General features: G+C 48.3%; 1 protein-coding gene across 2 annotated transcripts; it reads right to left on the bottom strand.

Moving 5' to 3' along the window:
* Positions 1–9,213: 9,213 nt before the first annotated feature.
* On the bottom strand, positions 9,214–98,191 carry TSTD1 (thiosulfate sulfurtransferase like domain containing 1). Of its 2 annotated transcripts, none has more exons than XM_088448867.1 (4): positions 98,107–98,191; positions 76,162–76,287; positions 17,084–17,249; positions 9,214–10,508 (listed from the first exon to the last, which is right to left on the bottom strand). In XM_088448867.1, the coding sequence occupies exons 1-4, from the start codon at positions 98,165–98,167 to the stop codon at positions 10,454–10,456; spliced, it is 408 nt and encodes a 135-aa protein (XP_088304993.1). In that variant the 5' UTR covers positions 98,168–98,191; the 3' UTR covers positions 9,214–10,453. The 2 variants fall into 2 exon arrangements, with proteins under 2 accessions (XP_088304993.1, XP_088304995.1); XM_088448869.1 differs by having other exon boundaries at positions 76,162–76,284.
* Between the last annotated feature and the right edge of the window lie 23,705 nt (positions 98,192–121,896).

The raw sequence follows: 121,896 nt of genomic DNA, 5'->3' as shown, positions 1-121,896 counted from the left end.
ACAGACCCCACCTAATGTACCACTACAACCCCCACCTAATGTACCACTACAACCCCCACCTAATGTACCACTACAGCCCCCACCTAATGTATCACTACAGCCCCCACCTACTGTACCACTACAGCCCCCACCTAATGTACCACTACAGCCCCCACCTAATGTATCACTACAACCCCCACCTAATGTACCACTACAGCCCCCACCTAATGTATCACTACAACCCCCCACCTAATGTACCACTACAGCCCCCACCTAATGTACCACTACAGACCCCACCTAATGTATCACTACAACCCCCACCTAATGTACCACTACAGCCCCCACCTAATGTATCACTACAGCCCCCATCTACTGTACCACTACAGCCCCCACCTACTGTACCACTACAGCCCCCACCTAATGTATCACTACAACCCCCACCTAATGTACCACTACAGCCCCCACCTAATGTATCACTACAACCCCCCACCTAATGTACCACTACAGACCCCACCTAATGTATCACTACAACCCCCACCTAATGTATCACTACAACCCCCACCTAATGTACCACTACAGCCCCCACCTAATGTATCACTACAGCCCCCACCTACTGTACCACTACAGCCCCCACCTAATGTACCACTACAGCCCCCACCTAATGTATCACTACAGCCCCCACCTAATGTATCACTACAGCCCCCACCTAATGTATCACTACAACCCCCCACCTAATGTACCACTACAGCCCCCACCTAATGTATCACTACAACCCCCACCTAATGTACCACTACAGCCCCCACCTAATGTATCACTACAACCCCCCACCTAATGTACCACTACAGCCCCCACCTAATGTACCACTACAGCCCCCACCTAATGTATCACTACAGCCCCCACCTACTGTACCACTACAGCCCCCACCTAATGTACCACTACAACCCCCACCTAATGTACCACTACAACCCCCACCTACTGTACCACTACAGCCCCCACCTAATGTATCACTACAACCCCCCACCTAATGTACCATTACAGCCCCCACCTAATGTACCACTACAGCCCCCACCTACTGTACCACTACAGCCCCCACCTAATGTATCACTACAGCCCCCACCTACTGTACCACTACAGCCCCCACCTAATGTACCACTACAGCCCCCACCTAATGTACCACTACAGCCCCCACCTACTGTACCACTACAGCCCCCACCTAATGTACCACTACAGCCCCCACCTAATGTATCACTACAACCCCCCACCTACTGTACCACTACAGCCCCCACCTAATGTACCACTACAGCCCCCACCTACTGTACCACTACAGCCCCCACCTAATGTATCACTACAGCCCCCACCTACTGTACCACTACAGCCCCCACCTAATGTACCACTACAGCCCCCACCTACTGTACCACTACAGCCCCCACCTAATGTACCACTACAGCCCCCACCTAATGTATAACTAAAGCCCCCACCTAATGTATAACTATAGCCCCCACCTAATGTATAACTACCGTCCCCTAATGTATGACTACCTCCCCCACCTAATGTATAACTAAAGCCCCCACCTAATGTATAACTACCGTCCCCTAATGTATGACTACAGCCCCCTCCTAATGTATGACTGCAGCCCCCTAATGTATGACTACAGCCCCCACCTAATGTATGACTGCAGCCCCCTAATGTATGACTACAGTCCCCTAATGTATGACTACCGCCCCTACCTAATGTATGACTGCAGCCCCCTAATGTATGACTACAGCCCCCACCTAATGTATGACTGCAGCCCCCTAATGTATGACTACAGCCCCCTAATGTATGACTACAGCCACCACCTAATGTATGACTACAGCCACCACCTAATGTATGACTACAGCCCCCACCTAATGTATGACTGCAGCCCCCTAATGTATGACTACAGCCGTCACCTAATGTATGACTACAGCCCCCTAATGTATGACTACAGCCACCACCTAATGTATGACTACAGCCCCCTAATGTATGACTGCAGCCCCCTAATGTATGACTACAGCCCCCTAATGTATGACTACAGCCACCACCTAATGTATGACTACAGCCCCCTAATGTATGACTACAGCCACCACCTAATGTATGACTACAGCCCCCTAATGTATGACTACAGCCACCACCTAATGTATGACTACAGCCCCCTAATGTATGACTACAGCCACCACCTAATGTATGACTACAGCCCCCTAATGTATGACTGCAGCCACCTAAAGCTCCCCCTCCTCTTTCCTGCCCTCTCTCTCCCCCCCTCTCTTCCTCCTCTTTCCTGCCCTCTCTCTCCCCCCCCCTTTCTCTTCCTCCACTTTCCTGCCCTCTCGCTTCCCCCCCTTCTCTTCCTCCTTTTTCCTGCCCTCCCTTCCCCCACTCTCTTCCTCTTTCCTGCCCTCTCTCTTCCCCCTCTCTCTTCCTCCTCTCTCCTGCCCTCTCTCTTCCCCCCCTCTCTCTCTTCCTCCTCTTTCCTGCCCTCTCTCTTCCCCCCTCTCTCTCTTCCTCTTTCCTGCCCTCTCTCTTCCTCCTCTTTTCTGCCCTCTCTCTCCCCCCTCTCTCTCTTCCTCCTCTTTCCTGCCCTCTCTCCCCCCTTCTCTCTCTCTTCCTCCTCTTTCCTGCCCCCTCTCTCTCTTCCTCCTCTTTCCTGCCCTCTCTCTCCCCCCTCTCTTCCTCCTCTTTCCTGCCCTCTCTCTCCCCCCTCTCTTCCTCCTCTTTCCTGCCCTCTCTCTCTTTCCCTCTCTTCCTCCTCTTTCCTGCCCTCTCTCTCCCCCCTCTCTCTCTTCCTCGTCTTTCCTGCCCTCTTTCCACCCTGTCTCTCTTCCTTCTCTTTCCTGCCCTCTCCCCCCCCTTCTCTCTCTTCCTCCTCTTTTCTGCCCTCTCTCTCCCCCTCTCTCTCTTTTCCTCCTCTTTCCTGCTCTCTCTCCCCCTCTCTCTCTCTTCCTCCTCTTTCCTGCCCTCTGTTCCCCCTCTCTCTCTTCCTCCTCTTTCCTGCCCTCTCTCTCCCCCTCTCTCTCTTTTCCTCCTATTTCCTGCTCTCTCCCCCCTCTCTTCCTCCTCTTTCCTGCCCTCTCTCTCCCCCCTTTCTCTCTCCCTCCTCTTTCCTGCTCTCTCTCCCCCCTCTCTCTCTTCCTCCTCTTTCCTGCCCTCTCTCTTCCCCCCTCTCTCTCTTCCTCCTCTTTCCTGTCCTCTCTCTTCCCCCCTCTCTCTCTCTTTCTCCTCTTTCCTGCCCTCTCTCTTCCACCCTCTCTCTCTCCCTCCTCTTTCCTGCCCTCTCTCTTCCCCCCTCTCTCTCTTCCTCCTCTTTCCTGCCCTCTCTCTTCCCCCTCTCTCTCTCTCTTACTCCTCTTTCCTGCCCTCTCTCTTCCACCCTCTCTCTCTCCCTCCTCTTTCCTGCCCTCTTCCCCCCTCTCTCTCTTCCTCCTCTTTCCTGCCCTCTCTCTTCCCCCTCTCTCTCTCCCTCCTTTCCTGCTCTCTCTCTTCCCCCCTATCTCTCTTCCTCCTCTTTCCTGCCCTCTCTCTTCCCCCCTCTCTCTCTTTCCCTCCTCTTCCCATTTTCTCTCTTCCTCCTCTTTCCTGCCCTCTCTCTTCCCCCCCTCTCTTCCTCCTCTTTCCTGCCCTCTCTCCCCCTCTCTCTCTCTTCCTCCTCTTTCCTACCCTCTCTCTCCCCCCCTCTCTCTCTTCCTCCTCTTTCCTGCCCTCTCTCTTCCCCATCTCTCTCTCTCTTCCTCCTCTTTCCTGCCATCTGTCCCCCCTCTCTCTCTTCCTCCTCTTTCCTGCCCTCTCTCTTCCCCATCTCTCTCTCTCTTCCTCCTCTTTCCTGCCATCTGTCCCCCTCTCTCTCTTCCTCCTCTTTCCTGCCCTCTCTCTCCCCCTATCTCTCTCTTCCTCCTCTTTCCTGCCCTCTCTCTCCCCCTATCTCTCTCTTCCTCCTCTTTCCTGCCCTCTCTCATCCCTCTCTCTCCCTCCTCTTTCCTGCCCTCTCTCTTCCCCCCTCTCTCTCTTCCTCCTCTTTCCTGCCCTCTCTCTTCCCACTCTCTCTCTCCCTCCTTTCCTGCTCTCTCTCTTCCCCCCTATCTCTCTTCCTCCTCTTTCCTGCCCTCTCTCTTCCCCCCTCTCTCTCTCCCTCCTCTTTCCTGCCCTCTCTCTTCCCCCCTCTCTCTCTCTCTTCCTCCTCTTTCCTGCCCTCTCTCTTCCACCCTCTCTCTCTCCCTCCTCTTTCCTGCCCTCTCTCTTCCCCCCTCTCTCTCTTCCTCCTCTTTCCTGCCCTCTTCCCCCTCTCTCTCTCCCTCCTTTCCTGCTCTCTCTCTTCCCCCCTATCTCTCTTCCTCCTCTTTCCTGCCCTCTCTCTTCCCCCCTCTCTCTCTTCCCCCCTCTCTTTCCCTCCTCTTCCCATTTTCTCTCTTCCTCCTCTTTCCTGCCCTCTCTCTTCCCCCCTCTCCTCCTCCTCTTTCCTGCCCTCTCTCCCCCCTCTCTCTCTCTTCCTCCTCTTTCCTACCCTCTCTCTCCCCCCCTCTCTCTCTTCCTCCACTTTCCTGCCCTCTCTCTTCCCCATCTCTCTCTCTCTTCCTCCTCTTTCCTGCCATCTGTCCCCCCTCTCTCTCTTCCTCCTCTTTCCTGCCCTCTCTTTTCCCCATCTCTCTCTCTTCCTCTTCTTTCCTGCCATCTGTCCCCCCTCTCTCTTTTCCTCCTCTTTTCCTGCCCTGTCTCTCCCCCTATCTCTCTCTTCCTCCTCTTTCCTGCCATCTGTCCCCCATCTCTCTCTTCCTCCTCTTTCCTGCCCTCTCTCTCCCCCTCTCTCTCTCTTCCTCCTCTTTCCTGCCCTCTCTCTCCCCCTATCTCTCTCTTCCTCCTCTTTCCTGCCCTCTCTCCCCCCTCTCTCTCTTCCTCCTCTTTCCTGCCCTCTCTCCCCCCCTCTCTTCCTCCTCTTTCCTGCCCTCTCTCTTCCCCCCTCTCTCTCTTTCTTCTCTTTCCTGCCCTCTCTCTTCCCCCCTATCTCCCTCCTCTTTCCTGCCCTCTCTCTTCCCCCCTCTCTCTCTTCCTCCTCTGTCCTGCCCTCTCTCTTCCCCCCTCTCTCTCTCTCTTCCTCCTCTTTCCTGCCCTCTCTCTTCCACCCTCTCTCTCCCTCCTCTTTCCTGCCCTCTCTCTTCCCCCCTCTCTCTCTTCCTCCTCTTTCCTGCCCTCTCTCTTCCACCTCTCTCTCTCTCTCTCCTTTCCTGCTCTCTCTCTTCCCCCCTATCTCTCTTCCTCCTCTTTCCTGCCCTCTCTCTTCCCCCCCTCTCTTCCTCCTCTTTCCTGCCCTCTCTCCCTCTCTCTCTTCCTCCTCTTTCCTACCCTCTCTCTCCCCCCTCTCTCTATTCCTCCTCTTTCCTGCCCTCTCTCTCTCTCTTCCTCCTCTTTCCTGCCATCTGTCCCCCCTCTCTCTCTTCCTCCTCTTTCCTGCCCTCTCTTTTCCCCCCTGTCTCTTCCTCCTCTTTCCTGCCCTCTCTCTTCCCCTCTCTCTCTTCCTCCTCTTTCCTGCCCTCTCTCTTCCCCATCTCTCTCTCTCTTCCTCCTCTTTCCTGCCCTCTCTCTTCCCCATCTCTCTCTCTCTTCCTCCTCTTTCCTGCCCTCTCTCTTCCCCCCCTCTCTCTCTCCCTCCTCTTTCCTGCCCTCTCTCTCCCCCCCCTCTCTCTCTCCTCTTTCCTGCCCTCTCTCTTCCCCCCTCTCTCTTCCTCCTCTTTCCTGCCCTCTCTCTTCCCCCCTCTCTCTTCCTCCTCTTTCCTGCTCTCTCTCACCCCCCTCTCTTTTCCACCTCTCTCTCTCCCTCCTTTCCTGCTCTCTCTCTTCCTCCCTCTCTCTCTTCCTCCTCTTTCCTGCTTTCCCTCTTCCCCCCTCTCTCTCTTCCTCATCTTTTCTGCCCTCTCTTCCCCCCTCTCTCTCTTCCTCCTCTTTCCTGCCCTCTCTCTTCCCCCCCTCTCTCTCCCTCCTCTTTCCTGCTCTCTCTCTTCCCCCCTCTCTCTCTTCCTCATCTTTCCTGCCCTCTCTCTTCCCCATCTCTCTCTCTCTTCCTCCTCTTTCCTGCCCTCTCTCTTCCCCATCTCTCTCTCTCTCTTCCTCCTCTTTCCTGCCCTCTCTCTTCCCCCCCTCTCTCTCTCCCTCCTCTTTCCTGCCCTCTCTCTCCCCCCCTCTCTCTCTCCCTCCTCTTTCCTGCCCTCTCTCTTCCCCCCTCTCTCTTCCTCCTCTTTCCTGCCCTCTCTCTTCCCCCCTCTCTCTTCCTCCTCTTTCCTGCTCTCTCTCACCCCCCTCTCTTTTCCACCTCTCTCTCTCCCTCCTTTCCTGCTCTCTCTCTTCCTCCCTCTCTCTCTTCCTCCTCTTTCCTGCTTTCCCTCTTCCCCCCTCTCTCTCTTCCTCATCTTTTCTGCCCTCTCTCTTCCCCCCTCTCTCTCTTCCTCCTCTTTCCTGCCCTCTCTCTTCCCCCCCTCTCTCTCCCTCCTCTTTCCTGCTCTCTCTCTTCCCCCCTCTCTCTCTTCCTCATCTTTCCTGCCCTCTCTCTCCCCCTCTCTCTCTCTCCCTCCTTTCCTGCTCTCTCTCTTCACCCCTCTCTCTCTTCCTCCTCTTTCCTGCCCTCTCTCTTCCCCCCCCTCTCTCTTCCTCCTCTTGCCTGCGCTCTCTCTTCCCCCTCTCTCTCTTCCTCATCTTTCCTGCCCTCTCTCTGCCCCCCTCTACAGGGGATCAGCAATGACTGATCGGTCAGTGCAGACACCACAGGGGATCAGGAATGACTGATCGGTCAGTGCAGACACCACAGGGGATCAGGAATGACTGATCGGTCAGTGCAGACGCCACGGGATCAGGAATGACTGATCGGTCATTGCAGACGCTACAGAGGATAAGGAATGACTGATCGGTCAGTGCAGATGCTACAGGGGATCGGGAATGACTGATCGGTCAGTGCAGGCACTACAGGGGATCAGGAATGACTGATCGGTCAGTGCAGACGCTACAGGGGATCAGGAATGACTGATTAATCAGTGCAGACGCTACAGGGGATCAGGAATGACTGATCGGTCAGTGCAGACGCTACAGAGGATCAGGAATGACTGATCGGTCAGTGCAGACACCACAGGGATCAGGAATGACTTATCGGTCAGTGCAGACGCCACAGGGGATCAGGAATGACTTATCGGTCAGTGCAGACGCCACAGGGTATCAGGAATGACTTATCGGTCAGTGCAGACACCACAGGGGATCAGGAATGACTGATCGGTCATTGCAGACACCACAGGGGATCAGGAATGACTTATCGGTCAGTGCAGATGCCACAGGGGATCAGGAATGACTTATCGGTCAGTGCAAACGCCACAGGGGATCAGGAATGACTTATCGGTCAGTGCAGACGCCACAGGGGATCAGGAATGACTGATCGGTCAGTGCAGACGCCACAGGGGATCAGGAATGACTTATCGGTCAGTGCAGACACCACAGGGGATCAGGAATGACTGATCGGTCATTGCAGACACCACAGGGGATCAGGAATGACTTATCGGTCAGTGCAGATGCCACAGGGGATCAGGAATGACTTATCGGTCAGTGCAAACGCCACAGGGGATCAGGAATGACTTATCGGTCAGTGCAGACGCCACAGGGGATCAGGAATGACTGATCGGTCAGTGCAGACGCCACAGGGGATCAGGAATGACTTATCGGTCAGTGCAGACGCTACAGAGGATCAGGAATGACTTATCGGTCAGTGCAGACGCCACAGGGGACCAGGAATGACTGATCGGTCAGTGCAGACGCTACCGGGGATCAGGAATGACTTATCGGTCAGTGCAGACGCTACAGAGGATCAGGAATGACTTATCGGTCAATGCAGACGCTACAGGGGATCAGGAATGACTTATCGGTCAGTGCAGACGCTACAGGGGATCAGGAATGACTGATCGGTCAGTGCAGACGCTACAGGGGATCAGGAATGACTTATCGGTCAGTGCAGACGCTACAGGGGATCAGGAATGACTTATCGGTCAGTGCAGACGCTACAGGGGATCAGGAATGACTGATCGGTCAGTGCAGACGCTACAGGGGATCAGGAATGACTGATCGGCCAGTGCAGACGCTACAGAGGATCAGGAATGACTTATCGGTCAGTGCAGACGCTACAGGGGATCAGGAATGACTGATCGGTCAGTGCAGACGCTACAGGGGATCAGGAATGACTGATCGGTCAGTGCAGACGCCACAGGGGATCAGGAATGACTGATCGGTCATTGCAGACGCTACAGAGGATAAGGAATGACTGATCGGTCAGTGCAGACGCTACAGGGGATCAGGAATGACTGATCGGTCAGTGCAGGCACTACAGGGAACCAGGAATGACTGATCGGTCAGTGCAGGCACTACAGGGGATCAGGAATGACTCATCGGTCAGTGCAGACGCTACAGGGGATCAGGAATGACTGATCGGTCAGTGCAGGCACTACAGGGGACCAGGAATGACTGATCGGTCAGTGCAGACGCTACAGGGGATCAGGAATGACTGATCGGTCAGTGCAGACGCCACAGGGGATCAGGAATGACTTATCGGTCATTGCAGACGCTACAGAGGATAAGGAATGACTGATCGGTCAGTGCAGACGCTACAGGGGATCAGGAATGACTGATCGGTCAGTGCAGGCACTACAGGGGACCAGGAATGACTGATCGGTCAGTGCAGGCACTACAGGGGATCAGGAATGACTGATCGGTCAGTGCAGACGCTACAGGGGATCAGGAATGACTGATCGGTCAGTGCAAGCGCTACAGGGGACCAGGAATGACTGATCGGTCAGTGCAGGCACTACAGGGGATCAGGAATGACTGATCGGTCAGTGCAGACGCTACAGGGGATCAGGAATGACTGATCGGTCAGTGCAGATGCTACAGGGGATCAGGAATGACGGTACGATTACAATATTGTAATGGTACTGGCTTTCCTAATCGCGCAGTGTGTATGCACCTTACAGTAAGTGTTAAATCTTCTCAGCCATAAGGACAGTGAATGTTGCTTGTGCTATACTTTTAATGGGCATTTTGTACCTTTTAGTTAGACAGCAACAAAGACATTTTTTTTTTTTTTAAACTTCGACAAAATTTAACACCTGCCAAATATAATGAGTGTCCTGAGGTCCTGAGGTCCACTCACACGTCACAAATGAGGCTAAACAGAGAAATCATATGCGAAAAAACAAAACCTTAAAAAAACGTTACTTTATTGAATGAGGTATTTGTGAAGTGATAAGATAACAGTAATATTCACAGCATTGGGTACAACATTCAGTCACCATCTGCTTGTCTAGATAAGTAACCTCCGCCAGACGAGGCATGGTATTATTACAGGTTATTAGTGTCCTGCTATGGCCAGACAAGGCATGGTATTATTCCAGGTTATTAGTGTCCTGCTATAGACCAGACAAGGCATGGTATTATTCCAGGTTATTAGTGTCCTGCTATAGACCAGACGAGGCATGGTATTATTCCAGGTTATTATTGTCCTGCTATAGGCCAGACGAGGCATGGTATTATTCCAGGTTATTAGTGTCCTGCTATAGACCAGACAAGGCATGGTATTATTCCAGGTTATTAGTGTCCTGCTATAGACCAGACAAGGCATGGTATTATTCCAGGTTATTAGTGTCCTGCTATAGGCCAGACAAGGCATGGTATTATTCCAGGTTATTATTGTCCTGCTATAGGCCAGACGAGGCATGGTATTATTCCAGGTTATTAGTGTCCTGCTATAGACCAGACGAGGCATGGTATTATTCCAGGTTATTAGTGTCCTGCTATAGACCAGACGAGGCATGGTATTATTACAGGTTATTAGTGTCCTGCTATGGCCAGACAAGGCATGGTATTATTCTAGGTTATTAGTGTCCTGCTATAGACCAGACAAGGCATGGTATTATTACAGGTTATTAGTGTCCTGCTATAGACCAGACAAGGCATGGTATTATTCCAGGTTATTAGTGTCCTGCTATAGACCAGACAAGGCATGGTATTATTCCAGGTTATTATTGTCCTGCTATGGACCAGACAAGGCATGGTATTATTCCAGGTTATTAGTGTCCTGCTATAGACCAGACAAGGCATGGTATTATTCCAGGTTATTAGTGTCCTGCTATAGACCAGACAAGGCATGGTATTATTCCAGGTTATTAGTGTCCTGCTATAGACCAGACAAGGCTTGGTATTATTCCAGGTTATTATTGTCCTGCTATGGACCAGACAAGGCATGGTATTATTCCAGGTTATTAGTGTCCTGCTATAGACCAGACAAGGCATGGTATTATTCCAGGTTATTAGTGTCCTGCTATAGACCAGACATAAGTGTAATGTTTCTAGAGAAATTGTATTTGTAACGTCCTTAGAGGTTAATGACATTTGTATTCCAGCACTGAAAGAAATGCGTCTGATTAGCTGTATGTAGGTGTAGTCATTTTCCTTCCTTCTCAGCCCACTCTCTGTAGCCACCTAGGTAATTGCGGGCACTGGAACACAGAAAGACAATGGTCACATGACCTACAAGCCACACTGCAAACTAACTGGTATACCTGTATGTGACAGGAGCAGGGCTGTAAGAGAGACACAGTGGGCACATGCCCTGTGATGGGTCTATAGGAGACACGTGCCCCGTGATGGGTCTATAGGAAACACGTGCCCCATGATGGGTCTATAGGAGACACGTGCCCGTGATGGGTCTATAGGAGACACGTGCCCCATGATGGGTCTATAGGAGACACGTGCCCCGTGATGGGTCTATAGGAGACACGTGGCCCGTGATGGGTCTATAGGAGACACGTGCCCCGTGATGGGTCTATAGGAAACACGTGCCCCGTGATGGGTCTATAGGAGACACGTGCCCCGTGATGGGTCTATAGGAGACACGTGGCCCGTGATGGGTATACAGGAGACACGTGCCCCGTGAAGGGTTTACAGGAGACACGTGTCCCGTGATGGGTATACAGGAGACACGTGGCCCGTGATGGGTATACAGGAGACACGTGCCCCGTGATGGGTATATAGGAGACACGTGCCCGTGATGGGTATATAGGAGACACGTGCCCCGTGATGGGTATATAGGAGACACGTGGCCCGTGATGGGTATATAGGAGACACGTGCCCCGTGATGGGTGTATAGGAGACACGTGCCCCGTGATGGGTGTAAAGGTGACACGTGCCCCGTGATGGGTATATAGGTGACACGTGCCCCGTGATGGGTGTATAGGAGACACGTGCCCCGTGATGGGTCCATAGGAGACACGTGCCTGTGATAGGTCTATAAGAAACACGTGCCCCGTGATGGGTCTGTTGGAGACACGTGCCCCGTGATGGGTCTGTAGGAGACACGTGCCCCGTGATGGGTATGTAGGAGACACGTGCCCCGTGATGGGTAGATAGGAGACACGTGGCCCGTGATGGGTAGATAGGAGACACGTGGCCCGTGATGGGTTTATGAGAGACACGTGCCCCGTGATGGGTATATAGGAGACACGTGCCCGTGATGGGTATATAGGTGACACGTGCCCCGTGATGGGTGTATAGGTGACATGTGCCCCGTGATGGGTCCATAGGAGACACGTCCCCCGAGATGGGTATATAGGAGACACGTGCCCCGTGATGGGTATATAGGAGACACACGTGCCCCGTTATGGGTATATAGGAGACACGTGCCCCGTGAAGGGTGTATAGGTGACAAGTGCCCGTAATGGGTGTATAGGTGACACGTGCCCTGTGATTCGTGTATAGGAGACACGTGCTCTATATTGGGCATATATATGAGACACATGCCCTTTGATGGGTGTATAGGAGACACGAGCCCCGTGATGGGTGTATAGGAGACACCTACCCCGTGATGGGTATATAGGAGACACGTGCCCCGTGATGGGTGTATAGGTGACACGTGCCCCTTGACGGGTGTATAGGTGACACGTGCTCTGTATTGGGTATATATATGAGACACATGCCCTGTGATGGTTGTATAGGAGACACGTGTCCAGTGATGGGTGTATAGGAGACACGTGCCCCGTGATGGGTCTATAGGAGACACGTGGCCCGTGATGGGTCTGTAGGAGGCACGTGCCCCGTGATGGGTCTGTAGGAGACATGCCCCGTGATGGGTCTGTAGGAGACACGTGCCCCGTGATGGGTCTGTAGGAGACACGTGCCCCGTGATGGGTATATAGGAGACACGTGCCCCGTGATGGGTATATAGGAGACACGTGCCCCGTGATGGGTATATAGGAGACACGTGCCCCGTGATGGGTAGATAGGAGACACGTGGCCCGTGATGGGTTTATGAGAGACACGTGCCCCGTGATGGGTATATAGGAGACACGTGCCCGTGATGGGTATATAGGTGACACGTGCCCCGTGATGGGTGTATAGGTGAAACGTGCCCCGTGATGGGTCCATAGGAGACACGTCCCCCGAGATGGGTCCATAGGAGACACGTGCCTCGTGGTGGGTCTATAGGATACACGTGCTCCGTGATGGGTCTATAGGAGACACGTGCCCCGTGATGGGTCTGTAGGAGACACGTGCCCCGTGATGGGTCTGTAGGAGACACATGCCCCGTGATGGGTCTGTAGGAGACACGTGCCCGTGATCGGTCTGTAGGAGACACGTGCCCCGTGATGGGTATATAGGAGACACGTGCCCCGTGATGGGTATATAGGAGACACGTGCCCCGTTATGGGTATATAGGAGACACGTGCCCCGTGAAGGGTGTATAGGTGACACGTGCCCGTAATGGGTGTATAGGTGACACGTGCCCTGTGATTCGTGTATAGGAGACACGTGCTCTTTATTGGGCATATATATGAGACACATGCCCTTTGATGGGTGTATAGGAGACACGAGCCCCGTGATGGGTGTATAGGAGACACCTACCCCGTGATGGGTATATAGGAGACACGTGCCCCGTCATGGGTGTATAGGTGACACGTGCCCCGTGACGGGTGTATAGGTGACACGTGCTCTGTATTGGGTATATATATGAGACACATGCCCTGTGATGGTTGTATAGGAGACACGTGTCCAGTGATGGGTGTATAGGAGACACGTGCCCCGTGATGGGTCTATAGGAGACACGTGGCCCGTGATGGGTCTGTAGGAGGCACGTGCCCCGTGATGGGTCTGTAGGAGACACGTGCCCTGTGATGGGTCTGTAGGAGACACGTGCCCCGTGATGGGTATATAGGAGACACGTGCCCCGTGATGGGTATATAGGAGACACGTGCCTCGTGATGGGTATATAGGAGACACGTGCCCGTGATGGGTATAAAGGAGACACGTGCCCCGTGATGGGTCCATAGGAGACACGTGCCCCATGATGGGTATATAGGAGACACGTTCCCTGTAATGGGTATATGGGAGACACATGCCCCGTGATGGGTATATAGGTGACACGTGCCCCGTGATGGGTCCATAGGAGACACGTCCCCCGAGATGGGTCCATAGGAGACATGTGCCTCGTGATGGGTCTATAGGAAACACGTGCTCCGTGATGGGTCTATAGGAGACACGTGCCCCGTGATGGGTCTGTAGGAGACACGTGCCCCGTGATGGGTCTGTAGGAGACACGTGCCCCGTGATGGGTGTATAGGTGACACGTGCTCTGTATTGGGTATATATATGAGACACATGCCCTGTGATGGTTGTATAGGAGACACGTGTCCAGTGATGGGTGTATAGGAGACACGTGCCCCGTGATGGGTCTATAGGAGACACGTGGCCCGTGATGGGTCTGTAGGAGGCACGTGCCCCGTGATGGGTCTGTAGGAGACACATGCCCCGTGATGGGTCTGTAGGAGACACGTGCCCCGTGATGGGTATATAGGAGACACGTGCCCCGTGATGGGTATATAGGAGACACGTGCCCCGTGATGGGTATATAGGAGACACGTGCCCCGTGATGGGTATAAAGGAGACACGTGCCCCGTGATGGGTCCATAGGAGACACGTGCCCCATGATGGGTATATAGGAGACACGTTCCCTGTAATGGGTATATAGGAGACACATGCCCCGTGATGGGTGTATAGGTGACACGTGCCCTTTGGTGTATAGGAGACACGTGCTCTGTATTGGGCATATATATGACACATGCCCTTTGATGGGTGTATAGGAGACACGAGCCCCGTGATGGGTATATAGGAGACACGTGCCCCGTGATGGGTATATAGGAGATACGTGCCCCGTGATGGGTGTATAGGTGACACGTGCCCCGTGACGGGTGTATAGGTGACACGTGCTCTGTATTGGGTATATATATGAGACACATGCCCTGTGTTGGGTGTATAGGAGAAACGTGTATAGTGATGGGTGTATAGGAGACACGTGCCCCGTGATGGGTCTGTAGGAGACACGTGCCCCGTGATGGGTATATAGGAGACATGTGCCCCGTGATGGGTATATAGGAGACACGTGGCCCGTAATGGGTATATAGGAGCCACGTGCCCCGTGATGGGTAGAAAGGAGACACGTGCCCGTGATGGGTGTATAGGTAACACGTGCCCCGTGATGGGTGTATAGGTGACACGTGCCCTGTGATGGGTATATAGGAGACACGTGCTCTGTATTGGGTATATATATGAGACACGTGTCCAGAGATGGGTGTATAGGAGACACGTGCTCTGTATTGGGCATATATATGACACATGCCCTTTGATGGGTGTATAGGAGACACGTGTCCAGTGATGGGTGTATAGGAGACACGAGCCCCGTGATGGGTATATAGGAGACACGTGCCCCGTGATGGGTATATAGGAGATACGTGCCCGTGATGGGTGTATCGGTGACACGTGCCCCGTGACGGGTGTATAGGTGACACGTGCTCTGTATTGGGTATATATATGAGACACATGCCCTGTGTTGGGTGTATAGGAGAAACGTGTATAGTGATGGGTGTATAGGAGACACGTGCCCCGTGATGGGTCTGTAGGAGAGACGTGCCCCGTGATGGGTATATAGGAGACATGTGCCCGTGATGGGTATATAGGAGACACGTGGCCCGTAATGGGTATATAGGAGACACGTGCCCCGTGATGGGTAGAAAGGAGACACGTGCCCCGTGATGGGTGTATAGGTGACACGTGCCCCGTGATGGGTGTATAGGTGACACGTGCCCTGTGATGGGTATATAGGAGACACGTGCCCTGTATTGGGTATATATATGAGACACGTGTCCAGAGATGGGTGTATAGGAGACACGAGCCCCGTGATGGGTATATAGGAGACACGTGCCCCGTGATGGGTGTGTAGGTGACCCGTACCCCGTGATGGGTGTATAGGAGACACGTGACCCGTGATGGATGTATAGGAGACAAATGCCCTGTGATGGGTGTATAGGAGATATGTACCCCGTGATGGATGTATAGGAGACACGTGCCCTGTGATGGGTGTATAGGAGACACGTGCCCTGTGATGGGTGTATAGGAGACACGTGCCCTGCAATGGGTATATAGGTGACACGTGCCCTGCGATGGGTATATAGGTGACACGTGCCTTGTGATGGGTATATAGGAGACATGTGACCTGTGATGGGTATATAGTAGACTTGTGCCCTGTGATGGGTATATAGGTGATACATGCCCTGTGATGGGTATAAGTTTGAGACACATGCCCTGTGATGGGTATATATATGAGACACGTGCCCTGTGATGGGTATATAGGTGACTCATGCCCTGTGATGGGTTTATATATGAGACACGTCCCCTGTGATGGGTATATAGGTGACACATGCCCTGTGATGTGTATATAGGTGACATGTGCCCTGTGATGGGTATATAGGTGATTCATGCCCTGTGATGGTATATAGGTGACATGTGCCCTGTGATGGGTATGTAGGTGACTCATGCCATGTGATGAGTATAAAGGTGACACGTACCCTGTGATGGGTATATAGGTGACACGTGCCCTGTGATGGGTATATAGTTGACACGTGCCCTGTGATGGGTATATTGGTGACTCGTGCCCTGTGATTGGTATATTGGTGACTCGTTCCCTGTGATGGGTATATAGGTGACACGTGCCCTGTGATGGGTATATAGGTGACACGTGCCCTGTGATGGGTATATAGGTGACACGTGCCCTGTGATGGGTATATTGGTGACTCGCGCCCTGTGATGGGTATATAGGTGACACATGCCCTGTGATGGGTATATAGGTGACACGTGCCCTGTGATGGGTATATTGGTGACTCGTGCCCTCTGATGGGTATATAGGTGACACGTGTCCTGTGATGGGTGTATAGGTGACTCGTGTCCTGTGATGGGTGTATAGGTGACTCGTGCCCTGTGATGGGTGTTTAGGTGACTCGTGCCCTGTGATGGGAATATTGATGACTCGTGCCCTGTGATGGGTATATAGGTGACACGTGCCCTGTGATGGGTATATGGGTGACTCGTGCCCTGTGATGGGTATATAGGCGACACGTGCCCTGTGATGGGTATATAGGTGACACGTGCCCTGTGATGTGTATATAGGTGACACGTGCCCTGTGATGGGTATATTGGCGACACGTGTCCTGTGATGGGTATATAGGTGACACGTGCCCTGTGATCGGTATATAGGTGACTCGTGACATGTGATGGGTATATAGGTGACTCGTGCCCTGTGATGGGTATATAGGCGACTCGTGCCCTGTGATGGGTATGTAGGCGTCTCATGCCCTGTGATGGGTATGTAGGCGTCTCATGCCCTGTGATGGGTATGTAGGCGACTCGTGCCCTGTGATGGGTATGTAGGTGACTCATGTCCTGTGATGGGTATGTAGGTGACACGTGCCCTATGATGGGTATATAGGTGACTCATGCCTTGTGATGGGTATATAGGTGACTCATGCCCTGTGATGGGTATGTAGGTGACACGTGCCCTGTGATGAGTATATAGGAGACATGTGCCATGTGATGGGTATATAGGTGACTCATACCCTGTGATGTGTATATTTGGGACATGTGCCCAGTGATGGGTATATAGGGGTCACGTGCCCTGTGATGGCTATATAGGAGACACGTGTCCTGTGATGGGTATATAGGTGACACAAGCCTCTTATAAGATACCTACTGCTGGTAACCCAGTCCGGCAGCGATCTCGGTGGCCCGTTGGCCTCTTTTGCCCATCTGGCAGTGAAACACCAGGTTGTGGTCATCGTCCAGCCTGGGCTTGTCCACTTTGTACATCTCTTTAAAAGAGTCTGGGTCCATCTTCAGAGCGTCTTCTATCTCAGTGACTGAAAGACACAAACATTGGGCCGGATTCAGCACTGATCACAATTACCACAACATACACAGATGGGTATATAGGAGACCCTGCCAATTACAGGCGACTCATGCCCTGTGATGGGTATATAGGTAACTCGTGCCCTGGGGTGGGTATATAGGTGACTCGTGCCCTGTGATGGGTATAAAGGTGACTCATGTCCTGTGATGGGTATATAGGAGACATCTGCCCTGTGATGGGTATATAGGAGACATCTGCCCTGTGATGGGTATATAGGAGACACCTGCCCTGTGATGGGTATATAGGAGACACGTGCCCTGTGATGGGTGTATAGGAGACACGTGCCCTGTGATGGGTGTATAGGAGACACGTGCCCTGTGATGGGTGTATAGGAGACACGTGTCCTGTGATGGGTGTATAGGAGACACGTGCCCTGTGATGGTTATATAGGAGACTTCTGCCCTGTGATGGGTATATAGGAGACACGTGCCCTGAGATGGGTATATAGGAGACACGTGCCCTGTGATGGGTATATAGGAGACACGTGCCCTGTGATGGGTATATAGGAGACACGTGCCCTGTGATGGGTATATAGGAGACACCTGCCCTGTGATGGGTATATAGGAGACACCTGCCCTGTGATGGGTATATAGGAGACACCTGCCCTGTGATGGGTATATAGGAGACACGTGCCCTGTGATCGGTATATAGGAGACACGTGCCCTGCGATGGGTATATAGGTGACACGTGCCCTGCAATGGGTATATAGGAGACATGTGTCCTGTGATGGGTATATAGGTGACATGTTCCCTGTGATGGGTATATAGGAGACATCTGCCCTGTGATGGGTATATAGGTGACTTGTTGCCTGTAATTGGTATATAGGAGACATCTGCCCTGTGATGGGTATATAGGTGTCTCGTGCCCTGTAATTGGTATATAGGAGACATGTGCCCTGTCATGGGTATATAGGAGACATCTGCCCTGTATTGGGTATATAGGAGACATCTGCCCTGTGATGGATATAAAGGAGACATCTGCCCTGTGATGGGTATATAGGAGACATCTGCCCTGTGATGGGTATATAGGTGACTCCTGCCCTGTGATGGGTATATAGGAGACATCTGCCCTGTGATGGGTATATAGGAGACACGTGCCCTGTGATGGGTATATAGGAGACACGTGCCCTGTGATGGGTATATAGGAGACACGTGCCCTGTGATGGGTTTATATGAGACACGTGCCCTGTGATGGGTTTATAGGAGACACGTGCCTTGTGATGGGTTTATAGGAGACACGTGCCCTGTGATGGGTATATAGGAGACACGTGCCCTGTGATGGGTTTATAGGAGACACCTGCCCTGTGATGGGTATATAGGAGACACGTGCCCTGTGATCGGTATATAGGAGACACGTGTCCTGTGATGGGTATATAGGAGACACGTGCCGTGTGATGGGTATATAGGAGACACGCACCCTGTGATGGGTATATAGGAGACATGTGTCCTGTGATGGGTATATAGGTGACATGTGCCCTGTGATGGGTATATAGGAGACATCTGCCCTGTGATGGGTATATAGGTGACTCGTGCCCTGTAATTGGTATATAGGAGACATCTGCCCTGTGATGGGTATATAGGTGTCTCGTGCCCTGTAATGGGTATATAGGAGACATGTGCCCTGTGATGGGTATATAGGAGACATTTGCCCTGTGATGGTTATATAGGAGACATCTGCCCTGTGATGGTTATATAGGAGACATCATCCCTGTGATGGGTATATAGGAGACATCTGCCTTGTGATGCGTATATTGGAGACATCTGCCCTGTGATGGGTATATAATAGACATCTGCCCTGTGATGGGTATATAGGTGACTCGTGCCCTGTGATGGGTAAATAGGAGACACCTGCCCTGTGATGGGTATATAGGAGACACGTACCCTGTAATCGGTATATAGGAGACACGTGCCCTGTGATCGGTATATAGGAGACACGTGCCCTGTGATGGGTATATAGGAGACACGTACCCTGTGATGGGTATATAGGAGACATGTGTCCTGTAATGGGTATATAGGTGACATGTGCCCTGTGATGGGTATATAGGAGAAATCTGCCCTGTGATGCGTATATAGGTGACTCGTGCCCTGTAATGGGTATATAGGAGACATCTGGCCTGTGATGGGTATATAGGAGACATCTGGCCTGTGATGGGTATATAGGAGACATCTGCCCTGTGATGGTATATAGGAGACATCTGCCCTGTGATGGCTATATAGGTGACTCATGCCCTGTGATGGGAATATAGGAGACACCTGCCCTGTGATGGTTATATTGGAGACACGTACCCTGTGATGGGTATATAGGAGACACGTGCCCTGTGATGGGTATATAGGTGACACGTGCCCTGTGATGGGTATATAGGAGACACGTGCCCTGTGATGGGTATATAGGTGACACGTGCCCTGTGATGGGTATATAGGAGACACGTGCCCTGTGATCGGTATATAGGAGACACGTGCCCTGTGATCGGTACATAGGAGACACGTGCCCTGTGATGGGTATATAGGAGACACGTGCCCTGTGATGGGTTTATAGGAGACACGTGCCCTGTGATGGGTTTATAGGAGACACGTGCCCTGTGATGGGTTTATAGGAGACACGTGCCCTGTGATGGGTATATAGGAGACACGTGCCCTGTGATGGGTTTATAGGAGACACCTGCCCTGTGATGGGTATATAGGAGACACGTGCCCTGTTATCGGTATATAGGAGACACGTGCCCTGTGATGGGTATATAGGAGACACGTGCCATGTGATGGGTATATAGGAGACACGCACCCTGTGATGGGTATATAGGAGACATGTGTCCTGTGATGGGTATATAGGTGACATGTGCCCTGTGATGGGTATATAGGAGACATCTGCCCTGTGATGGGTATATAGGTGACTCGTGCCCTGTAATTGGTATATAGGAGACATCTGCCCTGTGATGGGTATATAGGTGTCTCGTGCCCTGTGATGGGTATATAGGAGACATCTGCCCTGTGATGGGTATATAGGAGACATCTTCCCTGTGATGGGTATATAGGAGACATCTTTCTTTTGATGCTTATTTTGGAGACATCTGCCCTGTGATGGGTATATAGGAGACATCTGCCCTGTGATGGGTATATAGGAGACATCTGCCCTGTGATGGGTATATAGGTGACTCGTGCCCTGTGATGGGTAAATAGGAGACACCTGCCCTGTGATGGGTATATAGGAGACACGTACCCTGTGATCGGTATATAGGAGACACGTGCCCTGTGATGGGTATATAGGAGACATCTGCCCTGTGATGGGTATATAGGAGACACGTACCCTGTGATGGGTATATAGGAGACATGTGTCCTGTAATGGGTATATAGGTGACATGTGCCCTGTGATGGGTATATAGGAGAAATCTGCCCTGTGATGCGTATATAGGTGACTCGTGCCCTGTAATGGGTATATAGGAGACATCTGCCCTGTGATGGGTATATAGGAGACATCTGCCCTGTGATGGGTATATAGGAGACATCTGCCCTGTGATGGTATATAGGAGACATCTGCCCTGTGATGGCTATATAGGTGACTCATGCCCTGTGATGGGAATATAGGAGACACCTGCCCTGTGATGGTTATATTGGAGACACGTACCCTGTGATGGGTATATAGGTGACACGTGCCCTGTGATCGGTATATAGGAGACACGTGCCCTGAGATCGGTACATAGGAGACACGTGCCCTGTGATTGGTATATAGGAGACATGTGCCCTGTGATGGGTATATAGGAGACATCTGCCCTGTGATCGGTATATAGGAGACACGTGCCCTGTGATGGATATATAGGAGACATCTGCCCTGTGATGGGTATTTAGGAGACACGTGCCCTGTGATGGGTATATAGGAGACACGTGCCCTGTGATGTGTATATAGGTGACTCGTGCCCTGTGATGGGTATATAGGAGACACCTGCCCTGCGATGGGTATATAGGAGACACCTGCCCTGTGATGGGTATATAGTAGACACGTGCCCTGTGATTGGTATATAGGAGACACGTGCCCTGTGATCGGTATATATGAGACACGTGCCCTGTGATCGGTATATAGGAGACACGCGCCCTGTGATGGGTATATAGGAGACACGCACCCTGCGATGGGTATATAGGAGACATGTGTGCTGCGATGGGTATATAGGTGACATGTGCCCTGTGATGGGTATATAGGAGACATCTGCCCTGTGATGGGTATATAGGTGACTCGTTGCCTGTAATTGGTATATATGAGACATCTGTCCTGTGATGGGTATATAGGTGTCTCGTGCGGTATATAGGAGACATGTGCCCTGTGATGGGTATATATGAGACATCTGCCCTGTGATTTGTATATAGGAGATATCTGCCCTGTGATCGGTATATAGGAGACATCTGCCCTGTGATGGGTATATAGGAGACATCTGCCCTGTGATGGGTATATAGGAGACACGTACCCTGTGATCGGTATATAGGAGACACGCGCCCTGTGATGGGTATATAGGAGACACGCACCCTGTGATGGGTATATAGGAGACACGCTCCCTGTGATGGGTATATAGGAGACATGTGTCCTGTGATGGGTATATAGGTGACATGTGCCCTGTGATGGGTATATAGGAGACATCTGCCCTGTGATGGGTATATAGGTGACTCGTGCCCTGTAATGGGTATATAGGAGACATCTGCCCTGTGATGGGTATATAGGTGTCTCGTGCCCTGTAATTGGTATATAGGAGACATGTGCCCTGTCATGGGTATATAGGAGACATCTGCCCTGTCATGGGTATATAGGAGACATCTGCCCTGTGATGGGTATATAGGAGACATCTGCCCTGTGATGGATATATAGGAGACATCTGCCCTGTGATGGGTATATAGGAGACATCTGCCCTGTGATCGGTATATAGGTGACTCGTGCCCTGTGATGGGTATATAGGAGACACCTGCCCTGTGATGGGTATATAGGAGACACGTACCCTGTGATCGGTATATAGGAGACACGTGCCCTGTGATCGGTATATAGGAGACACGTACCCTGTGATCGGTATATAGGAGACACGTGCCCTGTGATCGGTATATAGGAGACACGTGCCCTGTGATGGGTATATAGGAGACACGTACCCTGTGATGGGTTTATAGGAGACATGTGTCCTGTAATTGGTATATAGGTGACATGTGCCCTGTGATGGGTATATAGGAGACATCTGCCCTGTGATGGGTATATAGGTGACATGTGCCCTGTGATGGGTATATAGGAGACATCTGCCCTGTGATGGGTATATAGGTGACTCGTGCCCTGTAATGGGTATATAGGAGACATCTGCCCTGTGATGCGTATATAGGTGACTCCTGCCCTGTAATGGGTATATAGGAGACATCTGCCCTGTGATGGGTATATAGGAGACATCTGCCCTGTGATGGGTATATAGGAGATATCTGCCCTGTGATGGTATATAGGAGACATCTGCCCTGTGATGGCTATATAGGTGACTCATGCCCTGTGATGGGAATATAGGAGACACCTGCCCTGTGATGGTTATATTGGAGACACGTACCCTGTGATGGGTATATAGGAGACACGTGCCCTGTGATGGGTATATTGGTGACACGTGCCCTGTGATGGGTATATAGGAGACACGTGCCCTGTGATCGGTATATAGGAGACTTGTGCCCTGTGATCGGTACATAGGAGACACGTGCCCTGTGATAGGTATATAGGAGACATGTGCCCTGTGATAGGTATATAGGAGACATCTGCCCTGTGATCGGTATATAGGAGACACGTGCCCTGTGATGGATATATAGGAGACATCTGCCCTGTGATGGGTATATAGGAGACACCTGCCCTGTGATGGGTATATAGGAGACACGTGCCCTGTGATGGGTATATAGGAGACACGTGCCCTGTGATGGGTATATAGGAGACACGTGCCCTGTGATGGGTATATAGGAGACACGTGCCCTGTAATGGGTATTAAGGAGACACGTGCCCTGTGATGTGTATATAGGTGACTCGTGCCCTGTGATGGGTATATAGGAGACATCTGCCCTGTGTTGGGTATATAGGAGACAGGTGCCCTGTGATGGGTATATAGGAGACACCTGCCCTGTGATGGGTATATAGGAGAAACGTGCCCTGTGATTGGTATATAGGAGACACGTGCCCTGTGATCGGTATATAGGAGACACGTGCCCTGTGATCGGTATATAGGAGACACGCGCCCTGTGATGGGTATATAGGAGACACGCACCCTGCGATGGGTATATAGGATACATGTGTCCTGCGATGGGTATATAGGTGACATGTGCCCTGTGATGGGTATATAGGAGACATCTGCCCTGTAATGGGTATATAGGTGACTCGTTGCCTGTAATTGGTATATATGAGACATCTGTCCTGTGATGGGCATATAGGTGTCTCGTGCGGTATATAGGAGACATGTGCCCTGTGATGGGTATATAAGAGACATCTGCCCTGTGATGGATATAAAGGAGACATCTGCCATGTGATGGGTATATAGGAGACACCTGCCCTGTGATGGGTATATAGGAGACACGTACCCTGTGATCGGTATATAGGAGACACGTGCCCTGTGATGGGTATATAGGTGACACGAGCCCTGTGATGGGTATATAGGAGACACATGCCCTGTGATCGGTATATAGGAGACACGTTCCCTGTGATCGGTATATAGGAGACACGTGCCCTGTGATGGGTCTATAGGAGACATGTGCCCTGTGATGGGTATATAGGAGACATCTGCCCTGTGATGGGTATATAGGAGACACGCGCCCTGTGATCGGTATATAGGAGACACGCGCCCTGTGATGGGTATATAGGAGGCATGTTTCCTGTGATGGGTATATAGGTGACATGTGCCCTGTGATGGGTATATAGGAGACATCTGCCCTGTGATGGGTATATAGGTGACTCGTGCCCTGTAATGGGTATATAGGAGACATCTGCCCTGTGATGGGTATATAGGTGTCTCGTGCCCTGTAATTGGTATATAGGAGACATGTGCCCTGTCATGGGTATATAGGAGACATCTGCCCTGTGATGGGTATATAGGAGACATCTGCCCTGTGATGGGTATATAGGAGACATCTGCCCTGTGATGGATATATAGGAGACATCTGCCCTGTGATGGGTATATAGGAGACATCTGCCCTGTGATCGGTATATAGGTGACTCGTGCCCTGTGATGGGTATATAGGAGAAATCTGCCCTATGATGGGTATATAGGAGACACGTACCCTGTGATCGGTATATAGGAGACACGTGCCCTGTGATGGGTATATAGGAGACACGTACCCTGTGATCGGTATATAGGAGACACGTGCCCTGTGATGGGTATATAGGTGACACGTGCCCTGTGATGGGTATATAGGAGACACGTGCCCTGTGATGGGTATATAGGTGACACGAGCCCTGTGATGGGTATATAGGAGACACATGCCCTGTGATCGGTATATAGGAGACACGTTCCCTGTGATCGGTATATAGGAGACACGTGCCCTGTGATGGGTCTATAGGAGACATGTGCCCTGTGATGGGTATATAGGAGACATCTGCCCTGTGATGGGTATATAGGAGACACGCGCCCTGTGATCGGTATATAGGAGACACGCGCCCTGTGATGGGTATATAGGAGGCATGTGTCCTGTGATGGGTATATAGGTGACATGTGCCCTGTGATGGGTATATAGGAGACATCTGCCCTGTGATGGGTATATAGGTGACTCGTGCCCTGTAATGGGTATATAGGAGACATCTGCCCTGTGATGGGTATATAGGTGTCTCGTGCCCTGTAATTGGTATATAGGAGACATGTGCCCTGTCATGGGTATATAGGAGACATCTGCCCTGTGATGGGTATATAGGAGACATCTGCCCTGTGATGGGTATATAGGAGACATCTGCCCTGTGATGGATATATAGGAGACATCTGCCCTGTGATGGGTATATAGGAGACATCTGCCCTGTGATCGGTATATAGGTGACTCGTGCCCTGTGATGGGTATATAGGAGAAATCTGCCCTATGATGGGTATATAGGAGACACGTACCCTGTGATCGGTATATAGGAGACACGTGCCCTGTGATGGGTATATAGGTGACACGTGCCCTGTGATGGGTATATAGGAGACACGTGCCCTGTGATGGGTATATAGGAGACACGTGCCCTGTGATGGGTATATAGTAGACACGTTCCCTGTGATGCGTATATAGGAGACAGCTGCCCTGTGATGGGTATATAGGAGACATCTGCCCTGTGATGGGTATATAGGTGACTCGTGCCCTGTGATGGGTATATAGGAGACACCTGCCCTGTGATGGGTATATAGGAGACACGTACCCTGTGATCGGTATATAGGAGACACGTGCCCTGTGATCGGTATATAGGAGACACGTGCCCTGTGATGGGTATATAGGAGACACCTGCCCTGTGATGGTTATATTGGAGACACATACCCTGTGATGGGTATATAGGAGACACGTGCCCTGTGATGGGTATATAGGAGACACGTGCCCTGTGATCGGTATATAGGAGACTTGTGCCCTGTGATCGGTACATAGGAGACACGTGCCCTGTGATAGGTATATAGGAGACATGTGCCCTGTGATCGGTATATAGGAGACATCTGCCCTGTGATCGGTATATAGGAGACACGTGCCCTGTGATGGATATATAGGAGACATCTGCCCTGTGATGGGTATATAGGAGACACCTGCCCTGTGATGGGTATATCGGAGACACGTGCCCTGTGATGGGTATATAGGAGACACGTGCCCTGTGATGGGTATATAGGAGACACGTGCCCTGTGATGGGTATATAGGAGACACGTGCCCTGTGATGGGTATATAGGAGACACGTGCCCTGTGATGTGTATATAGGTGACTCGTGCCCTGTGATGGGTATATAGGAGACATCTGCCCTGTGATGGGTATATAGGAGACAGGTGCCCTGTGATGGGTATATAGGAGACACCTGCCCTGTGATGGGTATATAGGAGAAACGTGCCCTGTGATCGGTATATAGGAGACACGTGCCCTGTGATCGGTATATAGGAGACACGTGCCCTGTGATCGGTATATAGGAGACACGCGCCCTGTGATGGGTATATAGGAGACACGCACCCTGCGATGGGTATATAGGAGACATGTGTCCTGCGATGGGTATATAGGTGACATGTGCCCTGTGATGGGTATATAGGAGACATCTGCCCTGTAATGGGTATATAGGTGACTCGTTGCCTGTAATTGGTATATATGAGACATCTGTCCTGTGATGGGTATATAGGTGTCTCGTGCGGTATATAGGAGACATGTGCCCTGTGATGGGTATATAGGAGACATCTGCCCTGTGATGGATATAAAGGAGACATCTGCCCTGTGATGGGTATATAGGAGACACCTGCCCTGTGATGGGTATATAGGAGACACGTACCCTGTGATCGGTATATAGGAGACACGTGCCCTGTGATGGGTATATAGGTGACACGAGCCCTGTGATGGGTATATAGGAGACACATGCCCTGTGATCGGTATATAGGAGACACGTTCCCTGTGATCGGTATATAGGAGACACGTGCCCTGTGATGGGTCTATAAGAGACATGTGCCCTGTGATGGGTATATAGGAGACATCTGCCCTGTGATGGGTATATAGGAGACACGTGCCCTGTGATCGGTATATAGGAGACACGTGCCCTGTGATGGGTATATAGGAGACACGCGCCCTGTGATGGGTATATAGGAGACACGCGCCCTGTGATGGGTATATAGAAGGCATGTGTCCTGTGATGGGTATATAGGTGACATGTGCCCTATGATGGGTATATAGGAGACATCTGCCCTGTGATGGGTATATAGGTGACTCGTGCCCTGTAATGGGTATATAGGAGACATCTGCCCTGTGATGGGTATATAGGTGTCTCGTGCCCTGTAATTGGTATATAGGAGACATGTGCCCTGTCATGGGTATATAGGAGACATCTGCCCTGTGATGGGTATATAGGAGACATCTGCCCTGTGATGGGTATATAGGAGACATCTGCCCTGTGATGGATATATAGGAGACATCTGCCCTGTGATGGGTATATAGGAGACATCTGCCCTGTGATCGGTATATAGGTGACTCGTGCCATGTGATGGGTATATAGGAGAAATCTGCCCTATGATGGGTATATAGGAGACACGTACCCTGTGATCGGTATATAGGAGACACGTGCCCTGTGATGGGTATATAGGAGACACGTACCCTGTGATCGGTATATAGGAGACACGTGCCCTGTGATGGGTATATAGGTGACACGTGCCCTGTGATGGGTATATAGGAGACACGTGCCCTGTGATGGGTATATAGGAGACACGTGCCCTGTGATGGGTATATAGGAGACACGTTCCCTGTGATGCGTATATAGGAGACAGCTGCCCTGTGATGGGTATATAGGAGACATCTGCCCTGTGATGGGTATATAGGTGACTCGTGCCCTGTGATGGGTATATAGGAGACACCTGCCCTGTGATGGGTATATAGGAGACACGTACCCTGTGATCGGTTTATAGGAGACACGTGCCCTGTGATCGGTATATAGGAGAAATCTGCCCTGTGATGGGTATATAGGAGACATCTGCCCTGTGATGGGTATATAGGTGACTCGTGCCCTGTGATGGGTATATAGGAGACATGTGCCCTGTGATGGGTATATAGGAGACATCTGCCCTGTGATGCGTATATAGGTGACTCGTGCCCTGTGATGGGTATATAGGTGACTCATGCCCTGTGATGGGTATATAGGAGACATCTGCCCTGTGATGGTTATATTGGAGACACGTACCCTGTGATGGGTATATAGGAGACACGTGCCCTGTGATGGGTATATAGGTGACACGTGCCCTGTGATCGGTATATAGGAGACACGTGCCCTGTGATCGGTATATAGGAGACACGTGCCCTGTGATCGGTATATAGGAGACATGTGCCCTGTGATCGGTATATAGGAGACACCTGCCCTGTGATCGGTATATAGGAGACACGCGCCCTGTGATGGGTATATAGGAGACACGCGCCCTGTGATGGGTATATAGGAGACACGCGCCCTGTGATGGGTATATAGGAGACATGTGTCCTGTGATGGGTATATAGGTGACATGTGCCCTGTGATGGGTATATAGGAGACATCTGCCCTGTGATGGGTATATAGGTGACTCGTGCCCTGTAATGGGTATATAGGAGACATCTGCCCTGTGATGGGTATATAGGTGTCTCGTGCCCTGTAATTGGTATATAGGAGACATGTGCCCTGTCATGGGTATATAGGAGACATCTGCCCTGTGATGTGTATATAGGAGACATCTGCCCTGTGATGGGTATATAGGAGACATCTGCCCTGTGATGGATATATAGGAGATATCTGCCCTGTGATGGGTATATAGGAAACATCTGCCCTGTGATCGGTATATAGGTGACTCGTGCCCTGTGATGGGTATATAGGAGAAATCTGCCCTGTGATGGGTATATAGGAGACACTTACCCTGTGATCGGTATATAGGAGACACGTGCCCTGTGATGGGTATATAGGAGACACGTACCCTGTGATCGGTATATAGGAGACATGTGCCCTGTGATGGGTATATAGGAGACACGTGCCCTGTGATGGGTATATAGGAGACACGTGCCCTGTGATGGGTATATAGGAGACACGTTCCCTGTGATGCGTATATAGGAGACATCTGCCCTGTGATGGGTATATAGGTGACTCATGCCCTGTGATGGGTATATAGGAGACACCTGCCCTGTGATGGGTATATAGGAGACACGTACCCTGTGATCGGTATATAGGAGACACGTGCCCTGTGATCGGTATATAGGAGACACGTGCCCTGTGATGGGTATATAGGAGACATGTGTCCTGTAATGGGTATATAGGTGACATGTGCCCTGTGATGGGATATAGGAGAAATCTGCCCTGTGATGGGTATATAGGAGACATCTGCCCTGTGATGGGTATATAGGTGACTCGTGCCCTGTGATGGGTATAGTCGTGCCCTGTGATGGGTATATAGGAGACATGTGCCCTGTGATGGGTATATAGGAGACATCTGCCCTGTGATGGTATATAGGAGACATCTGCCCTGTGATGGCTATATAGGTGACTCATGCCCTGTGATGGGAATATAGGAGACACCTGCCCTGTGATGGTTATATTGGAGACACGTACCCTGTGATGGGTATATAGGAGACACGTGCCCTGTGATGGGTATATTGGTGACACGTGCCCTGTGATGGGTATATACGGGCCCTGTGATGGGTATATAGGAGACACGTGCCCTGTGATCGGTACATAGGAGACACGTGCCCTGTGATAGGTATATAGGAGACATGTGCCCTGTGATAGGTATATAGGAGACATCTGCCCTGTGATCGGTATATAGGAGACACGCGCCCTGTGATGGGTATATAGGAGACACGCGCCCTGTGATGGGTATATAGGAGACACGCGCCCTGTGATGGGTATATAGGAGACATGTGTCCTGTGATGGGTATATAGGTGACATGTGCCCTGTGATGGGTATATAGGAGACATCTGCCCTGTGATGGGTATATAGGTGACTCGTGCCCTGTAATGGGTATATAGGAGACATCTGCCCTGTGATGGGTATATAGGTGTCTCGTGCCCTGTAATTGGTATATAGGAGACATGTGCCCTGTCATGGGTATATAGGAGACATCTGCCCTGTGATGGGTATATAGGAGACATCTGCCCTGTGATGGATATATAGGAGACATCTGCCCTGTGATGGGTATATAGGAGACATCTGCCCTGTGATCGGTATATAGGTGACTCGTTCCCTGTGATGGGTATATAGGAGAAATCTGCCCTGTGATGGGTATATAGGAGACACTTACCCTGTGATGGGTATATAGGAGACACGTGCCCTGTGATGGGTATATAGGAGACACGTACCCTGTGATCGGTATATAGGAGACACGTGCCCTGTGATGGGTATATAGGAGACACGTGCCCTGTGATGGGTATATAGGAGACACGTGCCCTGTGATGGGTATATAGGAGACACGTTCCCTGTGATGCGTATATAGGAGACAGCTGCCCTGTTATGGGTATATAGGAGACATCTGCCCTGTGATGGGTATATAGGTGACTCATGCCCTGTGATGGGTATATAGGAGACACCTGCCCTGTGATGGGTATATAGGAGACACGTACCCTGTGATCGGTATATAGGAGACACGTGCCCTGTGATCGGTATATAGGAGACACGTGCCCTGTGATGGGTATATAGGAGACATGTGTCCTGTAATGGGTATATAGGTGACATGTGCCCTGTGATGGGATATAGGAGAAATCTGCCCTGTGATGGGTATATAGGAGACATCTGCCCTGTGATGGGTATATAGGTGACTCGTGCCCTGTGATGGGTATAGTCGTGCCCTGTGATGGGTATATAGGAGACATGTGCCCTGTGATGGGTATATAGGAGACATCTGCACTGTGATGGTATATAGGAGACATCTGCCCTGTGATGGCTATATAGGTGACTCATGCCCTGTGATGGGAATATAGGAGACACCTGCCCTGTGATGGTTATATTGGAGACACGTACCCTGTGATGGGTATATAGGAGACACGTGCCCTGTGATGGGTATATTGGTGACACGTGCCCTGTGATGGGTATATACGTGCCCTGTGATGGGTATATAGGAGACACGTGCCCTGTGATCGGTACATAGGAGACACGTGCCCTGTGATAGGTATATAGGAGACATGTGCCCTGTGGTAGGTATATAGGAGACATCTGCCCTGTGATCGGTATATAGGAGACACGTGCCCTGTGATAGGTATATAGGAGACATCTGCCCTGTGATCGGTATATAGGAGACACGTGCCCTGTGATGAATATATAGGAGACATCTGCCCTGTGATGGGTATATAGGAGACACCTGCCCTGTGATGGGTATATAGGAGACACGTGCCCTGTGATGGGTATATAGAAGACACGCGCCATGTGATGGGTATATAGGAGACATGTGTCCTGTGATGGGTATATAGGTGACATGTGCCCTGTGATGGGTATATAGGAGACATCTGCCCTGTGATGGGTATATAGGTGACTCGTGCCCTGTAATGGGTATATAGGAGACATCTACCCTGTGATGGGTATATAGGTGTCTCGTGCCCTGTAATTGGTATATAGGAGACATGTGCCCTGTCATGGGTATATAGGAGACATCTGCCCTGTGATGGGTATATAGGAGACATCTGCCCTGTGATGGGTATATAGGAGACATCTGCCCTGTGATGGATATATAGGAGACATCTGCCCTGTGATAGGTATATAGGAGACATCTGCCCTGTGATCGGTATATAGGTGACTCCTGCCCTGTGATGGGTATATAGGAGAAATCTGCCCTGTGATGGGTATATAGGAGACACGTACCCTGTGATCGGTATATAGGAGACACGTGCCCTGTGATGGGTATATAGGAGACACGTACCCTGTGATCGGTATATAGGAGACACGTGCCCTGTGATGGGTATATAGGTGACACGTGCCCTGTGATGGGTATATAGGAGACACGTGCCCTGTGATGGGTATATACGTCCCCTGTGATGGGTATATAGGAGACACGTGCCCTGTGATCGGTACATAGGAGACACGTGCCCTGTGATAGGTATATAGGAGACATGTGCCCTGTGATGGGTATATAGGAGACATCTGCCCTGTGATCGGTATATAGGAGACACGTGCCCTGTGATGAATATATAGGAGACATCTGCCCTGTGATGGGTATATAGGAAACACCTGCCCTGTGATGGGTATATAGGAGACACGTGCCCTGTGATGGGTATATAGGAGACACGCGCCCTGTGATGGGTATATAGGAGACATGTGTCCTATAATGGGTATATAGGTGACATGTGCCCTGTGATGGGTATATAGGAGACATCTGCCCTGTGATGGGTATATAGGTGACTCGTGCCCTGTAATGGGTATATAGGAGACATCTGCCCTGTGATGGGTATATAGGTGTCTCGTGCCCTGTAATTGGTATATAGGAGACATGTGCCCTGTCATGGGTATAGGAGACATCTGCCCTGTGATGGGTATATAGGAGACATCTGCCCTGTGATGGGTATATAGGAGACATCTGCCCTGTGATGGATATATAGGAGACATCTGCCCTGTGATAGGTATATAGGAGACATCTGCCCTGTGATCGGTATATAGGTGACTCGTGCCCTGTGATGGGTATATAGGAGAAATCTGCCCTGTGATGGGTATATAGGAGACACGTACCCTGTGATCGGTATATAGGAGACACGTGCCCTGTGATGGGTATATAGGAGACACGTACCCTGTGATCGGTATATAGGAGACACGTGCCCTGTGATGGGTATATAGGTGACACGTGCCCTGTGATGGGTATATAGGAGACACGTGCCCTGTGATGGGTATATAGGAGTCACGTGCCCTGTGATGGGTATGTAGGAGACACGTTCCCTGTGATGCGTATATAGGAGACAGCTGCCCTGTGATGGGTATATAGGAGACATCTGCCCTGTGATGTGTATATAGGTGACTCGTGCCCTGTGATGGGTATATAGGAGACACCTGCCCTGTGATGGGTATATAGGAGACACGTACTCTGTGATCGGTATATAGGAGACACGTGCCCTGTGATCGGTATATAAGAGACACGTGCCCTGTGATGGGTATATAGGAGACATGTGTCCTGTATTGGGTATATAGGTGACATGTGCCCTGTGATGGGTATATAGGAGAAATCTGCCCTGTGATGGGTATATAGGAGACATCTGCCCTGTGATGGGTATATAGGTGACTCGTGCCCTGTGATGGGTATATAGGAGACATGTGCCCTGTGATGGGTATATAGGAGACATCTGCCCTGTGATGCGTATATAGGTGACTCGTGCCCTGTGATGGGTATATAGGTGACTCATGCCCTGTGATGGGTATATAGGAGACATCTGCCCTGTGATGGTTATATTGGAGACACGTACCCTGTGATGGGTATATAGGAGACACGTGCCCTGTGATGGGTATATAGGTGACACGTGCCCTGTGATGGTTATATAGGAGACACGAGCCCTGTGGTCGGTATATAGGAGACACGTGCCCTGTGATCGGTATATAGGAGACACGTGCCCTGTGATAGGTATATAGGAGACACGTGCCCTGTGATAGGTATATAGGAGACACCTGCCCTGTGATCGGTATATAGGAGACACGTGCCCTGTGATGGATATATGGGAGACATCTGCCCTGTGATGGGTATATAGGAGACATGTGCCCTGTGATGGGTATATAGGAGACATCTGCCCTGTGAAGGGTATATAGGAGACACATGCCCTGTGATGGTTATATAGGAGAAACGTGCCCTGTGATGGGTATATAGGAGACACGTGCCCTGTGATGGGTATATAGGAGACATCTGCCCTGTGATGGGTATATAGGTGACTCGTTGCCTGTAATTGGTATATAGGAGACATCTGTCCTGTGATGGGTATATAGGTGTCTCGTGCCCTGTAATTGGTATATAGGAGACATGTGCCCTGTGATGGGTATATAGGAGACATCTGCCCTGTGATCTGTATATAGGAGACATCTGCCCTGTGATCGGTATATAGGAGACATCTGCCCTGTGATGGGTGTATAGGAGACATCTGCCCTGTGATGGGTATATAGGAGACATCTGCCCTGTGATGGGTATATTGGTGACTCATGCCCTGTGATGGGTATATAGGTGACTCATGCCCTGTGATGGGTATATAGGAGACACGTACCCTGTGATCGGTATATAGGAGACACGTGCCCTGTGATGGGTATATAGGTGACACGTGCCCTGTGATCGGTATATAGGAGACACGTGCCCTGTGATCGGAATGTAGGAGACACGTGCCCTGTGATGGGTTTATAGGAGACGTGCCCTGTGATGGTTATATAGGAGACACCTGCCCTGTGATGGGTATATAGGAGACACGTGCCCTGTGATGGGTATATAGGAGACACGCGCCCTGTGATGGGTATATAGGAGACACGCGCCCTGTGATGGGTGTATAGGAGACACGTACCCTGTGATGGGTATATAGGAGACATGTGTCCTGTGATCGGTATATAGGTGACTCGTGCCCTGTAATGGGTATATAGGAGACATCTGCCCTGTGATGGGTATATAGGTGTCTCGTGCCCTGTGATGGGTATATAGGAGACATCTGCCCTGTGATGGGTATATAGGTGACTCGTGCCCTGTAATGGGTATATAGGAGACATCTGCCCTGTGATGGGTATATAGGTGAGTCGTGCCCTGTGATGGGTATATAGGAGACATCTGCCCTGTGATGGGTATATAGGAGACACGTACCCTGTGATCGGTATATAGGAGACACGTGCCCTGTGATGGGTATATAGCTGACACGTGCCCTGTGATGGGTATATAGGAGACACGTGCCCTGTGATCGGTATATAGGAGACACGTGCCCTGGGATGGGTATATAGGAGACACTTGCCCTGTGATGGGTTTATAGGAGACACGTGCCCTGTGATGGGTATATAGGAGACACCTGCCCTGTGATGGGTGTATAGGAGACACGTGCCCTGTGATCGGTATATAGGAGACATGTGCCCTGTGATCGGTATATAGGAGACACGTGCCCTGTGATGGGTGTATAGGAGACACGTACCCTGTGATGGGTATATAGGAGACATGTGTCCTGTATTGGGTATATAGGAGACATGTGCCCTGTGATGGGTATATAGGAGAAATCTGCCCTGTGATGCGTATATAGGTGACTCGTGCCCTGTAATGGGTATATAGGAGACATCTGCCCTGTGATGGTTATATTGGAGACACGTACCCTGTGATGGGTATATAGGAGACAGGTGCCCTGTGATGGGTATATAGGTGACACGTGCCCTGTGATGGGTATATAGGAGACACGTGCCCTGTGATCGGTATATAGGAGACACGTGCCCTGTGATCGGTATATAGGAGACACGTGCCCTGTGATCGGTATATAGGAGACACGTGCCCTGTGATCGGTATATAGGAGACACGTGCCCTGTGATGGATATATAGGAGACATCTGCCCTGTGATGGGTATATAGGAGACACGTGCCCTGTGATGGGTATATAGGAGACATCTGCCCTGTGATGGGTATATAGGAGACACGTGCCCTGTGATGGGTATGTAGGAGACACGTGTCCTGTGATGGGTATGTAGGAGACACGTGCCCTGTGATGTGTATATAGGTGACTCGTGCCCTGTGATGGGTATATAGGAGACATCTGCCCTGTGATGGGTATATAGGAGACACGTGCCCTGTGATGGGTATATAGGAGACACCTGCCCTGTGATGGGTATATAGGAGACACCTGCCCTGAGATGGGTGTATAGGAGACACGTGCCCTGTGATCGGTATATAGGAGACACGTGCCCTGTGATCGGTATATAGGAGACACGTGCCCTGTGATCGGTATATAGGAGACACGTGCCCTGTGATCGGTGTATAGGAGACACCTACCCTGTGATGGGTATATAGGAGATATGTGTCCTGTAATGGGTATATAGGTGACATGTGCCCTGTGATGGGTATATAGGAGACATCTGCCCTGTGATGGATATATAGGAGACATCTGCCCTGTGATTTGTATATAGGAGACATCTGCCCTGTGATCGGTATATAGGAGACATCTGCCCTGTGATGGGTATATAGGAGACATCTGCCCTGTGATGGATATATAGGAGACATCTGCCCTGTGATGGGTATATAGGAGACATCTGCCCTGTGATGGGTATATAGGTAACTCATGCCCTGTGATGGGTATATAGGAGACATCTGCCCTGTGATGGGTATATAGGAGACACGTACCCTGTAATGGGTATATAGGAGACACGTGCCCTGTGATGGGTATATAGGTGACACGTGCCCTGTGATGGGTATATAGGAGACACGTGCCCTGTGATCTGTATTTAGGAGACACGTGCCCTGTGATCGGTATATAGGAGACACGTGCCCTGTGATGGGTTTATGAGACATCTGCCCTGTGATGGGTATATAGGTGACTCGTGCCCTCTAATGGGTATATAGGAGACATCTGCCCTGTGATGGGTATATAGGTGTCTCGTGCCCTGTAATGGGTATATAGGAGACATGTGCCCTGTGATGGGTATATAGGAGACATCTGCCTTGTGATGAGTATATAGGAGACATCTGCCCTGTGATGGGTATATAGGAGACATCTGCCCTGTGATGCGTATATTGGAGACATCTGCCCTGTGATGGGTATATAGGAGACATCTGCCCTGAGATGGTTATATAGGTGACTCGTGCCCTGTGATGGGTATATAGGAGACACCTGCCCTGTGATGGGTATATAAGAGACACGAACCCTGGGATCGGTATATAGGAGACACGTGCCCTGTGATGGGTATATAGGAGACATCTGCCCTGTGATGGGTATATAGGTGACTCGTGCCCTGTGATGGGTATATAGGAGACATCTGCCCTGTGATGGGTATATTGGAGACACGTACCCTGTGATCGGTATATAGGAGACACGTGCCCTGTGATGGGTATATAGGTGACACGTGCCCTGTGATGGGTATATAGGAGACACGTACCCTGTGATCGGTATATAGGAGACACGTGCCCTGTGATCGCTATATAGGAGACACGTGCCCTGTGATGGGTATATAGGAGACACGTACCCTGTGATGGGTATATAGGAGAGATATGTCCTGTAATGGGTATATAGGTGACATATGCCCTGTGATGGGTATATAGGAGAAATCTGCCCTGTGATGCGTATATAGGTGACTTGTGCCCTGTAATGGGTATATAGGAGACATCTGCCCTGTGATGGGTATATAGGAGACATCTGCCCTGTGATGGGTATATAGGAGACATCTGCCCTGTGATGGGTATATAGGAGACATCTGCCCTGTGATGGGTATATAGGTGACTCGTGCCCTGTGATGGGTATATAGGAGACATCTGCCCTGTGATGGTTATATTGGAGACAAGTACCCTGTGATGGGTATATAGGTGACACGTGCCCTGTGATCGGTATATAGGAGACACGTGCCCTGTGATCGGTATTTAGGAGACACGTGCCCTGTGATAGGTATATAGAAGACATGTGCCCTGTGATCGGTATATAGGAGACATCTGCCCTGTGATCGGTATATAGGAGACACGTGCCCTGTGATGGGTATATAGGAAACACCTGCCCTGTGATGGGTATATAGGAGACACGTGCCCTGTGATGGGTATATAGGAGAAACGTGCCCTGTGATCTGTATATAGGAGACATCTGCCCTGTGATGGGTATATAGGTGACTCGTGCGCTGTGATGGGTATATAGGAGACACCTGCCCTGTGATCAGTGTATAGGAGACACGTACCCTGTGATCGGTATATAGGAGACATATGTCCTGTAATGGGAATATAGGTGAGATGTGCCCTGTGATGGGTATATAGGAGAAATCTGCCCTGTGATGCGTATATAGGTGACTCGTGCCCTGTAATGGGTATATAGGAGACATCTGCCCTGTAATGGGTATATAGGAGACATCTGCCCTGTGATGGGTATATAGGAGACATCTGCCCTGTGATGGGTATATAGGAGACTTCTGCCCTGTGATGGGTATATAGGTGTCTCGTGCCCTGTGATCGGTATATAGGAGACATCTGCCCTGTGATCGGTATATAGGAGACACGTGCCCTGTGATGGATATATAGGAGACACCTGCCCTGTGATGGGTATATAGGAGACACCTGCCCTGTGATGGATATATAGGAGACACCTGCCCTGTGATGGGTATATAGGAGACACGTGCCCTGTGATGGGTATATAGGTGACACGTGCCCTGTGATGGGTATATAGGAGACACGTGCCCTGTGATGGGTATATAGGAGAAACGTGCCCTGTGATCTGTAGATAGGAGACATCTGCCCTGTGATGGGTATATAGGTGACTCATGCCCTGTGATGGGTATATAGGAGACACCTGCCCTGTGATGGGTATATAGGAGACACGTACCCTGTGATCGGTATATAGGAGACACGTGCCCTGTGATGGGTATATAGGAGACACGTACCCTGTGATGGGTATATAGGAGACGTGTCCTGTAATGGGAATATAGGTGACATGTGCCCTGTGATGGGTATATAGGAGAAATCTGCCCTGTGATGCGTATATAGGTGACTCGTGCCCTGTAATGGGTATATAGGAGACATCTGCCCTGTAATGGGTATATAGGTGACATCTGCCCTGTAATGGGTATATAGGAGACATCTGCCCTGTGATGGGTATATAGGAGACATCTGCCCTGTGATGGGTATATAGGAGACATCTGCCCTGTGATGGATATATAGGAGACATCTGCCCTGTAATGGGTATATAGGTGACTCATGCCCTGTGATCGGTATATAGGAGACATCTGCCCTGTGATGGGTATATAGGAGACATCTGCCCTGTGATGGATATATAGGAGACATCTGCCCTGTGATGGGTATATAGGAGACATCTGCCCTGTGATGGGTATATAGGTGACTCATGCCCTGTGATGGGTATATAGGAGATACCTGCCCTGTGATGGGTATATAGGAGACACGTACCCTGTGATGGGTATATAGGAGACACGTGCCCTGTGATGGGTATATAGGTGACACGTGCCCTGTGATGGGTATATAGGAGACACGTGCCCTGTGATCGGTATATAGGAGACACGTGCCCTGTGATCGGTATATTGGAGACACGTGCCCTGTGATGGGTTTATGAGACATGTGCCCTGTGATGGGTATATAGGAGACACCTGCCCTGTGATGGGTATATAGGAGACACGTGCCCTGTGATGGGTATATAGGAGACACGTGCCCTGTGATGGGTGTATAGGAGACACGTGCCCTGTGATGGGTATATAGGAGACACGCGCCCTGTGATGGGTATATAGGAGACATGTGTCCTGTGATGGGTATATATGTGACATGTGCCCTGTGATGGGTATATAGGAGACATCTGCCCTGTGATGGGTATTTAGGTGACTCGTGCCCTGTAATGGGTATATAGGAGACATCTGCCCTGTGATGGTTATATAGGTGTCTCGTGCCCTGTAATGGGTATATAGGAGACATGTGCCCTGTGATGGGTATAGAGGAGACATCTGCCTTGTGATGGGTATATAGGAGACATCTGCCCTGTGATGGGTATATAGGAGACATCTGCCCTGTGATGCGTATATTGGAGACATCTGCCCTGTGATGGGTATATAGGAGACATCTGCCCTGAGATGGTTATATAGGTGACTCGTGCCCTGTGATGGGTATATAGGAGACACCTGCCCTGTGAAGGGTATATAGGAGACACGTACCCTGTGATCGGTATATAGGAGACACGTGCCCTGTGATGGGTATATAGGAGACATCTGCCCTGTGATGGGTATATTGGAGACACGTACCCTGTGATCGGTATATAGGAGACATCTGCCCTGTGATCGGTATATAGGAGACACGTGCCCTGTGATGGATATATAGGAGACACCTGCCCTGTGATGGGAATATAGGAGACACGTGCCCTGTGATGGGTATATAGGAGACTCCTGCCCTGTGATGGGTATATAGGAGACACGTGCCCTGTGATGGGTATATAGGTGACACGTGCCCTGTGATGGGTATATAGGAGACACGTTCCTTTTGATGGGTATATAGGAGAAACGTGCCCTGTGATCTGTATATAGGTGACACGTGCCCTGTGATGGGTATATAGGTGACACATGCCGTGTGATCGGTATATAGGAGACACGTGCCCTGTGATGGGTATATCGGAGACACGTGCCCTGTGATGGGTATGTAGGAGACACGTGCCCTGTGATGGGTATATAGGAGACACGTGCCCTGTGATGGGTATATAGGAGACACGTGCCCTGTGATGGGTATATAGGAGACACGTGCCCTGTGATGGGTATATAGGAGACACGTGCCCTGTGATCGGTATATAGGAGACACGTGCCCTGTGATCGGTATATAGGAGACACGCGCCCTGTTTTGGGTATATAGGAGACACGCGCCCTGTGATGGGTATATAGGAGACACGGGTCCTGTGGTGGGTATATAGGAGACACGTGCCCTGTGATGGGTATATAGGAGACATCTGCCCTGTGATGGGTATATTGGTGACTCGTGCCCTGTAATGGGTATATAGGCGACATCTGCCCTGTGATGGGTATATAGGAGACATCTGCCCTGTGATGGGTATATAGGTGTCTCGTGTATATAGGAGACATGTGCCCTGTGATGGGTATGTAGGAGACACGTGCCCTGTGATGGGTATGTAGGAGACACGTGCCCTGTGATGTGTATATAGGTGACTCGTGCCCTGTCATGGGTATATAGGAGACATCTGCCCTGTGATGGGTATATAGGAGACACCTGCCCTGTGATGGGTATATAGGAGACACCTGCCCTGTGATGGGTATATAGGGGACACGTGCCCTGTGATCGGTATATAGGAGACACGTGCCCTGTGATCGGTATATAGGAGACACGTGCCCTGTGATCGGTATATAGGAGACATGTGCCCTGCGATGGGTATATAGGTGACATGTGCCCTGTGATGGGTATATAGGAGTCATCTGCCCTGTGATGGGTATATAGGAGACATGTGCCCTGTGATGGGTATATAGGAGACATCTGCCCTGTGATGGGTATATAGGTGACTCGTGCCCTGTGATGGGTATGTAGGAGACACCTGCCCTGTGATGGGTATGTAGGAGACACGTACCCTGTGATCGGTATATAGGAGACACGTGCCCTGTGATGGGTATATAGGAGACACGTGCCCTGTGATGGGTATATAGGAGACACGTACTCTGTGATGGGTATATAGGAGACATGTGTCCTGTAATGGGAATATAGGTGACATGTGCCCTGTGATGGGTATATAGGAGAAATCTGCCCTGCGATGCGTATATAGGTGACTCGTGCCCTGTAATGGGTATATAGGAGACATCTGCCCTGTGATGGGTATATAGGAGACATCTGCCCTGTGATGGGTATATAGGAGACATCTGCCCTGTGATGGGTATATAGGTGACTCGATGCCTGTAATTGGTATATAGGAGACATCTGTCCTGTGATGGGTATATAGGTGTCTCGTGCCCTGTAATTGGTATATACGAGACATGTGCCCTGTGATGGGTATATAGGAGACATCTGCCCTGTGATCTGTATATAGGAGACATCTGCCCTGTGATCAGTATATAGGAGACATCTGCCCTGTGATGGGTATATAGGAGACATCTTCCCTGTGATGGATATATAGGAGACATCTGCCCTGTGATGGGTAGTTAGGAGACACCTGCCCTGTGATGGGTATATAGGAGACACGTACCCTGTGATCGGTATATAGGAGACACGTGCCCTGTGATGGGTATATAGGAGACACGTGCCCTGTGATGGGTATATAGGTGACACGTGCCCTGTGATGGGTATATAGGAGACACGTGCCCTGTGATCGGTATATAGGAGACACGTGCCCTGTGATCGGTATATAGGAGACACGTGCCCTGTGATGGGTTTATAGGAGACATGTGCCCTGTGATGGGTATATAGGAGACATCTGCCCTGTGATGGGTATATAGGAGACACGTGCCCTGTGATGGGTATATAGGAGACACGTGCCCTGTGATGGGTATATAGGAGACACGTGCCCTGTGATGGGTATATAGGAGACACGCGCCCTGTGATGGGTATATAGGAGACATGTGTCCTGTGATGGGTACATTGGTGACATGTGCCCTGTGATGGGTATATAGGAGACATCTGCCCTGTGATGGGTATATAGGTGACTCGTGCCCTGTAATGGGTATATAGGAGACATCTGCCCTGTGATGGGTATATAGGTGTCTCGTGCCCTGTAATGGGTATATAGGAGACATGTGCCCTATGATTGGTATATAGGAGACATCTGCCTTGTGATGGGTATATAGGAGACATCTGCCCTGTGATGGGTATATAGGAGACATCTGCCCTGTGATGCGTATATTGGAGACATCTGCCCTGTGATGGGTATATAGGAGACATCTGCCCTGAGATGGTTATATAGGTGACTCGTGCCCTTTGATGGGTATATAGGAGACACCTGCCCTGTTATGGGTATATAGGAGACACGTACCCTGTGATCAATATATAGGAGACACGTGCCCAGTGATGGGTATATAGGTGACACGTGCCCTGTGATGGGTATATAGGAGACACGTACCCTGTGATCGGTATATAGGAGACACGTGCCCTGTGATGGGTATATAGGAGACACGTACCCTGTGATGGGTATATAGGAGACATATGTCCTGTAATGGGTATATAGGTGACATGTGCCCTGTGATGGGTATATTGGAGAAATCTGCCCTGTGATGCATATATAGGTGACTCGTGCCCTGTAATGGGTATATAGGAGACATCTGCCCTGTGATGGGTATATAGGAGACATCTGCCCTGTGATGGGTATATAGGAGACATCTGCCCTGTGATGGGTATATAGGAGACATCTGCCCTGTGATGGGTATATAGGTGACTCGTGCCCTGTGATGGGTATATAGGAGACATCTGCCCTGTGATGGTTATATTGGAGACAAGTACCCTGTGATGGGTATATAGGTGACACGTGCCCTGTGATCGGTATATAGGAGACACGTGCCCTGTGATCGGTATATAGGAGACACGTGCCCTGTGATAGGTATATAGGAGACATGTGCCCTGTGATCGGTATATAGGTGACATGTGCCCTGTGATGGGTATATAGGAGTCATCTGCCCTGTGATGGGTATATAGGAGACATGTGCCCTGTGATGGGTATATAGGAGACATCTGCCCTGTGATGGGTATATAGGTGACTCGTGCCCTGTGATGGGTATGTAGGAGACACCTGCCCTGTGATGGGTATGTAGGAGACACGTACCCTGTGATCGGTATATAGGAGACACGTGCCCTGTGATGGGTATATAGGAGACACGTGCCCTGTGATGGGTATATAGGAGACACGTACTCTGTGATGGGTATATAGGAGACATGTGTCCTGTAATGGGAATATAGGTGACATGTGCCCTGTGATGGGTATATAGGAGAAATCTGCCCTGTGATGCGTATATAGGTGACTCGTGCCCTGTAATGGGTATATAGGAGACATCTGCCCTGTGATGGGTATATAGGAGACATCTGCCCTGTGATGGGTATATAGGAGACATCTGCCCTGTGATGGGTATATAGGTGACTCGATGCCTGTAATTGGTATATAGGAGACATCTGTCCTGTGATGGGTATATAGGTGTCTCGTGCCCTGTAATTGGTATATACGAGACATGTGCCCTGTGATGGGTATATAGGAGACATCTGCCCTGTGATCTGTATATAGGAGACATCTGCCATGTGATCAGTATATAGGAGACATCTGCCCTGTGATGGGTATATAGGAGACATCTTCCCTGTGATGGATATATAGGAGACATCTGCCCTGTGATGGGTAGTTAGGAGACACCTGCCCTGTGATGGGTATATAGGAGACACGTACCCTGTGATCGGTATATAGGAGACACGTGCCCTGTGATGGGTATATAGGAGACACGTGCCCTGTGATGGGTATATAGGTGACACGTGCCCTGTGATGGGTATATAGGAGACACGTGCCCTGTGATCGGTATATAGGAGACACGTGCCCTGTGATCGGTATATAGGAGACACGTGCCCTGTGATGGGTTTATAGGAGACATGTGCCCTGTGATGGGTATATAGGAGACATCTGCCCTGTGATGGGTATATAGGAGACACGTGCCCTGTGATGGGTATATAGGAGACACGTGCCCTGTGATGGGTATATAGGAGACACGTGCCCTGTGATGGGTATATAGGAGACACGCGCCCTGTGATGGGTATATAGGAGACATGTGTCCTGTGATGGGTACATTGGTGACATGTGCCCTGTGATGGGTATATAGGAGACATCTGCCCTGTGATGGGTATATAGGTGTCTCGTGCCCTGTAATGGGTATATAGGAGACATGTGCCCTATGATTGGTATATAGGAGACATCTGCCTTGTGATGGGTATATAGGAGACATCTGCCCTGTGATGGGTATATAGGAGACATCTGCCCTGTGATGCGTATATTGGAGACATCTGCCCTGTGATGGGTATATAGGAGACATCTGCCCTGAGATGGTTATATAGGTGACTCGTGCCCTTTGATGGGTATATAGGAGACACCTGCCCTGTGATGGGTATATAGGAGACACGTACCCTGTGATCAATATATAGGAGACACGTGCCCAGTGATGGGTATATAGGTGACACGTGCCCTGTGATGGGTATATAGGAGACACGTACCCTGTGATCGGTATATAGGAGACACGTGCCCTGTGATGGGTATATAGGAGACACGTACCCTGTGATGGGTATATAGGAGACATATGTCCTGTAATGGGTATATAGGTGACATGTGCCCTGTGATGGGTATATTGGAGAAATCTGCCCTGTGATGCATATATAGGTGACTCGTGCCCTGTAATGGGTATATAGGAGACATCTGCCCTGTGATGGGTATATAGGAGACATCTGCCCTGTGATGGGTATATAGGAGACATCTGCCCTGTGATGGGTATATAGGAGACATCTGCCCTGTGATGGGTATATAGGTGACTCGTGCCCTGTGATGGGTATATAGGAGACATCTGCCCTGTGATGGTTATATTGGAGACAAGTACCCTGTGATGGGTATATAGGTGACACGTGCCCTGTGATCGGTATATAGGAGACACGTGCCCTGTGATCGGTATATAGGAGACACGTGCCCTGTGATAGGTATATAGGAGACATGTGCCCTGTGATCGGTATATAGGAGACATCTGCCCTGTGATCGGTATATAGGAGACACGTGCCCTGTGATGGATATATAGGAGACATCTGCCCTGTGATGGGTATATAGGAGACACCTGCCCTGTGATGGGTATATAGGAGACACGTGCCCTGTGATGGGTATATAGGAGACACCTGCCCTGTGATGGGTATATAGGAGACACGTGCCCTGTGATGGATATATAGGTGACACGTGCCCTGTGATGGGTATATAGGAGACACGTGCCCTGTGATGGGTATATAGGAGAAACGTGCCCTGTGATCTGTATATAGGAGACACGTGCCCTGTGATGGGTATATAGGTGACACGTGCCCTGTGATGGGTATATAGGAGACACGTGCCCTGTGATGGGTATATAGGAGACACGTGCCCTGTGATGGGTATATAGGAGACACGTGCCCTTTGATGGGTATATAGGAGACACGTGCCCTGTGATCGGTATATAGGAGACACGTGCCCTGTGATGGGTATATAGGAGACACCTGCCCTGTGATGGGTATATAGGAGACACGTGCCCTGTGATGGATATATAGGTGACACGTGCCCTGTGATGGGTATATAGGAGACACGTGGCCTGTGATGGATATATAGGAGACATCTGCCCTGTGATGGGTATATAGGAGACACGTGCCCTGTGATGGGTATATAGGAGACACCTGCCCTGTGATGGGTATATAGGAGACACCTGCCCTGTGATGGGTATATAGGAGACACCTGCCCTGTGATGGGTATATAGGAGACACGTGCCCTGTGATGGATATATAGGTGACACGTGCCCTGTGATGGGTATATAGGAGACACGTGCCCTGTGATGGGTATATAGGAGAAACGTGCCCTGTGATCTGTATATAGGAGACACGTGCCCTGTGATGGGTATATAGGAGACACGTGCCCTGTGATGGATATATAGGAGACATCTGCCCTGTGATGGGTATATAGGAGACACGTGCCCTGTGATGGGTATATAGGAGACACCTGCCCTGTGATGGGTATATAGGAGACACGTGCCCTGTGATGGGTATATAGGAGACACCTGCCCTGTGATGGGTATATAGGAGACACGTGCCCTGTGATGGATATATAGGTGACACGTGCCCTGTGATGGGTATATAGGAGACACGTGCCCTGTGATGGGTATATAGGAGAAACGTGCCCTGTGATCTGTATATAGGAGACACGTGCCCTGTGATGGGTATATAGGTGACACGTGCCCTGTGATGGGTATATAGGAGACACGTGCCCTTTGATGGGTATATAGGAGACACGTGCCCTGTGATGGGTATATAGGAGACACGTGCCCTTTGATGGGTATATAGGAGACACGTGCCCTGTGATCGGTATATAGGAGACACGTGCCCTGTGATGGGTATATAGGAGACACCTGCCCTGTGATGGGTATATAGGAGACACGTGCCCTGTGATGGATATATAGGTGACACGTGCCCTGTGATGGGTATATAGGAGACACGTGGCCTGTGATGGATATATAGGAGACATCTGCCCTGTGATGGGTATATAGGAGACACGTGCCCTGTGATGGGTATATAGGAGACACCTGCCCTGTGATGGGTATATAGGAGACACCTGCCCTGTGATGGGTATATAGGAGACACCTGCCCTGTGATGGGTATATAGGAGACACGTGCCCTGTGATGGATATATAGGTGACACATGCCCTGTGATGGGTATATAGGAGACACGTGCCCTGTGATGGGTATATAGGAGAAACGTGCCCTGTGATCTGTATATAGGAGACACGTGCCCTGTGATGGGTATATAGGAGACACGTGCCCTGTGATGGATATATAGGAGACATCTGCCCTGTGATGGGTATATAGGAGACACGTGCCCTGTGATGGGTATATAGGAGACACCTGCCCTGTGATGGGTATATAGGAGACACGTGCCCTGTGATGGGTATATAGGAGACACCTGCCCTGTGATGGGTATATAGGAGACACGTGCCCTGTGATGGATATATAGGTGACACGTGCCCTGTGATGGGTATATAGGAGACACGTGCCCTGTGATGGGTATATAGGAGAAACGTGCCCTGTGATCTGTATATAGGAGACACGTGCCCTGTGATCTGTATATAGGAGACACGTGCCCTGTGATGGGTATATAGGTGACACGTGCCCTGTGATGGGTATATAGGAGACACGTGCCCTGTGATGGGTATATAGGAGACACGTGCCCTGTGATGGGTATATAGGAGACACGTGCCCTTTGATGGGTATGTAGGAGACACGTACCCTGTGATCGGTATATAGGAGACACGTGCCCTGTGATGGGTATATAGGTGACACGTGCCCTGTGATGGGTATATAGGAGACACGTGCCCTGTGATCGGTATATAGGAGACACGTGCCCTGTGATCGGTATATAGGAGACACGTGCCCTGTGATGGGTTTATAGGAGACACGTGCCCTGTGATAGGTATATAGGAGACACCTGCCATGTGATGGGTATATAGGAGACACGTGCCCTGTGATGGGTATATAGGAGACACGTGCCCTGTGATGGGTATATAGGAGACACGTACTCTGTGATGGGTATATAGGAGACATGTGTCCTGTAATGGGAATATAGGTGACATGTGCCCTGTGATGGGTATATAGGAGAAATCTGCCCTGCGATGCGTATATAGGTGACTCGTGCCCTGTAATGGGTATATAGGAGACATCTGCCCTGTGATGGGTATATAGGAGACATCTGCCCTGTGATGGGTATATAGGAGACATCTGCCCTGTGATGGGTATATAGGTGACTCGATGGCTGTAATTGGTATATAGGAGACATCTGTCCTGTGATGGGTATATAGGTGTCTCGTGCCCTGTAATTGGTATATACGAGACATGTGCCCTGTGATGGGTATATAGGAGACATCTGCCCTGTGATCTGTATATAGGAGACATCTGCCCTGTGATCAGTATATAGGAGACATCTGCCCTGTGATGGGTATATAGGAGACATCTTCCCTGTGATGGATATATAGGAGACATCTGCCCTGTGATGGGTAGTTAGGAGACACCTGCCCTGTGATGGGTATATAGGAGACACGTACCCTGTGATCGGTATATAGGAGACACGTGCCCTGTGATGGGTATATAGGAGACACGTGCCCTGTGATGGGTATATAGGTGACACGTGCCCTGTGATGGGTATATAGGAGACACGTGCCCTGTGATCGGTATATAGGAGACACGTGCCCTGTGATCGGTATATAGGAGACACGTGCCCTGTGATGGGTTTATAGGAGACATGTGCCCTGTGATGGGTATATAGGAGACATCTGCCCTGTGATGGGTATATAGGAGACACGTGCCCTGTGATGGGTATATAGGAGACACGTGCCCTGTGATGGGTATATAGGAGACACGTGCCCTGTGATGGGTATATAGGAGACACGCGCCCTGTGATGGGTATATAGGAGACATGTGTCCTGTGATGGGTACATTGGTGACATGTGCCCTGTGATGGGTATATAGGAGACATCTGCCCTGTGATGGGTATATAGGTGACTCGTGCCCTGTAATGGGTATATAGGAGACATCTGCCCTGTGATGGGTATATAGGTGTCTCGTGCCCTGTAATGGGTATATAGGAGACATGTGCCCTATGATTGGTATATAGGAGACATCTGCCTTGTGATGGGTATATAGGAGACATCTGCCCTGTGATGGGTATATAGGAGACATCTGCCCTGTGATGCGTATATTGGAGACATCTGCCCTGTGATGGGTATATAGGAGACATCTGCCCTGAGATGGTTATATAGGTGACTCGTGCCCTTTGATGGGTATATAGGAGACACCTGCCCTGTTATGGGTATATAGGAGACACGTACCCTGTGATCAATATATAGGAGACACGTGCCCAGTGATGGGTATATAGGTGACACGTGCCCTGTGATGGGTATATAGGAGACACGTACCCTGTGATCGGTATATAGGAGACACGTGCCCTGTGATGGGTATATAGGAGACACGTACCCTGTGATGGGTATATAGGAGACATATGTCCTGTAATGGGTATATAGGTGACATGTGCCCTGTGATGGGTATATTGGAGAAATCTGCCCTGTGATGCATATATAGGTGACTCGTGCCCTGTAATGGGTATATAGGAGACATCTGCCCTGTGATGGGTATATAGGAGACATCTGCCCTGTGATGGGTATATAGGAGACATCTGCCCTGTGATGGGTATATAGGAGACATCTGCCCTGTGATGGGTATATAGGTGACTCGTGCCCTGTGATGGGTATATAGGAGACATCTGCCCTGTGATGGTTATATTGGAGACAAGTACCCTGTGATGGGTATATAGGTGACACGTGCCCTGTGATCGGTATATAGGAGACACGTGCCCTGTGATCGGTATATAGGAGACACGTGCCCTGTGATAGGTATATAGGAGACATGTGCCCTGTGATCGGTATATAGGTGACATGTGCCCTGTGATGGGTATATAGGAGTCATCTGCCCTGTGATGGGTATATAGGAGACATGTGCCCTGTGATGGGTATATAGGAGACATCTGCCCTGTGATGGGTATATAGGTGACTCGTGCCCTGTGATGGGTATGTAGGAGACACCTGCCCTGTGATGGGTATGTAGGAGACACGTACCCTGTGATCGGTATATAGGAGACACGTGCCCTGTGATGGGTATATAGGAGACACGTGCCCTGTGATGGGTATATAGGAGACACGTACTCTGTGATGGGTATATAGGAGACATGTGTCCTGTAATGGGAATATAGGTGACATGTGCCCTGTGATGGGTATATAGTAGAAATCTGCCCTGTGATGCGTATATAGGTGACTCGTGCCCTGTAATGGGTATATAGGAGACATCTGCCCTGTGATGGGTATATAGGAGACATCTGCCCTGTGATGGGTATATAGGAGACATCTGCCCTGTGATGGGTATATAGGTGACTCGATGCCTGTAATTGGTATATAGGAGACATCTGTCCTGTGATGGGTATATAGGTGTCTCGTGCCCTGTAATTGGTATATACGAGACATGTGCCCTGTGATGGGTATATAGGAGACATCTGCCCTGTGATCTGTATATAGGAGACATCTGCCCTGTGATCAGTATATAGGAGACATCTGCCCTGTGATGGGTATATAGGAGACATCTTCCCTGTGATGGATATATAGGAGACATCTGCCCTGTGATGGGTAGTTAGGAGACACCTGCCCTGTGATGGGTATATAGGAGACACGTACCCTGTGATCGGTATATAGGAGACACGTGCCCTGTGATGGGTATATAGGAGACACGTGCCCTGTGATGGGTATATAGGTGACACGTGCCCTGTGATGGGTATATAGGAGACACGTGCCCTGTGATCGGTATATAGGAGACACGTGCCCTGTGATCGGTATATAGGAGACACGTGCCCTGTGATGGGTTTATAGGAGACATGTGCCCTGTGATGGGTATATAGGAGACATCTGCCCTGTGATGGGTATATAGGAGACACGTGCCCTGTGATGGGTATATAGGAGACACGTGCCCTGTGATGGGTATATAGGAGACACGTGCCCTGTGATGGGTATATAGGAGACACGCGCCCTGTGATGGGTATATAGGAGACATGTGTCCTGTGATGGGTACATTGGTGACATGTGCCCTGTGATGGGTATATAGGAGACATCTGCCCTGTGATGGGTATATAGGTGTCTCGTGCCCTGTAATGGGTATATAGGAGACATGTGCCCTATGATTGGTATATAGGAGACATCTGCCTTGTGATGGGTATATAGGAGACATCTGCCCTGTGATGGGTATATAGGAGACATCTGCCCTGTGATGCGTATATTGGAGACATCTGCCCTGTGATGGGTATATAGGAGACATCTGCCCTGAGATGGTTATATAGGTGACTCGTGCCCTTTGATGGGTATATAGGAGACACCTGCCCTGTGATGGGTATATAGGAGACACGTACCCTGTGATCAATATATAGGAGACACGTGCCCAGTGATGGGTATATAGGTGACACGTGCCCTGTGATGGGTATATAGGAGACACGTACCCTGTGATCGGTATATAGGAGACACGTGCCCTGTGATGGGTATATAGGAGACACGTACCCTGTGATGGGTATATAGGAGACATATGTCCTGTAATGGGTATATAGGTGACATGTGCCCTGTGATGGGTATATTGGAGAAATCTGCCCTGTGATGCATATATAGGTGACTCGTGCCCTGTAATGGGTATATAGGAGACATCTGCCCTGTGATGGGTATATAGGAGACATCTGCCCTGTGATGGGTATATAGGAGACATCTGCCCTGTGATGGGTATATAGGAGACATCTGCCCTGTGATGGGTATATAGGTGACTCGTGCCCTGTGATGGGTATATAGGAGACATCTGCCCTGTGATGGTTATATTGGAGACAAGTACCCTGTGATGGGTATATAGGTGACACGTGCCCTGTGATCGGTATATAGGAGACACGTGCCCTGTGATCGGTATATAGGAGACACGTGCCCTGTGATAGGTATATAGGAGACATGTGCCCTGTGATCGGTATATAGGAGACATCTGCCCTGTGATCGGTATATAGGAGACACGTGCCCTGTGATGGATATATAGGAGACACCTGCCCTGTGATGGGTATATAGGAGACACCTGCCCTGTGATGGGTATATAGGAGACACGTGCCCTGTGATGGGTATATAGGAGACACCTGCCCTGTGATGGGTATATAGGAGACACGTGCCCTGTGATGGATATATAGGTGACACGTGCCCTGTGATGGGTATATAGGAGACACGTGCCCTGTGATGGGTATATAGGAGAAACGTGCCCTGTGATCTGTATATAGGAGACACGTGCCCTGTGATGGGTATATAGGTGACACGTGCCCTGTGATGGGTATATAGGAGACACGTGCCCTGTGATGGGTATATAGGAGACACGTGCCCTGTGATGGGTATATAGGAGACACGTGCCCTTTGATGGGTATATAGGAGACACGTGCCCTGTGATCGGTATATAGGAGACACGTGCCCTGTGATGGGTATATAGGAGACACCTGCCCTGTGATGGGTATATAGGAGACACGTGCCCTGTGATGGATATATAGGTGACACGTGCCCTGTGATGGGTATATAGGAGACACGTGGCCTGTGATGGATATATAGGAGACATCTGCCCTGTGATGGGTATATAGGAGACACGTGCCCTGTGATGGGTATATAGGAGACACCTGCCCTGTGATGGGTATATAGGAGACACCTGCCCTGTGATGGGTATATAGGAGACACCTGCCCTGTGATGGGTATATAGGAGACACGTGCCCTGTGATGGATATATAGGTGACACGTGCCCTGTGATGGGTATATAGGAGACACGTGCCCTGTGATGGGTATATAGGAGAAACGTGCCCTGTGATCTGTATATAGGAGACACGTGCCCTGTGATGGGTATATAGGAGACACGTGCCCTGTGATGGATATATAGGAGACATCTGCCCTGTGATGGGTATATAGGAGACACGTGCCCTGTGATGGGTATATAGGAGACACCTGCCCTGTGATGGGTATATAGGAGACACGTGCCCTGTGATGGGTATATAGGAGACACCTGCCCTGTGATGGGTATATAGGAGACACGTGCCCTGTGATGGATATATAGGTGACACGTGCCCTGTGATGGGTATATAGGAGACACGTGCCCTGTGATGGGTATATAGGAGAAACGTGCCCTGTGATCTGTATATAGGAGACACGTGCCCTGTGATGGGTATATAGGTGACACGTGCCCTGTGATGGGTATATAGGAGACACGTGCCCTTTGATGGGTATATAGGAGACACGTGCCCTGTGATGGGTATATAGGAGACACGTGCCCTTTGATGGGTATATAGGAGACACGTGCCCTGTGATGGGTATATAGGAGACACGTGCCCTGTGATGGGTATATAGGAGACACCTGCCCTGTGATGGGTATATAGGAGACACGTGCCCTGTGATGGATATATAGGTGACACGTGCCCTGTGATGGGTATATGGGAGACACGTGGCCTGTGATGGATATATAGGAGACATCTGCCCTGTGATGGGTATATAGGAGACACGTGCCCTGTGATGGGTATATAGGAGACACCTGCCCTGTGATGGGTATATAGGAGACACCTGCCCTGTGATGGGTATATAGGAGACACCTGCCCTGTGATGGGTATATAGGAGACACGTGCCCTGTGATGGATATATAGGTGACACGTGCCCTGTGATGGGTATATAGGAGACACGTGCCCTGTGATGGGTATATAGGAGAAACGTGCCCTGTGATCTGTATATAGGAGACACGTGCCCTGTGATGGGTATATAGGAGACACGTGCCCTGTGATGGATATATAGGAGACATCTGCCCTGTGATGGGTATATAGGAGACACGTGCCCTGTGATGGGTATATAGGAGACACCTGCCCTGTGATGGGTATATAGGAGACACGTGCCCTGTGATGGGTATATAGGAGACACCTGCCCTGTGATGGGTATATAGGAGACACGTGCCCTGTGATGGATATATAGGTGACACGTGCCCTGTGATGGGTATATAGGAGACACGTGCCCTGTGATGGGTATATAGGAGAAACGTGCCCTGTGATCTGTATATAGGAGACACGTGCCCTGTGATCTGTATATAGGAGACACGTGCCCTGTGATGGGTATATAGGTGACACGTGCCCTGTGATGGGTATATAGGAGACACGTGCCCTGTGATGGGTATATAGGAGACACGTGCCCTGTGATGGGTATATAGGAGACACGTGCCCTTTGATGGGTATGTAGGAGACACGTACCCTGTGATCGGTATATAGGAGACACGTGCCCTGTGATGGGTATATAGGTGACACGTGCCCTGTGATGGGTATATAGGAGACACGTGCCCTGTGATCGGTATATAGGAGACACGTGCCCTGTGATCGGTATATAGGAGACACGTGCCCTGTGATGGGTTTATAGGAGACACGTGCCCTGTGATAGGTATATAGGAGACACCTGCCATGTGATGGGTATATAGGAGACACGTGCCCTGTGATCGGTATATAGGAGACACGTGCCCTGTGATCGGTATATAGGAGACACGCGCCCTGTTATGGGTATATAGGAGACACCGCCCTGTGATGGGTATATAGGAGACACGTGTCCTGTGATGGGTATACAGGAGACACGTGCCCTGTGATGGGTATATAGGAGACATCTGCCCTTTGATGGGTATATAGGAGACATCTGCCCTGTGATGGATATATAGGAGACATCTGCCCTTTGATGGGTATATAGGAGACATCTGCCCTGTGATGGATATATAGGAGACATCTGCCCTGTGATGGGTATATAGGAGACATCTGCCCTGTGATGGATATATAGGAGACATCTGCCCTGTGATGGGTATATAGGAGACATCTGCCATGTGATGGTTATATAGGTGACTCGTGCCCTGTGATGGGTATATAGGAGACACCTGCCCTTTGATGGGTATGTAGGAGACACGTACCCTGTGATCGGTATATAGGAGACACGTGCCCTGTGATGGGTATATAGGTGACACGTGCCCTGTGATGGGTATATAGGAGACACGTGCCCTGTGATCGGTATATAGGAGACACGTGCCCTGTGATGGCTTTATAGGAGACATGTGCCCTGTGATAGGTATATAGGAGACATCTGCCATGTGATGGGTATATAGGAGACACGTGCCCTGTGATCGGTATATAGGAGACACGTGCCCTGTGATCGGTATATAGGAGACACGCGCCCTGTTATGGGTATATAGGAGACACGCACCCTGTGATGGGTATATAGGAGACCTCTGCCCTGTGATGGGTATATAGGTGACTCGTGCCCTGTAATGGGTATATAGGAGACATCTGCCCTGTGATGGGTATATAGGAGACATCTGCCCTGTAATGGGTATATAGGAGACATCTGCCCTGTGATGCGTATATAGTAGACATCTGCCCTGTGATGGGTATATAGGAGACATCTGCCCTGTGATGGGTATATAGGAGACATCTGCCCTGTGATGCGTATTTAGGAGACATCTGCCCTGTGATGCGTATATAGGAGACACCTGCCCTGTGATGGGTATATAGGAGACACGTGCCCTGTGATGGGTATATAGGAGACACGTGCCCTGTGATGGGTATATAGGAGACACGTGCCCTGTGATTGGTATATAGCTGACTCGTGCCCTGTAATGGGTATATAGCAGACATCTGCCCTGTGATGGGTATATAGGAGACATCTGCCCTGTGATGGGTATATAGGAGACATCTGCCCTGTGATGGGTATATAGGAGACATCTGCCCTGTGATGGGTATATAGGAGACACCTGCCCTGTGATGGGTATATAGGAGACACGTGCCCTGTGATGGGTATATAGGAGAAACGTGCCCTGTGATGGGTATATAGGAGACACGTGCCCTGTGATTGGTATATAGCTGACTCGTGCCCTGTAATGGGTATATAGCAGACATCTGCCCTGTGATGGGTATATAGGAGACATCTGCCCTGTGATGGGTATATAGGAGACATCTGCCCTGTGATGGGTATATAGGAGACATCTGCCCTGTGATGGGTATATAGGAGACATCTGCCCTGTGATGGGTATATAGGAGACATCTGCCCTGTGATGCGTATATAGGAGACATCTACCCAGTGATGCGTATATAGGAGACACCTGCCCTGTGATGGGTATATAGGAGACACGTGCCCTGTGATGGGTATATAGGAGAAACGTGCCCTGTGATGGGTATATAGGAGACACGTGCCCTGTGATGGGTATATAGGAGAAACGTGCCCTGTGATGGGTATATAGGAGACACGTGCCCTGTGATGGGTATATAGGAGACACCCGTGCCCTGTGATGGGTATATAGGAGACACGCGCCCTGTGATGGGTATATAGGAGACATGTGTCCTGCGATGGGTATATAGGTGACATGTGCCCTGTGGTGGGTATATAGGAGACATCTGCCCTGTGATGGGTATATAGGTGACTCGTTGCCTGTAATTGGTATATAGGAGACATCTGTCCTGTGATGGGTATATAGGTGTCTCGTGCCCTGTAATTGGTATATAGGAGACATGTGCCCTGTGATGGGTATATAGGAGACATCTGCCCTTTGATTTGTATATAGGAGACATCTGCCCTGTGATTGGTATAAAGGAGACATCTGCCCTGTGATGGGTATATAGGAGACATCTGCCCTGTGATGGATATATAGGAGACATCTGCCCTGTGATGGGTATATAGGAGACATCTGCCCTGTGATGGGTATATAGGTGACTCATGCCCTGTGATGGGTATATAGGAGACACCTGCCATGTGAAGGGTATATAGGAGACACGCACCCTGTGATCGGTATATAGGAGACACGCGCCCTGTGATGGGTATATAGGAGACACGCACCCTGTGATGGGTATATAGGAGACATGTGTCCTGCGATGGGTATATAGGTGACATGTGCCCTGTGATGGGTATATAGGAGACATCTGCCCTGTGATGTGTATATAGGAGACATCTGCCCTGTGATGGGTATATAGGAGACACGTACCCTGTGATCGGTTTATAGGAGACACGTGCCCTTTGATGGGTATGTAGGAGACACGTACCCTGTGATCGGTATATAGGAGACACGTGCCCTGTGATGGGTATATAGGTGACACGTGCCCTGTGATGGGTATATAGGAGACACGTGCCCTGTGATCGGTATATAGGAGACACGTGCCCTGTGATCGGTATATAGGAGACACGTGCCCTGTGATGGGTTTATAGGAGACACGTGCCCTGTGATAGGTATATAGGAGACACCTGCCATGTGATGGGTATATAGGAGACACGTGCCCTGTGATCGGTATATAGGAGACACGTGCCCTGTGATCGGTATATAGGAGACACGCGCCCTGTTATGGGTATATAGGAGACACGCGCCCTGTGATGGGTATATAGGAGACACGTGTCCTGTGATGGGTATATAGGAGACACGTGCCCTGTGATGGGTATATAGGAGACATCTGCCCTGTGATGGGTATATAGGAGACATCTGCCCTGTGATGGATATATAGGAGACATCTGCCCTTTGATGGGTATATAGGAGACATCTGCCCTGTGATGGATATATAGGAGACATCTGCCCTGTGATGGGTATATAGGAGACATCTGCCCTGTGATGGATATATAGGAGACATCTGCCCTGTGATGGGTATATAGGAGACATCTGCCATGTGATGGTTATATAGGTGACTCGTGCCCTGTGATGGGTATATAGGAGACACCTGCCCTTTGATGGGTATGTAGGAGACACGTACCCTGTGATCGGTATATTGGAGACACGTGCCCTGTGATGGGTATATAGGTGACACGTGCCCTGTGATGGGTATATAGGAGACACGTGCCCTGTGATCGGTATATAGGAGACACGTGCCCTGTGATGGCTTTATAGGAGACATGTGCCCTGTGATAGGTATATAGGAGACATCTGCCATGTGATGGGTATATAGGAGACACGTGCCCTGTGATGGGTATATAGGAGACACGTGCCCTGTGATCGGTATATAGGAGACACGCGCCCTGTTATGGGTATATAGGAGACACGCACCCTGTGATGGGTATATAGGAGACATCTGCCCTGTGATGGGTATATAGGTGACTCGTGCCCTGTAATGGGTATATAGGAGACATCTGCCCTGTGATGGGTATATAGGAGACATCTGCCCTGTAATGGGTATATAGGAGACATCTGCCCTGTGATGCGTATATAGTAGACATCTGCCCTGTGATGGGTATATAGGAGACATCTGCCCTGTGATGGGTATATAGGAGACATCTGCCCTGTGATGCGTATTTAGGAGACATCTGCCCTGTGATGCGTATATAGGAGACACCTGCCCTGTGATGGGTATATAGGAGACACGTGCCCTGTGATGGGTATATAGGAGAAACGTGCCCTGTGATGGGTATATAGGAGACACGTGCCCTGTGATTGGTATATAGGTGACTCGTGCCCTGTAATGGGTATATAGCAGACATCTGCCCTGTGATGGGTATATAGGAGACATCTGCCCTGTGAAGGGTATATAGGAGACATCTGCCCTGTGATGGGTATATAGGAGACATCTGCCCTGTGATGGGTATATAGGAGACATCTGCCCTGTGATGGGTATATAGGAGACATCTGCCCTGTGATGCGTATATAGGAGACATCTACCCAGTGATGCGTATATAGGAGACACCTGCCCTGTGATGGGTATATAGGAGACACGTGCCCTGTGATGGGTATATAGGAGAAACGTGCCCTGTGATGGGTATATAGGAGACACGTGCCCTGTGATGGGTATATAGGAGACAAACGTGCCCTGTGATGGGTATATAGGAGACACGTGCCCTGTGATGGGTATATAGGAGACACACGTGCCCTGTGATGGGTATATAGGAGACACGCGCCCTGTGATGGGTATATAGGAGACATGTGTCCTGCGATGGGTATATAGGTGACATGTGCCCTGTGGTGGGTATATAGGAGACATCTGCCCTGTGATGGGTATATAGGTGACTCGTTGCCTGTAATTGGTATATAGGAGACATCTGTCCTGTGATGGGTATATAGGTGTCTCGTGCCCTGTAATTGGTATATAGGAGACATGTGCCCTGTGATGGGTATATAGGAGACATCTGCCCTTTGATTTGTATATAGGAGACATCTGCCCTGTGATTGGTATAAAGGAGACATCTTCCCTGTGATGGGTATATAGGAGACATCTGCCCTGTGATGGATATATAGGAGACATCTGCCCTGTGATGGGTATATAGGAGACATCTGCCCTGTGATGGGTATATAGGTGACTCATGCCCTGTGATGGGTATATAGGAGACACCTGCCATGTGATGGGTATATAGGAGACACGCACCCTGTGATCGGTATATAGGAGACACGCGCCCTGTGATGGGTATATAGGAGACACGCACCCTGTGATGGGTATATAGGAGACATGTGTCCTGCGATGGGTATATAGGTGACATGTGCCCTGTGATGGGTATATAGGAGACATCTGCCCTGTGATGTGTATATAGGAGACATCTGCCCTGTGATGGGTATATAGGAGACATCTGCCCTGTGATGGGTATATAGGTGACTCGAGCCCTGTGATGGGTATATAGGAGACACCTGCCCTGTGATGGGTATATAGGAGACACGTACCCTGTGATCGGTATATAGGAGACAAGTGCCCTGTGATCGGTATATAGGAGACACGTGCCCTGTGATGGGTATATAGGAGACACGTACCCTGTGATGGGTATATAGGAGACATGTGTCTTGTAATGGGTATATAGGTGGTATGTGCCCTGTGATGGGTATATAGGAGAAATCTGCCCTGTGATGCGTATATAGGTGACTCGTGCCCTGTAATGGGTATATAGGAGACATCTGCCCTGTGATGGGTATATAGGAGACATCTGCCCTGTGATGGGTATATAGGAGACATCTGCCCTGTGATGGGTATATAGGTGACTCATGGCCTGTGATGGGTATATAGGAGATATCTGCCCTGTGATGGTTATATTGGAGACACGTACCCTGTGATGGGTATATAGGAGACACGTGCCCTGTGATCGGTATATAGGAGACACGTGCCCTGTGATCGGTATATAGGAGACACGTGCCCTGTGATCGGTATATAGGAAACACGTGCCCTGTGATAGGTATATAGGAGACACGTGCCCTGTGATCGGTATATAGGAGACACCTGCCCTGTGATGGATATATAGGAGACATCTGCCCTGTGATGGGTATATAGGAGACACGTGCCCTGTGATGGGTATATAGGAGACACCTGCCCTGTGATGGGTATATAGGAGACACGTGCCCTGTGATGGGTATATAGGAGACACGTGCCCTGTGATGGGTATTTAGGAGACACGTGCCCTGTGATGGGTATATAGGAGACACGTGCCCTGTGATGGGTATATAGGAGACACGTGCCCTGTGATGTGTATATAGGTGACTCGTGCCCTGTGGTGGGTATATAGGAGACATCTGCCCTGTGATGGGTATATAGGAGACACGTGCCCTGTGATGGGTATATAGGAGACACCTGCCCTGTGATGGGTATATAGGAGACACGTGCCCTGTGATCGGTATATAGGAGACACGTGCCCTGTGATCGGTATATAGGAGACACGCGCCCTGTGATGGGTATATAGGAGACACGCACCCTGTGATGGGTATATAGGAGACATGTGTCCTGCGATGGGTATATAGGTGTCATGTGCCCTGTGATGGGTATATAGGAGACATCTGCCATGTGATGGGTATATAGGTGACTCGTTGCCTGTAATTGGTATATAGGAGACATCTGTCCTGTGATGGGTATATAGGTGTCTCGTGCCCTGTAATTGGTATATAGGAGACATGTGCCCTGTGATGGGTATATAGGAGACATCTGCCCTGTGATTTGTATATAGGAGACATCTGCCCTGTGATCGGTATATAGGAGACATCTGCCCTGTGATGGGTATATAGGAGACATCTGCCCTGTGATGGATATATAGGAGACATCTGCCCTGTGATGGGTATATAGTAGACATCTGCCCTGTGATGGGTATATAGGTGACTCATGCCCTGTGATGGGTATATAGGAGACATCTGCCCTGTGATGGGTATATAGGAGAGACGCACCCTGTGATCGGTATATAGGAGACACGTGCCCTGTGATGGGTATATAGGTGACACGTGCCCTGTGATGGGTATATAGGAGACATGTGCCCTGTGATCGGTATATAGGAGACATCTGCCCTGTGGTGGGTATATAGGAGACATCTGCCCTGTGATGGGTATATAGGAGACACCTGCCCTGTGATGGATATATAGGAGACATCTGCCCTGTGATGGGTATATAGGAGACATCTGCCATGTGATGGTTATATAGGTGACTCGTGCCCTGTGATGGGTATATAGGAGACATCTGCCCTGTGATGGGTATGTAGGAGACACGTACCCTGTGATCGGTATATAGGAGACACGTGCCCTGTGATGGGTATATAGGTGACACGTGCCCTCCTATAGGAGACATCTGCCCTGTGATGGGTATATAGGTGACACGTGCCCTCCTATAGGAGACATCTGCCCTGTGATGGGTATATAGGTGACTCGTGCCCTGTAATTGGTATATAGGAGACATGTGCCCTGTGATGGGTATACAGGAGACATCTGCCCTGTGATTTGTATATAGGAGACATCTGCGCTGTGATGGGTATATAGGTGACATCTGCCCTGTGATGGATATATAGGAGACATCTGCCCTGTGATGGGTATATAGGAGACATCTGCCCTGTGATGGGTATAAAGGAGACACGTACCCTGTGATCGGTATATAGGAGACACGTGCCCTGTGATGAGTATATAGGTGACACGTGCCCTGTGATGGGTATATAGGAGACACGTGCCCTGTGATCGGTATATAGGAGACACGTGCCCTGTGATCGATATATAGGAGACACGTGCCCTGTGATGGGTTTATAGGAGACGTGCCCTGTGATGGGTATATAGGAGACATCTGCCCTGTGATGGGTATATAGGAGACACGTGCCCTGTGATGGGTATATAGGAGACACGCGCCCTGTGTTGGGTATATTGGAGACACGCGCCCTGTGATGGGTATATAGGAGACACGCGCCCTGTGATGGGTATATAGGAGACATGTGTCCTGTGATGGGTATATAGGTGACATGTGCCCTGTGATGGGTATATAGGAGACATCTGCCCTGTGATGGGTATTTAGGTGACTCGTGCCCTGTAATGGGTATATAGGAGACATCTGCCCTGTGATGGGTATATAGGTGTCTCGTGCCCTGTAATTGGTATATAGGACACAAGTGCCCTGTCATGGGTATATAGGAGACTTCTGCCCTGTGATGGGTATATAGGAGACATCTGCCCTGTGATGGGTATATAGGAGACATCTGCCCTGTGATGGATATATAGGAGACATCTGCCCTGTGATGGGTATATAGGAGACATCTGCCCTGTGATGGGTATATAGGTGAGTCGTGCCCTGTGATGGGTATATAGGAGACATCTGCCCTGTGATGGGTATATAGGAGACACGTACCCTGTGATCGGTATATAGGAGACACGTGCCCTGTGATGGGTATATAGGTGACACGTGCCCTGTGATGGGTATATAGGAGACACGTGCCCTGTGATCGGTATATAGGAGACACGTGCCCTGTGATGGGTATATAGGAGACATCTGCCCTGTGATGGGTATATAGGTGACTCGTGCCCTGTAAATGGTATACAGGAGACATCTGCCCTGTGATGGGTATATAGGTGTCTCGTGCCCTGTAATTGGTATATAGGAGACATGTGCTCTGTGATGGGTATATAGAAGACATCTGCCCTGTGATGGGTATATAGGAGACATCTGCCCTGTGATGGGTATATTGGTGACTCGTGCCCTGTGATGGGTATATAGGAGACACCTGCCCTGTGATGGGTATATAGGAGACACGTACCCTGTGATCGGTATATAGGAGACACGTGCCCTGTGATCGGTATATAGGAAAAACGTGCCCTGTGATGGGTGTATAGGAGACACGTACCCTGTGATGGGTATATAGGAGACATGTGTCCTGTAATGGGTATATAGGTGACATGTGCCCTGTGATGGGTATATCGGAGAAATCTGCCCTGTGATGCGTATATAGGTGACTCGTGCCCTGTAATGGGTATATAGGAGACATCTGCCCTGTGATGGATATATAGGAGACATCTGCCCTGTGATGGGTATATAGGAGACATCTGCCCTGTGATGGGTATATAGGAGACATCTGCCCTGTGATGGGTATATAGGTGACTCATGCCCTGTGATGGGTATATAGGATACAGCTGCCCTGTGATGGTTAAATTGGAGACATGTACCCTGTGATGGGTATATAGGAGACATCTGCCCTGTGATGGGTATATAGGAGACATCTGCCCTGTGATGGGTATATAGGTGACTCGAGCCCTGTGATGGGTATATAGGAGACACCTGCTCTGTGATGGGTATATAGGAGACACGTACCCTGTGATCGGTATATAGGAGACAAGTGCCCTGTGATCGGTATATAGGAGACACGTGCCCTGTGATGGGTATATAGGAGACACGTACCCTGTGATGGGTATATAGGAGACATGTGTCTTGTAATGGGTATATAGGTGGCATGTGCCCTGTGATGGGTATATAGGAGAAATCTACCCTGTGATGCGTATATAGGTGACTCGTGCCCTGTAATGGGTATATAGGAGACATCTGCCCTGTGATGGGTATATAGGAGACATCTGCCCTGTGATGGGTATATAGGAGACATCTGCCCTGTGATGGGTATATAGGTGACTCATGGCCTGTGATGGGTATATAGGAGACATCTGCCCTGTGATGGTTATATTGGAGACACGTACCCTGTGATGGGTATATAGGAGACACGTGCCCTGTGATCGGTATATAGGAGACACGTGCCCTGTGATCGGTATATAGGAGACACGTGCCCTGTGATCGGTATATAGGAAACACGTGCCCTGTGATAGGTATATAGGAGACACGTGCCCTGTGATCGGTATATAGGAGACACCTGCCCTGTGATGGATATATAGGAGACATCTGCCCTGTGATGGGTATATAGGAGACACGTGCCCTGTGATGGGTATATAGGAGACACCTGCCCTGTGATGGGTATATAGGAGACACGTGCCCTGTGATGGGTATATAGGAGACACGTGCCCTGTGATGGGTATTTAGGAGACACGTGCCCTGTGATGGGTATATAGGAGACACGTGCCCTGTGATGGGTATATAGGAGACACGTGCCCTGTGATGTGTATATAGGTGACTCGTGCCCTGTGGTGGGTATATAGGAGACATCTGCCCTGTGATGGGTATATAGGAGACACGTGCCCTGTGATGGGTATATAGGAGACACCTGCCCTGTGATGGGTATATAGGAGACACGTGCCCTGTGATCGGTATATAGGAGACACGTGCCCTGTGATCGGTATAAAGGAGACACGCGCCCTGTGATGGGTATATAGGAGACACGCACCCTGTGATGGGTATATAGGAGACACGCACCCTGTGATGGGTATATAGGAGACATGTGTCCTGCGATGGGTATATAGGTGTCATGTGCCCTGTGATGGGTATATAGGAGACATCTGCCATGTGATGGGTATATAGGTGACTCTTTGCCTGTAATTGGTATATAGGAGACATCTGTCCTGTGATGGGTATATAGGTGTCTCGTGCCCTGTAATTTGTATATAGGAGACATGTGCCCTGTGATGGGTATATAGGAGACATCTGCCCTGTGATTTGTATATAGGAGACATCTGCCCTGTGATCGGTATATAGGAGACATCTGCCCTGTGATGGGTATATAGGAGACATCTGCCCTGTGATGGATATATAGGAGACATCTGCCCTGTGATGGGTATATAGTAGTCATCTGCCCTGTGATGGGTATATAGGTGACTCATGCCCTGTGATGGGTATATAGGAGACATCTGCCCTGTGATGGGTATATAGGAGACACGCACCCTGTGATCGGTATATAGGAGACACGTGCCCTGTGATGGGTATATAGGTGACACGTGCCCTGTGATGGGTATATAGGAGACACGTGCCCTGTGATCGGTATATAGGAGACATCTGCCCTATGGTGGGTATATAGGAGACATCTGCCCTGTGATGGGTATATAGGAGACATCAGCCCTGTAATGGATATATAGGAGACATCTGCCCTGTGATGGGTATATAGGAGACATCTGCCATGTGATGGTTATATAGGTGACTCGTGCCCTGTGATGGGTATATAGGAGACATCTGCCCTGTGATGGGTATGTAGGAGACACGTACCCTGTGATCGGTATATAGGAGACACGTGCCCTGTGATGGATATATAGGTGACACGTGCCCTCCTATAGGAGACATCTGCCCTGTGATGGGTATATAGGTGACACGTGCCCTCCTATAGGAGACATCTGCCCTGTGATGGGTATATAGGTGACTCGTGCCCTGTAATTGGTATATAGGAGACATGTGCCCTGTGATGGGTATACAGGAGACATCTGCCCTGTGATTTGTATATAGGAGACATCTGCGCTGTGATGGGTATATAGGTGACATCTGCCCTGTGATGGATATATAGGAGACATCTGCCCTGTGATGGGTATATAGGAGACATCTGCCCTGTGATGGGTATATAGGTGACTCATGCCCTGTGATGGGTATATAGGAGACATCTGCCCTGTGATGGGTATAAAGGAGACACGTACCCTGTGATCGGTATATAGGAGACACGTGCCCTGTGATGAGTATATAGGTGACACGTGCCCTGTGATGGGTATATAGGAGACACGTGCCCTGTGATCGGTATATAGGAGACACGTGCCCTGTGATCGATATATAGGAGACACGTGCCCTGTGATGGGTTTATAGGAGACGTGCCCTGTGATGGGTATATAGGAGACATCTGCCCTGTGATGGGTATATAGGAGACACGTGCCCTGTGATGGGTATATAGGAGACACGCGCCCTGTGTTGGGTATATTGGAGACACGCGCCCTGTGATGGGTATATAGGAGACACGCGCCCTGTGATGGGTATATAGGAGACATGTGTCCTGTGATGGGTATATAGGTGACATGTGCCCTGTGATGGGTATATAGGAGACATCTGCCCTGTGATGGGTATTTAGGTGACTCGTGCCCTGTAATGGGTATATAGGAGACATCTGCCCTGTGATGGGTATATAGGTGTCTCGTGCCCTGTAATTGGTATATAGGAGACATGTGCCCTGTCATGGGTATATAGGAGACATCTGCCCTGTGATGGGTATATAGGAGACATCTGCCCTGTGATGGGTATATAGGAGACATCTGCCCTGTGATGGATATATAGGAGACATCTGCCCTGTGATGGGTATATAGCAGACATCTGCCCTGTGATGGGTATATAGGTGAGTCGTGCCCTGTGATGGGTATATAGGAGACATCTGCCCTGTGATGGGTATATAGGAGACACGTACCCTGTGATCGGTATATAGGAGACACATGCCCTGTGATGGGTATATAGGTGACACGTGCCCTGTGATGGGTATATAGGAGACACGTGCCCTGTGATCGGTATATAGGAGACACGTGCCCTGTGATGGGTATATAGGAGACATCTGCCCTGTGATGGGTATATAGGTGACTCGTGCCCTGTAAATGGTATACAGGAGACATCTGCCCTGTGATGGGTATATAGGTGTCTCGTGCCCTGTAATTGGTATATAGGAGACATTTGCTCTGTGATGGGTATATAGAAGACATCTGCCCTGTGATGGGTATATAGGAGACATCTGCCCTGTGATGGGTATATTGGTGACTCGTGCCCTGTGATGGGTATATAGGAGACACCTGCCCTGTGATGGGTATATAGGAGACACGTACCCTGTGATCGGTATATAGGAGACACGTGCCCTGTGATCGGTATATAGGAAAAACGTGCCCTGTGATGGGTGTATAGGAGACACGTACCCTGTGATGGGTATATAGGAGACATGTGTCCTGTAATGGGTATATAGGTGACATGTGCCCTGTGATGGGTATATCGGAGAAATCTGCCCTGTGATGCGTATATAGGTGACTCGTGCCCTGTAATGGGTATATAGGAGACATCTGCCCTGTGATGGATATATAGGAGACATCTGCCCTGTGATGGGTATATAGGAGACATCTGCCCTGTGATGGGTATATAGGAGACATCTGCCCTGTGATGGGTATATAGGTGACTCATGCCCTGTGATGGGTATATAGGATACAGCTGCCCTGTGATGGTTAAATTGGAGACACGTACCCTGTGATGGGTATATAGGAGACACGTGCCCTGTGATCGGTATATAGGAGACACGTGCCCTGTGATGGGTATATAGGTGACACGTGCCCTGTGATGGGTATATAGGTGACACATGCCCTGTGATCGGTATATAGGAGACACCTGCCCTGTGATGGGTATATAGGAGACACGTGCCCTGTGATGGGTATATAGGAGACACGTGCCCTGTGATGGGTATATAGGAGACACGTGCCCTGTGATGGGTATATAGGTGACTCTTGCCCTGTGATGGGTATATAGGAGACACCTGCCCTGTGATGGGTGTATAGGAGACACGTGCCCTGTGATGGGTATATAGGAGACACGTGCCCTGTGATGGGTATATAGGAGACAAGTGCCCTGTGATGGGTATATAGGAGACACGTGCCCTCTGATCGGTATATAGGAGACACGTGCCCTGTGATAGGTATATAGGAGACACGTGCCCTGTGACCGGTATATAGGAGACACGTGCCCTGTGATCGGTATATAGGAGACACGTGCCCTGTGATCGGTATATAGGTGACACGTGCCCTGTGATGGGTATATAGGAGACACGTGCCCTGTGATCGGTATATAGGAGACACGTGCCCTGTGATGGGTATATAGGAGACACGTGCCCTGTGATGGGTATATAGGTGACACGTGCCCTGTGATGGGTATATAGGAGACACGTGCCCTGTGATCGGTATATAGGTGACACGTGCCCTGTGACGGGTATATAGGTGACACGTGCCCTGTGACCGGTATATTGGAGACACGTGCCCTGTGATGGGTATATAGGAGACACGTGCCCTGTGATCGGTATATAGGAGACACGTGCCCTGTGATGGGTATATAGGTGACACGTGCCCTGTGATCGGTATATAGGAGACACGTGCCCTGTGATGGGTATATAGGAGACACGTGCCCTGTGATGGGTATATAGGAGACATCTGCCCTGTGATCGGTATATAGGAGACACGTGCCCTGTGATGGGTATATAGGTGACACGTGCCCTGTGATGGGTATATAGGAGACACGTGCCCTGTGATGGGTATATAGGAGAAACGTGCCCTGTGATCTGTATATAGGAGACACGTGCCCTGTGATGGGTATATAGGAGACACGTGCCCTGTGATGGGTATATAGGTGCCACGTGCCCTGTGATCGGTATATAGGAGACACGTGCCCTGTGATCGGTATATAGGAGACATCTGCCCTGTGATGGGTATATAGGAGACACGTGCCCTGTGATGGGTATATAGGAGACACCTGCCCTGTGATGGGTATATAGGAGACACGTGCCCTGTGATGGGTATATAGGAGACACGTGCCCTTTGATGGGTATATAGGAGACACGTGCCCTGTGATGAGTATATAGGAGACACGTTTCCTGTGATGGGTATATAGGAGACACGTGCCCTGTGATGGGTATATAGGAGACACGTGCCCTGTGATGGGTATATAGGAGACACGTGCCCTGTGATGGGTATATAGGTGACTCGTGCCCTGTGATGGGTATATAGGAGACACCTGCCCTGTGATGGGTGTATAGGAGACACGTGCCCTGTGATGGGTATATAGGAGACACGTACCCTGTGATCGGTATATAGGAGACACGTGCCCTGTGATCGGTATATAGGATACACGTGCCCTGTGATGGGTATATAGCAGACACGTGCCCTGTGATCGGTATATAGGAGACACGTGCCCTGTGATCGGTATATAGGAGACATCTGCCCTGTGATGGGTATATAGGAGACACGTGCCCTGTGATGGGTATATAGGAGACACCTGCCCTGTGATGGGTATATAGGAGACACGTGCCCTGTGATGGGTATATAGGAGACACGTGCCCTTTGATGGGTATATAGGAGACACGTGCCCTGTGATGAGTATATAGGAGACACGTTTCCTGTGATGGGTATATAGGAGACACGTGCCCTGTGATGGGTATATAGGAGACACGTGCCCTGTGATGGGTATATAGGAGACACGTGCCCTGTGATGGGTATATAGGTGACTCGTGCCCTGTGATGGGTATATAGGAGACACCTGCCCTGTGATGGGTGTATAGGAGACACGTGCCCTGTGATGGGTATATAGGAGACACGTACCCTGTGATCGGTATATAGGAGACACGTGCCCTGTGATCGGTATATAGGATACACGTGCCCTGTGATGGGTATATAGCAGACACGTGCCCTGTGATCGGTATATAGGAGACACGTGCCCTGTGATGGGTATATAGGTGACACATGCCCTGTGTTGGGTATATAGGTGACACGTGCCCTGTGATCGGTATATAGGAGACACGTGCCCTGTGATGGGTATATAGGTGACACGTGCCCTGTGATGGGTATATAGGAGACATGTGCCCTGTGATGGGTATATAGGAGACACGTGCCCTGTGATGGGTATATAGGTGACACGTGCCCTGTGATGGGTATATAGGTGACACGTGCCCTGTGTTCGGTATATAGGAGACACGTGCCCTGTGATCGGTATATAGGAGACACGTGCCTAGTGATGGGTATATAGGAGACGCGTCCCCTGATTCAGCACGGAACTTAATTACCACCACATACACAGATCGGTCGATTGCTGCGCACTATGTATGCACCGGTCATCGCGATCACACTGCCATTATGCACGCAGACCGGAACCCATGGCAGAGTGAGTGAGAGACCACGAGGGGAGTGGTTGTAGAAACGCCGGCGTGCCTCTCCTTTTAGGCGCCGTTGGATGGGCGTACGTCAGGGACGTGCACTCAGGGGAGGCTCCGCCTCCTCTCACATAACCATTAAATTAACGCACAGAAGAGAAAGGAAAATAAATCAGTAGTAGTGGCGCACTCAGGCCCTGATTAAGAGCCGGACTATCTGACTGAGCGCTCGCTCTGAATCTGGGCGTTTTTTTGTGTGCGGCCTCCTGGCCGCTCGCATAGCTGTAGGTGACCACCCACAGCTATAGCGAGCGGTCAGGATGATGGTCAAGACCATCGCGACCATCGGGCTTGCGACGAGACCCTTGTGGTAAGGTCTCATGGCCGCAAGCCCCAGAGAGCTTCTGGCTCTAACAGAGCCGAAATGTCTCCCACTGACATCACTGGTGATTATGTGGCTGTACCATACTTGCCTACTTTTGAAAAAGCATTTCAGGGAGATTGTGAAAGCAGCACCTATGAGCGCGTGTTACAGTGGGCGTGTAATGATAAATCTGAGAGGCGTGTCATACATGTGATGGGCGTGTAATGATAAATCTGAGAGGCGTGTCATACATGTGATGGGCGTGTAATGATAAATCTGAGAGGCGTGTCATACATGTGATGGGCGTGTACTGATAAATCTGAGAGGCGTGTCATACATGTGATGGGCGAGTACTGATAAATCTGAGAGGCGTGTCATACATGTGATGGGCGTGTACTGATAAATCTGAGAGGCGTGTCTTACATGTGATGGGCGTGTCCTGATAAATCTGAGAGGCGTGTCATACATGTGATGGGCGTGTACTGATAAATCTGAGAGGCGTGTCATACATGTGATGGGCGTGTACTGATAAATCTGAGAGGCGTGTCATACATGTGATGGGCGTGTACTGATAAATCTGAGAGGCGTGTCATACATGTGATGGGCGTGTACTGATAAATCTGAGAGGCGTGTCATACATGTGATGGGCGTGTACTGATAAATCTGAGAGGCGTGTCATACATGTGATGGGCGTGTACTGATAAATCTGAGAGGCGTGTCATACATGTGATGGGCGTGAACTGATAAATCTGAGAGGCGTGTCATACATGTGATGGGCGTGTATTGATAAATCTGAGAGGCGTGTCATACATGTGATGGGCGTGTACTGATAAATCTGAGAGGCGTGTCATACATGTGATGGGCGTGTACTGATAAATCTGAGAGGCGTGTCATACATGTGATGGGCGTGTCCTGATAAATCTGAGAGGCGTGTCATACATGTGATGGGCGTGTCCTGATAAATCTGAGAGGCGTGTCTTACATGTGATGGGCGTGTCCTGATAATTCTGAGAGGCGTGTCTTACATGTGATGGGCGTGTACTGATAAATCTGAGAGGTGTGTCATACATGTGATGGGCGTGTACTGATAAATCTGAGAGGCGTGTCATACATGTGATGGGCGTGTACTGATAAATCTGAGAGGCGTGTCATACATGTGATGGGCGTGTACTGATAAATCTGAGAGGCGTGTCATACATGTGATGGGCGTGTACTGATAAATCTGAGAGGCGTGTCATACATGTGATGGGCGTGTACTGATAAATCTGAGAGGCGTGTCATACATGTGATGGGCGTGTACTGATAAATCTGAGAGGCGTGTCATACATGTGATGGGCGTGTACTGATAAATCTGAGAGGCGTGTCATACATGTGATGGGCGTGTACTGATAAATCTGAGAGGCGTGTCATACATGTAATGGGCGTGTACTGATAAATCTGAGAGGCGTGTCATACATGTGATGGGCGTGTACTGATAAATCTGAGAGGCGTGTCATACATGTGATGGGCGTGTACTGATAAATCTGAGAGGCGTGTCATACATGTGATGGGCGTGTCCTGATAAATCTGAGAGGCGTGTCTTACATGTGATGGGCGTGTCCTGATAATTCTGAGAGGCGTGTCTTACATGTGATGGGCGTGTACTGATAAATCTGAGAGGCGTGTCATACATGTGATGGGAGTGTACTGATAAATCTGAGAGGCGTGTCATACATGTGATGGGCGTGTCCTGATAAATCTGAGAGGCGTGTCATACATGTGATGGGCGTGTCCTGATAAATCTGAGAGGCGTGTCATACATGTGATGGGCGTGTACTGATAAATCTGAGAGGCGTGTCATACATGTGATGGGCGTGTACTGATAAATCTGAGAGGCGTGTCATACATGTAATGGGCGTGTACTGATAAATCTGAGAGGCGTGTCATACATGTGATGGGCGTGTACTGATAAATCTGAGAGGCGTGTCATACATGTGATGGGCGTGTACTGATAAATCTGAGAGGCGTGTCATACATGTGATGGGCGTGTACTGATAAATCTGAGAGGCGTGTCATACATGTAATGGGCGTGTACTGATAAATCTGAGAGGCGTGTCCTAAACCTGACTTACACCCAGATGTAACCAGCACAAAAGCAGTCAGTAAGATCTGTTTGTTGATTAAAACACTAATACTTTGCAGAAATTCATAGGGATCATTGTGCCTTATAATAACCAATGCAAGGAAATGACACTAATGATCCCATTTGAATGTATATATCTCTGTTTTTTAATATAACATCTTCATAATGGGGGTAAGGATGAAATGAGGGAGATTGCTGGACTCTTCAGGGACACCATAGACAGCACGCCCCCTTTGGTGCGAGACCCATAACGACGGCTTGTCTGTCGTTATTCAGGTCTCGCGCATGCGCACGACGGAGCCGCCTCCGTCGTGCGCATGCTCACTTGGCCAACATCGACCCGCTTTTGAGCGCTCAGCGCTCACGAGCGGGTCTGAATCAGGCCCACAGACCATTACAATTGTGGCTAATTACTCAGAGCTTAATGATACTTCTATATGGGATTTCTGGATACAGGTTTATACAAGACACAGGGCCTGATTCAGAGCCAGACGCTATTTGCGGACGCTCGTTCAGAAAAAGGGGCTGGCTATTTAAATTGAGCGCTTGCTCTTTGCGGTCTGTTGACGCCTCTATGTCTGAGCGAGCATCTGAAACTTGCGCTCGCTATTTTGTAAAGACGCTCCTTGGCCGCTCGCATCATACGTCATCTCCGCTATTTATTTGATCGAGTACATCGAAAGGCGTATGAACTGCTCGCTATTCTTGTGGTAGCATTTTCCTACCGCAATCATGCGAACAGTTCAGGCTAAGAGACAACCCAGTGACGTGGTCGATGACGCTGCTTTGTTAATTATGCACTCCCATAAAATGCCCGTTTTGACCTTTAAGCACGCCTGCGTTCGGATCTCCACTCCCCGTTTTCAAGCACCTTCCCCTGTTACCACCCACATACGCCTCATCCTGTCACTCAAATTATCAGGCATTCGCTGTTTTGCAAGCACACGATTTCCGATCGCACTGACTGGTTGGCGCATGCGCATTACGACCCATACGCATGCGCAGATGTGCGAACATCGCTCGGAGCGAACGAGCGGCCGCTTACGAGCGGCTCTGAATCAGGCCTAGAGGTACTTAGGAATCTGAGCGCTACTAGGGTGCATATGATTACCAGCAGCCCAGATATTTTTTACCTCACACATATTACAGCGCGGTATCAGGCTTCTATGTAGAATAATAAGAGTATAGGCACACCGTGTATTAAAGACACTTTTTTCACATTTATTTGCACCTTATTTATTTGATCTATTCAATATTTTTGTCACATATATTTCGCTATTTTAATATATTAATTTTAGACAGGATTCATTGAAAGTTATATTTTAATGAAAGTGCGCCATATACAGATACTTTCCCCCTTTCCTTTTCTGTGTTTGAAAAATGACAGTTAGGAGCTGATTGACTGGTACTTTATCTCCATCCAAGGCTTAGTAAATAGACCACAATCAGAGGGAGACGCATATATTGTACGCTTGCCGGAAGCCGCTGATGACAATGGTCGTTTGTACCAACAGGCCGCTCCCGATTGGCCAGTTCATCTCTGAAAACGGATTGGTGCCGTCTTTATTGGCAGTACCTGTATTATCAGAGTTTCCAGCCATATTTGCTACTTTCAGTCAGACACTATAAGGGAGATTATATATCTTCTGTGTTATGAGAGTGTTATTTCAATGGTCCTTATAGCAAAAGTGATGTACACCACCTTTGTAAATGTCTTGTGCTTATGGCCTGTTAGTGTGTATGTACTAAGGGTCTAAGGGCCTGATTCAGACCCACTCAGGTCGATGTTGCCCAAGTGCACGACGGAGGCGTCTCCGTTGTGCGCATGTGCGAGACCCGAGTAACGACGGCCAAGCCGTCATTATGGGTCTCGCACCAAAGAGGGCGTGCTGGCGATGGTGATTGACAGCACGCCCCCTTTGGTGGGCGTGCCGGGGGCGTGGCTGCCCAGACGGAGGCGTTCCCATGGGAACGCCTACCGTCTGGGGCCGGCCCCACTGACATCACTAGTTATGTCAGTGGGAGTGATTTTGGCTCTGATAGAGCCAAAATCACTCCAGAGCTTGTGGCAGGGAGACCCTACCACAAGGGTCTCGTCGCAAGCCCGATGGTCGCGATGGTCTTGTCCATCGCAACCATCATTTTGGCCGCTCGCTATAGCTGTTGGTGGTCTCCCACAGCTATGCGAGCGGCCAGGAGGGAAGGCCCTGATTCAGAGCGAGCGCTCTGTCAGAGCGTCCGGCTCTGAATCAGGGCCTAAGTGTTTCCATGCAAACTTTGTGGTGTCATCTTATTAACCACTTCACTGGCGCAGTCACATGGGCTCTCTCTAACACGCGTCTTACACGACCACACTGTCCTCCTCCATCCCCTGGCGTTTTAAGAGGAAATCACTTCCCCCTGGTTGCCTAGCCCCCCAGCGGTGACATTACATTCCGAACTCCCACCCCAGAGAGATGTGCGACCGGCATTATGAAGCACATGCGGCAATTACAAGATTGCAAAGACGCACAAACATGGCGGCACCAGGAGCAGTCGCACAGACATGGCGGCACCAGGAGCAGTCGCACAGACATGTTGGCACCAGGAGCAGTCGCACAGACATGGCGGCACCAGGAGCAGTCGCACAGACATGGGGGCACCAGGAGCAGTCGCACAGACATGGGGACACCAGGAGCAGTCGCACAGACATGGGGGCACCAGGAGCAGTCGCACAGACATGGCGGCACCAGGAGCAGTCGCACAGACATGGGGGCACCAGGAGCAGTCGCACAGACATGGCGGCACCAGGAGCAGTCGCACAGACATGGCGGCACCAGGAGCAGTCGGTACAGACATAGGGGCACCAGGAGCAGTCGCACAGACATGGCGGCACCAGGAGCAGTCGCACAGACATGGCGGCACCAGGAGCAGTCGCACAGACATGGCGGCACCAGGAGCAGTCGCACAGACATGGGGGCACCAGGAGCAGTCGCACAGACATGGCGGCACCAGGAGCAGTCGCACAGACATGGGGGCACCAGGAGCAGTCGCACAGACATGGGGGCACCAGGAGCAGTCGCACAGACATGGCGGCACCAGGAGCAGTCGCACAGACATGGGGGCACCAAGAGCGGTCGCACAGACATGGGGGCACCAGGAGCAGTCGCACAGACATGGGGGCACCAGGAGCGGTCGCACAGACATGGGGGCACCAGGAGCGGTCGCACAGACATGGGGGCACCAGGAGCGGTCGCACAGACATGGGGGCACCAGGAGCGGTCGCACAGACATGGGGGCACCAGGAGCGGTCGCACAGACATGGGGGCACCAGGAGCGGTCGCACAGACATGGGGGCACCAGGAGCAGTCGCACAGACATGGGGGCACCAGGAGCAGTCGCACAGACATGGCAGCACCAGGAGCAGTCGCACAGACATGGGGGCACCAGGAGCAGTCACACAGAAATGGCGGCACCAGGAGCAGTCGCACAGACATGGCGGCACCAGGAGCAGTCGCACAGACATAGGGGCTCCAGGAGCAGTCGCACAGACATGGCGGCACCAGGAGCAGTCGCACAGACATGGCGGCACCAGGAGCAGTCGCACAGATATGGCGGCACCAGGAGCAGTCGCACAGACATGGCGGCACCAGGAGCAGTCGCACAGATATGGCGGCACCAGGAGCAGTCGCACAGACATGGGGGCACCAGGAGCAGTCGCACAGACATGGCGGCACCAGGAGCAGTCGCACAGACATGGCGGCACCAGGAGCAGTCGCACAGACATGGGGGCACCAGGAGCAGTCGCACAGACATGGCGGCACCAGGAGCAGTCGCACAGACATGGCGGCACCATGCGTTACCTGGTATATTGGTAGAGTTTTGGATCTTTCCATTTTTCACCTCCTCCGGTGTTCTCACATCAAATATCTGAAAGTTTCTGGTGGCGATCAGCTTCTTCAGATCATCGTATGTAATTACTCCTCCTGCTAGCACAGAGAACAGTGTGTAATCCCAAATATTCACTAATATTCACTAATATCACTTCTGTAATCCCAAATATTCACTAATATCACTCCTGTAATCCCAAATATTCACTAATATCACTTCTGTAATCCCAAATATTCACTAATATCACTCCTGTAATCCCAAATATTCACTAATATCACTTCTGTAATCCCAAATATTCACTAATGTCACTCCTGTAATTCCAAATATTCACTAATGTCACTCCTGTAATCCCAAATATTCACTAATGTCACTCCTGTAATTCCAAATATTCACTAATATCACTCCTGTAATCCCAAATATTCACTAATATCACTCCTGTAATCCCAAATATTCACTAATATCACTTCTGTAATCCCAAATATTCACTAATGTCACTCCTGTAATTCCAAATATTCACTAATGTCACTCCTGTAATCCCAAATATTCACTAATGTCACTCCTGTAATCCCAAATATTCACTAATGTCACTCCTGTAATTCCAAATATTCACTAATGTCACTCCTGTAATCCCAAATATTCACTAATATCACTTCTGTAATCCCAAATATTCACTAATATCACTTCTGTAATCCCAAATATTCACTAATGTCACTCCTGTAATTCCAAATATTCACTAATGTCACTCCTGTAATTCCAAATATTCACTAATATTCACTAATATCACTCCTGTAATCCCAATAATTCACTAATATCACTCCTATAATGTCACTTCTGTAGACATATCTGCCCATTGGGAGGTGAGTACAGGCGGTCGGCAGACCTCCCATACACTCCCACAGTGGCAGCCGTGAGGAGGGGGCGGAACATGCCCCTGCCCCACCCACCGGCTGCCGGGTCCCACCCCCCAGGACCTGAGGGCACAAGCAGATGATGGCCGGTCAGTGTGTATGAATCATCTGCTGATATATCCGTCACCCTTAGGCTCCTTTGGGAGTACACATATGATAAGATTACCCTGGGGCACACCACCGACACTAGTGACACAATAGGAGCTTCTTCTCACAAACATAGCTTCATATTGATATTGTTGGTTAACCCATTATATTCTTGTGATGTTTGGTTGTAGATGAATTTTGGGTCCCAGCGCAGGATTACCTCCTCTTGTAATGAGCCTGTGATACGTGCCAGGTTCCTGATTGAATTGTGTAAGGATTTTATTTGTGCAAATTTTAGGCAATGACTGTGGATCAGTATAATGTGGCATAGCTGCAACAAATGTGCTCCTAATTGTATTGTCCTCTGTGTGTGGTAGTACCCTCTTCCTGCATTATGGGGGGCTATGTAGTAGGTTCAGATTTCACGGAGCCGCCTGACCAGCCCTATAACAGATTGTTCTTCTATTAATCCCACAGAAAAACAGACTGCTCCGTGTTTATGGGATTTCCCAGGTTACATACCACACCCCATGTAAGTGCATAGCGTGTCAGGAGGGAAAATGCTGTGTCACTGTGATCCTCTATTATACCAGGTAACACTGTATCACTGTGATCCTCTATTATACCAGGTAACACTGTGTCACTGTGATCCTCTATTATACCAGGTAACACTGTGTCACTGTGATCCTCTATTATACCAGGTAACACTGTATCACTGTGATACTCTATTATACCAGGTAACACTGTGTCACTGTGATCCTCTATTATACAAGGTAACACTGTATCACTGTGATCCTCTATTATACCAGGTAACACTGTGTCACTGTGATCCTCTATTACACCAGGTAACACTGTGTCACTGTGATCCTCTATTATACCAGGTAACACTGTGTCACTGTGATCCTCTATTATACCAGGTAACACTGTGATCCTCTATTACACCAGGTAACACTGTGTCACTGTGATCCTCTATTATACCAGGTAACACTGTGTCACTGTGATCCTCTATTATACCAGGTAACACTGTGTCACTGTGATCCTCTATTATACCAGGTAACACTGTATCACTGTGATCCTCTATTACACCAGGTAACACTGTATCACTGTGATCCTCTATTATACCAGGTAACACTGTATCACTGTGATCCTCTATTATACCAGGTAACACTGTATCACTGTGATCCTCTATTATACCAGGTAACATTGTGTCACTGTGATCCTCTATTATACCAGGTAACACTGTATCACTGTGATCCTCTATTATACCAGGTAACACTGTGTCACTGTGATCCTCTATTATACCAGGTAACACTGTGTCACTGTGATCCTCTATTATACCAGGTAACACGGTGTCACTGTGATCCTCTATTATACCAGGTAACACTGTGTCACTGTGATCCTCTATTATACCAGGTAACACTGTGTCACTGTGATCCTCTATTATACCAGGTAACACGGTGTCACTGTGATCCTCTATTATACCAGGTAACACTGTGTCACTGTGATCCTCTATTATACCAGGTAACACGGTGTCACTGTGATCCTCTATTATACCAGGTAACACTGTGATCCTCTATTACACCAGGTAACACTGTGTCACTGTGATCCTCTATTACACCAGGTAACACTGTATAACTGTGATCCTCTATTATACCAGGTAACACTGTGTCACTGTGATCCTCTATTACACCAGGTAACACTGTATCACTGTGATCCTCTATTATACCAGGTAACACTGTGTCACTGTGATCCTCTATTATACCAGGTAACACTGTGTCACTGTGATCCTCTATTATACCAGGTAACACTGTGTCACTGTGATCCTCTATTATACCAGGTAACACTGTGTCACTGTGATCCTCTATTATACCAGGTAACACTGTATCACTGTGATCCTCTATTATACCAGGTAACACTGTATCACTGTGATCCTCTATTATACCAGGTAACACTGTATCACTGTGATCCTCTATTATACCAGGTAACACTGTATCACTGTGATCCTCTATTATACCAGGTAACACTGTATCACTGTGATCCTCTATTATACCAGGTAACACTGTGTCACTGTGATCCTCTATTACACCAGGTAACACTGTGTCACTGTGATCCTCTATTACACCAGGTAACACTGTATCACTGTGATCCTCTATTACACCAGGTAACACTGTGTCACTGTGATCCTCTATTATACCAGGTAACACTGTGTCACTGTGATCCTCTATTACACCAGGTAACACTGTGTCACTGTGATCCTCTATTATACCAGGTAACACTGTGTCACTGTGATCCTCTATTATACCAGGTAACACTGTGTCACTGTGATCCTCTATTATACCAGGTAACACTGTGTCACTGTGATCCTCTATTATACCAGGTAACACTGTATCACTGTGATCCTCTATTACACCAGGTAACACTGTGTCACTGTGATCCTCTATTATACCAGGTAACACTGTGTCACTGTGATCCTCTATTACACCAGGTAACACTGTGTCACTGTGATCCTCTATTATACCAGGTAACACTGTGTCACTGTGATCCTCTATTATACCAGGTAACACTGTGTCACTGTGATCCTCTATTATACCAGGTAACACTGTGTCACTGTGATCCTCTATTATACCAGGTAACACTGTGTCACTGTGATCCTCTATTACACCAGGTAACACTGTGTCACTGTGATCCTCTATTACACCAGGTAACACTGTGTCACTGTGATCCTCTATTACACCAGGTAACACGGTGTCACTGTGATCCTCTATTACACCAGGTAACACGGTGTCACTGTGATCCTCTATTACACCAGGTAACACGGTGTCACTGTGATCCTCTATTACACCAGGTAACACTGTGTCACTGTGATCCTCTATTACACCAGGTAACACTGTGTCACTGTGATCCTCTATTACACCAGGTAACACTGTGTCACTGTGATCCTCTATTACACCAGGTAACACTGTGTCACTGTGATCCTCTATTATACCAGGTAACACTGTGTCACTGTGATCCTCTATTATACCAGGTAACACGGTGTCACTGTGATCCTCTATTATACCAGGTAACACTGTGATCCTCTATTACACCAGGTAACACTGTGTCACTGTGATCCTCTATTACACCAGGTAACACTGTATCACTGTGATCCTCTATTATACCAGGTAACACTGTATCACTGTGATCCTCTATTACACCAGGTAACACTGTATCACTGTGATCCTCTATTATACCAGGTAACACTGTGTCACTGTGATCCTCTATTATACCAGGTAACACTGTGTCACTGTGATCCTCTATTATACCAGGTAACACTGTGTCACTGTGATCCTCTATTATACCAGGTAACACTGTGTCACTGTGATCCTCTATTATACCAGGTAACACTGTATCACTGTGATCCTCTATTATACCAGGTAACACTGTATCACTGTGATCCTCTATTATACCAGGTAACACTGTATCACTGTGATCCTCTATTATACCAGGTAACACTGTATCACTGTGATCCTCTATTATACCAGGTAACACTGTATCACTGTGATCCTCTATTATACCAGGTAACACTGTGTCACTGTGATCCTCTATTACACCAGGTAACACTGTGTCACTGTGATCCTCTATTACACCAGGTAACACTGTATCACTGTGATCCTCTATTACACCAGGTAACACTGTGTCACTGTGATCCTCTATTATACCAGGTAACACTGTGTCACTGTGATCCTCTATTACACCAGGTAACACTGTGTCACTGTGATCCTCTATTATACCAGGTAACACTGTGTCACTGTGATCCTCTATTATACCAGGTAACACTGTGTCACTGTGATCCTCTATTATACCAGGTAACACTGTGTCACTGTGATCCTCTATTATACCAGGTAACACTGTGTCACTGTGATCCTCTATTACACCAGGTAACACTGTGTCACTGTGATCCTCTATTACACCAGGTAACACTGTGTCACTGTGATCCTCTATTACACCAGGTAACACTGTGTCACTGTGATCCTCTATTATACCAGGTAACACTGTGTCACTGTGATCCTCTATTATACCAGGTAACACTGTGTCACTGTGATCCTCTATTATACCAGGTAACACTGTGTCACTGTGATCCTCTATTATACCAGGTAACACTGTGTCACTGTGATCCTCTATTACACCAGGTAACACTGTGTCACTGTGATCCTCTATTACACCAGGTAACACTGTGTCACTGTGATCCTCTATTACACCAGGTAACACGGTGTCACTGTGATCCTCTATTACACCAGGTAACACGGTGTCACTGTGATCCTCTATTACACCAGGTAACACGGTGTCACTGTGATCCTCTATTACACCAGGTAACACTGTGTCACTGTGATCCTCTATTACACCAGGTAACACTGTGTCACTGTGATCCTCTATTACACCAGGTAACACTGTGTCACTGTGATCCTCTATTATACCAGGTAACACTGTGTCACTGTGATCCTCTATTATACCAGGTAACACTGTGTCACTGTGATCCTCTATTATACCAGGTAACACTGTGTCACTGTGATCCTCTATTATACCAGGTAACACTGTGTCACTGTGATCCTCTATTATACCAGGTAACACTGTGTCACTGTGATCCTCTATTACACCAGGTAACATTGTGTCACTGTGATCCTCTATTATACCAGGTAACACTGTATCACTGTGATCCTCTATTACACCAGGTAACACTGTGTCACTGTGATCCTCTATTATACCAGGTAACACTGTATCACTGTGATCCTCTATTATACCAGGTAACACTGTATCACTGTGATCCTCTATTATACCAGGTAACACTGTGTCACTGTGATCCTCTATTATACCAGGTAACACTGTGTCACTGTGATCCTCTATTATACCAGGTAACATTGTGTCACTGTGATCCTCTATTATACCAGGTAACACTGTGTCACTGTGATCCTCTATTATACCAGGTAACACTGTGTCACTGTGATCCTCTATTATACCAGGTAACACTGTGTCACTGTGATCCTCTATTATACCAGGTAACACTGTATCACTGTGATCCTCTATTACACCAGGTAACACTGTGTCACTGTGATCCTCTATTACACCAGGTAACACTGTGTCACTGTGATCCTCTATTATACCAGGTAACACTGTGTCACTGTGATCCTCTATTATACCAGGTAACACTGTATCACTGTGATCCTCTATTACACCAGGTAACACTGTATCACTGTGATCCTCTATTACACCAGGTAACACTGTGTCACTGTGATCCTCTATTACACCAGGTAACACTGTGTCACTGTGATCCTCTATTACACCAGGTAACACTGTGTCACTGTGATCCTCTATTACACCAGGTAACACTGTATCACTGTGATCCTCTATTACACCAGGTAACACTGTGTCACTGTGATCCTCTATTACACCAGGTAACACTGTGTCACTGTGATCCTCTATTACACCAGGTAACACTGTGTCACTGTGATCCTCTATTACACCAGGTAACACTGTGTCACTGTGATCCTCTATTACACCAGGTAACACTGTGTCACTGTGATCCTCTATTACACCAGGTAACACTGTATCACTGTGATCCTCTATTATACCAGGTAACACTGTGTCACTGTGATCCTCTATTACACCAGGTAACACTGTGTCACTGTGATCCTCTATTATACCAGGTAACACTGTATCACTGTGATCCTCTATTATACCAGGTAACACTGTGTCACTGTGATCCTCTATTATACCAGGTAACACTGTATCACTGTGATCCTCTATTACACCAGGTAACACTGTGTCACTGTGATCCTCTATTACACCAGGTAACACTGTGTCACTGTGATCCTCTATTATACCAGGTAACACTGTGTCACTGTGATCCTCTATTATACCAGCTAACACTGTGTCACTGTGATCCTCTATTATACCAGGTAACACTGTGTCACTGTGATCCTCTATTACACCAGGTAACACTGTATCACTGTGATCCTCTATTACACCAGGTAACACTGTATCACTGTGATCCTCTATTATACCAGGTAACACTGTATCACTGTGATCCTCTATTACACCAGGTAACACTGTGTCACTGTGATCCTCTATTATACCAGGTAACACTGTATCACTGTGATCCTCTATTACACCAGGTAACACTGTGTCACTGTGATCCTCTATTACACCAGGTAACACTGTATCACTGTGATCCTCTATTATACCAGGTAACACGGTGTCACTGTGATCCTCTATTATACCAGGTAACACTGTGTCACTGTGATCCTCTATTACACCAGGTAACACTGTGTCACTGTGATCCTCTATTACACCAGGTAACACTGTGTCACTGTGATCCTCTATTATACCAGGTAACACTGTGTCACTGTGATCCTCTATTATACCAGGTAACACTGTGTCACTGTGATCCTCTATTACACCAGGTAACACTGTGTCACTGTGATCCTCTATTACACCAGGTAACACTGTATCACTGTGATCCTCTATTATACCAGGTAACACTGTATCACTGTGATCCTCTATTATACCAGGTAACACTGTATCACTGTGATCCTCTATTACACCAGGTAACACTGTGTCACTGTGATCCTCTATTATACCAGGTAACACTGTGTCACTGTGATCCTCTATTATACCAGGTAACACTGTATCAATGTGATCCTCTATTACACCAGGTAACACTGTATCACTGTGATCCTCTATTACACCAGGTAACACTGTGTCACTGTGATCCTCTATTATACCAGGTAACACTGTGTCACTGTGATCCTCTATTATACCAGGTAACACTGTGTCACTGTGATCCTCTATTACACCAGGTAACACTGTGTCACTGTGATCCTCTATTATACCAGGTAACACTGTATCACTGTGATCCTCTATTATACCAGGTAACACTGTATCACTGTGATCCTCTATTATACCAGGTAACACTGTGTCACTGTGATCCTCTATTATACCAGGTAACACTGTATCACTGTGATCCTCTATTATACCAGGTAACACTGTATCACTGTGATCCTCTATTATACCAGGTAACACTGTGTCACTGTGATCCTCTATTATACCAGGTAACACTGTGTCACTGTGATCCTCTATTATACCAGGTAACACTGTATCACTGTGATCCTCTATTATACCAGGTAACACTGTGTCACTGTGATCCTCTATTACACCAGGTAACACTGTGTCACTGTGATCCTCTATTATACCAGGTAACACTGTGTCACTGTGATCCTCTATTACACCAGGTAACACTGTGTCACTGTGATCCTCTATTACACCAGGTAACACTGTATCACTGTGATCCTCTATTATACCAGGTAACACTGTGTCACTGTGATCCTCTATTATACCAGGTAACACTGTGTCACTGTGATCCTCTATTACACCAGGTAACACTGTATCACTGTGATCCTCTATTACACCAGGTAACACTGTATCACTGTGATCCTCTATTACACCAGGTAACACTGTGTCACTGTGATCCTCTATTATACCAGGTAACACTGTGTCACTGTGATCCTCTATTACACCAGGTAACACGGTGTCACTGTGATCCTCTATTATACCAGGTAACACTGTGTCACTGTGATCCTCTATTATACCAGGTAACACTGTGTCACTGTGATCCTCTATTACACCAGGTAACACTGTGTCACTGTGATCCTCTATTATACCAGGTAACACTGTATCACTGTGATCCTCTATTATACCAGGTAACACTGTATCACTGTGATCCTCTATTACACCAGGTAACACTGTGTCACTGTGATCCTCTATTACACCAGGTAACACTGTGATCCTCTATTATACCAGGTAACACTGTATCACTGTGATCCTCTATTATACCAGGTAACACTGTATCACTGTGATCCTCTATTACACCAGGTAACACTGTGTCACTGTGATCCTCTATTATACCAGGTAACACTGTGTCACTATGATCCTCTATTACACCAGGTAACACTGTGTCACTGTGATCCTCTATTACACCAGGTAACACTGTGTCACTGTGATCCTCTATTATACCAGGTAACACTGTGTCACTGTGATCCTCTATTATACCAGGTAACACTGTGTCACTGTGATCCTCTATTATACCAGGTAACACTGTATCACTGTGATCCTCTATTATACCAGGTAACACTGTATCACTGTGATCCTCTATTACACCAGGTAACACTGTGTCACTGTGATCCTCTATTACACCAGGTAACACTGTGTCACTGTGATCCTCTATTATACCAGGTAACACTGTATCACTGTGATCCTCTATTACACCAGGTAACACTGTGTCACTGTGATCCTCTATTACACCAGGTAACACTGTGATCCTCTATTATACCAGGTAACACTGTATCACTGTGATCCTCTATTATACCAGGTAACACTGTATCACTGTGATCCTCTATTACACCAGGTAACACTGTGTCACTGTGATCCTCTATTATACCAGGTAACACTGTGTCACTATGATCCTCTATTACACCAGGTAACACTGTGTCACTGTGATCCTCTATTACACCAGGTAACACTGTGTCACTGTGATCCTCTATTACACCAGGTAACACTGTGTCACTATGATCCTCTATTACACCAGGTAACACTGTGTCACTGTGATCCTCTATTACACCAGGTAACACTGTGTCACTGTGATCCTCTATTATACCAGGTAACACTGTGTCACTGTGATCCTCTATTATACCAGGTAACACTGTGTCACTGTGATCCTCTATTATACCAGGTAACACTGTGTCACTGTGATCCTCTATTATACCAGGTAACACTGTGTCACTGTGATCCTCTATTATACCAGGTAACACTGTGTCACTGTGATCCTCTATTATACCAGGTAACACTGTGTCACTGTGATCCTCTATTACACCAGGTAACACTGTGATCCTCTATTATACCAGGTAACACTGTGTCACTGTGATCCTCTATTACACCAGGTATCACTGTGATCCTCTATTATACCAGGTAACACTGTGTCACTGTGATCCTCTATTATACCAGGTAACACTGTGTCACTGTGATCCTCTATTATACCAGGTAACACTGTATCACTGTGATCCTCTATTATACCAGGTAACACTGTATCACTGTGATCCTCTATTACACCAGGTAACACTGTATCACTGTGATCCTCTATTACACCAGGTAACACTGTGTCACTGTGATCCTCTATTATACCAGGTAACACTGTGTCACTGTGATCCTCTATTATACCAGGTAACACTGTATCACTGTGATCCTCTATTACACCAGGTAACACTGTGTCACTGTGATCCTCTATTATACCAGGTAACACTGTGTCACTGTGATCCTCTATTATACCAGGTAACACTGTGTCACTGTGATCCTCTATTATACCAGGTAACACTGTATCACTGTGATCCTCTATTATACCAGGTAACACTGTGTCACTGTGATCCTCTATTATACCAGGTAACACTGTGTCACTGTGATCCTCTATTATACCAGGTAACACTGTGTCACTGTGATCCTCTATTATACCAGGTAACACTGTGTCACTGTGATCCTCTATTATACCAGGTAACACTGTGTCACTGTGATCCTCTATTGTAACACTGTGTCACTGTGATCCTCTATTATACCAGGTAACACTGTGTCACTGTGATCCTCTATTACACCAGGTAACACTGTGTCACTGTGATCCTCTATTACACCAGGTAACACTGTGTCACTGTGATCCTCTATTACACCAGGTAACACTGTGTCACTGTGATCCTCTATTATACCAGGTAACACTGTGTCACTGTGATCCTCTATTATACCAGGTAACACTGTATCACTGTGATCCTCTATTATACCAGGTAACACTGTGATCCTCTATTACACCAGGTAACACTGTGTCACTGTGATCCTCTATTACACCAGGTAACACTGTGTCACTGTGATCCTCTATTACACCAGGTAACACTGTGATCCTCTATTATACCAGGTAACACTGTGTCACTGTGATCCTCTATTACACCAGGTAACACTGTGTCACTGTGATCCTCTATTACACCAGGTAACACTGTGTCACTGTGATCCTCTATTACACCAGGTAACACTGTGTCACTGTGATCCTCTATTACACCAGGTAACACTGTGATCCTCTATTATACCAGGTAACACTGTGTCACTGTGATCCTCTATTACACCAGGTAACACTGTGTCACTGTGATCCTCTATTACACCAGGTAACACTGTGTCACTGTGATCCTCTATTACACCAGGTAACACTGTGTCACTGTGATCCTCTATTACACCAGGTAACACTGTGTCACTGTGATCCTCTATTACACCAGGTAACACTGTGTCACTGTGATCCTCTATTACACCAGGTAACACTGTGTCACTGTGATCCTCTATTACACCAGGTAACACTGTGTCACTGTGATCCTCTATTACACCAGGTAACACTGTGTCACTGTGATCCTCTATTACACCAGGTAACACTGTGTCACTGTGATCCTCTATTACACCAGGTAACACTGTATCACTGCGATCCTCTATTATACCAGGTAACATTGTGTCACTGCGATCCTCTATTATACCAGGTAACACTGTGTCACTGTGATCCTCTATTATACCAGGTAACACTGTGTCACTGTGATCCTCTATTACACCAGGTAACACTGTGTCACTGTGATCCTCTATTACACCAGGTAACACTGTATCACTGTGATCCTCTATTATACCAGGTAACACTGTATCACTGTGATCCTCTATTACACCAGGTAACACTGTGTCACTGTGATCCTCTATTACACCAGGTAACACTGTGTCACTGTGATCCTCTATTACACCAGGTAACACTGTGTCACTGTGATCCTCTATTACACCAGGTAACACTGTATCACTGTGATCCTCTATTACACCAGGTAACACTGTGTCACTGTGATCCTCTATTACACCAGGTAACACTGTGTCACTGTGATCCTCTATTACACCAGGTAACACTGTGTCACTGTGATCCTCTATTACACCAGGTAACACTGTGTCACTGTGATCCTCTATTACACCAGGTAACACTGTGTCACTGTGATCCTCTATTATACCAGGTAACACTGTGTCACTGTGATCCTCTATTATACCAGGTAACACTGTGTCACTGTGATCCTCTATTATACCAGGTAACACTGTGTCACTGTGATCCTCTATTATACCAGGTAACACTGTGTCACTGTGATCCTCTATTATACCAGGTAACACTGTGTCACTGTGATCCTCTATTATACCAGGTAACACTGTGTCACTGTGATCCTCTATTATACCAGGTAACACTGTGTCACTGTGATCCTCTATTACACCAGGTAACACTGTGTCACTGTGATCCTCTATTACACCAGGTAACACTGTGTCACTGTGATCCTCTATTACACCAGGTAACACTGTGTCACTGTGATCCTCTATTACACCAGGTAACACTGTGTCACTGTGATCCTCTATTACACCAGGTAACACTGTGTCACTGTGATCCTCTATTACACCAGGTAACACTGTGTCACTGTGATCCTCTATTACACCAGGTAACACTGTGTCACTGTGATCCTCTATTACACCAGGTAACACTGTGTCACTGTGATCCTCTATTATACCAGGTAACACTGTGTCACTGTGATCCTCTATTACACCAGGTAACACGGTGTCACTGTGATCCTCTATTATACCAGGTAACACTGTATCACTGTGATCCTCTATTACACCAGGTAACACTGTGTCACTGTGATCCTCTATTATACCAGGTAACACTGTGTCACTGTGATCCTCTATTATACCAGGTAACACTGTGTCACTGTGATCCTCTATTATACCAGGTAACACTTTGTCACTGTGATCCTCTATTATACCAGGTAACACTGTATCACTGTGATCCTCTATTATACCAGGTAACACTGTATCACTGTGATCCTCTATTATACCAGGTAACACTGTGTCACTGTGATCCTCTATTATACCAGGTAACACTGTGTCACTGTGATCCTCTATTATACCAGGTAACACTGTATCACTGTGATCCTCTATTATACCAGGTAACACTGTATCACTGTGATCCTCTATTATACCAGGTAACACTGTGTCACTGTGATCCTCTATTATACCAGGTAACACTGTGTCACTGTGATCCTCTATTATACCAGGTAACACTGTGTCACTGTGATCCTCTATTATACCAGGTAACACTGTGTCACTGTGATCCTCTATTATACCAGGTAACACTGTATCACTGTGATCCTCTATTACACCAGGTAACACTGTGTCACTGTGATCCTCTATTACACCAGGTAACACTGTGTCACTGTGATCCTCTATTACACCAGGTAACACTGTGTCACTGTGATCCTCTATTACACCAGGTAACACTGTGTCACTGTGATCCTCTATTACACCAGGTAACACTGTATCACTGTGATCCTCTATTACACCAGGTAACACTGTGTCACTGTGATCCTCTATTACACCAGGTAACACTGTGTCACTGTGATCCTCTATTACACCAGGTAACACGGTGTCACTGTGATCCTCTATTATACCAGGTAACACTGTATCACTGTGATCCTCTATTACACCAGGTAACACTGTGTCACTGTGATCCTCTATTACACCAGGTAACACTGTGTCACTGTGATCCTCTATTACACCAGGTAACACTGTGTCACTGTGATCCTCTATTACACCAGGTAACACTGTGTCACTGTGATCCTCTATTACACCAGGTAACACTGTGTCACTGTGATCCTCTATTATACCAGGTAACACTGTATCACTGTGATCCTCTATTATACCAGGTAACACTGTGTCACTGTGATCCTCTATTATACCAGGTAACACTGTGTCACTGTGATCCTCTATTATACCAGGTAACACTGTGTCACTGTGATCCTCTATTATACCAGGTAACACTGTATCACTGTGATCCTCTATTATACCAGGTAACACTGTATCACTGTGATCCTCTATTATACCAGGTAACACTGTATCACTGTGATCCTCTATTATACCAGGTAACACTGTATCACTGTGATCCTCTATTATACCAGGTAACACTGTGTCACTGTGATCCTCTATTATACCAGGTAACACTGTGTCACTGTGATCCTCTATTATACCAGGTAACACTGTATCACTGTGATCCTCTATTATACCAGGTAACACTGTGTCACTGTGATCCTCTATTATACCAGGTAACACTGTATCACTGTGATCCTCTATTATACCAGGTAACACTGTGTCACTGTGATCCTCTATTACACCAGGTAACACTGTGTCACTGTGATCCTCTATTATACCAGGTAACACTGTGTCACTGTGATCCTCTATTATACCAGGTAACACTGTATCACTGTGATCCTCTATTACACCAGGTAACACTGTATCACTGTGATCCTCTATTACACCAGGTAACACTGTATCACTGTGATCCTCTATTATACCAGGTAACACTGTGTCACTGTGATCCTCTATTACACCAGGTAACACGGTGTCACTGTGATCCTCTATTATACCAGGTAACACGGTGTCACTGTGATCCTCTATTATACCAGGTAACACTGTGTCACTGTGATCCTCTATTACACCAGGTAACACTGTATCACTGTGATCCTCTATTATACCAGGTAACACTGTGTCACTGTGATCCTCTGTTATACCAGGTAACACTGTGTCACTGTGATCCTCTATTATACCAGGTAACACTGTGTCACTGTGATCCTCTATTACACCAGGTAACACTGTATCACTGTGATCCTCTATTACACCAGGTAACACTGTGTCACTGTGATCCTCTATTACACCAGGTAACACTGTGTCACTGTGATCCTCTATTATACCAGGTAACACTGTGTCACTGTGATCCTCTATTACACCAGTTAACACTGTGTCACTGTGATCCTCTATTATACCAGGTAACACTGTGATCCTCTATTACACCAGGTAACACTGTATCACTGTGATCCTCTATTATACCAGGTAACACTGTGTCACTGTGATCCTCTATTATACCAGGTAACACTGTGATCCTCTATTACACCAGGTAACACTGTGTCACTGTTATCCTCTATTATACCAGGTAACACTGTGTCACTGTGATCCTCTATTATACCAGGTAACACTGTATCACTGTGATCCTCTATTATACCAGGTAACATTGTGTCACTGTGATCCTCTATTATACCAGGTAACACTGTATCACTGTGATCCTCTATTATACCAGGTAACACTGTGATCCTCTATTACACCAGGTAACACTGTGTCACTGTGATCCTCTATTACACCAGGTAACACTGTGTCACTGTGATCCTCTATTACACCAGGTAACACTGTGATCCTCTATTATACCAGGTAACACTGTATCACTGTGATCCTCTATTACACCAGGTAACACTGTGTCACTGTGATCCTCTATTACACCAGGTAACACGGTGTCACTGTGATCCTCTATTATACCAGGTAACACTGTGTCACTGTGATCCTCTATTATACCAGGTAACACTGTGTCACTGTGATCCTCTATTATACCAGGTAACACTGTATCACTGTGATCCTCTATTATACCAGGTAACACTGTGTCACTGTGATCCTCTATTATACCAGGTAACACTGTATCACTGTGATCCTCTATTATACCAGGTAACACTGTGTCACTGTGATCCTCTATTACACCAGGTAACACTGTATCACTGTGATCCTCTATTACACCAGGTAACACTGTGTCACTGTGATCCTCTATTATACCAGGTAACACTGTGTCACTGTGATCCTCTATTACACCAGGTAACACTGTGTCACTGTGATCCTCTATTACACCAGGTAACACTGTATCACTGTGATCCTCTATTATACCAGGTAACACTGTGTCACTGTGATCCTCTATTATACCAGGTAACACTGTGTCACTGTAATCCTCTATTACACCAGGTAACACTGTGTCACTGTGATCCTCTATTACACCAGGTAACACGGTGTCACTGTGATCCTCTATTATACCAGGTAACACGGTGTCACTGTGATCCTCTATTATACCAGGTAACACTGTGTCACTGTGATCCTCTATTATACCAGGTAACACTGTATCACTGTGATCCTCTATTATACCAGGTAACACTGTGTCACTGTGATCCTCTATTATACCAGGTAACACTGTATCACTGTGATCCTCTATTATACCAGGTAACACTGTGTCACTGTGATCCTCTATTATACCAGGTAACACTGTATCACTGTGATCCTCTATTATACCAGGTAACATTGTATCACTGTGATCCTCTATTATACCAGGTAACACTGTGTCACTGTGATCCTCTATTACACCAGGTAACACTGTGTCACTGTGATCCTCTATTATACCAGGTAACACTGTGTCACTGTGATCCTCTATTATACCAGGTAACACTGTGTCACTGTGATCCTCTATTATACCAGGTAACACTGTGTCACTGTGATCCTCTATTATACCAGGTAACACTGTGTCACTGTGATCCTCTATTATACCAGGTAACACTGTGTCACTGTGATCCTCTATTATACCAGGTAACACTGTGTCACTGTGATCCTCTATTACACCAGGTAACACTGTGTCACTGTGATCCTCTATTATACCAGGTAACACTGTGTCACTGTGATCCTCTATTATACCAGGTAACACTGTGTCACTGTGATCCTCTATTATACCAGGTAACACTGTGTCACTGTGATCCTCTATTATACCAGGTAACACTGTGTCACTGTGATCCTCTATTACACCAGGTAACACTGTATCACTGTGATCCTCTATTATACCAGGTAACACTGTATCACTGTGATCCTCTATTACACCAGGTAACACTGTATCACTGTGATCCTCTATTACACCAGGTAACACTGTGTCACTGTGATCCTCTATTACACCAGGTAACACTGTATCACTGTGATCCTCTATTATACCAGGTAACACTGTATCACTGTGATCCTCTATTACACCAGGTAACACTGTATCACTGTGATCCTCTATTATACCAGGTAACACTGTATCACTGTGATCCTCTATTACACCAGGTAACACTGTGTCACTGTGATCCTCTATTATACCAGGTAACACTGTGTCACTGTGATCCTCTATTATACCAGGTAACACTGTGTCACTGTGATCCTCTATTATACCAGGTAACACTGTGTCACTGTGATCCTCTATTACACCAGGTAACACTGTATCACTGTGATCCTCTATTACACCAGGTAACACTGTATCACTGTGATCCTCTATTATACCAGGTAACACTGTATCACTGTGATCCTCTATTATACCAGGTAACACTGTGTCACTGTGATCCTCTATTATACCAGGTAACACTGTGTCACTGTGATCCTCTATTATACCAGGTAACACTGTGTCACTGTGATCCTCTATTATACCAGGTAACACTGTGTCACTGTGATCCTCTATTATACCAGGTAACACTGTGTCACTGTGATCCTCTATTATACCAGGTAACACTGTATCACTGTGATCCTCTATTATACCAGGTAACACTGTGTCACTGTGATCCTCTATTATACCAGGTAACACTGTGATCCTCTATTACACCAGGTAACACTGTATCACTGTGATCCTCTATTACACCAGGTAACACTGTATCACTGTGATCCTCTATTATACCAGGTAACACTGTGTCACTGTGATCCTCTATTATACCAGGTAACACTGTGTCACTGTGATCCTCTATTACACCAGGTAACACTGTATCACTGTGATCCTCTATTACACCAGGTAACACTGTGTCACTGTGATCCTCTATTACACCAGGTAACACTGTGATCCTCTATTACACCAGGTAACACTGTGATCCTCTATTATACCAGGTAACACTGTGTCACTGTGATCCTCTATTACACCAGGTAACACTGTGATCCTCTATTACACCAGGTAACACTGTTGTACAAGGAGACACACTATAGTAAGGCACCCGCCATGTCCCTACCTGCATTCATCTTCTGTGTACCCATTTGCACCCCCCGATGGAACTACCTGCACCCACCAACTTTCCTATGTACCTACTGTACCTTCATTGCTAACTCATTATACCCCTTGCAATAAAATATAGATAGTATCATAAGAGCGCAAATCAACAACAATATACTTAAGATGGAAAGTAGTCCTTTGAATTGCTTGTCACTTTATTATTTCTTGTCACTTTATTATTGCTTGTCACTTTATTATTTCTTGTCACTTTATTATTGCTTGTCACTTTATTATTTCTTGTCACTTTATTATTTCTTGTCACTTTATTATTTCTTGTCACTTTATTATTGCTTGTCACTTTATTATTTCTTGTCACTTTATTATTGCTTGTCACTTTATTATTGCTTGTCACTTTATTATTTCTTGTCACTTTATTTCTTGTCACTTTATTATTTCTTGTCACTTTATTATTTCTTGTCACTTTATTATTTCTTGTCACCTTTCGAAAGATCCTCTTCAAACATTCGATATATAAAACGACAAAAGGACCAGAACAAACGTGTAGAATAGTTTTCTGAAGAATTGTAAACAGTAACCACAAAATTCCGTAGTAAAATTTCAATAGGATAATGGAATAACGTACCGCACTCACTTATACTCAGTGTGGCATAAAACCTATAACAGTTTCTTTTCAACCCAATTTCTCAAAGAGATCATATATGACACTTCAGGGGTACACAGAAAGACGTACCCTACTCACATGAAACAGAGAGGGATGACTCATAAAATGGTATCTTTACCTTAATAATGCATCCCATGCCTCTTATATACCCAGAATGACCGGAAATCACATCACAATCTCATCCCGGATATCATCCAATAGAACAACCCACAAACGGAATCAACAGTAAATAAACTAAAATTTCTCTCAGTTATGGCCCCTTAATAAAAATAATAATAATAATTCATTGGCAACTGAGTATACATTCTGCGTATATAAGAGGCATGGGATGCATTATTAAGGAGACCTTGAAAAAGACATTGGATCGAAACGCGTTGGTCAGAAGCCTGTTTGCATCACTTTGAGAACACTTGGACTGTGGACATTTCACCTATATTAAAGGTATCAGGTGTGTTCCTTGGAGACTAATCCGGATTGTCTCTAAGTTAACAAACCTGCTTGACAACTGTACCTGGATATTTTTTGGAATTCTCCTATCCTTGATGTTTTCTAGCCAGAAGTTATTTTACATGAATTTATTAAAGATTTTAGATTGTTGATTGGACAACCTCCCTTTTTTTTGGATTAATACATCTAAAGAAACCTTTATGTGTTTCCAACTATATGGATTTGAAGTAAGTTCGGGTACGTGTCTATCCGGTAAAGATACCATTTTATGAGTCATCCCTCTCTGTTTCATGTGAGTAGGGTACGTCTTTCTGTGTACCCCTGAAGTGTCATATATGATCTCTTTGAGAAATTGGGTTGAAAAGAAACTGTTATAGGTTTTATGCCACACTGAGTATAAGTGAGTGCGGTACGTTATTCCATTATCCTATTGAAATTTTACTACGGAATTTTGTGGTTACTGTTTACAATTCTTCAGAAAACTATTCTACACGTTTGTTCTGGTCCTTTTGTCGTTTTATATATCGAATGTTTGAAGAGGATCTTTCGAAAGGTGACAAGAAATAATAAAGTGACAAGAAATAATAAAGTGACAAGCAATAATAAAGTGACAAGCAATAATAAAGTGACAAGAAATAATAAAGTGACAAGCAATAATAAAGTGACAAGCAATAATAAAGTGACAAGAAATAATAAAGTGACAAGCAATAATAAAGTGACAAGAAATAATAAAGTGACAAGCAATAATAAATTGACAAGCAATAATAAAGTGACAAGAAATAATAAAGTGACAAGCAATAATAAAGTGACAAGAAATAATAAAGTGACAAGCAATAATAAAGTGACAAGCAATAATAAAGTGACAAGAAATAATAAAGTGACAAGCAATAATAAAGTAACAAGAAATAATAAAGTGACAAGAAATAATAAAGTGACAAGCAATAATAAAGTGACAAGCAATAATAAAGTGACAAGAAATAATAAAGTGACAAGAAATAATAAAGTGACAAGCAATAATAAAGTGACAAGAAATAATAAAGTGACAAGAAATAATAAAGTGACAAGCAATAATAAAGTGACAAGAAATAATAAAGTGACAAGCAATAATAAAGTGACAAGCAATAATAAAGTGACAAGAAATAATAAAGTGACAAGCAATAATAAAGTGACAAGCAATAATAAAGTGACAAGCAATAATAAAGTGACAAGAAATAATAAAGTGACAAGCAATAATAAAGTGACAAGCAATAATAAAGTGACAAGAAATAATAAAGTGACAAGCAATAATAAAGTAACAAGAAATAATAAAGTGACAAGAAATAATAAAGTGACAAGCAATTCAAAGGACTACTTTCCATCTTAAGTATATTGTGGGTGATTAGTGCTCTTATGATACTATCTATATTTTATTGCATGTAAATTTTTTCTTGTATTGGGCAAGATGAGATAAGATCTTAGAGCTGCTTTTTGGAATCTGCGCCGTGAGTGTTCCAGTAGAATTTTCACGTCATTATACCCCTTACTTTCACCCCAGGCTCTCACCCATATGCACTGTTACCCCAGGCTCTCACCCACGTGTACAGTTACCCCAGGCTCTCACCCACGTGTACCGTTACCCCAGGCTCTCACCCACGTGTACCATTACCCCAGACTCTCACCCATATGTACTGTTACCCCAGGCTCTCACCCACGTGTACAGTTACCCCAGGCTCTCACCTACGTGTACCGTTACCCCAGGCTCTCACCCACGTGTACCGTTACCCCAGACTCTCACCCATATGTACTGTTACCCCAGGCTCTCACCCATATGCACTGTTACCCCAGGCTCTCACCCATGTGTACAGTTACCCCAGGCTCTCACCCATATGTACTGTTACCCCAGGCTCTCACCCACGTGTACAGTTACCCCAGGCTCTCACCTACGTGTACCGTTACCCCAGGCTCTCACCCACGTGTACCGTTACCCCAGACTCTCACCCACGTGTACAGTTACCCCAGGCTCTCACCTACATGTACAGTTACCCCAGGCTCTCACCCACGTGTACCGTTACCCCAGACTCTCACCCACGTGTACAGTTACCCCAGACTCTCACCCACGTGTACAGTTACCCCAGGCTCTCACCCACGTGTACCGTTACCCCAGGCTCTCACCCATATGCACTGTAACCCCAGGCTCTCATCCACATGTACCGTTACCCCAGACTCACCCACGTGTACCGTTACCCCAGACTCTCATCCACGTGTACCGTTACCCCAGGCTCTCCCCCACGTGTACCGTTACCCCAGGCTCTCACCCACGTGTACTGTTACCCCAGACTCTCACCCACGTGTACAGTTACCCCAGGCTCTCACCTATATGCACTGTTACCCCAGACTCTCACCCACATGCACTGTTACCCCAGTCTCTCACCCACGTGTACCGTTACCCCAGGCTCTCATCCACGAGTACCGTTACCCCAGACTCTCACCCACGTGTCCCCCACATGTATCGTTACCCCAGGCTCTCACCCACGTGTACCGTTACCCCAGACTCTCACCCACGTGTATCGTTACCCCAGGCTCTCACCTACGTGTACAGTTACCCCAGGCTCTCACCCACGTGTACCGTTACCCCAGGCTCTCACCCACGTGTACCGTTACCCCAGACTCTCACCCACGTGTATCGTTACCCCAGGCTCTCCCCCACGTGTACCGTTACCCCAGACTCTCACCCACGTGTAACGTTACCCCAGGCTCTCCCCCACGTGTATCGTTACCCCAGGCTCTCCCCCACGTGTACCGTTACCCCAGGCTCTCACCCACGTGTACCGTTACCCCAGACTCTCACCTGCACTCATGGTGTGGTCTGCAGTCGGTGTTAGCTTTGCCAGCAGCTTCCTTAGTAACATTGCAGCCTCTCAGTCCTCGCTCCTTCCTATATAACCTGTCTCCGCCCTCAGTCCCCTCCCTGGGGACATTGAGTCATGCGACTTGGGGAGGGGGATGGGGGGGGAGAGAGCCTGAGTGTGTTAAGCAGTCAGTGTGACTCAGGGCTCAGCCCTCATTCGTCAGCATATCATACATAGCAGCCTGTAGAACCACAAGTCCCAGCATGTCCTGCCAGCCACACCTGCATATGCAGAGGCAGCTGTATAGTGAACGTGTGACACTAATATAAAGCCCTTTGCACAGGTGTCTGCAGTACATGCAGTCAGCACATATTAGTATTGGAAGTGATGAGTTACCTGGAGGGGTCCAGGTGAGAGCTCACTTATGTCTGGAAGATCCTGTGCAGGTATTTTCTCACATGTCGCAGTGATCCCCTAGTAATGCATTGGGGGGCACCGTGTACCCCTTCCCCCTGATAACACAAAAATGGTGCTGGCTATTATCTTCAGATATATGGCAATGACGTCATGTAATATATCACCAGTACAGCAGCAGGGGTGGTATTAGGATGGGCTGTAACAGATGGATACACACACACACACACACACACAAAACACACACACACAACACACACACAACACACACAATCACACACAACACACACACACACACACCACACACACACACACACACAATCACACACACAACACACACACACACAATCACTCACACACAACACACACACAGCACACACAACACACACACAACACACACAACACACACACACACCACACACACCACACACACACACACACACAACACACACACACACAATCAATCACTCACACACACACACACACACACACACAACACACACACACAATCAATCACTCACACACAACACACAACACACACAACACACACACAACACACACACACACACAACACACACACCACACACAATCACTCACACACAACACACACACACACAACACACACACACACAACACACAATCACTCACATACACAACACAACACACACACAACACACACAACACACACACACACCACACACACACACCACACACACAACACACACCACACACACACACACCACACACACACACATACCACACACACACAATCACTCACACACAACACACACACACAACACAACACACACACAACACACAACCCACACACACACAACACACACACCACACACACACAACACACACACACACACACAACACACACACACCACACACACACACACACCACACACACAATCACTCACACACAACACACACACACACACAACACACACACACAATCACTCACACACAACACACACAATCACTCACACTCCAGCTGGCTGACAGGAATTACCATGCTTAGAATAACGGAGGGCTCGAATGAGCCAGTAGTGACTTAAACCAGGAGGCTGGGCCTGGGTGGTGATCATTGTGGGGGTACCAACCTTTGAAATCCTTAGTGGGAGGAGCCTGAGGCCTCTGTCCTGGGAACATTTGCCCGCCCTCCCGTACCCTAGGGTTCATTGTTTGTTAGCTCACCTTCTATTCTGTGTAGAGAAGCACTGTACCACCTCTACGGGGGCAGTACAGCCATCTAAGGATGTTGTTGTGTTTGGTAGAAGGTCTATGCTTAATACCCAAGTGCAGGGTTTGACATCCACAGGGCGGATATACGCCCGCAATGCCGTGTTTTGTTGTTGAGTTTGCATTGTTGGGCTGCTCTGTGTAAGTGCCGTCCTTCCAGCACCATACAATATTTAAAATAGTTAAATTATTTTCTTAAATAAATAGCCGACCTGTTATAAAATCCATTACTGTCTCCGTGTCTTTATTCTGAGATAAGTTTGAAGTGTTATATTATTGTGGTATAATGATCACACACTGGGCACACCTCAGCCATTACTAGGTTTAGAGTCTGAGCAGGACCTGCGGACGGCTACTTTAATGCCAATACACCGGCCACTTCTAAGGCAATAACTTACCCAGCGCCAGCATTTAGCCATCAATCAGCCAGAATCTCCTGCAACTGCTGCTCTGCTATTGGCACATGAGGTGCCCACAAGCACGCCCCGACTAAGGGTGCACCCACAATACACCCCCTGCGTACACTCCATTCTTGAAGGACACAGAGCGGGTGTAGACCCACATGTACGCTCCAGTCACGGGTGCACATAGGTGACTTATGGGTGTTAGCAGGCCCGCTGACAGCCACGGCGGGCCTGGGTACTAGGGGGCGTGGCCTAATGGAGGGAGGCGTGGCCACGCCCCCTTCCAGAATAAAATAAAATAAAATAAAGATTTTCAGCGCCGCAAAGCGGCGCTGCGCGCTGGGGAGGGGTGTGCTCTAAGCCCCCTCAGCCCTGCTCAAAGCCAGGGGGGCGTGTTCAGTGTGATCGCTCCCCCCACAGGCATAGGAGACTGCTGTGGCTGCTGCTCACGCTGTGTGCTGGGCTGCTGCGAGGGGGGGGAAGCTACCGTTTGCTGGATATGCACAGAATCACTGGTCTTCTGAGAGAGTGAATAACAGGCGAGATGCTGGTGCTTGCTGAGTGCTGCACAGAATCACTGGTCGTCTGAGAGAGTGAATAACAGGTGAGATGCTGGTGCTTGCTGAGTGCTGCACAGAATCACTGGTCATCTGAGAGAGTGAATAACAGGTGAGATGCTGGTGCTTGCTGAGTGCTGCACAGAATCACTGGTCTTCTGAGAGAGTGAATAACAGGTGAGATGCTGGTGCTTGCTGAGTGCTGCACAGAATCACTGGTCTTCTGAGAGAGTGAATAACAGGTGAGATGCTGGTGCTTGCTGAGTGCTGCACAGAATCACTGGTCTTCTGAGAGAGTGAATAACAGGTGAGATGCTGGTGCTTGCTGAGTGCTGCACAGAATCACTGGTCTTCTGAGAGAGTGAATAACAGGTGAGATGCTGGTGCTTGCTGAGTGCTGCACAGAATCACTGGTCATCTGAGAGAGTGAATAACAGGTGAGATGCTGGTGCTTGCTGAGCGCTGCACAGAATCACTGGTCTTCTGAGAGAGTGAATAACAGGTCTGATGCTGGTGCTTGCTGAGTGCTGCACAGAAACACTGGTCTTCTGAGAGAGTGAATAACAGGTGAGATGCTGGTGCTTGCTGAGTGCTGCACAGAATCACTGGTCATCTGAGAGAGTGAATAACAGGTGAGATGCTGGTGCTTGCTGAGTGCTGCACAGAATCACTGGTCTTCTGAGAGAGTGAATAACAGGTCTGATGCTGGTGCTTGCTGAGTGCTGCACAGAAACACTGGTCTTCTGAGAGAGTGAATAACAGGTGAGATGCTGGTGCTTGCTGAGTGCTGTACAGAAACACTGGTCTTCTGAGAGAGTGAATAACAGGTGAGATGCTGGTGCTTGCTGAGTGCTGCACAGAATCACTGGTCTTCTGAGAGAGTGAATAACAGGTGAGATGCTGGTGCTTGCTGAGTGCTGCACAGAATCACTGGTCTTCTGAGAGAGTGAATAACAGGCGAGATGCTGGTGCTTGCTGAGTGCTGCACAGAATCACTGGTCTTCTGAGAGAGTGAATAACAGGCGAGATGCTGGTGCTTGCTGAGTGCTGCACAGAATCACTGGTCCTCTGAGAGAGTGAATAACAGGCGAGATGCTGGTGCTTGCTGAGTGCTGCACAGAATCACTGGTCTTCTGAGAGAGTGAATAACAGGTGAGATGCTGGTGCTTGCTGAGTGCTGCACAGAATCACTGGTCTTCTGAGAGAGTGAATAACAGGCGAGATGCTGGTGCTTGCTGAGTGCTGCACAGAATCACTGGTCCTCTGAGAGAGTGAATAACAGGCGAGATGCTGGTGCTTGCTGAGTGCTGCACAGAATCACTGGTCTTCTGAGAGAGTGAATAACAGGCGAGATGCTGGTGCTTGCTGAGTGCTACACAGAATCACTGGTCTTCTGAGAGAGTGAATAACAGGCGAGATGCTGGTGCTTGCTGAGTGCTGCACAGAATCACTGGTCTTCTGAGAGAGTGAATAACAGGCGAGATGCTGGTGCTTGCTGAGTGCTGCACAGAATCACTGGTCTTCTGAGAGAGTGAATAACAGTTGAGATGCTGGTGCTTGCTGAGTGCTGCACAGAATCACTGGTCTGAGAGAGTGAATAACAGGTGAGATGCTGGTGCTTGCTGAGTGCTGCACAGAATCACTGGTCTTCTGAGAGAGCGAATAACAGGTGAGATGCTGGTGCTTGCTGAGTGCTGCACAGAATCACTGGTCTTCTGAGAGAGCGAATAACAGGTGAGATGCTGGTGCTTGTTGAGTGCTGCACAGAATCACTGGTCTTCTGAGAGAGCGAATAACAGGTGAGATGCTGGTGCTTGCTGAGTGCTGCACAGAATCACTGGTCTTCTGAGAGAGTGAATAACAGGTGAGATGCTGGTGCTTGCTGAGTGCTGCACAGAAACACTGGTCTTCTGAGAGAGTGAATAACAGGCGAGATGCTGGTGCTTGCTGAGTGCTGCACAGAAACACTGGTCTTCTGAGAGAGTGAATAACAGGCGAGATGCTGGTGCTTGCTGAGTGCTGCACAGAAACACTGGTCTTCTGAGAGAGTGAATAACAGGCGAGATGCTGGTGCTTGCTGAGTGCTGCACAGAATCACTGGTCTTCTGAGAGAGTGAATAACAGGTCTGATGCTGGTGCTTGCTGAGTGCTGCACAGAATCACTGGTCTTCTGAGAGAGTGAATAACAGGTGAGATGCTGGTGGTTGCTGAGTGCTGCACAGAATCACTGGTCTTCTGAGAGAGCGAATAACAGGTGAGATGCTGGTGCTTGCTGAGTGCTGCACAGAAACACTGGTCTTCTGAGAGAGCGAATAACAGGCGAGATGCTGGTGCTTGCTGAGTGCTGCACAGAATCACTGGTCGTCTGAGAGAGCGAATAACAGGTGAGATGCTGGTGCTTGCTGAGTGCTGCACAGAATCACTGGTCTTCTGAGAGAGTGAATAACAGGTGAGATGCTGGTGCTTGCTGAGTGCTGCACAGAAACACTGGTCTTCTGAGAGAGTGAATAACAGGCGAGATGCTGGTGCTTGCTGAGTGCTGCACAGAATCACTGGTCTTCTGAGAGAGAATAACAGGTGAGATGCTGGTGCTTGCTGAGTGCTGCACAGAAACACTGGTCTTCTGAGACAGTGAATAACAGGTGAGATGCTGGTGCTTGCTGAGTGCTGCACAGAATCTCTGGTCTTCTGAGAGAGTGAATAACAGGTGAGATGCTGGTGCTTGCTGAGTGCTGCACAGAATCACTGGTCTTCTGAGAGAGTGAATAACAGGTGAGATGCTGGTGCTTGCTGAGTGCTGCACAGAAACACTGGTCTTCTGAGAGAGTGAATAACAGGCGAGATACTGGTGCTTGCTGAGTGCTGCACAGAAACACTGGTCTTCTGAGAGAGTGAATAACAGGGGAGATGCTGGTGCTTGCTGAGTGCTGCACAGAAACACTGGTCTTCTGAGAGAGTGAATAACAGGGGAGATGCTGGTGCTTGCTGAGTGCTGCACAGAAACACTGGTCGTCTGAGAGAGTGAATAACAGGCGAGATGCTGGTGCTTGCTGAGTGCTGCACAGAATCACTGGTCGTCTGAGAGAGTGAATAACAGGTGAGATGCTGGTGCTTGCTGAGTGCTGCACAGAATCACTGGTCGTCTGAGAGAGTGAATAACAGGTGAGATGCTGGTGATTGCTGAGTGCTGCACAGAATCACTGGTCTTCTGAGAGAGTGAATAACAGTTGAGATGCTGGTGCTTGCTGAGTGCTGCACAGAAACACTGGTCTTCTGAGAGAGTGAATAACAGGCGAGATGCTGGTGCTTGCTGAGTGCTGCACAGAAACACTGGTCTTCTGAGAGAGTGAATAACAGGCGAGATGCTGGTGCTTGCTGAGTGCTGCACAGAATCACTGGTCTTCTGAGAGAGTGAATAACAGGCGAGATGCTGGTGCTTGCTGAGTGCTGCACAGAATCACTGGTCGTCTGAGAGTGAATAACAGGCGAGATGCTGGTCCTTGCTGAGTGCTGCACAGAATCACTGGTCTTCTGAGAGAGTGAATAACAGGCGAGATGCTGGTGCTTGCTGAGTGCTGCACAGAATCACTGGTCGTCTGAGAGAGAGAATAACAGGCGAGATGCTGGTGCTTGCTGAGTGCTGCACAGAATCACTGGTCTTCTGAGAGAGTGAATAACAGGCGAGATGCTGGTGCTTGCTGAGTGCTGCACAGAATCACTGGTCTTCTGAGAGAGTGAATAACAGTTGAGATGCTGGTGCTTGCTGAGTGCTGCACAGAATCACTGGTCTGAGAGAGTGAATAACAGGTGAGATGCTGGTGCTTGCTGAGTGCTGCACAGAATCACTGGTCTTCTGAGAGAGCGAATAACAGGTGAGATGCTGGTGCTTGCTGAGTGCTGCACAGAATCACTGGTCTTCTGAGAGAGCGAATAACAGGTGAGATGCTGGTGCTTGTTGAGTGCTGCACAGAATCACTGGTCTTCTGAGAGAGCGAATAACAGGTGAGATGCTGGTGCTTGCTGAGTGCTGCACAGAATCACTGGTCGTCTGAGAGAGCGAATAACAGGTTAGATGCTGGTGCTTTCTGAGTGCTGCACAGAATCACTGGTCTTCTGAGAGAGTGAATAACAGGTGAGATGCTGGTGCTTGCTGAGTGCTGCACAGAAACACTGGTCTTCTGAGAGAGTGAATAACAGGCGAGATGCTGGTGCTTGCTGAGTGCTGCACAGAAACACTGGTCTTCTGAGAGAGTGAATAACAGGCGAGATGCTGGTGCTTGCTGAGTGCTGCACAGAAACACTGGTCTTCTGAGAGAGTGAATAACAGGCGAGATGCTGGTGCTTGCTGAGTGCTGAACAGAATCACTGGTCTTCTGAGAGAGTGAATAACAGGCGAGATGCTGGTGCTTGCTGAGTGCTGAACAGAATCACTGGTCTTCTGAGAGAGTGAATAACAGGTCTGATGCTGGTGCTTGCTGAGTGCTGAACAGAATCACTGGTCTTCTGAGAGAGTGAATAACAGGTGAGATGCTGGTGCTTGCTGAGTGCTGCACAGAATCACTGGTCTTCTGAGAGAGTGAATAACAGGTGAGATGCTGGTGCTGGCTGAGTGCTGCACAGAAACACTGGTCTTCTGAGAGAGTGAATAACAGGTGAGATGCTGGTGCTTGCTGAGTGCTGCACAAAATCACTGGTCTTCTGAGAGAGTGAATAACAGGTGAGAAGCTGGTGCTTGCTGAGTGATGCACAGAATCACTGGTCGTCTGAGAGAGTGAATAACAGGTGAGATGCTGGTGGTTGCTGAGTGCTGCACAGAATCACTGGTCTTCTGAGAGAGCGAATAACAGGCGAGATGCTGGTGCTTGCTGAGTGCTGCACAGAATCACTGGTCTTCTGAGAGGGTGAATAACAGGTGAGATGCTGGTGCTTGCTGAGTGCTGCACAGAAACACTGGTCTTCTGAGAGAGTGAATAACAGGCGAGATGCTGGTGTTTGCTGAGTGCTGCACAGAAACACTGGTCTTCTGAGAGAGTGAATAACAGGCGAGATGCTGGTGCTTGCTGAGTGCTGCACAGAATCACTGGTCTTCTGAGAGAGTGAATAACAGGCGAGATGCTGGTGCTTGCTGAGTGCTGCACAGAATCACTGGTCTTCTGAGAGAGTGATTAACAGGTGAGATGCTGGTGCTTGCTGAGTGCTGCACAGAAACACTGGTCTTCTGAGAGAGTGAATAACAGCGGAAGCGGTGTGTAGCAGGTAAGATACTGGCACTTGCTGAATGCAGTACACAAGCACTGGTGTTTTCTGGAAGCGGTGTGCAGCAGGTGAGATACTCGCACTTGCTGAATGCAGTACACAAGCACTGGTGTTTTATGGATGCGGTGTGTAGCAGGTGAGATGCTGGCACTTGCTGAATGCAGTACACAAGCACTGGTGTTTTCTGGAAGTGGTGTGTAGCAGGTGAGATGCTGGCACTTGCTGAATGCAGCACACAAGCACTGGTGTTTTCTGGAAGCGTTGTGTACCAGGTGAGATGCTGGCACTTGCTGAATGCAGTACACAAGCACTGGTGTTTTCCGGAAGCGGTGTGCAGCAGGTGAGATGCTTGCACTTGCTGAATGCAGCACACAAGCACTGGTGTTTTCTGGAAGCGGTGTGTAGCAGGTGAGACATGCTGAATGCAGCACACAAGTACTGGTGTTTTCTGGAAGCAGGATGTAGCAGGTGAGATGCTGGCACATGTTGAATGCAGCACACAAGGACTGGTATTTTCTGGAAGCAGTGTGTAGCAGGTGAGATGCTGGCACTTGCTGAATGCAGTACACAAGCACTGATGTTTTCTGGAAGCGGTGTGTAGCAGGTGGGATGCTGGCACTTGTTGATAGCAGCACATAAGCACTGGTGTTTCCAGGAAGTGGTGTGTAGCAGGTGAGATGCTGGCACTTGCTGAATGCAGCACATAAGCACTGGTGTTTCCTGGAAGTGGTGTGTAGCAGGTGAGATGCTGGCACTTGCTGAATGCAGCACACAGGCACTGGTGTTTTCTGGAAGTGGTGTGTAGCAGGTGGGATGCTGGCACTTGTTGATAGCAGCACATAAGCACTGGTGTTTCCTGGAAGCGGTGTGTAGCAAGTGAGATGCTGGCACTTGCTGAATGCAGCACACAAGCACTGGTGTTTTCTGGAAGCGGTGTATAGCAGGTGAGATGCTGGCACTTGCTGAATGCAGCACAGAAGCACTGGTGTTTCCTGGAAGCGGTGTGTAGCAGGTGAGATGCTGGCACTTGCTGAATGCAGCACAGAAGCACTGGTGTTTTCTGGAAGCAGTGTGTAGCAGGTGAGATGCTGGCACTTGCTGAATGCAGTACACAGGCACTGGTGTTTTCTGGAAGCAGTGTGTAGCAGGTGAGATGCTGGCACTTGTTGATAGCAGCACATAAGCACTGGTGTTTCCTGGAAGCGGTGTGTAGCAGGTGAGATGCTGGCACTTGCTGAATGCAGCACATAAGCACTGGTGTTTCCTGGAAGCGGTGTGTAGCAGGTGAGATGCTGGCACTTGCTGAATGCAGCACACAAGCACTGGTGTTTCCTGGAAGCGGTGTGTAGCATGTGAGATGCTGGCACTTGCTGAATGCAGCACACAAGCACTGGTGTTTTCTGGAAGCGGTGTGTAGCAGGTGAGATGCTGGCACTTGCTGAATGCAGCACAGAAGCACTGGTGTTTTCTGGAAGCAGTGTGTAGCAGGTGAGATGCTGGCACTTGCTGAATGCAGTATACAAGCACTGGTGTTTTCTGGAAGCAGTGTGTAGCAGGTGAGATGCTGGCACTTGTTGATAGCAGCCCATAAGCACTGGTGTTTCCTGGAAGTGGTGTGTAGCAGGTGAGATGCTGGCACTTGCTGAATGCAGCACATAAGCACTGGTGTTTCCTGGAAGCGGTGTGTAGCAAGTGAGATGCTGGCACTTGCTGAATGCAGCACAGAAGCACTGGTGTTTTCTGGAAGCGGTGTGTACCAGGTGAGATGCTGGCACTAGCTGAATGCAGCACACAAGCAGAGGTATTTTCTGGAAGCGGTGTGTACCAGGTGAGATGCTGGCACTTGCTGAATGCAGCACACAAGCACTGGTGTTTTCTGGAAGCGGTGTGTAGCAGGTGAGATGCTGGCACTTGCTGAATGCAGCACAGAAGCACTGGTGTTTTCTGGAAGCGGTGTGTACCAGGTGAGATGCTGGCACTTGCTGAATGCAGCACACAAGCACTGGTATTTTCTGGAAGCGGTGTGTAGCAGGTGAGATGCTGGCACTTGCTGAATGCAGCACATAAGCACTGGTGTTTCCTGGAAGTGGTGAGTAGCAGGTGAGATGCTGGCACTTGCTGAATGCAGCACACAGGCACTGGTGTTTCCTGGAAGTGGTGTGTAGCAGGTGAGATGCTGGCACTTGCTGAATGCAGCACACAAGCACTGGTGTTTCCTGGAAGTGGTGTGTAGCAGGTGAGATGCTGGCACTTGCTGAATGCAGCACACAAGCACTGGTGTTTCCTGGAAGCTGTGTGTAGCATGTGAGATGCTGGCACTTGCTGAATGCAGTATACTCGGACAGCATATAGATCTGTGAGATGTTAGTGAGGTCAGTACTGTGTAGGTCACCACGTGCAGTGAGATGTTAGTGATGTCAGTACTGTGTAGGTCACCACGTGCAGTGAGATGTTATAGTGAGGTCAGTACTGTGTAGGTCACCACGTGCAGTGAGATGTCATAGTAATGTCAGTACTGTGTAGGTCACCACGTGCAGTGAGATGTTATAGTGAAGTCAGTACTGTGTAGGTCACCACGTGCAGTGAGATGATAGTGAGGTCAGAACTGTGTAGGTCACCACGTGCAGTGAGATGTTATAGTGAGGTCAGTACTGTGTAGGTCAGCACTTGCAGTGAGATGTTATAGTGAGGTCAGTACTGTGTAGGTCACCACGTGCAGTGAGATGTTATAGTGAGGTCAGTACTGTGTAGGTTACCACGTGCAGTGAGATGTTATAGTGACGTCAGTACTGTGTAGGTCACCACGTGCAGTGAGATGTTATAGTGAGGTCAGTAATGTGTAGGTCACCACGTGCAGTGAGATGTTATAGTGATGTCAGTACTGTGAAGGTCACCACGTGCAGTGAGATGTTATAGTGAGGTCAGTAATGTGTAGGTCACCACGTGCAGTGAGATGTTATAGTGATGTCAGTACTGTGAAGGTCACCACGTGCAGTGAGATGTTATAGTGAGGTCAGTATTGTGTTGGTCACCATGTGCAGTGAGATGTTATAGTGACGTGAGTACTGTGTAGGTCACCACGTGCAGTGAGATGTTAGTGAGGTCAGTACTGTGTAGGTCACCACGTGCAGTGAGATGTTAGTGACATCACTACTGTGTAGGTCACCACGTGCAGTGAGATGTTAGTGATGTCAGTACTGTGTAGGTCACCACGTGTAGTGAGATGTTATAGTGAGGTCAGTACTGTGTAGGTCTTCATGTGCAGTGAGATGTTATAGTGAGGTCAGTACTGTGTAGGTCACCACGTGCAGTGAGATGTTACAGTGACGTCAGTACTGTGTGGGTCACCACGTGCAGTGAGATGTTATAGTGATTTCAGTACTGTGTAGGTCACCACGTGCAGTGAGATGTTATAGTGATGTCAGTACTGTGTAGGTCACCACGTGCAGTGAGATGTTAGTGATGTCAGTACTGTGTAGGTCACCACGTGCAGTGAGATGTTATAGTGAGGTCAGTACTGTGTAGGTCACCACGTGCAGTGAGATGTTATAGTGAAGTCAGTACTGTGTAGGTCACCACGTGCAGTGAGATGATAGTGAGGTCAGTACTGTGTAGGTCACCACGTGCAGTGAGATGTTATAGTGAGGTCAGTACTGTGTAGGTCAGCACGTGCAGTGAGATGTTATAGTGATGTCAGTACTGTGTAGGTCACCACGTGCAGTGAGATGTTATAGTGACGTCAGTACTGTGTAGGTCACCACGTGCAGTGAGATGTTATAGTGACGTCAGTACTGTGTAGGTCACCACGTGCAGTGAGATGTTATAGTGACGTCAGTACTGTGTAGGTCACCACGTGAAGTGAGATGTTAGTGATGTCAGTACTGTGTAGGTCACCACGTGCAGTGAGATGTTATATTGAGGTCAGTACTGTGTAGGTCACCACGTGCAGTGAGATGTTATAGTGACGTCAGTACTGTGTAGGTCACTACGTGCAGTGAGAAGTTATAGTGATGTCAGTAATGTGTAGGTCACCACGTGCAGTGAGATGTTATAGTGATGTCAGTACTGTGTAGGTCACCACGTGCAGTGAGATGTTATAGTGAGGTCAGTACTGTGTTGGTCACCACGTGCAGTGAGATGTTATAGTGACGTGAGTACTGTGTAGGTCACCACGTGCAGTGAGATGTTAGTGAGGTCAGTACTGTGTAGGTCACCACGTGCAGTGAGATGTTAGTGACCTCACTACTGTGTAGGTCACCACGTGCAGTGAGATGTTAGTGATGTCAGTACTGTGTAGGTCACCACGTGCAGTGAGATGTTATAGTGAGGTCAGTACTGTGTAGGTCACCACGTGCAGTGAGATGTTATAGTGAGGTCAGTACTGTGTAGGTCACCACGTGCAGTGAGATGTTACAGTGACGTCAGTACTGTGTAGGTCAACATGTACAGTGAGATGTTAGTGAGGTCAGTACTGTGTAGGTCACCACGTGCAGTGAGATGTTATAGTGATGTCAGTACTGTGTAGGTCATTATGTGCAGTGAGATGTTATAGTGAGGTCAGTACTGTGTAGGTCACCACGTGCAGTGAGATGTTATAGTGACGTCAGTACTGTGTAGGTCACCACATGCAGTGAGATGTTATAGTGACGTCAGTACTGTGTAGGTCACCACGTGCAGTGAGATGTTATAGTGAAGTCAGTACTGTGTAGGTCACCACGTGCAGTGAGGTGTTAGAGTGATGTCAGTACTGTGTAGGTCACCACGTGCAGTGAGATGTTAGTGATGTCAGTACTGTGTAGGTCACCACGTGCAGTGAGATATTATAGTGAGATCAGTACTGTGTAGGTCACCACGTGCAGTGAGATGATATAGTGACGTCAGTACTGTGTAGGTCACCACGTACAGTGAGATGTTAGTGAGGTCAGTACTGTGTGGGTCACCACGTGCAGTGAGATGTTAGTGATGTCAGTACTGTGTAGGTCACCACGTTCAGTGAGATGTTATAGTGACTTCCTTACTGTGTAGGTGACCACGTGCAGTGAGATGTTATAGTGACGTCAGTACTGTGTAGGTCACCACGTGCAGTGAGATGTTATAGTGATGTCAGTACTGTGTAGGTCATTATGTGCAGTGAGATGTTATAGTGAGGTCAGTACTGTGTAGGTCACCACGTGCAGTGAGATGTTATAGTGACGTCAGTACTGTGTAGGTCACCACGTGCAGTGAGATGTTATAGTGACGTCAGCACTGTGTAAGTCACCACGTGCAGTGAGGTGTTATAGTGACGTCAGCACTGTGTAGGTCACCACGTGCAGTGAGATGTTAGTGATGTCAGTACTGTGTAGGTCACCACGTGCAGTGAGATGTTATAGTGATGTCAGTACTGTGAAGGTCACCACGTGCAGTGAGGTTTTATAGTGATGTCAGTACTGTGTAGGTCACCACGTGCAGTGAGATGTTATAGTGACGTCAGTACTGTGTAGGTCACCACGTGCAGTGAGATGTTATAGTGATGTCAGTACTGTGTAGGTCACCACGTGCAGTGAGATGTTAGTGATGTCAGTACTGTGTTGGTCACCACGTGCAGTGAGATATTATAGTGACGTCAGCACTGTGTAGGTCACCACGTGCAGTGAGGTGTTATAGTGACGTCAGCACTGTGTAGGTCACCACGTGCAGTGAGATGTTAGTGATGTCAGTACTGTGTAGGTCACCACGTGCAGTGAGATGTTATAGTGATGTCAGTACTGTGAAGGTCACCACGTGCAGTGAGGTGTTATAGTGATGTCAGTACTGTGTAGGTCACCACGTGCAGTGAGATGTTATAGTGATGTCAGTACTGTGAAGGTCACCACGTGCAGTGAGGTTTTATAGTGATGTCAGTACTGTGTAGGTCACCACGTGCAGTGAGATGTTATAGTGACGTCAGTACTGTGTAGGTCACCACGTGCAGTGAGATGTTATAGTGATGTCAGTACTGTGTAGGTCACCACGTGCAGTGAGATGTTAGTGATGTCAGTACTGTGTTGGTCACCACGTGCAGTGAGATATTATAGTGACGTCAGTACTGTGTAGGTCACCACGTACAGTGAAATGTTAGTGATGTCAGTACTGTGTGGGTCACCACGTGCAGTGAGATGTTAGTGATGTCAGTACTGTGTAGGTCACCACGTGCAGTGAGGTGTTATAGTGATGTCAGTACTGTGTAGGTCACCACGTTCAGTGAGATGTTATAGTGACTTCCGTACTGTGTAGGTGACCACGTGCAGTGAGATGTTATAGTGACGTCAGTACTGTGTAGGTCACCACGTGCAGTGAGATGTTATAGTGATGTCAGTACTGTGTAGGTCATTATGTGCAGTGAGATGTTATAGTGAGGTCAGTACTGTGTAGGTCACCACGTGCAGTGAGATGTTATAGTGACGTCAGTACTGTGTAGGTCACCACGTGCAGTGAGATGTTATAGTGACGTCAGCACTGTGTAAGTCACCACGTGCAGTGAGGTGTTATAGTGACGTCAGCACTGTGTAGGTCACCACGTGCAGTGAGATGTTAGTGATGTCAGTACTGTGTAGGTCACCATGTGCAGTGAGATGTTATAGTGACTTCAGTACTGTGTAGGTCACCACGTGCAGTGAGATGTTATAGTGATGTCAGTACTGTGTAGGTCACCACGTGCAGTGAGATGTTAGTGATGTCAGTACTGTGTTGGTCACCACGTGCAGTGAGATGATATAGTGACGTCAGTACTGTGTAGGTCACCATGTACAGTGAGATGTTAGTGAGGTCAGTACTGTGTGGGTCACCACGTGCAGTGAGATGTTAGTGATGTCAGTACTGTGTAGGTCACCACGTGCAGTGAGGTGTTATAGTAATGTCAGTACTGTGTAGGTCACCACGTTCAGTGAGATGTTATAGTGACTTCCGTACTGTGTAGGTGACCACGTGCAGTGAGATGTTATAGTGACGTCAGTACTGTGTAGGTCACCACGTGCAGTGAGATGTTATAGTGATGTCAGTACTGTGTAGGTCATTATGTGCAGTGAGATGTTATAGTGAGGTCAGTACTGTGTAGGTCACCACGTGCAGTGAGATGTTATAGTGACGTCAGTACTGTGTAGGTCACCACGTGCAGTGAGATGTTATAGTGACGTCAGCACTGTGTAAGTCACCACGTGCAGTGAGGTGTTATAGTGATGTCAGCACTGTGTAGGTCACCACGTGCAGTGAGATGTTAGTGATGTCAGTACTGTGTAGGTCACCACGTGCAGTGAGATGTTATAGTGATGTCAGTACTGTGAAGGTCACCACGTGCAGTGAGGTTTTATAGTGATGTCAGTACTGTGTAGGTCACCACGTGCAGTGAGATGTTATAGTGACGTCAGTACTGTGTAGGTCACCACGTGCAGTGAGATGTTATAGTGATGTCAGTACTGTGTAGGTCACCACGTGCAGTGAGATGTTAGTGATGTCAGTACTGTGTTGGTCACCACGTGCAGTGAGATATTATAGTGACGTCAGCACTGTGTAGGTCACCACGTGCAGTGAGGTGTTATAGTGACGTCAGCACTGTGTAGGTCACCACGTGCAGTGAGATGTTAGTGATGTCAGTACTGTGTAGGTCACCACGTGCAGTGAGATGTTATAGTGATGTCAGTACTGTGAAGGTCACCACGTGCAGTGAGGTGTTATAGTGATGTCAGTACTGTGTAGGTCACCACGTGCAGTGAGATGTTATAGTGACGTCAGTACTGTGTAGGTCACCACGTGCAGTGAGATGTTATAGTGAAGTCAGTACTGTGTAGGTCACCACGTGCAGTGAGATGATAGTGAGGTCACTACTGTGTAGGTCACCACGTGCAGTGAGATGTTATAGTGAGGTCAGTACTGTGTAGGTCAGCACGTGCAGTGAGATGTTATAGTGATGTCAGTACTGTGTAGGTCACCACGTGCAGTGAGATGTTATAGTGATGTCAGTACTGTGTAGGTCACCACGTGCAGTGAGATGTTATAGTGACGTCAGTACTGTGTAGGTCACCACGTGCAGTGAGATGTTATAGTGACGTCAGTACTGTGTAGGTCACCACGTGAAGTGAGATGTTAGTGATGTCAGTACTGTGTAGGTCACCACGTGCAGTGAGATGTTATATTGAGGTCAGTACTGTGTAGGTCACCACGTGCAGTGAGATGTTATAGTGACGTCAGTACTGTGTAGGTCACTACGTGCAGTGAGAAGTTATAGTGATGTCAGTAATGTGTAGGTCACCACGTGCAGTGAGATGTTATAGTGATGTCAGTACTGTGTAGGTCACCACGTGCAGTGAGATGTTATAGTGAGGTCAGTACTGTGTTGGTCACCACGTGCAGTGAGATGTTATAGTGACGTGAGTACTGTGTAGGTCACCACGTGCAGTGAGATGTTAGTGAGGTCAGTACTGTGTAGGTCACCACGTGCAGTGAGATGTTAGTGACCTCACTACTGTGTAGGTCACCACGTGCAGTGAGATGTTAGTGATGTCAGTACTGTGTAGGTCACCACGTGCAGTGAGATGTTATAGTGAGGTCAGTACTGTGTAGGTCACCACGTGCAGTGAGATGTTATAGTGAGGTCAGTACTGTGTAGGTCACCACGTGCAGTGAGATGTTACAGTGACGTCAGTACTGTGTAGGTCAACATGTACAGTGAGATGTTAGTGAGGTCAGTACTGTGTAGGTCACCACGTGCAGTGAGATTTTATAGTGATGTCAGTACTGTGTAGGTCATTATGTGCAGTGAGATGTTATAGTGAGGTCAGTACTGTGTAGGTCACCACGTGCAGTGAGATGTTATAGTGACGTCAGTACTGTGTAGGTCACCACATGCAGTGAGATGTTATAGTGACGTCAGTACTGTGTAGGTCACCACGTGCAGTGAGATGTTATAGTGAAGTCAGTACTGTGTAGGTCACCACGTGCAGTGAGGTGTTAGAGTGATGTCAGTACTGTGTAGGTCACCACGTGCAGTGAGATGTTAGTGATGTCAGTACTGTGTAGGTCACCACGTGCAGTGAGATATTATAGTGAGATCAGTACTGTGTAGGTCACCACGTGCAGTGAGATGATATAGTGACGTCAGTACTGTGTAGGTCACCACGTACAGTGAGATGTTAGTGAGGTCAGTACTGTGTGGGTCACCACGTGCAGTGAGATGTTAGTGATGTCAGTACTGTGTAGGTCACCACGTGCAGTGAGGTGTTATAGTGATGTCAGTACTGTGTAGGTCACCACGTTCAGTGAGATGTTATAGTGACTTCCTTACTGTGTAGGTGACCACGTGCAGTGAGATGTTATAGTGACGTCAGTACTGTGTAGGTCACCACGTGCAGTGAGATGTTATAGTGATGTCAGTACTGTGTAGGTCATTATGTGCAGTGAGATGTTATAGTGAGGTCAGTACTGTGTAGGTCACCACGTGCAGTGAGATGTTATAGTGACGTCAGTACTGTGTAGGTCACCACGTGCAGTGAGATGTTATAGTGACGTCAGCACTGTGTAAGTCACCACGTGCAGTGAGGTGTTATAGTGACGTCAGCACTGTGTAGGTCACCACGTGCAGTGAGATGTTAGTGATGTCAGTACTGTGTAGGTCACCACGTGCAGTGAGATGTTATAGTGATGTCAGTACTGTGAAGGTCACCACGTGCAGTGAGGTTTTATAGTGATGTCAGTACTGTGTAGGTCACCACGTGCAGTGAGATGTTATAGTGACGTCAGTACTGTGTAGGTCACCACGTGCAGTGAGATGTTATAGTGATGTCAGTACTGTGTAGGTCACCACGTGCAGTGAGATGTTAGTGATGTCAGTACTGTGTTGGTCACCACGTGCAGTGAGATATTATAGTGACGTCAGCACTGTGTAGGTCACCACGTGCAGTGAGGTGTTATAGTGACGTCAGCACTGTGTAGGTCACCACGTGCAGTGAGATGTTAGTGATGTCAGTACTGTGTAGGTCACCACGTGCAGTGAGATGTTATAGTGATGTCAGTACTGTGAAGGTCACCACGTGCAGTGAGGTGTTATAGTGACGTCAGCACTGTGTAGGTCACCACGTGCAGTGAGATGTTAGTGATGTCAGTACTGTGTAGGTCACCACGTGCAGTGAGATGTTATAGTGATGTCAGTACTGTGAAGGTCACCATGTGCAGTGAGGTGTTATAGTGATGTCAGTACTGTGTAGGTCACCACGTGCAGTGAGATGTTATAGTGATGTCAGTACTGTGAAGGTCACCACGTGCAGTGAGGTTTTATAGTGATGTCAGTACTGTGTAGGTCACCACGTGCAGTGAGATGTTATAGTGACGTCAGTACTGTGTAGGTCACCACGTGCAGTGAGATGTTATAGTGATGTCAGTACTGTGTAGGTCACCACGTGCAGTGAGATGTTAGTGATGTCAGTACTGTGTTGGTCACCACGTGCAGTGAGATATTATAGTGACGTCAGTACTGTGTAGGTCACCACGTACAGTGAAATGTTAGTGATGTCAGTACTGTGTGGGTCACCACGTGCAGTGAGATGTTAGTGATGTCAGTACTGTGTAGGTCACCACGTGCAGTGAGGTGTTATAGTGATGTCAGTACTGTGTAGGTCACCACGTTCAGTGAGATGTTATAGTGACTTCCGTACTGTGTAGGTGACCACGTGCAGTGAGATGTTATAGTGACGTCAGTACTGTGTAGGTCACCACGTGCAGTGAGATGTTATAGTGATGTCAGTACTGTGTAGGTCATTATGTGCAGTGAGATGTTATAGTGAGGTCAGTACTGTGTAGGTCACCACGTGCAGTGAGATGTTATAGTGACGTCAGTACTGTGTAGGTCACCACGTGCAGTGAGATATTATAGTGACGTCAGCACTGTGTAAGTCACCACGTGCAGTGAGGTGTTATAGTGACGTCAGCACTGTGTAGGTCACCACGTGCAGTGAGATGTTAGTGATGTCAGTACTGTGTAGGTCACCATGTGCAGTGAGATGTTATAGTGACTTCAGTACTGTGTAGGTCACCACGTGCAGTGAGATGTTATAGTGATGTCAGTACTGTGTAGGTCACCACGTGCAGTGAGATGTTAGTGATGTCAGTACTGTGTTGGTCACCACGTGCAGTGAGATGATATAGTGACGTCAGTACTGTGTAGGTCACCACGTACAGTGAGATGTTAGTGAGGTCAGTACTGTGTGGGTCACCACGTGCAGTGAGATGTTAGTGATGTCAGTACTGTGTAGGTCACCACGTGCAGTGAGGTGTTATAGTGATGTCAGTACTGTGTAGGTCACCACGTTCAGTGAGATGTTATAGTGACTTCCGTACTGTGTAGGTGACCACGTGCAGTGAGATGTTATAGTGACGTCAGTACTGTGTAGGTCACCACGTGCAGTGAGATGTTATAGTGATGTCAGTACTGTGTAGGTCATTATGTGCAGTGAGATGTTATAGTGAGGTCAGTACTGTGTAGGTCACCACGTGCAGTGAGATGTTATAGTGACGTCAGTACTGTGTAGGTCACCACGTGCAGTGAGATGTTATAGTGACGTCAGCACTGTGTAAGTCACCACGTGCAGTGAGGTGTTATAGTGATGTCAGCACTGTGTAGGTCACCACGTGCAGTGAGATGTTAGTGATGTCAGTACTGTGTAGGTCACCACGTGCAGTGAGATGTTATAGTGATGTCAGTACTGTGAAGGTCACCACGTGCAGTGAGGTTTTATAGTGATGTCAGTACTGTGTAGGTCACCACGTGCAGTGAGATGTTATAGTGACGTCAGTACTGTGTAGGTCACCACGTGCAGTGAGATGTTATAGTGATGTCAGTACTGTGTAGGTCACCACGTGCAGTGAGATGTTAGTGATGTCAGTACTGTGTTGGTCACCACGTGCAGTGAGATGTTATAGTGATGTCAGTACTGTGAAGGTCACCACGTGCAGTGAGGTGTTATAGTGATGTCAGTACTGTGTAGGTCACCACGTGCAGTGAGATGTTATAGTGACGTCAGTACTGTGTAGGTCACCACGTGCAGTGAGATGTTATAGTGAAGTCAGTACTGTGTAGGTCACCACGTGCAGTGAGATGATAGTGAGGTCAGTACTGTGTAGGTCACCACGTGCAGTGAGATGTTATAGTGAGGTCAGTACTGTGTAGGTCAGCACGTGCAGTGAGATGTTATAGTGATGTCAGTACTGTGTAGGTCACCACGTGCAGTGAGATGTTATAGTGACGTCAGTACTGTGTAGGTCACCACGTGCAGTGAGATGTTATAGTGACGTCAGTACTGTGTAGGTCACCACGTGCAGTGAGATGTTATAGTGACGTCAGTACTGTGTAGGTCACCACGTGAAGTGAGATGTTAGTGATGTCAGTACTGTGTAGGTCACCACGTGCAGTGAGATGTTATATTGAGGTCAGTACTGTGTAGGTCACCACGTGCAGTGAGATGTTATAGTGACGTCAGTACTGTGTAGGTCACTACGTGCAGTGAGAAGTTATAGTGATGTCAGTAATGTGTAGGTCACCACGTGCAGTGAGATGTTATAGTGATGTCAGTACTGTGTAGGTCACCACGTGCAGTGAGATGTTATAGTGAGGTCAGTACTGTGTTGGTCACCACGTGCAGTGAGATGTTATAGTGACGTGAGTACTGTGTAGGTCACCACGTGCAGTGAGATGTTAGTGAGGTCAGTACTGTGTAGGTCACCACGTGCAGTGAGATGTTAGTGACCTCACTACTGTGTAGGTCACCACGTGCAGTGAGATGTTAGTGATGTCAGTACTGTGTAGGTCACCACGTGCAGTGAGATGTTATAGTGAGGTCAGTACTGTGTAGGTCACCACGTGCAGTGAGATGTTATAGTGAGGTCAGTACTGTGTAGGTCACCACGTGCAGTGAGATGTTACAGTGACGTCAGTACTGTGTAGGTCAACATGTACAGTGAGATGTTAGTGAGGTCAGTACTGTGTAGGTCACCACGTGCAGTGAGATTTTATAGTGATGTCAGTACTGTGTAGGTCATTATGTGCAGTGAGATGTTATAGTGAGGTCAGTACTGTGTAGGTCACCACGTGCAGTGAGATGTTATAGTGACGTCAGTACTGTGTAGGTCACCACATGCAGTGAGATGTTATAGTGACGTCAGTACTGTGTAGGTCACCACGTGCAGTGAGATGTTATAGTGAAGTCAGTACTGTGTAGGTCACCACGTGCAGTGAGGTGTTAGAGTGATGTCAGTACTGTGTAGGTCACCACGTGCAGTGAGATGTTAGTGATGTCAGTACTGTGTAGGTCACCACGTGCAGTGAGATATTATAGTGAGATCAGTACTGTGTAGGTCACCACGTGCAGTGAGATGATATAGTGACGTCAGTACTGTGTAGGTCACCACGTACAGTGAGATGTTAGTGAGGTCAGTACTGTGTGGGTCACCACGTGCAGTGAGATGTTAGTGATGTCAGTACTGTGTAGGTCACCACGTGCAGTGAGGTGTTATAGTGATGTCAGTACTGTGTAGGTCACCACGTTCAGTGAGATGTTATAGTGACTTCCTTACTGTGTAGGTGACCACGTGCAGTGAGATGTTATAGTGACGTCAGTACTGTGTAGGTCACCACGTGCAGTGAGATGTTATAGTGATGTCAGTACTGTGTAGGTCATTATGTGCAGTGAGATGTTATAGTGAGGTCAGTACTGTGTAGGTCACCACGTGCAGTGAGATGTTATAGTGACGTCAGTACTGTGTAGGTCACCACGTGCAGTGAGATGTTATAGTGACGTCAGCACTGTGTAAGTCACCACGTGCAGTGAGGTGTTATAGTGACGTCAGCACTGTGTAGGTCACCACGTGCAGTGAGATGTTAGTGATGTCAGTACTGTGTAGGTCACCACGTGCAGTGAGATGTTATAGTGATGTCAGTACTGTGAAGGTCACCACGTGCAGTGAGGTTTTATAGTGATGTCAGTACTGTGTAGGTCACCACGTGCAGTGAGATGTTATAGTGATGTCAGTACTGTGTAGGTCACCATGTGCAGTGAGATGTTATAGTGATGTCAGTACTGTGTAGGTCACCACGTGCAGTGAGATGTTAGTGATGTCAGTACTGTGTTGGTCACCACGTGCAGTGAGATATTATAGTGACATCAGCACTGTGTAGGTCACCACGTGCAGTGAGGTGTTATAGTGACGTCAGCACTGTGTAGGTCACCACGTGCAGTGAGATGTTAGTGATGTCAGTACTGTGTAGGTCACCACGTGCAGTGAGATGTTATAGTGATGTCAGTACTGTGAAGGTCACCACGTGCAGTGAGGTGTTATAGTGACGTCAGCACTGTGTAGGTCACCACGTGCAGTGAGATGTTAGTGATGTCAGTACTGTGTAGGTCACCACGTGCAGTGAGATGTTATAGTGATGTCAGTACTGTGAAGGTCACCACGTGCAGTGAGGTGTTATAGTGATGTCAGTACTGTGTAGGTCACCACGTGCAGTGAGATGTTATAGTGATGTCAGTACTGTGAAGGTCACCACGTGCAGTGAGGTTTTATAGTGATGTCAGTACTGTGTAGGTCACCACGTGCAGTGAGATGTTATAGTGACGTCAGTACTGTGTAGGTCACCACGTGCAGTGAGATGTTATAGTGATGTCAGTACTGTGTAGGTCACCACGTGCAGTGAGATGTTAGTGATGTCAGTACTGTGTTGGTCACCACGTGCAGTGAGATATTATAGTGACGTCAGTACTGTGTAGGTCACCACGTACAGTGAAATGTTAGTGATGTCAGTACTGTGTGGGTCACCACGTGCAGTGAGATGTTAGTGATGTCAGTACTGTGTAGGTCACCACGTGCAGTGAGGTGTTATAGTGATGTCAGTACTGTGTAGGTCACCACGTTCAGTGAGATGTTATAGTGACTTCCGTACTGTGTAGGTGACCACGTGCAGTGAGATGTTATAGTGACGTCAGTACTGTGTAGGTCACCACGTGCAGTGAGATGTTATAGTGATGTCAGTACTGTGTAGGTCATTATGTGCAGTGAGATGTTATAGTGAGGTCAGTACTGTGTAGGTCACCACGTGCAGTGAGATGTTATAGTGACGTCAGTACTGTGTAGGTCACCACGTGCAGTGAGATGTTATAGTGACGTCAGCACTGTGTAAGTCACCACGTGCAGTGAGGTGTTATAGTGACGTCAGCACTGTGTAGGTCACCACGTGCAGTGAGATGTTAGTGATGTCAGTACTGTGTAGGTCACCATGTGCAGTGAGATGTTATAGTGACTTCAGTACTGTGTAGGTCACCACGTGCAGTGAGATGTTATAGTGATGTCAGTACTGTGTAGGTCACCACGTGCAGTGAGATGTTAGTGATGTCAGTACTGTGTTGGTCACCACGTGCAGTGAGATGATATAGTGACGTCAGTACTGTGTAGGTCACCACGTACAGTGAGATGTTAGTGAGGTCAGTACTGTGTGGGTCACCACGTGCAGTGAGATGTTAGTGATGTCAGTACTGTGTAGGTCACCACGTGCAGTGAGGTGTTATAGTGATGTCAGTACTGTGTAGGTCACCACGTTCAGTGAGATGTTATAGTGACTTCCGTACTGTGTAGGTGACCACGTGCAGTGAGATGTTATAGTGACGTCAGTACTGTGTAGGTCACCACGTGCAGTGAGATGTTATAGTGATGTCAGTACTGTGTAGGTCATTATGTGCAGTGAGATGTTATAGTGAGGTCAGTACTGTGTAGGTCACCACGTGCAGTGAGATGTTATAGTGACGTCAGTACTGTGTAGGTCACCACGTGCAGTGAGATGTTATAGTGACGTCAGCACTGTGTAAGTCACCACGTGCAGTGAGGTGTTATAGTGATGTCAGCACTGTGTAGGTCA

The sequence above is a fragment of the Taudactylus pleione genome, unplaced genomic scaffold (assembly GCF_031769625.1).
Source record: "Taudactylus pleione unplaced genomic scaffold, aTauple2 ptg000469l, whole genome shotgun sequence".
Classification (NCBI taxonomy): domain Eukaryota; kingdom Metazoa; phylum Chordata; class Amphibia; order Anura; family Myobatrachidae; genus Taudactylus; species Taudactylus pleione.
This window is presented reverse-complemented; position numbering and strand designations above follow the sequence as displayed.

Bases quoted from the DNA above. Each gene is read 5' to 3' on its own strand.
- TSTD1 (XM_088448867.1), bottom strand. From the start codon at position 98,167: ATGTTACTAAGGAAGCTGCTGGCAAAGCTAACACCGACTGCAGACCAC. The intron at 76,288-98,106 runs GTGAGAGTCTGG...TCTCTGTGCTAG, and splicing joins AGACCACACCATGAGTGCAG to CAGGAGGAGTAATTACATAC. The intron at 17,250-76,161 runs GTAACGCATGGT...TGTGTCTTTCAG, and splicing joins AAACTCTACCAATATACCAG to TCACTGAGATAGAAGACGCT.